Raw genomic sequence first — 144,179 nt, forward strand, 5'->3', positions numbered from 1 at the left:
TGTGTGTGTGGCGGGTCTTGGGATGAAACACAGGGGCATTCGACCTCTGAGCTACACCCCCTCTCCTATTTTTTATTCTCTTTTTTTAAACCGGGTCTCACTGAGTTGCCAAGGGCCTCACTAAGTAGCTGAGGCTGTTGGCAAGCTGCGATCCTCTTCTGGTCTCAGCCTCCCGAATGCTGGGATTACGAAGCGTGCACCACCACACCCGGCTCATGCAGGGCTCTTTTTAAGACTACTTATGTATACATTTTTATGGTGCACCTGTTCATATTATTAGTACTTTATTAATTTTCAAGTTATTTATCAGTAAAAGAAATGAGTTCTCTATATATGAGTGGTAAATTCTTTCCAGAAGGTTTATTGGTCTTAAGTCTATCCTTATGGTGGTTTTCCTCACACAATGATCAAATTTGTTTGTATTTTCTTTTATGGTCTGAGCTATCTACATTTGCTGGGTTCTTCCCTGATCTGATGTCATCTTGATATTTGTCTGTAAGGCAATGTCACATTTTTTGTTTTTGTCCAAAGTTATCTTAACTGCTTTGGTCCTTTTGCTCTTCCAAAATCATTTTAAAGTCATATTTATTTATAGGTTAATTTTGGGAGACTTGGACTCCATGATAATGAGTACCATGTTCATGGATGGGGACTGGTATGAATAGGTACCACTTAAAGAGCCAAGCATTGTTCTAAGGACTGTACATATTATTTTGATTCATTTGATCTCCACACAACTTCTGCTAAGTAATCCTATTATTATTCTCATTTTATAGATTAAGAAACTGAGGCACTAGAAGTTTTTGATCTTGACTAAGGTCACCCAGTTGGTAGATAACAGAGTTTGGATTGAAGCCTCACTGGTCTGGCTTTGGAGAATTATTATATTTTATTCATTTTTGGCATTGAGAATTGGACCCGGGGGCATTCTACCTCTGAGATATACTTTAAGCCATATATATCATATTTATATAAAATATATTAAAACATATAAATAAATATATATTTTTTGAAACAGGATCTTGACAGCTTGCTGAGTCTCTCTAAGTTGCTGAGGCTGGTCTCCAACCTTCAATCTTCCTGTCAGCCTCTCAAGTACTAGGATTACAGGTATGTGCCACAACTTGGAAAATGATTTTTTAAAAGATCCTAGCACACCACACACTCAATGTCAAGAGAACCTCTGGAGAAAAGTCAGCAGGGGTTACTTTCAGAATCATATTTTTGACAGCTCCAGTACCATACTTCATGGTACTGCAAGATCAAAATTCAAAACTTGAAGTACAGTTTACCAAATGCATATGACTTTCATGCCATCATCATAAAGTCAAAAGATCTCAGGTTGAAATGTAAGTTGAAGTCTATCTGTACATTCTAGCTACTAGCCCCTCTTCAGACATATGGTTTACAAATTACTTTCTCCCATTCGTAGGTTGTCTTTTTACTTTACTAATAATGCCTTTTCTTGTGTGTCTGTGTGGTATTGGGGATTGAATCCAGAGGCATTCTACTTCTGAGTTCCAACTATACCCCATTCCCTTTTTATATATACTTTGAAACACGGTCTCACTAGGTTGCTGAGAGTCTTGCTACACTGATGAGGTTGCCCTCGTATCTGTGATCCTCCTGACTCAGCCTTCCAAGTACTGGGATCTTGATGCACTAAAATCATTAATTTTGATAAAGTCCAAATTAATCACTTTTTATGTTATGCTCATGCTTTGGCGTCACAGCTGTGAATCTATTGATAAATCCAAGGGCATAAAGACTTACTCCTGTCTTCTGCCAAGAGTTTTATCCATTTTGAGATGATTTTTATATAATGTGAAGTAGGGGGTCAAACTTAATTCTTTTGCATGTGGAAACTACATAGTCCCAGCAACAATATTTGAAGAGACTATTGTTTCACAGCTGAGTGGTCTTTCCAGATTATTTTGGTCTCTCTAGTATAGGTGTGGAGACAAGTAAAGAAAGTCAGTCCCTCTGAGTCTAGGAGCAAGGGGAGATGCCAGGGAAAGTTGCTCAGCATGTCAAAGGAGGGCAGAAAACTTCTAGAGCTGCAGACCTTCACATATAAAGGAGGACTACTCTTGGTTTTTATTTTTACTAAACATATATTGAGTGACTCCTTTAAATTATTTGTTTTGGAAAGCACAACAGGAAGAATAAATGCAAACCATTGCGGTAATGTATGAATCCCCTTGTTGGAGCTCAGTACCTGCGACATGCTTGCAGACAAAGCTGATCCTTGTATAGGGAAGGCGGTATGATTTCCCATCATTTCCTCCATTTGCTTTTCTAATACTTCTGATATAAAAATATGGGCCAGGCTGGTGATTACACTATAATATCTTATAGTTTTTCAGCATGTATTCACAGTCTGTTGCAATGAATAATACTTAACCTGAAATGAGACTCCATTCTAATTCAAAATAGTCAGTGATCATGAAACAGTAAATAGTGTACTGCAGAACTCAGGCTTCCAGTGTATAAACTGAACCAGATTGTTGTTGAGGAAGAGGAAAAGAGGATTAACGTTTTCTAAGTATTGACTACTACGTGCACAACCTTTGTTTTTCTTGTTTAATCCTTGCAGCAGCCTGTGAAGTAGACATTCTTATTCCTATTTCACAGACATAGAAACTGATGCACAAGGAAGCTAAGTCTCTTGGTAAAGGCAGACTTCTGTGAAGAGCCAGGCGCTAAGCCCAGATTGCATGGCTTCCAAGTTTATACATTTTCTTTTAGAGATGAAATTTTAGTAGAAACACAGGTAAATTCAATTATAACCAAAGAAAAGAAAAGAAAAGAAAAGAAAACAGACAGAGAGAAAATAAGCCCCCAAATGTTCTAACTCAAACTGGAGACTTTCTTGCCTATATATATTTAAGACAATTAAACTAGAATACTACATGAACCTGAAATAAATTTGAAGTGAACTGATATTATTTAATACCTTTATTTGTTCATTTATTTATTTAGATAGGGTTTCCCTAGAACCACAGTGAATGCCTATTATCCTAGTACTTGGCAGACAGAGACAGGAGGAATGCAGGTTCAAGGCCAGTGCATAGTAATTTAGCAAGACCTTGTTTCCAAAAAAAAAAAATTAAAAATTAAAAATTAAAAAAAGGTCTGGGGATATAAATCAGTGGTAGTAGAATGCTGGGTCAATCCCCAGAACCCCTATGTGTGTGTGTGTGTGTGTGTGTGTGTGTGTGTGTGTGTCTGTGTGTGTCTGTGTGTGTCTGTGTGTGTATGTGTGCAAATAAATATCTAGATAAGTTTAAGGTGTACAAGATGGTGTTTTGGGACTCATTTACATGGTGAAATTCTTAGTACAGGTAAACAAATTAGCATAACCCTCACCTCCCATAATTACCTCTCACGTGTGCATGCTAAGAGCACCTAAAATCTATGCTCCTGGCAAAAGTGCAGCACACAATACAATGCTGTTAACTCTTCAACTTCCAGATCCCGATCACTGACTTTCAGGTTGTTTTGACTTTCTCCTTCCCCCAGTATAGAACCCAGAAGACTCTCAGTTCTCATGCAGAGCTATGGAGTTCTGAGGGCTCCAAGATTCACCCCGGCCCTCATGGCAGCTTCAAAGAGAGGGCCTGCTTGCTGAGAACAGGGACAGCAGCCAGCAGGGGACAGCTCTGCCCCAGATATGGACTCACCCCTGGAGGCCAGGTGGCTGAACCCTGATGATCATCCAAGCACCTTATAAACACAGGTGATCACAGGAGGCCCAGCCTGATGTGCTAGATGGAGCTGACCGTGCACAATGCATCCATTACAATGGAGTGCTGCTAGCCTATGACGTTTGGTAAGTTAATTAAATAAATTTTTTTGTAGTACTGGGAATTGAACTTGGGCATTCTACCTCAGAGCTACACCCCCAGTCCTATTCTATTTTATTTTTATTCTGAAACACTGCCTTGCTAGGTTGATGAGAGTCTCACTACTTGCTGAGGCTGTCCTCAAACCATCAATCCTCCTGTCTCAGCCTCCCAAGTACTGAGATTACAGATGTGCACCATCATGCCCAGCTTTTAAATGCACTCTTGATTTATGATATTTTAAATTTACTATGAAGCCGGGTGTGGTGGCTCGCGCTTGCAATCCCCGCGCTTGGGAGGCAGAGACAGGAGGATCGCGCAGGTTCGAAGCCAGCCGTGCTGGCTTAAGAGACCCTGTTTCCAAAAATAAAAAAGTATAAAATAGATCTGGGAGTGTAGCCCAGAGGTAGAAGGGCTTCCAGGAACCCCAGTACCACACACACACACACAAAATTAAAGAATAAAAAATAGGATTGGGGTATAGCTTGGAGGTAGAATGCCCCTGGGTTCCATCCCCAGTATCACCAATAAAAAAATATTCTGATGAGGTGTAGGGGGTGTGGTAGTGCATGCCTGTACTCCCAGTGACTCAGAAGGCTGATCCAGGATAGTGGCAAGTTTGAGGCCAGCCTGGGCAACTGAATGAGACACTATCTAAAACTAAAATTTTTGAAAAGGGGCTGGGGATGTAACTCAGTAATGGAGTGCCCCCAGATTCAATTCTCAGTATTGGGGAAAGAAGAAAAAAGGAAGGGAGAGAAAGAAGAAAGAAAGAGAGGGAGAGAGAAAGAAAAAAGAAAGAAAGAAAGAAAGAAAGAAAGAAAGAAAGAAAGAGAAGAAAGAAGGAAGAAAGGAAGGGAGAGAGAAGGAGAGGGAAAGAGAGAGGGAAAGAAAGGAAGAGAAAAAAGTTCTGATGTAATCACTTGTTCTTAATTCTTGTTAAGATTATAAAGAGGCTTTCAGTTAAACAAAAACGACACACTAAACCGGCCTGGGTGTATCTGTCACTGGTGGAACCGACTGTCTGCCAGCGAGTTTGCAAACGCTACCCCATTTAACTTTCTACCTTCTGATAGGTTTCTCGTACCCATTTTGAAGCTGGGGAAACTGAGGCTTAAGAATGTTAAAAAGCTTGGCCATTATCTCACAGATGTTCAGTGGCAGGACCAGAATTCAACCTCACATCTGGCTTTTCGTGAGTGCCGCCCCACTGCACGCTCTCCTTCTGGGTGGGGTGAGAGGGAAGGTTGAGGGAGAAGACAAAGACAAATGGGAAGCCGGCTGGGGTGCAAACCCTACTGCCTGGGGTTCCCAACCCTGCTGACTTTCTAAATACCTCATCCGTATCCTTTATTCTTTTCATGATACATTAATCCCAAGTACCAGACTGAGACCAACCTGATATGCTCTTGCCTCGCTACATTAACCTGCTGATTGGAAAGGAGTTCTGAAATATCGGCTGGGACAGGTGCACGGGAAATCTCAGACCTCTCTCTGTCCTCTGCTTCCAGCTGTCCTGTCCTGTGCCCACCACATCACAAAGACACTGGAAGAGATGCACCCGCTATTTTAAAGTGAAACATTCAGTAGCATGTTACATTCACAGTGCTGTGTGACCACCATCTTCTGTCCAGTTCCAAAGCAGTCTTGTCACTCCATAGTACACGCCCTTCTCCATCACTCCACTCGTGCTGGGGTGATGAGCCCAAGGTAGAGCTGTTTGCCTGTCAGGACGATGCTGTGTCCCCAGAGCCCCAACATCCTGCCAGAAGCTGCCTGTGCAATCAGAAATCTAAAACTGATCAAGGCATGGAATAAAGAAATTACCTCTGCCAACCAGTGTATCTTCTTGTAGCTGAGGCCCAGGTTCAATAAAGGGGTTAGCAAGAGGGATGCTCCCTAAAGGTTGAGCTGGAGGTAGGAGAAAGTGTAGATGCACGGTGTATGTGTGTGTGTGTGTGTGTGTGTGTGTGTATTACACACACACAGACAGACAGACAGGCAGGCAGGCAGGCAGACAGACAGACAGACTGTGGATTGAACCTAAAGGTATTCTACTTCTGAGCTATACCCCTCAGCCACTTTTTTTTTTTTTTTTCGGTACCAGGGATGGAACCCAGGGGCGTCGTACCTCTGAGCTACACCCCCAGCTCTATTTTTTAGTTTATTTATTTATTTATTTATTTATTTATTTATTTATTTTTTGCAGGTCTGGGGATGGAACCCAGGGGCATTCTACCTCTGAGCTACACCCCCTGCCCTATTTTTTATTCTTTATTTTGAAACCGGGTCTCACTGAGTTGGCAGAGGGCCTCACTAAGTAGCTGAGGCTGTCTGCGAACCATGATCCTCAGGTCTCAGCCTCCCGAATGCTGGGATTACAAGTGTGCGCCACCACGCCCGGCTTAGTCTTTTTATTTTTGAAACAGGGTCTCACTAAGTTGCAAAGGGCCTCACTAAGTAGCTGAGGCTCTGTGAACTGCGTTCCTCTGGTCTCCACCTCCCAAATGCTGGGATTACAAATGTGCTCCACCACGCCCAGCCTGACTTTTTATTTTTTTATTTTTAAACAGGCTCAGCAACTTTAAATAAGTTGCTGAGAGTCTCATTAAGTTGCCGAGGCTGACCTCAAACGTGTGATCCCTCTGTCTAAGCCTCCCAAGTACTATGATTACTGGTGTATGCCACTGTTCCTGGCAGACACAAATTTTAGTACAGAAATGTACCTGTCTATGAGCCAGCCTGTGTCAACTTCAATCTCTTCCCCTGGCCAGTCTGGAGCTGGGCACTCGGGACACTGATAGTCCCCGTTGGTACGTGCCTACTCCTTCAGTGTTATCATTGTAGATAGACCTAACCTTGCCTGGGCTCACTCCTCTTCCTCCTGTGCACGTGGGTCCTGGGGACCTGGGAGGCTGCATTAGAGCTGACTTTTTTTGTACTTACAGCTCACGTTCAGTTCTCTGTTCAAAGGACCACTGAATTAGAGGAAAGAAATCCAAGCAGATGTTTTTATTTTTTATTAGTGCATGGTAGTCATCCATCTTAATGGGATACAAGATAGTGGAAACGTACATGTACACAACACCCAATTGGTCCCTACTCAGTTCCCGCCCCATACCTTCCCTCTCCCTCCCCAAGCAGATTTTAATTGCACCTCTGAAACTAGGAAGTTAGTCTCCATCAGACAAAGTTGATCCCTTAACTTGACACCAGCTTTCCTGAGTCAGCACCAGGGCTGAGATTGGGGTGAGGCCAGCGAGGTGTCATGGGCACCAGATTGAAAAAAGCACTTGCAAGCTCTTTAGAATGAGCATCTCTGTAAATTCTGAACCTCAGACTCCTCTCTGACCTCATCCAGGTTCCAGCCCTGTCGATCCTTAGCCCCATGGGCTCAGAAATCTGCTGCAATTCATCAAGAACGCTGAGAGCAGATCTGACAGATTCCCAGTAGCCTGATCCAGGAGGCTGGGAACGAACACCAGAAATTAGTTAATTCATTTGTGGAGAGATGTAGAACTATCATAGAAAATTCCCCACCTGCACTGCTAGAGTATTCTCTCCTTTAATAAGCTGTCTGGGAGCCAGGTCATAATCAGAGTGGCGGAATACATCATTTTAGGAAGTCAGTCCCAGCAAGTCAGAGATTCAAGGTGTTCATCTCCCCAGTAAGAATGTCAGAACCAGCAGGCCAGGCCCTTGGGCTGGGATCTCTCTCTCCCAGCAAAGCCGGAGTGGTCCCTGCCAACTGGCCTCGCCAGCTGAGCAGCTCCGCTTCCGATGAGCACAGCCTCACTTTGGATGTGGCAACTCTTGCACCTGGTTTTCCAGCCAAGTCTTCTGGCCTGAAAGCCATTCTGTCTCTTTCAGATGTCTGCATATGCTTGCTTCAATTTCAGCTTGTATTGATTTGGGAAGTTATCTTACTCAACCAGCAATCAGGTTTCATTACTTCCAATGCCCTAAGGAGACCTCACACTGACAGTTCCCCGGTGTCTACCTGGTCCTTGGCAGAGACGACAGCGGAAAGGAAGGTATCTAAGGTCATGTTCTAAGAGTTGGCCTGGATGTCAGTGGAAATGAGACATTATTAAAGAGTTGTAAGCAGGAGAATGTCATGATCAGATATGCTTTAGAACATACACACATGCATATGCACACGCATGCACACACACACATACACACACACAGAAACATACACACACACACACACACACACACACACACACAGAAACACTGGGCAGCACAGTGAAAGGATTAGGAGATAGAAGTTGTGCTTTAAACATATGTCTGCCCAGCTGGGCGTGGTGGCGCACACTTGTAAGCCCAGTATTTGGGAGGCTGAGACAGGAGGATCGCTGTCTGCAGACAGCCTCAGCTACTTAGTGAGACCCTTTGTACTTCAGTGAGACCCTGTTTCAAAATAAAGAATAAAAAAATAGGACTCGGGGTGTAGCTCGGAGGTCAATTGTCCCTGGGTTCCACCTCCAGTACCACAATCAATCAATCAATCAATCAATCTATATATATATAGAGAGAGATAAATAAATATGCAGCTGGTTGCTGTGGTGTACACTTGTGATCCCAGTACTTAAGGGTTTGAGACAGGAGGATCATGGTTCAAGGCTACCATGCAGTAACTTAGCAAGACCTTGTTTCCAAATAAAAAGGAAAGGGCTGGGAGTGCATCTCAGTGGTAGACTATACTGGATTCAATCTCCAGTATGATAAAACAAAATATATGTCTGAAATCCATTGATACTTCTCTCCTAAAAGCTGGAGTCGAATTCTCCTTCCTCTTGTGGTCATACTCTCAGAAACCCCAGCTACATGGTGAGACCATATGTAAGTACTCTTCCTGACATCCTGCAACCCCAGGTCTTAGCCAGCAGCCAGAACAGAAACTCAGACATAAAAATGAGCAAGAGATGCCACGAGCCAAGCCAGCGCCCAACAGCACCTGCTAGAGAGACTGACTGAGTGAGAGCCACCAGCTGAGCCCAGTTGTTACAGGATGAGTTGTGTTCCCCCAAAATTACATCTTGAAGTCTTAACCCCCAGCACCCCTGGATGCAACTTCATTTAGAAATTGTGTCTTTAAAAATGCAGTCGGACCCTTAGGCGACCCCTCCCCACCCGGAAGGACCCTGAGGTCCAGGTCGCCAGGCCCCAACTCTGGGCAGATGGGCAGGCGCTGGTGGGGCACCCTTAGGTGACCCCTCCCCACCCGGAAGGACCTTGAGGTCCGGGCGCCAGGCCCCGACCCTGGGCGGATGGGCAGGAGCTGGCAGGGCACCCTTAGGCGACCCCCACCCCACATACCTGGAATGAAAAAAAAGTTTTCATCGTTACCAAAAGCCTGATCCCACATACGCCCCAAATCACACATACTCTCTTCTCTTCTAAAAAAAAAAAAAAAAGGGAAAAGAAAAATATTCGAGAGGGCCTAAGATGGCTGAGGTGGCAGCTAGAATATTGGAGGTGCAGACAAAACATATACATCTGAACTGGAACTTTTGGAAAAATTCCCCGCGAAGGAGGACTGAGGCTTCTCTACATCTTTAAGAATCCTGGACATCGCTTGTAAGGAGAGAGTCTAGCGGTGACCTAGGAGGAAGGCGGTGGCAGCAGCAGTAGCCGAGATGGTGGTGGAGACCTGTCTTTGGGAGAGACAGACATCTGATCCAACCCACCTTGATCCTCTGAAGAAATTACCGAAAGGTTGAATGCTACTGTCGCGCATGCTTAGGAATACTGGACATTATGCGGTATGGGAAAAGAGCTTGGGAAAGATTTGAAATGGTGGAGGCAGTCGCATTGGCAGCGGCAAGTACTCAGGGGAGGCAGAGATCCGACGTAATACACCTGGAACTTTTGAAGAAATTACCTCAGAGGTAGAATACTACCACCACGCACCTCGGGAACATGGAACAACCTGCTGGGTGAAGAGAGGGCTTGGATCGGAGCCTGCTGTGAGGCAAGGCAGGTGATGGAGCCTCTGAGGCCGGGATCGGAGCCTGCCCCCCTGCCATGGGGTTAGGTCGGTGCCAGGGCCAGCGAGGCCGGGATCAGAGCCTGCCGTGAGATGAGGCTGTTGCTGGGGCCTCCGAGGTCAGGATCGGAGCCAGCTGATGCATTAGGCTAGTGCCGGAGCTAGCGAGGCTGAGATGGAAGCCTGCCGCGAGGCAAGGTTGGTGCTGAGGCCTCCAAGGCCGGGATCGGAGCCTGCTGAGGGGTTAGGCCAGTGTTGGGGCCATAGAGGCTGGGATTGGAGCCTGCTGTGAGGCAAGGCTGGTGCCGGGGCCTCCAAGGCCTAGATAGGAGCCTGCCAAGGGGTTAGACTGGTGCCGGGGCCAGCAAGGCCAGGATCGGAGCCTGCCTTGAGGTATGGCCGGTGCTGTGGCCTCCAAGGCTGGGATTGGAGCCTGCTGAGGGGTGGGGTCAGTGCCAGGGCCAATGAGGCTGGGTTCAGAGCCTGCCGTGAGGCAAGGCCACTACTGAGGCCTCCGAGGCAGGGATCGGCGCCAGCTGAGGTGTTAGGCCGGTGCCGGGGCCAGCAAGGTTGGGATTGAAGCCTGCCATGAGGCAAGACCGGTGCTGGGACCTCTGAGGCTGGGATCGGACTCTGCTGAGGGATAAGGCCAGTGCCAGGGCCAGTGAGACCGGGATCAGAAACTGCCGTAAGGCAAGGATGGAGCTGGGACTTACAAGACCAGGATAGGAGCCTGCCGAGCGGTTAGGCCAGTGCCAGGGTCAGCAAGGCTGGGACCGGAGCCTGTCATGATGCTAGGCCAGTGCTGGGGGCTCTGAGGCCGGGAGAGGAGCCAGCCGAGGGGTTAGTTCGGTGCGGGGGCTAGCGAGACCAGGATCGGGGTCTCCCATGAGGCAAGGCCGGTGCTGGAGCCAACAAGGTTGGGATAAGAGTTCTTCGGGTGGCTAGGCCACTACTGGGGCCGTCAAGAGTGGGATTGGAACTTGCAATATGGCATGCAAAAAGAGATAGCACAGAACTGTAATCCCCGCGCTTGGGAGGCTGAGACAGGAGGATTGCACAAGTTCGAAGCCAGCCTCAGCTACTTAGTGAGGTTCTCAGCAACTTAGTGAGACCCTGTTTCCAAATAAAATATAAAAAAGGTCTGGGAGTATAGCCCGGAGGTAGAAAGCCTCTGGGTTCCACCCCCATTACCACCAAAAAAACCAAAACCAAAACAAAACAAAAACAAAAAAAAATAAAATCCAGATGCTTCCCCTAATTAGCAAGAACTAGGAGGAAAGGAGTAACAGGAGGAGGTAGTAGAAAGGGCCCTATTAAGAAGCAATTAAGGTGACCAATCAGAGGGGAGGGGATGGGGGAGGATGGAATCTCTTTAAAACTCATGAGGTATGTAAACAGTTATATTAAAGATAATCACCAATTAAGCATGGGATGGGGGGGAGGGAATGGGATGGGGATTGGATTAGGGCTTATTGGATATGTGCTTGTGTATCCTCTCAAGTCTTGTATTCCAAAGTGATGTATGATTACAAATAATAATAATAAATAAATAAAATATATATAAAATTAATATATATAAATAAAAAATAAAATAAAAATAAAGAGGCAGTCAGGTTAAAATGAGGTCTTTGGGGTGAGTCTTAATCCAATATGACTGGGGTCCTTATAAAAGGGGGAAATTTGGACCTAGAGACAGACATGCAGAGAAATTTGGACAATGCAAAGACATGGGAAAAATGCCTTATGAGGACAGAGGATTAGTGCAATGCATCTACATGCCAGCAGACACCAAACATTGTTGTCAGGGTGACCAGAAGCAAAGAAAAGGTGAGGAGGGATGACCCCAAGTGTCTTGGGGAGCACAGCTCTGCCAATATCTTAAGTTCAGAGTTTCAGCCTCTAGAACTGTGAGACAAGTTTCTGGAGTTTTAAATCACCTGTTTGTGGTACTTTGTTGTAGCAGTGCTAGCAAGCTAATGTACCGGTCAACCTCTAGAACTCTGAAAAGTGATAAAAAGAATTACTGCTAGTAATATATATATCTCCAGGCATGGTGGCACATGCTTGTAATCTTGTAATCCCTGTGCTTGGGAGGTGGAGACAGGAGGATCGAAGTCAGCTGCACTGGCTTAAGAGACCCTGTTTCCAAAAATAAAAAAGTATAAAATAGGTCTGGGAATAAAAAAGTATAAAATAGGTCTGGGAGTGTAGCCCCGGAGGTAGAAGGGCTTCCAGGAACCCCAGTACCACCAAAATATATATATTGTACTGGAGATTAAACCCAGGGGCATTCTACCTCTAGGCTATACCTGCAGCCCTTATTTTTATTATTTTGAGATAAGGTCTCGCTAAGTTGCCGAGGGTCTCACTAAATTGCTGAGGTTGGCATCAAACCTGAAATCCTCTCATCTCAGCCTCTCAAGTACTGGGATTATAGTTGTGTCATGGAGCTTGGCGACTGCTGGTAATCTTAAATGCAATTTGTTACACAACTATAGAAAACTGGAACCGATGTTGATACAGTGAGGAAGTGTGCCTGAAAAGAATCTAAAATATGCGGCATTGGCTCTGGGACCATACAACAGGCAGAAGGTAATGTTAATAGTTGGAGAGTGTTAATAGAAGCCGAAAGGGTGACTGTTAGTGATGGCTTCAAGGCAAGTAAGAAAATTGTCATTTGTAATTTAAGGAATTACAAATGACTATTTGTGCAGTACAGGGAAGTTTAGTAACACTGTTACATGTGGTACCAAGGAAAACCAGAGTGTGTATAAAGATGATTTAGCTAAGGACATTTCCAAATGGAACATGGAAGGTGCCACCTTGCCTCTTGCTGGGGATGTAGTTCAGTGGTACAGAGCCTGCTCTGTATGTGTAAGGCCCTGGGTTTGATTCATAGCATGCAAAAAAAAATTTGAGGAGAGAAAGGAACAAAATCATGTCTTTTTAAATAGAAGCCAGATTTGGGGAGGCAAGAAAAATGAAACCATTTCTCACCCCCAGTCTCTCCAGATAGCAACCAACTCTCAAATTAAGAGATGACTCTGAGTAAAGTTGAAATCTAGGGCTCTTTTAGGGAAATACTATCCAATGATAGAGTCAAGGGTATGACTGTGAAATCTTAAATTTAGATCCCAGAGAGATTTCAGGATGTGCCTATGGGTCCTTTCATCTAGACAAAACTATCTTTAAGGATGTTAAAACCATTCTCCTCAGATCCATTCCATTAAACATTGAGCTTCCAAGAGTCGCGGGGACTCATTCCTCAACCATGTACAGGCAACCCGGGATAGGAAAGGCTAATTGCTATGAGATGTATGGGTGTGATATTGTCTAACTGAGTGGGCCACAATAAGATTAATAATAAGATCACATATATTTTGGGGCCACTGTATTAGCAAAATCACTTCCAGCTTGAACCAAAAGGACAGAGGCACAGCAAAATGAGGAAAGACAGACCTGCAAATTTCTTTAGAAAGGATTCTCAGCTGAAAAAAACTGGGCTATATTTTATAGAAAAGGAAAATTAAATCAGAAGATAAAAATATAAACTCAGAGAGTGAAGTCAAGACCTATGAAGAATCATCCCCAAGGAGGAAGAGGACTGAATGCTAATCAATAAACTTGCCACACGTAGCCAGCTGAATTTCAGAATTGCTGTGGATTAGGGACAGTGTGTGCTGTCTAGCCACCTATCCCCCTTCAAATGCAAAGGTCTATAATGCATACCTGTCTCTTCATACAATGCTGGGTATATAAAGTGCATATAACTTGTTTCTTTATCTCTCAGGATTTCAAATGGAGAGGAATAATATTCAATGAACTGTGCCTGAGAAATCACATCCAGTGAGCTTCATCCACACACAGTGGGCAAAATCTTGGTCTATAAGCCTCTGCCCGAAGCTATTGTGCAAGAGAATTATGGACATCTTAAAAGCACAGGAGTGTGTTTTACATGTGGAAGGAATGCAAATGAATTGCAACCAGAGGTAGTTTTGATAGTTTTAAAACATATTTGCAAAATTGTTGGTCTCTCACCTCAAGAGCTAGCCTTGAACCTGTGATTCCCTTGTCTTGTCCTCCCAAGAACTGGGATTACAGACATGTACCACTATACCAGGCTGGGGGATAGACGATTAATACCAAGAGTTTGTTGCCTTTCTGTTATGTGCCATGCAGGATGAGTGGTTTATACTCATTGTCTATGTCAGTAAGCTTTTTCATCACTGTGAAAAAAAAAAAAAAACTTGAGGAAGAGGACTTGAAGATGGAAAGACTTGCTCTGAATACCAGTTTCAGTCCAAGGTCAGCTGAATCCCTTGCTTCAGGCCTGAGAGACGCAGAACATCATGGTGGGAAGCACATGGCTAAGCAGAGCTGCTCAGATCAAGACAGCCAACAAGAAGGTGCTGAGGGACCCAGATGTCCCCTTCTAGGGTACAGCGCAGTCACCTACTTTCTTAAATAGACCCCACCACCTACACTGTTTGCCACCTCCCAGGAGTGCCTTTAGATTATCAGACCATCAGTGGATTGACTCAACTCTTGATCCAAAGACTTCCCAAGAATGCCACCTCTGACCACTGCTGCGTGGGGACCCAGTCTTCAGCACATGAGCCCTATGGGATGTTCTGGTCATGGTGGCTGGGACTAAGACCCTGTGACTGCTTAACTGGGGTTGCTGATGAGGACATACCCTGTTGTGACAACCCAAGTCTAGCTGCTGGCTCTCATGAGATAAGGAAATAAGACTTGGATCCTGAAGGTCCAGAGGGCAGCAGTGTCTCTTTTTTTAGTGTTCCACCATCTTTCTCTTTATGGTGGTACTTTTCCTTTCACCATGCAATAAACCTCTTAGCTTTGTTAATCTATCAGAGATTTCTGGCTTTTTATTTTTATACAGGGATGAGACAAAGGACCCATGGTGACACCAAAACCATAATAGTTTTGGCACCCAACTTCAGGACTCAATGAGGGCTTCTTTTCCATGTGAGCTGAAACCACTGCATTTTGCAATATCGAAGAAATATACCAGGAAGAAATATGAACCCAGCAAAACAGGATGACAACACTATAAGAGCCACGGCATCTATGAAGCCTCTCCTTATACCCATGAGAATGATGTCTCTTGTTGCAGTAGTAGGAGGGGAGTATGATCCCCAGATTGCCCACGAACCATTGTCACAGGCTGAGCTTAAGAAGATCAGAAAAGACCTAGGTAGGTACACAACCAGCCCTGACCAATATGTACAAACTTTTGAGTTACTGACCTTATACAACCTCACTTGGAGAGACATACAGCTGCTCCTGAATCAAACCCTAACATCTTTGGAGAGGAAAAAGGTTTTAACCAGGTTTCCCAGGAGGTGGGCAATAATTCTTATTTATATTGTATACTAGAAGGACTGAGAAAAACTGAAGTTAAACCCCTCAATTGTGGGCAGTTCACAACCAAACATGAAGGCCCAAATAAACTTCCAATGATCTTCCTGGAAAATTTTAAGAAAGCCATTGTTGCATTTATGATTTTGACCCTGGAATCAGTAGAAGGGGAGGCCACCCTTAGAGATAAATTTCTGACCCAATTTGTACCTGATATAAGTAGAAAACTCCAAAAACAGATGTCATGCCCCATGTAAAGAAAGGAAGTATGGCAGAAAGAAACCAGTATGTAGGAATAAAAGAGAGATGTAAAGAAGGTACATGAGTATGCGAAGTTTGGGTAAGGAAGGATAAAAAGGAAAGAGAACATTTTTGGGATAAAAAGAATTTTGTATGATAAAGTAAAGTTTATCCTAAGATTGTCTCAAATTGAAAAGGAAAAACTAGAGTAAAAATCAAAAGCTTAAGAAAAAAGTTCTTGGGAGACTGAGACAGAAGGATTGCGTAGGTTCGAAGCCAGCCTCAGCTACTTAGTGAGGCTCTCAGCAACTTAGTGAGACCCAGTTTCCAAATAAAATATAAAATAGGTCTTGGAGGGTATCATGGAGGTAGAAGGCCCCTGGATTTTATCCCCAGCAACACAAAAAAGAAAAAAGAAAAAAAGCAGAAAAGAAAAGAAAAAAGAAAAAAAGTTGCAGAAAGTTTGAGTATGTCCCAGAATGTTTGTGGAAGGTGAAGCTTATGATTATATTTTTAAATTATTGAAAAGGTTTCATATTTTGGCCCATGTTTACTAAATCATATGGTCAATTTGTCTCCAACAAGATTAAAGCCATTAATCTCCAAACAGTGCTCCAGATAAAACCACAAATGATTATTTACTAGAGTCCTTTGGATGGTTGCAGGAACCTGGGACATTCCTCCATGTGACATGTTGCTTGCATACATCCCTGAGGCTGGGGCCCAACTTCATCCCATACATCAGTAAGTAGTTGGATTGATCTCAATATTCTATTCCTTGCCTACAGATATATGCAAGTTAATAAGAGAGGAAGAGATGTTTCAACTGGGGTTGCTGATGAGGACATACCCTATTGTGATGGGCCTGGCCAGCTCTAGATGCCAGCTCTCATGAGATAAAGAAATAGGATTTACATATAAACCCTGAAAATCCAGGGGGTGGCAGTGTCTCTCTTTTGAGCACTCTACCATCTTCTTCTCAAGTGTAATGCTTTTCCTCTTGCTTTGTAATAAATCCCACTTTAGTAGCACATTAAGGATTTTCTGGATCTTTATTTCTATACTGAGCTAATAAAAGAACCCATGGTGACACAAAAACTATGACAGGGAACACTCCAGATCTCAGTCATCACCAGCCAACATAATCCTTACAACAATCCCACAAGACAGCTGTATTAATGTGTTATCCCCATGTGACAGACAAGAAAAATGAGACTTAGTAAGTGAAGGGATTTGCTTGAGATCCTGTAGTTGTTAAGTCTTAAATCCAGATATGCCCAGAATTGAGACTTCTTGGGAGACCATTACAAAACACTGAGGCAAGAGAGGAAAGATATGAATTACATGAGTAGCAGAATACCAAGAAGGGACAAACTGGCTCAACACTCTAAAGGGAAGATTGACAGGTCTGCTGACCCTGGCTGTGGAGGACAGGGTAGAGGATGGAATTGAAGATGGCTTCTAGGTTTCTGGTTTTTACCATTAGCTAGATGACTAAAAATGGAACAATAACAGCTCTTTAAGACAGTAGAAGCTGATATCAAAACAAAATGCTCATTTCTGCAAAAATAAGCCAATAGTTTTATATGGGCTGATTTATTTGAAAGCCCCAGTTAAAGAACAAGACAGAGCCTGGTACAGTGGCACATACTTATAATCCCAGTACTTTGGAAGCTGAGAAAGTAGAATCACGGGTTTGAGGCCAGACTCAGCAACTTAGGAAGATGCTGTTTCAAAATAAAAGATATAAAAGGGCTAGAGGTATAGCTTGGAAGCAGAATGATCCTATATATTCAATCTCCAACACCAAAACAAAAAAAAGAGAAAGAACAAACAAATTAGTTTATCAACCTTGGCACAGGCAAGTGTCCTGAGTCATTCCAAGAAATTCTCCTGAGATCTCCTTAGGCTGAAAATCAGAATTTGTTGGCTCCTGGGACTACAACCTCTGTGTTCTACCATGTCTATGAGAATCAAGTCCAAACTCTTCAAAGAGTATAGATACTCTTCCTTATCTTGACCTCAGCTTTCTCTCTCTGCAGGCTGTGTTCTCACACACTTATCTTCATTGGTACTGCCATGCTGGCAACTCCTTGAATGTTCCAAGGTCTTTGCTCTTTTGGCCACAGGCCTTTGCTTCTTTTTTTATTCTCTCATTCCCAGTTCCTTTTACTTGCCTGGTGACAGCTTGAGCTCCAGTGCTGTGCTGTGCTTAGCTGTAACTGACTCTTCTTCAGTGTCTTCCTTCCTTCCCCCTCTACCTTCCTGTGGGTTGGGTCCTCTCACCTCCTGTGTGCCTGCTCCTCAGAATCAGCTCATGTGTATGTACTTAAGCTTCACACTACGAAGCCCTGTGTAGGTGCTTTCATGATGCATATCAGTCCTGTATTTATTACCCTTAGGGGTATTCGAGATGTGTAGGTGGCACCTGACTGAACTTCTAAAATTCTAATAGCTATTACGTTTATTAGAGAAAATAGGACTTGAACATAGAATCCGTTATTTTACAAGTATTGTTTCTTAGGATGATGCAAAACTAGGCAGTGATGTTCATGAGGTCATTGTGGAGGTTGTAGGTAGATGGAGCAAACATTTTCAAGGAGAAATGCTAATACCTGAGGTTTGAGAAGGTTTCATTTAATTTTCGCAGCAACACCTGTAAATAGAAATCTTATTTACATTTTTAGATAAAAGCCTAAGGATCACAAATGTGACAAAACCATGGAGTATATTAGTCAGTTTTTCATTATTATAACCAAATACCAGAGACAACTAAACTTATAAATGGAAATGCTCTATTTAGCTCACAATTTTGGAGGTTCAAGTTTGAAATGGGTTGACTCCTTTGGTTTAATATTTGGTGAAGCTGTTGCAAATGGTGGAAGTGCAAACATGCAAATGGTTACATTTCAAATCAAAGCAAGTGTGGAGGTGTGGGAGTAGAGATCTGTCAGGTGCAGTAGCACTCGTGTGTAGTCCCAGACACTTGCAAGGCTGAGGCTGATGAAGTGATTGCAGATTCAGGGCCAGCATGGGAAACTTAGCAAGACCCTGGCTCCAATGAAATATTCTTTTCTTTTCTTCTCTCTCTCTTTTTTTTCAGTCCTTGAGGTTGAACCCAAAGGCACTCTGCCTCTGCTTCTGCCTATGCCTCTGAGTCATACCCCAAGCCTTGTCTTGTTTTTTATCTTGAAACAGGGTCTCACTGTTTCAGGTTGCTGAGGGCCTCTTGACGTTTCTGAGGCTGATTGCAAATCTATAATCATCCTCTCTCAGTCTCCCAAGTACTGTTATTACAAGGAAGTACTGGGATCACTCAGCAAGTAGTGAGACTCTCATTAACCTAACAAGACCCTGTTTTTTAAAAAAAAAGATAGGGCTTGGGATGTAGATTGGATATAGAATACACCTGGGTTCAACACACACACACGAGAGAGAGAGAGAGAGAGAGAGAGAGAGAGAGAGAGGAAGAGAGGAGACAGGCATATACAGACAGGTGTCTCACATTCTCCTTGAAGAGAGAGCGAGAATGAGAGCGAGAGAGCGAGAGAGCGAGAGAGCGAGAGAGCGAGAGAGCGAGAGAGCGAGAGAGCGAGAGAGAGAGAGAGAGAGAGAGAGAGAGAGAGGAGCAGACAGGCACATACAGACAGGTGTCTCACATTCTCCTTAAAGAGCTTCTCCTAATGTCCTGAAAACTTCCCCACTAGGCCCCACCTCTTAAAAGTTCACAGCACCTCTAAATACCATCACTCCGTGACCAAGATTTTAACATAACGGACCCTTGCAAGACACTCAAATCATACCCAAACTGTGGGATGGGGGATAAAAGGCGAGTCTGCTTTCAGGTTGGCCCAGCCTCCTGGCAAAGCTCACATGGGAGCACTCCTCTCTGTCTCTCCCTTGGCAGATGGAGGTCCTTGGAAGTAGAAATGTGCCTTCATTGACCATATATGCCATGCCTAGAGCACAAGCCAATACACATTCAAACCTAGGAAGCTGTTGTGGAAGGTGAGCGGTTCAGGGGGAGTGGACTGGAGGCTGCCTGTGCAGATGACGTGCCTATGCGCATCAGTCTGTGGTGTGTGGAGCACTGCCAATGAATTCTCTTGTCTCTGTGCTGAGAGGCTGAGACCAGAATCCTGGATGCCTCGAAGGTCCCAGCATGACTGAGTTGAGGAAGGAGCAGAGCCAGAAGATAGATGACCTGGAACCTTGAACATCTTTCCCTTTTAGGTCCCGAGCTCAGCGGCCTAAAGCCACAGGAACTTCCCCATCCTTGGCACACACTGCCACTCAACATGCCCCTCTGTCTCTTCACTGGGGTTTCTCCTTTTATCCAGAGTTCCTTTTATACCCCAATTTCTCCCTTACTTACACACACATATGAGAGAAAACACATGACCCTTCACTTTCTATGACTGGCTAATCTCACTTAGCATATGTTCTCTAGATCCACTCGTTTTCCTGCAAATGACAGTCTTTCTTCTTTATTGCTAAGTGGAATTCGACTGTGTATATACCTCATAATTTTGTAAATCATTCATCTGTTGGTGGACATCTAGGCTGGTTCTATGATTTAGCTCATTGTGAATTGTGGTACTATAAACATAAAATGATCTGCATGTATCACTAGAATATTCTGATTTCAATTCCTTTGAAAAGGTGCCCAGGCAGTAAAAAAAAAATTTGCATCTGTATTGAACAGATGTTTCTCTTGTCATTAGTCTTTGAACTATATAGTTAGATAAGAATATAGTTAGACAACTATTTAGATATCATTCACTTTACATTAGGTATAAGTAACATATTAGATATGATAAGTAACTAATAGATGAGTTAAAATATACGGAAGGAGCCTAGTGTGGTGGTGCACTCCTGTAATCCTAGTACTTGGAAGGCTGAGACATCGGAGGACAGCCTCAGTGAAATAGTGGGACTCTCCACAACTTTGTGAGACCCTGTTTTAAAATAAAATAGGGCTGAGGGTCTGACTCAAAGGTAGAATGTTCCTGGGCTCAATCTCTAGTACCACAAAACCCCTAGAAGCATATGAATAAGTTATATGCAAATGCTAGACTGCTATAATAAAGGACTTGAACATCTCCTATTTTGACATCTGCAAGGTTGGGGGTAAGGTCCTAGAAACAATTCCCCCTGAGCATACTGAGTGCTGACTGGATTTTAATAATCTTAGCAAGTTAAGTATTACTGTCCTATAACCCAAGTAAGAAAAACCAACACTGAGAAAGTAACTTACAGAGCTGGCAGTGGAGGCCAGGTCTCCGAGTGATCCAGGCACAGGTTCAGCACCGCTGATGATGGTGACACAGTCTGAGCACTGGTTATGGCTGGCCTCAAAAGAAGAGCTCCCAGTGAACAGTCTTCCTGCACACGTCCCCTAGCTGAAAATCAACTCTTGGACAGGGTCCGCAGCTCAGTGGTTAAGCATATGCGAAGCCCTGCATTGGACCCCCAACACTGCAAAAGTCAATAGAATAAACCCTTAATACTTATTTAGACTTCATGGCCACTGTTCATCAAACCAGAAATGCCGTGAAACGTAGCAAAAAGACAACAGCGTCCTAAGGAGCACCGAGGACTAAGGGACCCACCTTTCTCACTCAAACTGCTCCCCTTTATTGGCCGACCACCTGGGCTCAAGAGGATGACACAGAAAGGGGGCCCCTTGACCCTTTTCCTTCCAGCTCTTACTAGTCAGGGAGGTACACAGCCCTGATGGACTGTGAAGAGAAAGTGAAATTAGTACCAGTAGGTTAGTTTTGAGCAGGCACCTCTCTGTTCTGGCAGGAACAAAAGGCATGTCCGAGCTGCAAAACAAGAGCTAGGTAATTTTAGCATTGCACACTTCCATCCAAAATTGGCATTGCACAATACAAAGATGAGCCATAAAAGTCATACTAGTTTAAATATTTTAGTTAGCACAGCACTCAACAGAAAATATTCATAAGGCAAGGGAGATATCATGAAGGCTTAATACTTTGGTAGCTATAATGACATTTCCCCTGAATTTTTGAACAAGGGTCCCAGTGATGGGTTTAAGTGAGGAAATCTACCTCATATTAAGACCCAAGGTAGCCCTTCATTTCCCGAAAGCAACACACTCCTTTTGGGTTTGATTGTCTTTTATTTACCCCTTCTCACAACCAGTAAAAAATAGAAAAAAAAAATCAACCCAGGTATAACGATTCCATTTTTAAAAAATCATTGGAGTGCAAAGATGGTCACAGCCACTGTTGGGTTTAACTTACATATTTACAGAGTGTGCAGGTGGCGTGGACACAGAGGCGTGTTTACAAGGTGGTATTACAAAATATACAAGGATGGTATTTCTGTGCTTTACATTTCATAGAAGAAAGAACCCTGCCTCATTTCCAAGTGAGACACACTAAAACACAAATCACACAGACTATTTACTACATAACTTATGAAAAATGCTGTACAGGTGCATGACTATAAATAGAGTATAAATGGCTCTTTTTGGGGGATTGGTATCTACATGGGGTCAGGGGCATGGAGAGGGCTCAGTTTGGTACCCCAGCCTGTTATGGTGAAGATGTTGGGATTGGGGGCAAAGCTGCATGACTCCTCAGTCCTAGATAAGACTGAAGCTTGTTTGTAATGGAGAAGTGCCATGGCTGAGGGGGGTGGCAGTGAGGTGGATAAAACAGGGGACTCTGGAAGGCACAGGAGGCATCTGAGACAAGGAGTGTACTTCTCTACCCACAGCTACACATGAGCCCTCCTGGGCGTCACGGTCACAACTCCAAGGGCAGGAAATCAAAGTTCATCTGGGAAAACGTCTATAAAATTATTTTAATGAATGTGTGGGTGGGTGGGAGGATAGACGAATGGATGGATGGACAGATGGATGATGGGTGGACGGATGTTGACCAATACAAGCTGGCCCGGAAAGGCATTTTGCCCAAAAGGGAGGAGGGAGCAGAGAGAAATGAAGATCTATTCATGCACAGCTATTTCTTGGACCCCAGAGGACAGCAGCAGAGGGAATGGGCTCAGGACTGCATATCTTATTTCCACAGGGATGGTGCCTACCTGAACAAGTGAGTGTCATTAGGCCGTACCTGTGATGCCTGTTGGCCTGGCTTTTAAATCAGCTGAGTGAATGGAACCTGAGGTCCACTGGCAGATAAACCACCCCCCCCAGTACTAACCACTCCCTCCTCACCCTCCACTTGCCTGGCTCAGTAAAAGAATATCTCCTTTCCCTCCAGCCCCCATGAGAGCAACCGGTGAGCCAAACTATCTTGAACCCTTCTATAGCTGGAGTGAGGTTCCCATCCTGGAAGCCTGAGTAGAACACTGCAGGTGAACCTTTGGGGCCAGCCATGCCTGTCCAGGTCAGCAACTCCAACAGGTATTTGGGGGGTGGGAAAGGCCCACACTTGTGGTTTATTTCTCCTAAACAGGGGCCTGGGGTGCCTAGGAACAGCTGTTCTTGGGGGAAAGCTTTGCTACAAGAGGCTCCTGGGCTGTATCACCATCAAGAATCTTTGTATGCCTGCTTACACACACCCTTACATAGGCAGCTTTGAGAACTTCCTATAAGTTCCACCCCCTCGGGCCTTTTCCTTCTGAACAGCAAAGTCTGCATGCAAGCCAGACCCTAGTACAGCTGTGTGCAGGATCGGCATGGTTGGCCAGCTTTTGTGCACTTTTCCATGGTGACCAAGGGAGCGGGGGCTGAGATGGAGCCGCTCTGCAGGCTGCTGTCCTGGGTGAGGGGAGGGCAGGACTGATGTCAGCCATTTCCTAATGGGGAGCACATCTCTGTGGGGCAGGCAAGGGTCCTTCCCACCTCCTGGAGCCCCCTAGAAGGCTGTGCTATTGGAGGTCTTCATGCCCAGGGCTTCGGCTCGGGTCTTGGCCTCATCTTGGGGTTCCTTGCTCAAGACTATGCTGTCGAAGGCCTCAGGGGCCTTAACCGGGACACCCTGCGCCTCCTCTGCCTCCACCAGGACATCGCAGCACTTGCAGCAGGGGCAGCACTGGCTGCAGCCGCACATCAAACAGCACAGGCGGCAGCATACGCGGCAGCAGCAGCAGCAGCGCCTCTGGCAGCAGCTGGTGCCCAGCGTGATGATGTGGTCCCAGGGCTTCAGCGAGTGCATCCACAAGGGCAGGCAGTTAAAGTTCCGGAGCTTGGTGGGCAGCACGCGAGGGCACCGGGACTGCAGCAGCCGGAGGCACAGGATCAGGAGCACCAGGAGCACGATGGGCACCCCCACGCCCACCAGCACCGGCCAGCCGGCCAGAGATAGGCCGAACACCGCCAGCGGCGTGAGGAAGAAGAAGAAGATCAGGTAGAACACGGCGAACCAGCGGTACTTGGCAGAGATGTTGCCCAGCCCCTTGGCCAGGCGGATGGGCAGGCGGGTGAACGGGATTGGGTACCACAGCAAGATGCCGGAGATGTTGAAGAAGAAGTGGCACAGGGCGATCTGAAACACAGGAGGATGGGCAGGCAGAGTTAGAGGTCATCCTCGGCACTTGTCCACTTCTTGACGGGCGCTACCAGAAACCATGATATGGGCTTTGAACAGACTTTTAGATCAGCCACTAGCCATCGGCTACTGGGCACTGGAAGAGGGCTGGTCTGTACTGAGGTAGGTACTAAGCATAAATACACTGGATTCCAAGGACACTGTGCATAAAAAAGAATGCACAATATAACATCTTGCTAGATTTTTATATCAATTCCATGTTGAATGGATCCCCAAGTTTGAGGCCCCAGCCTGGACAATTTACTGAGACCCTATCTCAAAATAAATAAATTATAGCAGAATACCCTTGGGTTCAATCCCCAGCACCACACATAAGACAAAATAAAAAAATTAATAAAATAAAAATGTGACTTAAAAACTTCAAATCACCTATGAGACTCTCTCTAACTATCACATTTATAGTTCTTTAGGGCAGTATGGCTTTAGACAGTGCCTCTAATAAGATTATGCTCTCCCTTTTTCAGATGGGGGAATTGATGCTCAGGAATTAGATTACCTGTTGAAGGTCACTTATTATGTCAATGGTGAGACAAGGATTAAAACCCCATAGGTCTTGCTTGAGATCCTGGCAGCCCTGCCCCACTATGGTCCTTATAATGCCAGGCCCATGTCACAGGTCACCAAGGTCAGGTGGGGAGATGGGAAGTGTTTGGCTTCCTAAACACTCTTTCCTCCTCTCTATCAAGGGGCCACTTCACCTTTGCTTAAACAGGGACCAGCAATAGGACTCTTGCTCTGTGTAAGGAGCAGAAAGCTTTTGAAGTTCTCATCCTGACCTCGATTCTATCTCCCTATGGCTTTTCCATGACATCTTTGTTGCATCTTTTGGCCATAACAGATAGCCTGGCACTTACTAGAAATCAGTTTTCAAGGCCGCACAGGAGAATGCCTCACTCAGAGCCCCAGCCCCTGGAGCACGTCCTTACCTGGAGGGAGCTTCTCAGCGTGTTGCCTGGGCTGGCGAGGGCAGCCAGGATGGCGGTGGTGGTGGTGCCAATGTTGGAGCCAAGTGTGAGGGGGTATGCCCTCTCTATGGTTATCACACCAATACCTGGCAAAAGAAGCCATACAGATCACATGGCACCGGTTCCAGGGGGTGGCAGGAAATAGCAATGGTGGCCCAAGGAAGAAGCCAGGGAGAAACTCACCGATCAGCGGGGTCATGGCAGACGTGAACACGGAGCTGCTTTGCACGATGAAGGTCATACCCGCTCCCACGAGGATGGCCAGGTAGCCCGTCACCCAGGCAAAGGGAAAGGGGAAATCTAGAAGACAGGGAGAGAGAGAGATTGGTTCATTCCCTATTGACTTTGGCCCAAGACAATGAGTGAACCAAAGATGTAGGTGAGTGTTTGAAGACAAAAACAGATTGTGCTGGAACTGGATTAGAAATACCTGAACCCACCCAAAAGAAACCGTCCTCCGGGTGTGCAGGATCCTCGACAGACCAGGACCATCACCACCATGACTCAGCCATAGAGCTCTTTGGCATCTCCCTCCAAAAATTAAAGCCAGAAAACTATTGTGATGAGTGTTATGCTAGTGAGATTGGCCAGTCTCAGAGTGTCAAGGGTTGTATGTCCTCTCATATGGAAAGTAGAAGAGAAACTAGGAAACACAAGGGACTTTAGATTAGTGAAGAGGGAGACCTACAGTAGAAGGGTGGGAGGGGATCTGGGGCGGTGTGGAAGAGGCTTGGGGAAGAAAACAGTTCAAATGATGCTATGTCCTTATATGTGAAGCTTTCAGTACCAATTTCACTAAGATGTATAAGGAGGGAGGTGTAGGGAGCGGGATGGGTTGTGGAAGGCAGTGTACCAAGTGCTGTGTGCCTGTGTGCATCACTCTGACCTCACTATGAGGCATAATTACAATGCACTGATAAGTATTTTTAAAAATTCTCCCCACAAATTGCTCAGTGCTCTGAGACCACGGTGCTTCCTCGAGGTCCGGGTCTCCCTGCTGTAAATCTTCCACCCTTGTTTTCACCTAACAGAGCAGAGCATCAAGGAAAAGCGGCAGCTGGGCACAGCCTCTGAGCCCAGCCCTCTGCCCTCCTGAACCAGTCAGGGCTGCTGGTGCTCAGGGTCGCTCTCCTGGCAGCCTGGGGAGGTGTTTCTTCATGGAGATTTCAAGGGTGGTGATGGAATTACTTGCTAAGCTCTCATTGGCTAGGAGGCCTTACTGGGAGGGAGTTCCTCATAGCCAGTGGGTTGTCATTGGCTGCTTTAGGATCCAGAATACATCTCCTTTCCAAGTGGGAAGGGCTGTAATGACCAGGTTGAATTGTGTGTGTGTGTGTGTGTGTGTGTGTGTGGTGCTGGGGGTAGAACCCAGGGGCTTTTTACCTCTGGGCTATACTCCAAGACCTATTTTTTTTTATATTTTATTTGGAAACAGGGTCTCACTAAGTTGCTGAGAGCCTCACTAAGTAGCTGAGGCTAGCTTCGAACCTGCACAATCCTCCTGTTTCAGCCTCCCAAGAGCGAGGATTACAAGCGTGCACCACCATGCCTGGCTCAGGTTGAATATTTGTTACCCTTTTTCCTAAGGGCTCCTGACAGATCCAGGAAAGTCCCTGACACATAGAGAGCCCATTCAACAAGAAGGCCTGAGTCCTGTGAATCTAGACATGGGCTGGCTCCTTCTCAGGCCTTGCAGATCTGCACCTGAAGGTGTGCCTGCTCCCTAGACACACATAGGACCTGGAGAGAAATTCCTGGGCTAAGTGATATCTTAACTTCTGCAGCTTATTAGACACAAGAGAAGCTGCACACACAGAGGGACCATTGAAAGATGAGAATCAAAAGTGCCCTCTGTGTGGGGGGGGGCATGTGACATCATCACCTTGAAGATTCAGAACAAGGCAGGGCTCTTACCAGTGTTGATGGTCTTCTTAATGACAACAGCGACCTGTCCCTTGAGCACAGAGCCCAGGAGCTTGACAATCATGATCAGGCAGCCGCAGAGGACCAGCAAAGAAAAGATAAGCAAGATGATGCCCACGGCAAGATCCGGGAGGTTGAAATTCACAAAGATGTGCTGGCCTGGGGAGACACAGAAAATGTCTGGGGGTGGGCCGGGGAGCCCACAGCCATGACTGTAATTCTGCCCCAACATCCTTCTGCCTCTTGTAACAGAATCTTGGTTGTCCACTAGACGTGGCATCTCAGAATAAAGGTGGCTCTTTCCAGTCTCCTTCCTACGTAAGTCTGTGAGGCCAACTGGACCTCCTGAGGCTGGAAAATGAAGTGAGGTCCTCAACATCCCACAGTTCATGGGGGAGGCACACCCAGGCACCAGCCCACTTCCAGTTCCTTTGCCTCTAAACCCTATACTATTTTTCATTTGTGATACTTAAAATGATTGAGGGCCAGGTATGGTGGTGTACACTCGTAATCCCAGCATTTGGGAGGCTGAGACAGGAGGATTGTGGTTCGAGGACAGCCTCAGCTACTACTTAGTGAGGCCCTCTGCAACTCAGTGAGACCTGGTTTCAAAATAAAAAATAAAAAATAGGGTAGGGGGTGTAGCTTGGAGGGCGAATGCCCCTGGGTTCCATCCCCAGACCCGCAAAAAAAAAAAAAAAAAAAAAAAAAAAAAAAAAAAAAAAAAAAAAAAATCATAATGTTCCTGGAGCACTAAGGTATGCTGCTCAGGATTAATGTCAGCAGAGTCGGGGGAGGAAAATGCACAAAACAGTACACAGGGAATTATTGGAAGAGCTCAGGATCTGAGTTGGAAAAGACCCCAGTAGCAACATCACAGCATCTTAGGCCCACCAGGGCACCTCGGAGGCTCACAACCTTGCTGCACAGGACTCACTGAGTAAACACATCTGCGCTGGGTGAGCCCCACCTCGGCCTTCAAATCTGGCTGTCACCACCCCAGAGTTATTGACACAGGGATACCGAGGCACACAGAAGGAGCACTCTTCTGAGGGGGTATGGAGGGGCCAGAGGGTCTGGGCTGTAAGCCTTAGTTCTTGCCCTCTTTGGGTGACGTTGGGCCCGTTGCCTCAGTCTCTAAGCTTTGGAAGCTTCTGCTGTGAAGCACATTGCTCAGCACCTCCCATCGCCCCGCTCCCTTCACCTCCTGGGCTCGCTGCTGCTCCTGAGCCCCCACCCCAACAGCCCGTCCCAGCGGCGGCTTGCTGAGTTCCACTCACATTTGGCGATGTTCTCTTTGTAAGTGTGGTTCTGGATGGTCCAGGTGGAAAAGCCATCTGTCCAGCAGAGAGAAGGGGAGGTGCAGTTCTCAGGCGAGGGGACGGTGACATTCATCTGAGTCTAAATGAAAAACACGTCATAGCTCTCACTTTGGGCTGGTAATGGGTGGCAACAAGGGGGCCAGGGGGGAGACGCCTACAGAGTGGCTTCAAGAGAGGGTTCCCTGGCTCTCTGGAGGACTGGTTATTCATCTTTATCTTGAAAAGCTCTTAGAAACAAGTAGGACAAATAAAATCAGGCTTTGTCCTTCAAAAGCATCCAGTTTTGATCATTTAATTTTTTTCTTTCTTTTCTTTCTTTCTTTCTTTCTTTCCTTCTTTCTTTCTTTCTGTGGTAATGGGGGTAGAACCCAGGGGCTCCCTCCAGGTTATACTCCCAGACCTATTTTATACTTTATTTGGAAACAGGGGCTCACTAAGTTGTGGGTGGTAGCCTCCAGTGTGACACTAAGTTGCTGAGAGCCTCACTAAGTAGCTGAGGCTGGCTTCAAACCTGTGCGATCCTCCTGTCTCAGCCTCCCAAGCACGGGGATTACAAGTGTGTACCACCACGCCCGGCTCTTGATCTTTTAATTTCTATCCTTGAGAACCCAAAGAAAAAACACATATACCCTGAAATCGAGGGAGTACCACACCCTATTGTTCCGCAAGCCACCAAGATCCCTGATTTAGGAGGGCAAGAGAATGTGGGCTTTCCAAGCAGGCAGGTGCTTGAAGACTCTAGAAGGTGGCAGGTACCACTTGCTGCCTGTACCTAGACAGTGTGACACAAAGTTTCCATGGGTCCTTCCAAAAATGGACACAGAGCCAGGCGTGGTGGGCACACTTGTAATCCCCGCGCTCGGGAGGCAGAGACAGGAGGATCGTGCAGGTTCGAAGCCAGCCGCGCTGGCTTAAGAGACCCTGTTTCCAAATAAAATATAAAATAGGTCTGGGAGTGTGGCCTGGAGGTAGAAGGGTTCCATCCCCAGTACCACAAGAAAAAAAAAAAAAAAAAGAAAGAAAAAATGGACACAGAAGCAGCCAGAGATGAGCTTATCCAAATAAGGACAAGCTGGGAATCTATAGGGTGAGACTAAGGGTAGCTGCTAGTCCTTCTGTTAAATCCTTCTAGTATTTGAGGACTTGTTTCCAAAAGGAATCTCACCAGCCAGTTCTGTAGTTCTAGGATTCTTCATTTTTCTTTGCTATCTCAAATAAAAGACTCCAAAGCTCAGGTGCCAGGACTTACCCACCCCACAGTATTTATCAAAACTTACCACATTGGTAAAAGTTTTGCACCAAATCTTGACCAGGCTCTTGTTCTGGGCACCTTCATCGTTCATGGCAATCTGCTGGATCACATTTTTATCCAGCTGAGGAAGATAACAAACAGAGGAGGGTCAGCTTGTCCTCCAGACTAATTTGAGACAGAAATGCAGGCAGTGGCTGCCAGAGGGCCTCTGGGATGAACTTGACCTTGAGACCCTGGGAGCATGATCTGGGACTCAGGGTCCATACCCCCCAGGGGGCAGCGGGGTACTCTGCCATTAGCAAGTACCCCATAGATGAATGAACGAATGATTTATGAACAAGGACACTGGTGTCTAAGAAGAAGGCTGTAGTGGATACAAGGTAAGCGATGGCCCCAGGTCCCAGCTGATCCTTTCTCCCAAGATAACACCCACAAACCCTCCCTTTACTTCAATAATAAAGACAGACCAGAAGGAGGAAATGGCCTCTAGCTGAAAGGTCCATCATTTTTTCTCCTTGCCTAAAAGTAGTTAGAATTTATAAGTGCATCCCTGTTGCGGACAGTAACAAAGTCATCACAGGTGTCCAGTGGAGAACCTTACACTCTCTTTACCCCAGCCCCAATAGAGATGACACACGCTGAAGTCAAGGAAACCACAGAGGCGGCAACTCCACTCAGCATCCCTGCAGTTTCTGGTACCTGGATAATGAGCTTCGTGAAGGGGTCTGTGATGACTTTCAGAAGGGCTGGGGCATCTTCTCCATTCTGGAAGTGGAAGGAGTCCAAGACCAGGTTGGTCAGGATCTCCAGGTAGTGGGTGGCAGCCTCCAGGGGCAAGAGCACGAACACAGAGAGCCAGTTGAAAAAGTCATGGACGGTGGCCCCCGCGAAAGCCCTAAGGAGGGAACCCCGACAGCCAGGTTAGTGGGCGAGGGAGGGGGCGCCAGTAGAGCTGGGTCATTGCATCTGGTAGGTGGCACCCGTCTATGTGCACACAGGTGTACCAATCTTGTTTTCGTTCCTGCAGCAGTTTCCAAAGTGGGTAGTGTTCATATTCCCATTCTACAGGTGAGGAGGCTGAGAAGCAGCCAACGTGTTATGGCTGCAATGATTATTATTATTATTATTATTATTATTATTGTTGTTGTTGTTATTACTGTCTGAGGATTTAACTCAGAGATGTTCTACCTCCAAGCTTCATCTCTAGCCTTTTTTATTTTTTATTTTTTCATGTTGATATAGAGTCTTGCTATATTACTGAGCCTGGCCTTGAACTTTTGGTCCTCCTGCCTCCGCCTCCCAAGTACTAGGATCATAGGAGGGCAATGCTGTACCTGGCGAATGGCATCCAGGCCATTTTTAATAGATGGCACCAAAGGCAATCTGCCCTTGGAAGGGTCAGGAGAAGCAGGCAGGTAACCATCAAAGCCCTATATGCAAATGAATTCTTAACTGTAAAAAACCATCTTGAGAGTCTAATAAAACACCTACACGGTCTCCAAAGGAAGTGAGGCCAATATATACCACCCTTTGCATCTATCCGAGGACACTCAGGTGCCCCCTCGAATTCCATCCTCTCTCCAGATTCAGAGACAGTACCCTGAACTTTTTCCCTCAATTGAAGATGTTTCTTTAACAAAATCATCATGTCTACAACCCCCAAAAGAAACACGAAACATGAACAGATAGGAGCAGCTAATAAATGTATGAGGAGTGCTTGCCTTCACTAGTAATAAAATTTGCAAGGACAAATTTTCACCTATCATATTAGCTACTATTTTTATATAAAGTGTTCTTACTCTTCCTGGTGAGAATGAAATAAAACAGTTTCATGCAATGCTGATGTAGTATAAAATCATTCAAATATTTCCTAGTAGTATGGCAAATGTTTCAGGAGTCTTATAAGTGTTTGATAAAATAATTATCATTTGAGAAATCTAAGGAAATACTCCAAACCATTAGGAAAGAAATATATATTATTTGAAAAGATGTTATTAAAAGCATATATCCCAAACAGGGGATGAGCTAAGCCAGTTAAATTCCTCTAATAGGCACCTCAACTTCTTATGCTTGCATAGCTTTGTTTGTTTGTTTGTTTGTTTGTTTGGCACCAGGGATTGAACTCAGGGTCATTCTACCTCTGAGCTACACTCCCAGCCCTATATTTTTTAAACTTTATTCCAAGTCTCACTAAGTTACAGAGAACCTCGCTAAGTTGCGGAGGCTGGCCTTGACCCTGTATGCCTCCTGTCTCAGCCTCCCAAGTAATGGGATTACAAGTGTATGCCACAAAGCCTCACTTAGGCTCACATTTCACAGGCGATCAGAGGCAAAACTTAGTGTTAACAGTGCAACGAACCCCAGATCGCAAATACGAAAAGCTGGATGGAATCCCAGCTGCGTCCTCAAAGAAGTCACCTCGCTTCCTTGAGTACCTAATGAATAAATGGATAAAAGGGGGTATAGAAAAACCTGTTTGACCTTATAAGAACAAATGAGAGGACGCCCAATTTAATGTGCATCATTATTGTGGCCATCAGGACATTTCATCAGGGACCAATGAGGTGGCCCAAGGCAAATCAGCGGCTCCGAGGACACACACTGACTGCCAGCTCACCAGCGGGTGAGGGTGACGTTGCTGTCTCCCCAGCCCGCCTGTCGTAATGTCAGCTGCCCAGCCACACAGTGATCGCTCCGACAAGCTGGGACCTGCCGTGTTTTAATGAGCTCTGGTACTGTTCTATCACTTGGGAGAAGAGAAGCTGGCAATTTTTCACATTAAATGTTTTTTAATAAGCAAAAGGTTCCTTTTCCCTATATTCAGCCCACTTTGCTTTTACATCTTACACACCCACAAAAGTGATATTTGACCTTTTTTTCAACATGCTACCAAAGAACAAAGAAAAAATGGCACGGGTTGAGCTGGCCAAAAATAGATGTTTTAGGAAGTTATAATTACCGTGACTAAGCAGGACAGTAAACCCTAGCCTAAATGGCCTTCTCTCTACTCCACCACCCAGCAGGTAAGTTTCTAGCAAGGGCTTGTACCTCATGAGCCCTGACGGTGTGCCAGGCTGCTTGCTCAATGTTTTGCCTGCATGATTGTGTTTAATCCTTAAGAAAACACAGTGATGATAGATACTATTATTATCCCGGCTCTGCAGACCAGGAGCGGAGTTTAATCAGCTGGGAAGTATGTGGACTCAATCCCAGCAGGTCTCCCCTGTGGCTACTTCCAGGAGCTCTAGGAAGGAGCCTGAGAAGCCCATCCATCCTCCTGAGTACAGCAGTCACTACAGCGTAGTGCCAAACAGGCCTGAGGCTGCCACGGCTGGTCCCGAGCTGCCTACCTTCGGAACTCGTTCCGGTCCCCTGCCTGCATCAGAGCCACTATGGTGTTGGTGATGGAGGTCCCGATGTTGGCCCCCATGATGATGGGGATGGCAGCACGCACGGTCAACACTGGAGAGTGGGAAAGAGCTGTTAGCAGGTTTAGGAAGGCAGCTGGACCACGCTCCGACATAGCCCAAGGCAGCCCGAACTCACTAACTGGTAATCCTTCAAGCAGCTGTTCTTAACACTGGGTCATGCACTTCACTGTGCATCTGATGAAAGTTAAGGAAGGTAGCCCTAGAAATCTAAATATGTGCCCCCCCAAAAATCCTTGCACATAATTTTGGGGCATCTACACACACACCGAAGCCCTCCGGGGGCCCCAGTTTTAATTCCCTTCACCTCCCTAATCCAGATGTAAGGCCCAGAAAACCACAGGTGTTTTAGGACACATACAGGTATGTTGGAGTCAGTTTTACATAGCACTAAGGCTTGTCCTTAAGGAGGCGTCATCTACTGCTAGACTTCAAACACATGATATTTATTGACAAATCCCTGGCAGGATAGTGTGTGTGTGTGTGTGTGTGTGTGTGTGTGTGTGTGTGTGCACAAAACCAGCAGATGGCCAGTTTTTTGAAACAGGAAACTAACATATTTGGAGGAAAAGAGACGTGCCAGCCACCTGTGGCTCCTGTGGACTAGAGCTATAGCTTAGGGTAATGGAGACCTGGATTTTAACCTTAGGTCAGTTCAAGTTAAGTGAAATTAGATAGCCACACAAGGCTAGTGGCTGCTGAACTGGACACCATAGTTCTAGAAAATTCAGCAGAAACCTTCAGCCTCAGGCTCTATTTTGGGGCCCAGCCAGCCAAATGGGAACAGAAGGCTGCCGGGGTCACAAGCAGGACCTCTCATACTTGGACAAGAGGATGGCGGCACGGCCTGCACAGATCAGATTAAGTGCCGGCTCCCCGGATGAGCAGGGAGGCCTGGATGTGTGTGACTCCTGGGAGCCCAGACTCACGCGAGGAGGCCACCATGCTGACGATGATGGACGAGGAGGTGCTGGAGCTCTGTACCATGACGGTCACCAGCACCCCGATCACCAGCCCGGCCACCGGGTTGGACATAATAGAGTTGTTGCTGAAGAACTGTCCGGCCACCTTTCCTGAAAGACAAAGCAATGGCCACGTGATGAGGGATAGTTCGGTGGCACTGGGCAGCCTCCAGCCCTGCTGGGGCCTGTGGAACCTTGCCTCTTCCCTGGCCTGCCTTGACGGGGGGAGGCCTGCTACATGGTCACGTGTGCCTCCTGCTTACCCCCATCCCGGCCTAATCCCCACCTGCCTGTTCCTCTGCTCTGTGGACCCTCACAATTCAACCACTCCCTCATCAGCAAGCCCTTTGCTGATCTCTGATCCTGAGCCTGGCCTCAGCTCCACCTGGGCCCAGTGGGCTTCCTGATGCCCCAGTGCCTCTGCCTCTTCCAAAGCAGAGGAAGACTTATTCTCTGGGACTGGAGCTTCTCATTCTGTCTCCAGACTTCAACCCCAGCCCCAGCCCCAGCCCCAGCCCTCCAGGTCAAAGTTGGGCTCCCAAAAAAGTAACCAAGTCCTCTGTGTCACTGAGCTCTGATCCCCCTGTGCTAATTGCAGGCTGTGCCTCTTGGGGCTGGGGAGTGATCTCAGTCTCCTTCCTCCCTCTGTAACAGGGAGGAATGTCGGAGACAGGCAGAGTGCTACCTACTGCTGCCGTCACCCATGGAGGAGACACAGGCAGCCAAGCGCATGGTCAACCCACATCTGGGCTCCTCTCACACTGAGTAGCCACACATGGTGCTGGGAGGTGTGTGGGCATCACCTGTGGATACAGACGCTCCAGCCTGTGACCCCTGACTTTCTTGACTTTGATTTCTTTTTTTTGTTTGTTTGTTTAAACTTGCTTTTGGCCTAAGAGAGCATTCTTTCTTATTTCATTATCTCCAAACAGAGAGGCCAAAAACAGTAGGGATCCCTCAGATAAGTCTTGGTCAAATAGCTTTCTGCCTGGGGTTTGTGAACAAAGGGCTGATAGCCCTCAGTGGGCTCCAGCCCTGGCTCCTGGCCTACTAATACCAGAGCCAAGTCAGAGTTCCTTTAAAGGCCTCAGTTTTCTCTTCTATACAATAGGGGGTATAGACCTCCCAAGATGATCTGAGGCCCATTCCAGTCCTAAAGATACCTGTGCTCTCCAGCCGGAAAGGGCCGGTGAGCTGTGACTATCTCAGCCAATATCATACCCAATGCCCTGCCCTCCACCACCCCACAACCCACACCAGTCCCTGAGCCTTTCCTCCTACCTCCAACCAACTGGAAGGCGCTGCTGAGGACATCCAAGGAGCACACAAACAGGTAGAGGAATCCCAGGAGCAGAATAAATTTCCCAATTCCTTGGAAGACGCAGAGGACCTTCCCTTTGGTGTCTCTCTCTGCAGGAGGAGGAAAAGAAGCACAAGATTTTCAGTGTCTGCGATACTGGCAAGCTGTGAGATCGGTTCCCCACATCCCCTCCTGGCCAGGCTGCTGTGAGCCCTCCAGGAAAGCCTGGAGATGTGCCCATTGATGCAGTTTCCCAGTAGCTATCCCTGTGGTCTATTTCACTGGACACCCCATGCCCCATGCACCTGGATGTCTCTAAAGAACTTGCATTTGGAGGGAGGGGTCCCCTGTGGCCGGAGGCACAGACAGGCAGGCCAGGCTCCATGCTCAGCTGCACAACAGTGTCATGGGGTGAAGCAGGAAAGAGCTCTCTCCACCTGCTAAGTGCAAGGTCAGGGATAATGGCTCCCCAGAGCACCTTCAGAGCAGCACAGAATCTGTTCTAGAATGAGGCTTTTTGGTAGCAATCGCTGCCTCAATTTGTGGAGGGCTCGGGCTCTCTTCCATCCAGGATATAGCATCCTTGAGTGCAGTTTGCCCCACTCTCGCCCTCCCTCCCAGTGCCCCTTCCCCTCCTCCCTGTTCTCTCCACCCTACACCGCCCAGATATCTGACCTCACACCCAGCATTTGAAAAAGAAATGTAGAGCTTGCTTGTACCCTGGCTTCCTGGCCATGTAGCCTCTCTTATGGAAGTCTCCCCCGATGCCCATGCTTAAGTAAGGGGACCCCTCTGAGAAGCTCTCAGAGAGCAGGATCTTTTTCTGTTCACTGTTGTATCCATGGCTCCTCCAATAGTACGGTGAATTATAAGCATAACAATGTCTGTCTTGGTTAGTTATAACCCCAGTGTCTGGCACATTGGTTGAATGAAAGAAAAACAAAAGATCCCCTGACCAACATGTTGTGCTCTGATATTAGTCCTCAACCTGTGAGGGTGGCATCCCTGGCCAGGACTCTGGTTTTCTTTTTGCAGGGTTCTGCGAATCAAACGGAGGGCTTTGCGCATCGCTAGGTGAGCACTCCACCACTGAGCCACGCTCCAGCCTTCAGGACCCTTGTTCTAAGGGCACCAGAACTATGGAAGCAGAGTTGGTGGGGAGAGTGACAGGGAGGTGCTCTTCCGCCAGCCCTCAACGGGTCTCCCACGTACCCGACCACTTGATCCCAGTGTCCTGAAGCTCAGGCAGGTTCCAGGGGTCATCTCCCTCCGTGGGCTCCTCTATCAAGGCCACAGTGGAGTAGGAGGGCAGAAGTTCAATCTTGGTCACAGGAGTCCCGGTGCCATCTGACCAAACAAGTAGCAAAGACCATCAGGAATCAGACCGAGTCTCCTAGGGTCTTCCCGGGGGACCCGCCCATTGCCAGGAGGGACACTTACTTTTGTCCAGCTCCTTGTCCTTGGCCAGTGTGGCATGCTGCTGACTCGCAGACCCTTCGATGTACTTATTGGGGTCAGGCTGGGCATTTTCCAACTCAGGCCAAGGAGCCATGATCTGTGAATGGAAAGAGTGAGCTTAAAGAAGGAGCCACTGAAAGGAGACGCACCCAGCTGCCGTGCGAAGGAGAAGTGTGATCACAAAGCTTCTGCTGGCAAGGGGGAGGAAAGGAAGGATGTCCTATATGTGTGAGTGTGGAGTCTGGTGTGCCCTGCCCCACCCCATGAAGTCCCCCTAGACCATGCACCAGGCTGTGATAAAATCAAACCATCTCTCATAGCTGGTTCATCCTGGCCTCACGTCTAGAGTTCCATCCACTCCTTTCATGGAGTGGAGTGTCAAGTCCTCACCACCCTCCATCCTCCACACACACCCAGGCACGTGCAATGGTACAACTACTTCATCCCGTGGACTTAGCAAATACATGCAGCTTTATGTGTATATGTTACATATATGCTCATATATGTCCCCTGATGGACCTAACACCTGGGGCTTCTCATAGAGTGACACATTGGACCTGGTTTAGAATCTCTAGCAGTCCCACTCATCAATGTATATTTATTTATTGGTTCTGGGAATTGCACCCAGGGGCATTCTACCTCTGAGCTATACTGTTGATGTTTATTATTATTATTATTATTATTATTATTATTATTATTTATTTATTTTGCGGGTCTAGGGATGGAACCCAGGGGCATTCAACTTCTGAGCTACACCCATGCCCTATTTTTTATTCTTTATTTTGAAACAGGGTCTCACTTGAGTTGCGAAGGGCCGCACTAACTAGCTGAGGCTATTCTCAAACTTTGATCCTCCAGTCTCAGCCTCCCAAATGCTGGGATTACAAGCGTGCGCCACCACACCCAGCTCAGTGTGTATTTTATTTTGAAACAGAGTCTTGCTAAGTTGTCGAGGGCCTCATAAGTTCCTGAGGCTGGCCTCAAATCTGCAATCCTGTCTCAGCCTCTACAAGTACTGGGATTCTAGTCAGCTGCCATTTAGACAGGCCCATTTATGCCACTGTGTTAGTTTTCTATTTCTAAGTGGAGGTAATTCTTCATACTTTACAGAATCGAGATTAATAGTAATCAGAGATTGATGATGAGATCAAGGCCTGGGACTGCCTGGCATTGAGCAGGCTTTGCCTCGCAGCTGCATAAATGACCTTTTATGAGGACCAAACTGTTTCTAGCCTTAGGCAGAGACTTCCTTATAATACATTTTCTCCACAATGCCTCTCCGTTATGTAACTTGACACACCTGGAAGTCCACTCCTCTCAGTCCCTGGCCTATAAGAGACACTAGACAAAAGAATCCCAAGAAGTAAAACAGAAAACTCACTGAAAAGGAAGTACAAATGGCTAAAATTCTGGTTAAAAAACAAGAGTCTAACCTCATCAGCAATCCTGGACAGGCAAGTTCAGTGATCAGTCACAGTAACCAAAGTCACAAAAACTTCCTGGCACTCATCTTCAACCCAATAATTTTGCTTCTAGGAATTAGAAACCTAGGAACATTTGCTCTTAGAAAATCAAGAACACCTGCCTTGTTCTCATCAGTTCTTCGGAGAGGGCTTTCCAGAACCTGGGTCTACCTCACTCCTTAATCAGTCTCCTTCTTGCCTATGAGAACCAAGCACTAGAAAATGGCCTTGTCTTGTTCATCATTGTATCCGCAGGGCCTGAAACTCTGCCTGGCACATTGACGATGCCCAGGAAAGACTTCTTGAAGAGTGAAGGCAACACAGACCAACAGGGCACTGCCTTCCTGCAGCTCACAGACTACTACAGTACTGACTACGGCACCGCCAGGCGATGTTAACGCCATGCCCTCTGAAAAGGTTATGATGAACCCATAAAAAATTCTTTAAATTGTGAATAAAAGGCACTTTTTGGTCCCATTTCCAGCATGACCAACAAGGAAAAACAAGAGTCAACAATGTCTCACAGTACTCAGAGCAGGTGGTGGAATTATGATTATTTTCTTTTGAAATGTCCAGATTCTCTTAAAATGGTACATACAGCTCAACCCACAAAGGTCGGGATAGTTCTCCTCCCCTGATATTGTTCCTGTTGTTCAGACTAATAAAAATTGAATTAAAAATGGCTGATTCTAGAGTTGAGGGTGTAGCTGACATGGGGAAGCTTTGGGTTTCATCCACAGCATTACCAATTTTTTTATTATTATTTATTTATGTATTTATTTGGTGGCACTGGGGGTGGAACCCAGGGGCTTTTCTACCTCCAGGCTATACTCCCAGACTTATTTTTTTTTAATACTTTATTTGGAAACAGGGTCTCAATGACTTGCTGAGAGCCTCACTAAGTAGCTGAGGCTGAGGCTGGCTTTGAACCTGTGCCATCCTGTCTCAGCCTCCCAAGCGCTGGGGTTATAAGCATGTGCCACCACGCCCAGCTATTACCAATAAAAAAAAAAAAACACTTTAAAAGGCTGATTTTTTTTTTTTTTTTTTTGGTGGTACTGGGGTTCCTGGAAGCCCTTCTACCTCTGGGCTACACTCCCAGACCTATTTTATGTTTTTATTTGGAAACAGGGTCTCTTAAGCCAGCAAGGCTGACTTCGAACCAGCGCGATCCTCCTGTCTCCGCCTCCCAAGCACGGGGATTACAAGCGTGCGCCACCACGCCCTGCTAAAAGGCTGATTCTTTGAGTCTACATTACACGGGACTTTCTTGGAGACTAGTAACTCAAAGAAGCCCTTCTTGGTTGGAGCAGTCAAGGCTGACCTGGGCAAACTAAACTCCAGCTCAGGTCAAGGTCACCATAAAAGTGAAATGGCTCAAAGGTTCAAAAATACTAACAATGAAAACAGTAGCCCGATGTGTTTTTGACTATCGTTAAGTGCCTGCCACTCTGACTCTCTTAACACAGGGATCCTTGGGAGAAGAAACTGAACAATGTTGGAACTCTCCATTTCAATCAGGTATTTCATAATCCTGAGACTCAGAACTAAACTCTAGCTCTGCCCAGATACACTGTCACCTCCAACAAGTCATTCATTATTCCGTGCCTTGGTTCCTCATAAATAAATGTTTTTATGACAGTGTCTACTTCACTGGATCATTAGAAAACTCCTAAGAATAAGTTTCTACTAAGTGCACTTAGGATAACCTGTTAAATGAACTGGTGTACAATCACTCCTCTAAGCAACCCTGCGAGGTGTTAGGTTTGAGAGTTTTGATTCCAGATTCTATGCTCACCTCTCAGTTACTACATGACCCAAACATATGAAGACGCTCACCTGTGTCAGGTGCAAACATCTGAATGAATAAATCAGTGAGTGAGTGGCAGAAGTCATGAGTTAATAGCATCAAAAAAAAAAAAAAAAAGATGATTTAGGGTAAAGCCGCATACTCGGCATGGTGGGGGAAGACACTTTGGCTGAAAGGGAAAGATGTTCCAGCTTGAGGGGAAAGGATTCTTTGGCTGGAAGGTGAAATCAGTGTCCTCCTCACTGTATTCAGAAGTCAGGAGGGGGAAGGAGAGGAGCCCATGATCCAGGTCTCAAAGCAGCACCCCATCCCATACATATACAAAAGCATTCAACAACCTAACACACCAGCCCTCTCACGCCACGTGCACCCCCTGCACAGCTTTCCTTTGTGATTCTTGTCTTCAGCCTCCTCCAGTCTCAAACTCACACCCAACTGCTCCAAAGGCCAGCAGCACCAAGACTTGAATGCTCCCAGAGCACCTCCCCACCTGGGCCTCCCCAAGTTCCCCTAGACCAGGGCCAGCCTGGCGCTGGTTTGGGTCCCAGATCTTTCCACGGGGAACCTCAACACACAGCTATGATGTAGGGTTGAGCTGACTCTGTTCTATTGCCCACAACTTCCCCCAATGATCCCCCTTCTGCAGCCGTACATATCTAGAAGTGGGGTCTTGAACACCTAAGCGTCCCGCCTCTTCCCTGGAGCTGGGTTTTCAAGCCTCACCCTTCTCCGAGCCCCTGGCATGCCTGCGCTCCCCTGTGACTCACCAGGCGCTCCATCGCACACCACTGTGACACCTTTTAACTGATTCCTAATAACTACCATTTAGTGAGCACTAAAGAGTGGCCTGGTGCCGAGCTGGTGCCTGCCTTGTACTATCTCACCCAGTCTTTGTGCAAGACAGGGATTGTGATCATACTATTGCAAAAGGAACTCAGAGGTGAAGCAACTCTGGGCAAAGTTGTCCGGCGGGTGAGAAAGAGCCAGTTGTAAACAGGGCCCCGTCAGTACAGCCAGCCGGGGCCTCATCCACAGTGTCCCTGGGGCGTGACATCAACGTGACTGTTTTCCTGTAGCTCTGATTTTACTCACAATCGGGGAAAGGGAATGTTAAGTGGTTTGACAGGCAGGTGTTTTACATTTGATATTTACATGTCACAATCTTGTTTCTTAACCTTGACGTCACTGCCTTTTGGGGCCAGATGGCTCTCTGTTGGGGCGGGGGGTGGGCACTGCCCTGTGCACTGGGGTATATTTAGCAGTGCTTCTCTGACTCTATTAACTAGATGCCAGGACGACCCCCACTCTGAGCTTCGACGGTCAGGATGTCCCCAGACATTGCCCAATAGCCCTCAGGGGCTGAGAACTACAGATCCAGAGAACAAGAAGCTGGACTTTTAGGTCCTACCTCCTTGGGTTCAAATTCCAGCTTTACCCTTGTAACCTGGGGCTAACCCTGCTGCCGTCTCCCCACATGTAAAATGGGGATAACAATACTACAGACTACTGTGTCGATTAGGTTTTTTTTTTTTTTTTAAACAGAACAGTTTCTGGTGCTTTATGAACCTTGGGTGTGATTATCAGCCATCTTACTAAAACAAACATAACATTATAATTTCTATATAAAGACACAAAAATAAAATAAAGACACAAAAAATAATGCTTTCAGCTTACAATGAGCGCTTCAGGGCTACTCAGAGACCCGTAGGGCTTTATAGATCTAGTTCTCTCCTCCTAGAAGCACTTCTAAGGAAAAAAAATTAAAAATTATCGTGATCTACCATTTTTCTTATAATTATATCCTAGGACTTTTTTTTCTATCTGGAATTTCAAGTGGAGGAGTGGAGAGTCAATATATGAGGGGCACTGAAGGAATGTAGTTGGTCCACAGGGACTGATACTAAAACAACAAGCCTGAATCCTATTGGTGGGTGGTTATCCCTCATTACCATATGCAAATTACATTGGCCAAGATCTGTTGGGTGAAGCAACTCTATCAAGAAACTGCCACCCCGATGTCAAAGCAGCCCCACTGGGGAAATGCTTGCCAACAGTAAGGGCAAGGAGGATGTTTATTTGCTTATTATTTAAAGTATGCTTTCTGTGGCTGGATTTCTACAACTGGTCAGAATCATTTTAAGGACTGAGCAAAAAAGTGTCTAATATGGAAACAGATATGCCCATGGTCCAACATCCACATCATAATTTATAATACTACCACCAGCAATGATCGGGCACCCACTCGCACTGAACTGTGCAGAATATACAGGACCGAATAGTGGGGGATCCAGCCAGCTCAAAGTTCCTTGTCCTCTGTGAGGCCTGCGTGACTTCACCTCCAGAGCCACATTTGCTCTCAGCCAAGTGCCCCCAAAAGGCAAGGTCACACTTCTACTGAACATTTCTCCTTGTCGTTCTTGGAAGCCTCTGTTTTCCCTCTTCTGAGTCCAACTCTTGGTTACAAGTTTCCTCTTTATAAGCACTTCCCTGATGAGGCAATGACTTCCCCTTGCTCAGTCCTTGAGTCTCTGGTACCCTCACCTTCTCAGCATCACTGGGCTGCATATAGGCAGATCAGGAAGGAGGCCCAGCAGGTCCACACACCTCGGCTCAGCCCCCTCTCACACACATCCAGGAGGCCCTCTGGTCCAGCCCAGAGCTCTTGGGAGGAAGCCACCGGCCACTCCCTGACCCTGTCCACCCCCACAGCGCAAGCTGCACCTAGGAAGTAGGACACCTGACAGCTACCCAGCCACTCCAGTCTGCAGCTCGGTCGCACAGGCCCCGTAGGCCCCACTCACTGGCTGTCCCTGGCTCGCTCTGTCTACAAGTGGATACACAGCGAGTTGGCCTGTAGAGACTCCAGTCAGGGCTGTGGAGTCCAGGGGACCTGGCGCAGGCAAACTCCCTACAATTGGTCCCCGCATGGTGGCATCTCGGCTGCCACCTCTGCAGAGACCTTTGCATCTGGAACACTGAAGGCAGGGGAGAGAGAGAGAGAGGGTGAGGGCAGTGCGGCAGAGGCCGCCTCTCACTGTGTGTGAGCTGGAGCCTCTCTGGGCCTCATTTCTGTCATCTCCCAAACGGGACAATCCCAAGTTCCCTGCAGAGCTGTGGCGAGGACTAATTGATTAACAAGGGTACGTTTCAGGCCCGAGCACACTGGCAGAGTAATCGCATGTGAAACTTGAATGCATTGCATTGGGATGGTCTGGGCTCCACTTTGCCCCCACTGGAGCTCGTCCCCAGTGCTCAGCACAATAGCGGACCCTCAGCTAGTGTCTGTTCAGCAAAGGAACTCAAAGCACTTGAGAATAATGTGCTAACAGTGATTGGCTGGGGCAGGTGGAGGGGAGGTGGTCCAAGGTAGTTTGAAGCATCGTTAGATCTTGTAACACAGAAAGGGGTCCTCTCCAAGGTACAGACAGTGAAACCGAGGCACAGAGAAATGAAGCAACTTGCCTCAAGTCCCACAGATGCAGGAGGTGGCATAAGATCTGAACCTGAAACTTATGCCAGGAGCCTTTCATAGACCTCACAGCCAGGGGGAGAAAGGAGGGGTCCTCCAGCCCCTATCCAAGTGATGGGGCCAAAGGGCCTTGGGGCCCAGCTCAGCGAGGACTCTACCTGTTTCTAAAAGAGATGGCTGGTAGACCAGTCTGCAGGGGTCACTCCTACATAGTAGTCATTCAGATGGCCAGAAACTCTGGCCAAGAATGCTGTAATGACAGGCTTCTGAGTCCCACAAAGGCTTCAGCCATACCAGAGACCTGGACTCAGCAAATCTGGAGTCTTTTAGGAGTCTCTGCTGAGCAGGGGAGGATGTAGTGAACAGGGCGAACAGAGGAGGCACGTTAAGCAGAGGTCACTATCCCCAGACACACGGCTGACTCTGAACCTGATGCTTGAGGAAGCGGCCTTGGGGCTCCACCGGGGGTTCCTGAAGCCCGTGGACCCCTCCAAAGGCTCTCTTCCACCCCGATGCAGCTGCTCCCTCTTCTGTCTTCCTGAGGCCACACCCCAGCACATTCCTGCCAGCTGCCAGAAGCAACAGCCAGAAGGGAGAAGTCCATTTGGGCAGCGTGGTGCTAATGCCTACGAGATCAGCACTAAGAGGTCTACAGGTCCCCGGTGGTCATCCGCTTTCTGGTCCCCCCCCACACACACACTGGCCTGACCTCCTTGACTCCACTTCCTGCACCCCCACATGCACCCAATGACAGGATAAGAAAGACAACCTTCTGGGCTCTTCTGGGACTTGGGAAGCGAGGGATGTAGGGCACTGCAGTCACCCAAGCCCTCTGCTTACCACTGTTGAGCAGCAGCAGCTAAGGCCCCTCTACAGAAGAGGGGCGAAGGGGCCCGCAGTGACAGACTGCGGAGCCCTGGGCTGCCGAAACACTAGGACAGACTTGCACTGTCTCACCTGACAGTGGTCCCCACACACGTGGAGAGGTTGGCCTGTATCCTCAGCTTGCGGGACAGCATCTGGAATGTGCCAGACAGCCTAGTGTCTGTCGAGCACTTTGTGCTGGGCACTGTTGAAAGTCCCTATCATTCAGTCTCACGAGAACTCTACATGAAGTATTGTCCTTTAGCACCAATTTTATCACAATTCTACAGAGGGGGAAACTGAGGCAGCAAATCTGCTGAAGTCACATAGACAGCACACCAGCGATGGTTCAAACTCTGCCAGTCCAATGTTCTCAGGACACCCAAGAAACTTTCTTGAAAATTTTCCAACAGGGGGATAGTTACTGCCAAGCCATCCCCTCATAGTATAGTGCCTATATTGTGTAATTAACCTGTATTGATTATTTTGCACTGTAGGAGAGTTCAAATGACTAAATTTGAACACAAACATCTTAGAGCATATTGCATTTTTGCAGCCCTCTTTTTTGGGTATTGGGTAGGGCATCCTACCTCCAAGCTATACTCTCAGCCTCTTTTTTTTCTTTGTTTCTTTCTTTGTTTCTTTTTTTCTTTCTTTTTTCCTGCCCAGCTGGCCTTGAACCCGTGGTTCTCCTACCTCAGTCTCCCAAGTACTGGAATTACAGAAGTGGACCACCATATCTGGTTCTTTTTGCATTTTAATTTGTAAATTTTTTAAATTTTTGTGGCACTGAGAATGGAACCCAGGGGCATTCTACCTCCAAGCTACACCCCCTGCCCTATTTTTTATTTTTTATTTTGAAACAGGGTCTCACTGAGTTGCAAAGGGCCTCACTAAGTAGCCAAGGCTGTCTTCAAACTGCGATCCTCCTATCTCAACCTCCCAAATACTGAAATTGCAAGTATGTGCCACCACGTCTGGCTTCTTTTTGCATTTTTAACTCACTGAGATAGAATAATTCCCTGGGATGTCCTGCCTGCTGCTATCTGTGTCCTGTCTGCAGAGTGGTGTGTGTGTGTGGGGGGGGGCAACGAGTGGTAGATGCCTGAAAATGGTGTTGAAATTCAACTTATTCCCAATCTCTGATCCTAAGACTTTCTTTGTTGATTGAAGTCAGGCTATTCTAGTGTCTACTTTGTATCTAACAGCAATAATCCCCACACCCTTGTTTCAATGAGTTGGATAAATAATTTAGGAAGGGCTTAGGGACAGGAAGCTGTTTGGGCATCCCAAACTTTTACAAAGCATACCCTTCTTGACACTCTTTTACAAGAGTGCAAAAAATAAAAGATGATCATCATCTGGCACTAGACAAAAGATCTAAACAGTCTTTTAACAGTCTCAAACAACGCCACTGCTACCAAAGCACCACCTTTCCAAGAATACCCAACACAGAACAAGTTAAAGAACTACCAGAGGAGGAGGAGGGAAAGAGCGCAGAGGAGAGAAAAGACAAACAAGGCAAGAACAATCAGGGCTAACACAAAAACCTCCTGGTGAACCTGGACGGGGGAAGGACTGGTGAAGCTGACTCCGAAATCAACCTGCCTGAGGACATTCCCACCTCAAAGACAAGGAAGGACCCCAGCTCTCCCTGCCTGGTGCCAGCTACCTGTGGCAGGCATCCGCATCAGGAAACGTGAATTAACTCCGTAACCGGGGCTCCTGTTTCTGGCTGAAGATGCTTGATTCCTAACTTAAGGACCCCTGTGCGCATCTCCTTATCCGTCAAAGCCTCCCTGCCTGGTAGCCTCTGCCTCTGAAACAAGACAACTCTGGTCACTAGTCTCCCAAGACAATTGATGGATGGGCCCTTTGCTGGTGGCCACCTGTCCTGTCCCAACAACAAATGGGGTCTGGCTTTCATAAGTAACTCAAACAAGCAGCAGAGCACGTGGAAGCCACGCTGCTGGGTGCATCCATCACCGGGGGTGGGGGGCAACCACAAACCTGGAATTTTCAGGGCAGGAAAGACTGAAATGGTCACATTTCCTTTCTTGTAAAGAAAGGGCAAGCCGGGGGCTTACAGGGATTCGGGGTCAGTCACACAGCTAGTCACTGAGCCAGACACAGCTAGCCCAAACACCCATCCCACCTGTAGGAGATTCTCCTCTTTCCTCCCCCAAGACAGGACTCAAAGACACCTATCATTTTTTTTAATTCCCAGGTGCAGCTGATAAGCACTGTCAGTTGTAAATGTGGAATTGTCACCCCAATAGCCTTGACTTTATGAAAGAAGAAAAAATAATCGGAAAAGTTTTGAAAGGATGTACTTTTTCTCTTTTGCAGCTCAAGTGCTCTGAGGTCAGCCCCCAAAGGTATCTTAACGGCAAGCAAGAGTCCATCCAGCAGGGGCGAGAGAGGGAAGGGCAAGCAAGAGTCCATCCAGCAGGGGCGAGAGAGGGAAGGCAGCCGGGGCCGCGGTACTCACCAGCGCTCCCTGCGCAGGTAGAGGCCTGGAGCTGCAGCCAGGTGGAGCGCAGCTGCTTCCCGGTTATATATAGCCAAGGTGTTGCGCAAAGAGGCCGGCGGCTCGCGGTCAGCACGCCCCTCGCACATTCCGGGACCGCCTGCCGCCGCCCGGGGCACTGCCTACCTGCCGGCCCAGGAGCTCATCCTGGCCTCGCCCGCCCGCCGCGCCGAGGGAAGACAGGCGGCCGGCCGGGCTGCGGCTGCCAGAGAAACCTCAGTCAGTCCGGCTTCCCGGACAGCCAGCCCCGACCCCGGCCCCACCAGGTTCCCGCCATCCGGACCCGGAGCCCCAGCCGCCGCCTTCTCCTCCCCAGGAGTCTGTCTCCTCTGAGCTGAAGAGGCCAGAGCGGGAGACACAGATAAAACACCGATTGAAAACTCAGGAACAGACTGCTCCACAAGGCCAGGATTGTTGGCGGAGCTGCTGTCTGGGCTGGGCGGCCGGCTGTGGGTCTGCATGGGAAAGGCTGAGCTGACCCGGCTGTGGAAGGGGAGGAGGGCTGCTCTCACCAGAGACCTTGCCCTGGGCTTGCGTGCCTCCTTTCCAGCCTGCTCTGCCCTGTGCCCCCATCTTCTGGGATTATACATCTTTCTCCATCCTGGCTCAGAGAAGACCTGTGTGGGGAAGGAGGCCCTGGTGCTTATGACAGGCACTGCTCATCAGGTGCCCTGAGCAGGAACATCTATGATGCATGCGCAGGCGAGCACACACAGGTGCGCACACACACACACACGCGCGCACACACACACACACGCGCGCACACACACACACACGCCTTCCCCGGGGCCAAGTAGCTCCCTTCGTGGGGACAAGAGTTAGGGGATTCTAGATGACCCAGGAGAGGGAGCAAGTGGTCCCAGTCTTGTGCCCAGGCTCAGGTCTTTCTTCTCTGCCCCGCTGTCCTCATTTTATTGCTGGGCACAGTAAGGCTAAGCCAGCCTGCTAGTTCCCAGCTACACACACTAGTGGAAGCACCACTAACACCCCTGGGGAGGGAGTTAGTTTCATTCCAACAGAAAGCTCCGCTTCCAGGAACCTGCAGCACCCAGCTCTCTGGCTCTCTGGGGCTGAAGAACTGATGGTTCTGTGCGCAGCGACTCCAGGCCAGGCCGCCTACAGTGAATTCCCTGTTCCACCCCTTGTGCTCCCTGCCTCCGTTTGCTCTTAAGTGAAATGAGAGTGGTGAGCCGGGCGTGGTGGCGCACACCGGTAATCCCAGCATTGGAGAGGCTGAGACAGGAAGATCCCAGGTTTGCGGAGGCCCTCCGCAACTTAGTGAGACCCTGTTTCAAAATAAAGAATAAAAAATAGGGCTGGGAGTGTAGCACAGAGGTAGAATGCCCCTGAGTTCAATTTCCAATCCTGCAAAAAATAAATAAATAAATAAACAAATAAATGAATGAATGAGTGAATAAATAAATAAATAGGGCTGAGGTTTAGCTTGGATACCCCTATTCAATCCTCAGTGCCACAGAAAGAAAACAAAACAAAACAAAACAAAAAAGAAATGGGAGTGATGGCCCCTGTTAGAATGAACTACAATATTTAAATTCACAGAAGAGTACTTGGTATTAGTGTTCAGCCCACGCTAACCATCTTAGAATCCACAGGGAAAACTCTGGCATTGAGAGAAGATGAGAAGCCTCAGACACATCTGGAAGCTTGGGACTCAATTCTGCAGCCTTGACCTCTGTCCACAGCAGCCCAGAGGCCAGGACTCATGGACCAGGGAGCAGGCACCAGCCTATTAGAGGGATAGTGGTTTTGCTAGTGCGTGGCCAAGACAGTGGCCAACTAGCACCTTTCCAAGGAACCACCCTGTGACAGGGACCCACCCCTGTGTGCTGGTGGAGCTCAGCTCTGCGTCTAGCTGGGCAGGGCGGGCAGACACGCCAACTCAGGGTTCATAAGAGCAGGCCTTAAATGGACATTCATCCCATTTGCCCCCTCCCCGTGACTCTGCTTTGATGCGGGGATCAACCTAATTGTCTTCTTGCTTTAGCATCACCCCAACAAAGAGTGAACGCAGAGACCCACATTCAAAACCCTCGGAAAGCGGCAGAGCTCACTTTTATGTCCCAGTCAAGAAAGCAAAACAGGTTCAACCCAGGGGGCTTAAAAAATACACGTGTATCTCAGTAATAAATCAGGGATGGTATCTGATTCTAGTGTTGGATGTCGTTTTTTGTCTTACTTTCTGCACAGTGTGGAGGAAAAGTAGTGTGCATATTTGTGTGCCATCGCTCCAAAATCTCTCCCTTTTGGCAGAAGGTAGTATCCGGCAAAATGTTGTCTAATCTTTATTTTAGCTCTGATAAGAATATAATCATTGAGTACTTTAGACAGAGCAGTTTATATACAGACTTCTAGAATTCTTTTTAAAAACGTACAACCAGCCGGGCATGGTGGCGCACGCTGTGATCCCAGCATTCAAGAGGCTGAGACAGGAGGATCGTGGTTCACAGACAGCCTTGGTCAGGCCCTCTGCAACTCAGTGAGACAGTTTCAAAATAAAGAATAAAAAGATAGGGCTGGGGATATCGCTCAGAGGTAGACTGTCCCTGGGTTCCATCCCTAGTACCACACACACAAAAAAAAGTACCACCATTTTCCCAATTAATTCAGCATATTTTATGCCTGTTGCTTTGTTTTAAGTTAGAATTTAATAGATTAAAATTAAATGGCATTGTTCATTTGAAAATTGAGACTTGAGTCCACTGAGAATCTTGCCTAGTACTATATAACTATAAAGATAGTTATATGTATATATATAAAGATAGTTATATATAAAGATAGTTATATAGTCCAGTATCACTGATATAGGATCAAAATCCCTTCAGATAATGGAGAAGAAACCTCAGTAGAGCCAGGGAGGAGTTCTAAGGGAAGAGGAGGAGGAAGACTGAGGTTCATGAGCAGAAACACTACAGCCGGGCGTGGTGACTCACACTTGTAATCCCAGAGCTTGGGAGGCTGAGACAGGAGGATCGCAAGGTTCGAAGCCAGCCTCAGCTACTTAGTGAGGTTCTCAGCAACTTAGTGAGACCCTGTTTCCAAATAAAAAATAAAAAAATAGGTCGGGGTGTAGCCCAGAGGTAGAGGTCCCTGGGTTCCATCCCAAGGACACAGAAAGAAAGAAGAGAAAGAAAGAAAGAAAGAGAGAAAGAAAGAAAGAAAGAAAGAAAGAAAGAAAGAAAGAAAGATTACCATTGACTACCATTGACTATATGTACATATGTAAATATAGCAATGTCCATCTCAGTACTCTGTATTGGGAAGGAGGAAACTGGGAGGCGAGGGAGAGCACCAAGTGCTGTGTGCCCATATGTCAATGTAAACATGGTTTACATTATGATGTGAGCCTGTGACGCACCAATAAAAGCACATTAAAAAAAAGAAAAACAAAATCCCTTCTGAAACCAGTGTGGTGATACATGCCTGTAATCCCAGTACTTGGGAGGCTGAGATAGGAAGGAGCACAGGTTCAAGGCCAGCATCAGCAACTTAGCAGAGCCTTCAGCAATTTAGTGAGATCCTGTTGCAAAATAAATAGGGCTGGGGGTATAGCTCAGGAATATAATGCCTTTAGCTTCAATCCCCAGTACTACATACAATAAAAAGAAAAAAAAATCCCTTCTGAGATCCTGGGTTCAGAAATAGAATAGAGAACACAGGGCAACTAGACATTTGATTTACCACACTATCACCCAGGAAGACTTAGTAAAGATAACAGATACCCAAGTGGAAACGAATGCAACCTAACCCCGTACCTCACACCATATGCACACAGATGTGTGTCCAAATGTTGACAGCAAGACAACAGAACTAACTCCAGAGGACAGTGCAGGCAAACAACTCGTGAACCTGGGGTAGCAAAAGGCTTCTTATGCAAGATAACCAGATGTACTAATGAGAATAAAAAGCAAAACAAAGAGACACAGAACCAGAGAAAGAGATGTCAGCATCCACTCCTAGACATAAATCTAAGAGAAATATGCACTAAGGCTCACCAAGAGAACGCCCAGAACAGCACATCCCCAGAAACAGCTCAGACGCGAGCGGTTCATGAATAGGATGGAATGTTGTGGGAGGTCATACAGTAAGATGCGATTTACTATAAATATCACTCTTTGTAGCCAAAAAGTAGCCGGATGGTACAGAGCAACGAAAGTAAGCATTTTACTGCTACTGGCAACCAAATGGATTCATGTCACAAGCACAATGCCAAGTCAAAGAAGCCATAATGAATTCACACTGTTCGACTGCACTGATTGATATGAAATTACAGAATCAACCAAAGCCAGCTTCAGATCCCAAGATGCGTGCCCAAGTGGCTACAATGAAGAGGCCGACAACTGCAGAAGTCACTTCGCAGGCGAGGAGGGAGAACAATGTGGTTGTTGGAGCTGGAGGTTACCTGGATTTGAGGCCCTGGCTGGTCTTGGTTATGTTCTTTATTTCATGGTAAAACCATGCACTGTATATTATGCCTATGCTTTTTTTTTTTTTTTTTTTTTTTTTTTTGTGGTACTGGGGATGGAACCCAGGAGAATTTTACCTCCAAGTGACAGTTCTATTTACCACACTATCCTTTTTTTTTTTCTTTTTTGGTGGTATTGGGGGTGGAACCCAGAGGCTTTCTACCTCCGGGCTATACTCCCAGACCTATTTTATATTTTATTTAGAAACAGGGTCTCACTAAGTTGCCAAGAGCCTCACTAAGTAGCTGAGGCTGGTTTCGAACCTGTGTGATCCTCCTCTCTCAGCCTCCCAAGCGCGGGGATTACAAGCGTGTGCCACCATGCCTGGCCCCCCAGTCCTATTTTTTTTTTTTTTGAAGCAGAATTTCACTAAGTTGCAGAGGACCTCACTAAGTTGCTGAGGCTGTCCTCGAACCCAGATCCTCCCGTCTCGACTTCCCAAATGCTGGGATTACAAGCGTGCGCCACCCTGCCCGGCTATGTCTATGCATCTGTAAGACGCATTTCACTCTGAAGAGGTTTTTGAAGTTGAATGGTATGTTGGAAGGGAGGGAGAACAGTGAAGATGGGCTTCGGGTTCTTCCACTGAGCTGGGGCCCTCGTGAAGCCGGCTCAGTGGCTCGGTCAGCGAAATGGGCACCATGATCATACACTAAGATGACCCTGCTGCTCGTCCTGCACTAGATACTGCTCCAAGTGATTCTCGGCTTGACTCACATATTCCTGTTAGATAACATTACTATCTTCATTTTATTAGCGAGCAAACAGATACAGAAAGATTAAGTATCTTGTCCCAGATCTCATGGCAAGTGCATGACACAGCTAGAATACAGACCCAGGTAGCCGGGCCCAAGCCACTGTACTTTCACCTAAAAACCACACCATTTCCCTGTGCAACCATCTTTACAATTCATTTCGTTTCCCAAAGGCAAGTTCACCACCTTAAGCTGAGCTTTTTTTTCGGTAATGGGAGTGAAACCCAGGGGCATTCTACCTCCAAGTTACACCGCCGGTTCTATTTTTTATTCTTTATTTTGAAACAGGGTCTCCCTAAGTTGCAGAGGGCCTCACTAAGTAGCTGAGGCTGGCCGCAAACCTTGATCCTCCTGTCTCAGCCTCCCGAATGCTGGGATAACAAGCGTGCACCACCACGCCTGGCTAAGCTGAGCTTCTTAATGCTGACTAAATTCTATAAGAACCTACAATCATGTAACAAATCCCAATGACAATTTAAAATACTTTAAATAGACCTAAGCAGGGATGCTTTCCTTTTTTTTTTTTGCAGGTGTGTGTGCACGTGCACGTGTGTGTGTGTGTGTGCTATTTTTTAGTAATAATTTTTCAGCTTCCCTTGATCCGTGCTGTTAGCAGGTAAACTATTCATAATCACTTTGGTCATCATAACCAAATTTTATGATATGTATGATATAAAATTATATATTATTTTGGAATGTCTCATCTGTTGTGAATTAAGAAAATAGCTCACCTCGTTTATCCATCTGCCTAGCAGTCATTAAAAATTGCCTGTAGCCGGGTGTGTTGGCGCACGCTTGTAATCCCCGTGCTTGGGAGGTGGAGACAGGAGGATCGCGCAGGTTCGAAGCCAGCCGCGCTGGCTTAAGAGACCCTGTTTCCAAATAAAAAAATATACAATAGGTCTGGGAGTGTAGCCCAGAGGTAGAAGGGTTACCAGGAATCCCAGTACCACCAAAAAAAAAAAAAAAAAAAATTTGCCTGTAAAGTAAGAGTAAGAAAGCTTGGGGTCTGATGAGTCCATTTATGTGTTTTTTTTTTTTTTTTTTTTTTTTTACTGCCAATATTTCAGATAAGAACCATTTGCCATGTAGTCCTGGGCCAGACTCTAAACAGTTGAACCCACCAGCACTAACTAAATTCCCAGCTTACAAGGCCATTCCACATTAAGAACAAGGCTGAAGAGCTAGTGCCCTGCAGAGGGCCCAGGATACTCAGCATGGATCCAATTCTGGGCCTCAGCCTGGTGGTGGCCGAGGATCCTCCCACTCCAGCCTTCTTTGTTTCCAGCACTCAGGCCTGCCCCAGGGCCTTGGCCCAGCCCATCCTCTCCTCCTCTAACACTGTGCTCCCCAGACCTCCACAGGGACACCCCCCCTTTCCTGCCATCTGAGAGCCACACTGAGCGTTTCCCTGTCCCCAGCCACTGTCTATTATAACCTCCTTTTCCCACAAAAGAGCTCCCATGAAATGGGTCTTCTTTAGTCAAGGAATTGGGATCTAGGGTCCAAACTGCTCTTATTTATTTCAGTTTTAATTATTTGTTTTTTTTCGCTGTACTGGGGATGAAAACCTCCGGGCTACACCCCCAGCCCTATTTTTTAATTCTTTATTTTGAAGTAGGGTCTCACTGAGTTGTGAAGGGCCTCACGAAATAGCTGAGGCCATCCGCAAACTGTGATCCTCTGGTCTCCCCGCCCCCCTACAACTTTCAACAGGTTTTTCTTTTTTGTTTTCTTTTTCTTTTTTTTCTTTCTTTTTTTTTTTTTTTTTTTGCGGTACTTGGGATGGAACCCAGGGGCATTATACCTCTGAGCTGCACCCCCAGCCCTATTTTTTTTTATTCTTTATTTTGAAACCGGGTCTCCCTGAGTTGCAAAAGGCCTCACTAAGTAGCTGAGGCTGTCCGCGAACCACGATCCTCTGGTCTCAGCCTCCCTAATGCTGGGATTATAAGCATGCGCCACCACGCCTGGCAGCTTTGAACAGTTTTAAACCATGAGGATTTAATCCAAGTGTGGTGGTGCAGGCCTGTAGTCCCAGGACTCGGGAGCCTGAGACAGGAGGATCCAGCCTCAGCCATTTGCTGAGGACCTCGGAAACAAAATGAGACCATGTTTCAGAATAAAGAATTAAAAATGGGGCTGGAGGTATAGCTTGGAGGTAGAATGCCCCTGGGTTCAATTCCTACTACTAAAAAATAGATAAGTAAATTAAATAAATGGGGCCGGGCATAGTGGCACAAGCTTGTCATCTCAAACTTGGAAGGCTGAGACAGGAGGATTCAGCCTCAGCCACTTAGTGAGGCACTCCGTAACGTAGTGAGACTCTGTTCCAAAATACAGAAATTTAAAATAGGGCTGGAGGTGTAGCTCAGAAGTAGAATGCCCCTGGGTTCAATCCTCAGTACCGTATATAAAAAAAAAAGACATCCATAAATTTAGTACTATTCCTCAGTTTTCCCACCTGCTAAATGGGGGCAGCATTCAGACTTACCTACTTTACCTTATTCATGTGATAAAAATTTTATAACAGGAGAAAAAGACTTGGTAACTATAAGGCATTGTATGGATATGCAACAGTTAGACCCCGATAGCTTTTGAAGGAATCTACCTGGGGTGTACTGAGGCCTGCACTATCAGGAGGTTAGATACAGCCTGGTTAAGGGGAGCATAGTCTGTACCTGTCCTTTCTCTTCCTCCTAAAATAATTCCCCCACTAATGGAGAAAAAATAGGACTGGGGGTGTGACTTGGAGGTAGAATGCCCCTGGGGTCCATCCCCCGTACCACACAAAAAAATAAAAGTCTAGATAATTTTAAGGAGGAGCTCACAGCTCTGATCTCAGGTCTGAAAGCCTCAAGACTTAATATGATAAATCTCCCCTCATGCTGTTTTTTCCTTTTTTTCCTATTTCTTCCTGGGAATCCAGCAACCTGAGAGAGACTTGGCCTCCACAAATATCCCTGCCTTCCTTCCAACTGCCCTTCTCCACTGGCCCTGATGGAGGGCGGGGCGAACCATCGGGGTAGGAGACCTCTCATCCTGACACTGCCGTCTTAGACAGAGGACAGAGGAGCAGCCTCGGCCACGTGGGGAGCAGGCACCTGGTCTGCCACGCAGGGAGGAGGCAGGAGTTAGAGAGGTGGGCTCCGAGTTTACCTGGGGAGGAAATGTCCTACGTGGGACTGGCTGCTGCACGAGTTGGGTGATAATATCTGGTCTGATTCTGCCAGATCTTTGGGCTTTTCTGGAGATGCTAGGTACCCAGGGTCTCACGTGACATATGCCATTAAGAAGTGCTTGGGTGAGCATGGCAAAGCAGGCCCTGCTGATGCTCAAGCTGACTCTGGAAGTGGCCTCAGGTGCGTGGCCCGACCAGCCCGCACATCCTAGGGCCCTCTGGTGCCTCTTCCCACCACCTCCCTCTTCACTGGCTGGGGTTAAGGCTCTTTAAAAAGTGGAGGTGGCAGAGATTACTCGGGGAGAGTGACGCTCTCCTGGGAGATAGTTTTGCAGTGAGAACCCACAAGCCCAGGTTCTCATTTCCCCTCCTGGACACTGGGCTCCGGGCCCCACCCCTGTGAGTCAGCTGGCCAGGGGAAACCCAGGAGCTCAGTGGGACTGGGGAAAGCCCGAGCCTTGCCCTCTTCATTCCAAAGTCCCCGGGAGAATGAAGCCACCCTGTGCTGAAGCCAGAAATGGGCCCACGTGCTTGGGTTCCCATCCCCAAGGCCAGTGGGGAAACTGCTGGGCGCTGCCTTCTTCCTGGCTGCATTCCCCGGGAGAAGGGCAGAAAACAAGCTGCGTCACGAAAACCCGAGACAGGGGCTCCAAAACACCTGAACGAAACCACCTTGAACTTGTGCACTCGTAAGGAGCTTCTTTGGCAGCCCTGTGGCAGTGATGATCATCTTAGAATTGATCGGTCAGGCCACTGACGGGGAATCTATCCCCCCTTGGATTCAGGCAGAATTCAAGAAATGTCTAATAATGCATTACACAGTCAGGAGAGAGTGCTAGACTTCAAAGGATCAGGTTGAAATGAAAAGAAGTAAAAGGATCAAGGCGCAGGACAGACATGATTACAGACTGTTTTCAACCTTGCTTCGATATGCATGTAAATATGCAAAGAACACTAGAAAGTAATACAGAAGGGTTCTTTAGTGGTCCTCTCTGGTCTGTGGGGATGGGGTGACTATTTTCTATCATCTGTATGCTACTCTGAAATGGATCTTATTTCAGCATGCTAGAGTTGAAAAGAGCCCAATTCCATATGGTTCAACCTGGTAGAAACGCAGATGTGCATTTGCTGGCACTAAGCAGACAACTGGAGGCAGGAAACCAGTTACATCCCCATGGTGGGCATCAGGCAAAACCAGATTAGATGCTCAAAACTTTCCTTCTATATTTTCTGAGAGCATTTTTCCCCTTTCATTATCAGATTTAAGTAAGTACTTTTTAGGAAGCATGGTGCTGCTCCTGAGTCCTCCATCTTTGAGTCTTTACATTTAGGGCAGTTTAACTCCATTTCTTTCTTGACAAGGGGAAAGCCCTACTCAACCCACCTCTAAAGGTGGTGGAGTATTCAAATAAGATTGTGTGATATGAAGTGAAGCTAACAAATCTGACCAGGTACGGTGGTGCTGATACTAGGAAGGCTTAGGCAGGAGGAGAGCTTGAACCCAGGAACTAGAAATCAGCCTGAGCAATATAATAAGACTCTGACTGAAAAATGAAGAAACTTTATATATATAAATAGTTGTGTACTAGACTCAATGGTGCAATAGACAGGAACTGTGCTGGTGCCAACTAACAAATATACCCAAAGAGTTAAGTCAGGGAGAGAACAGAATCACACACAAAATTGGCAAGTGGTGCTGATGCTGAGGGTAGAGGGCCCTGAACACAGGAGACCCATCACCACGTGGTCATTAGTACTTGTGAGAGAACATGAATGCTTTGCCGGAGCTTTAACTAAGGTTCCGCTATCAACCGCTGCACATCTCTCTACAGGGTTAACGGTATGGTAATGTATGTGAAGCATTACCATATGCCTGATCCACAGTAAGGGCTCAGTAAAGACCATTATTCCATTTTCCTTTCTGCAAATCTGTTACAATTAGAAGCACCTCTGTCCCTCAAACCCTTCCCAACACACCATCTTTATACGTGTGACATGGCAAGTGCTCTTCTAAGTTGTAAAGGTCCCCTTGCCATCCTTGATGTTCTTTCTTTCACTGGGACCAGTTTAATTAACCATGAACAGTTCCTCTTGTAGGCCACCAGGCAGTCTTGCAAAAATTTATTCTTCTCTGGAAATGGCGTTATCTCCTGTCCCTTCTCCCTGGCCAGTATCATCTTTATTCTAGACAGAGATCCTCCCCCAGCGCCTACTGTGTTCAGCACTGGAGATGAAGTAAGAGCCTGGTCCCATAGAGCTTACAACTCAGCAGGTTATCATAAAGAGTAAACAGATGGATGTACGGTGTCAGATAGAATGCTTGGCATACAGTGGGTGTGCAGTAGTGTCTATTATCTTTAGTCGTGATATAGGCAGCCTGTTTCTAGCTCTGAATCTGGCTCACCATGCTATCCCATCATCCTTCCAGTGACTTATTAATTGCTTCCATTCTAGAGACGAGGAATCCCGACAGCACAGGTTGATTGTCCATTCCTGGCATTTCACTGGGCCTGTAGTCTCTCAAAAAAGCATAGCATGCTCCTTTGTGCTGGTTCCAGTCTCCATACTCAACCGGAGCAGCGATCCAGCTGCAACTGGACCGTGCACTGTACACATGACCATGTATGTTTTATCCATTTCCCAGGCACGGAAGCAGATAGCAGGCTGGTGGGAGGGAGGCCAGAACACTCACAATAGCTGCCCTTCATCTGAACAGTAAGTAGCTCCCCAAGTGTGGTTCCCGGGGTTGGCAACATCAAGAACACCTTGTTAATCAACGACTCGGCCCCGCCCCAGGTCTCTGATCACAAGTCCAGGAATGCAGCCAGGCAGCTGTCTTCAGGACGCTGCGGTGCGTGCCTAAGTTGGAACCCTGCTGGTCTAGGAAGCAGTGCCCCCTGAGCCTGCATACTCCTCCAGTCTCTTCTGTGTCCTCCCTCTGCATTACCTGCTTGAGGAACCTCTCTGCCTCCAATCTTGAGATCCCCGATGTCCAGCACAGGGGTGCTTGACCTTTCACTACGGTGTCCCCTAAACCTAGAAGGGTGTCTGACTCAAAGAAGGGCTCCGTTGGCATTTGTAGAATGAACAAATAACCAGAGGACAGCCCAGAGCTTCATGCCCCATCTCTACGCCGATTCCCTCTTCATCAGAACCTGTGGCCTCTCTGAGGAAATGCCCCAGCATCTCCTGCCCATACTGGCTCTTCCACACTCCGCTGCCTCCCCCTGCACTCCACCCCATCCCAGAATGCACAGCGGGGGAGTGTAACAGAAACAATATAAGCTCTTTGATCTCAAAGAAACTCAATAAAAATTGACATCTTCTCTCTGCCTTCTTGGAGGATTTATAACCCTTGAGAAAGGCCACGTGGTGTGGTGTGGCGAGGCTCCTGCTGCTGCTTTATTCTTTCTGATCTGCAGGGGGTCGGAGCCTTGAATGTGACTCAGGCAAGGGCAGCCAACCTTGTCTTGTCTGTTTCGGGAATTGGGCCTCTCCCAATTTGAGGGTCACTGCACAAGTCACATAGTCTCTCCTCTTTATTGTAAATCTGATCAGATTTCACTTTGTTCCAGAAGCTTCTGGAGTCGTTTCTGCGCCCCTGACCCTGTAATACCTGCACCCTTCTCACCTGAACCTGTCAAAGCACTCTCTTTGCCGAGCCAGTTAAGGCACCACTTGCAGACAATTCTCGGAGGAAATGGACGTTCAGTTAAAATCACAGTGCTGTACCAGTCACATGGAAACACAGGATATTTAAGTTGGACCGAGCCTTAGAAATCATCTGGCCCTATAATTTTTGTCAGTGCAAATAGACAAAAACAACAGCAAGACTTGCTTGGCCTGAGCTTCCGAGCCTCCCGGGACTGGGGTGGCCCAAGGCAGTGGGCAGAGCAGGGAGGGAGGGCGCTGAGAAACTCCGGGGATTCCTGAATCGCACTTTCAAAATCTGATCCTTATATTTGGGGGAAAAGCCTCTATGGGAGATTCCTACTATAAAAAGAACCTGTGGGAATTGTGAAAATTCCAAAAACGGAGGAAAAGATACTATCAATGAGTAACTCCTATTAGCAGTATTTTGGTGTTTCTTTGGGATTTTAGACCTTTTGACACAAATGTGTTGTTTTTCCCCTGAAGCTGTGTCTAACTACAAATCAGGGCATCATTCCCCAAATACTCTGCTGCTGGCGGTATTTTGTAGCTACCCAGACTAATTTCGACCTGGCTGCCTTAACTGTGGAGAACCACAACTGCCCTTTCTGAGAGAGAGAGAGAGAGAGAGAGAGAGAGAGAGAGAGAGAGATTCTACCTCTGAACTACATTCACAGCCATTTTTCCATTTTTATATTGAAACAGGATCTCACTAAGTTGCTGAGGACCTTGCTAAGTTGTGGAGGCTGGCCTCGAACTGGCAATTCCCGTCTTAGCCTACCCAAAATACTGGGATTATTACCTGGCTCGATGACTTTATTTTATTTTATTTTATTTTATTTTTAGTGGTACTGGGGATGCAACCCTTCTACTTCTGGGCTACACTCCCAGACCTATTTTTATATTTTACTTGGAAACAGGGTCTCTTAAGCCAGTGAGGCTGGTTTCAAACCTGCGCGGTCCTCCTGTCTCCGCCTCCCAAGTGCGAGGATTACAAGCTTGTGCCACCATGCCCGGTGATGACCTCATTTTTTAATGTTTAAAGTTTAAGTGACAGATCCAGGCCCTTGGGAAGGAGGGTGTGGTGTGTGTGGTGCTGAGGATTGAACTCAGGGGCATTCTACCTCCCTAGCCTGATTTTTTATTATTTATTATTATTATATTTTTGTGGTACTGGGGATGGAACCCAGGGGCATATTACCTCTGAGCTACACCCTCAGTCCTATTTTTTATCCTTTATTTGGAAACAGGGTCCCATTGAGTTCCAAACAGACTCACTATGTAGTAGCTGAGGCTGTCCTCAAACTGTGGTCCTCCTGTCTCAGCCTCCCAAATACTGGGATTACAAGCATGCGCCACTATACCTGGCTGCTTTTTTATTCATTCTTTAAGTTGTAGATTGCCTCACTAAGTAGCTGAGGCTGGCACCTGGATACTCCTGTCTCAGTCTCCCAAGCACTGGGATTACAAGTGTGCACCACTATGCCCGGCTTGGGAAGATTATTATTATTATTTTGTGTGTGTGGTACTTGGGGTGGAGCCCAAGGGCTTTTCTACCTCCGGGCTACATTCTCAGACCAATTTTTTATAATTTTATTTGGAAACAGGGCCTCACTAAGTTGCTAAGAGCCTTACTAAAGTAGCTGAGGCTGGCTTCGAACCTGTGTAATCCTCCCATCTCAGCCTCCCAAGCGCTGGAATTACAAATGTGCGCCACCACACCCGGCTCCCAGGAAGATTATTTTTTGATGGGGACGTGGGTACCCCACTTGGCTGCCAAGAGGTCAGAATTATAGCCACATGGGACTCCAACAAGCATCTACAAGGATTCAGGAGGGGCGTGTTCCAGCACAGGCTGCAAGGCTGTCAGAGATCATACTCCCCATTCTTAAACTCCCAGCTGACAATACTTGTTCTAATCTTGCTGAGAAAGTGAAGCCTTCAACAGAGACCTTCCCACACTTCCACCAGGCTAGTTGATCCTAGATTGTCACCATAGGCTGTGCTCTGCCCCTGAGATGTGGCTGGGGGCTCCAGGCTCCCATGGAGCATGCCAGCAGATGCGCCAAATTCTCTCCCCTCTCCCTATCCCCAAGTACCCCTACTTCCTCCTGTGACCTCTAGCTTTTCCCTTTATGGGAGCTTTTGCACTGGCCTAACTACGTGCTGGGGTTTTCTCCATCTTAGGAGTCCCTCCCCCATCGCATCCCTTCTTAAGCTTCGGTTCCATTTATTTTCTCTTTATAGCAAATTTCCTTAGAAGGGTCTTCCATGGTCCCACTCCACTTTTCCCCTCCATCCCATTCTTCCTCTAATGCATTCTACCCAGGCTTTGTCCAACATGCCACTGAAAGTTCCTCTCCATGTTACCAGTGCCTTCCCTGCCACTAAACCCAACAGCAAATCTTTCATTCTACCAAAACGCTCCTCATCCCTCCTTCCAACTCGAAATGCTTTCACCCTTCTCCTTGTTTTGATCTACCTCCCTCATCGTTGGTCATTTCCCCCAAGTCTCCATAGCCAGATCCACTCCCTGATCTCAACCTGCCAAAGGCCCCAGGGCTCAGCCTTCAGCTCTTCCACTCACCTTAGTGGCCAGTGGCTTTCACATGTTTTCTGAGTAGGACTCACACTGATCAAAAAAATAAATTGTACACACTGACCCAGTTCATGCATGCACACAAACACAATGGAAATATCCTTCACAACACAATGATCAACCTTATATGCAAATCACACTCGTGCCTGGACCTGGGCTTCAGACAGGAATCTCTGACGGCCTCCTGAGCAATTGCCTGAATGGTCTCTCTAGACCATTCTCCAACACAGCAGCCAAAGAACTCTGACAAAGACATCAATTCCACTCAGCTCTTTCCTACTTAAACTTCACCAGATTTCCCTTTCCCACTTACAGCTCGAACAGACATCTTCCCAGAATCCAACACAGCTTACCTACCCTCATTTCCACTCCAGATTCAGCCTTCCTGCTGTTCCTCGGCTTCAATGAGCATGTTCTGTCAGAGCCATCCCCTTCTGGTCCCCTTTCCCTGATGGCGCGGGTTATTTGCACAAATTGCTCCCCTGAGGGTCTCAGGCCTCTGCTTACACATCCCCTCTTCTGGGAGGGCTTCCTTGGGCACTTGGAAGCTGCTCAGCCCCTTACTTTGCTTCCTTTTGTCAAACTTAATCACCATATAACATTGTTAGGTTGGTTCCACACTCTCCACTTTCTATAAAACCATAGCTCCTTCGGGGTGGCTTTTCTTGTTCACTGGGTCTACCAAGTGCCTGACACACAATAGGGACTTGGGTAAATATTTGTTGACTTAACAAATGGACTTCATGTGATAATTAGTCCCAACCAATGGGTAACTACAATTTCTTTTTTCTAAGGAGGAAACAAGTTCAGAAAGGTTAAGTCATTTTCTCAAGATCTCACAGTTATGAAGCTTAAGAGTTTTTTTTAATTCTAATGCAGAATTCTTCTCACTAGACTTGAGGTAGACATTTAGAGGCCACAAATGTACATGGACAGAAAGGTGTTAAAAATCAATAGGAATATTTTTAGGAAAGATGTGCACTCACCCCCTTATGGTACAAACCAATCTTTATGGACTTACCACTGACCTTCTCACACATTTCTGATACCTGCTGACCTCATTAAAAAAAAGAAATTGTAGTTACCCATTGGCTTGGACTAATTATCACATGAAATAAAACAAATAAATTACTATATACAGAAAAATAAAAAAAACAAATGGACCTTAAATGCGTTCAGTCTAAGCTGGCCAACCTTCGAGTGTGACTACAGAATTGATAGAGAAATGAGACAAAGTAGGGAGAGGTGGCCTAAAGCATCCAAGTTCACCTGCAAAACAAACCTTATCTGACCCAAAACACCACTGGGCTAAAGTAATGGGAACCCTCTCACAGTCTATCAATGGTGGGGGAGCGGTGCTGGCTTCAATTCAAAAACATTAGAGTTGGGAAGGGTCTTTGGAGTCTGAGACCTTCCTCACTTAACTACATTGGGACCTGAGGTTAGAACCCTCAGTGACTTACTCCAGTTAACGCTGCAACGGGGGCAAAACCAAGGGAGGCTAGTAGCCTTCTCTAGCTAGTCCAGAGATCATCTTCCCTCCTCCGGAAGGGACAGTTTTTCTTATGAGGCCTGGTAGAGGTCACGTGGCTTAGGGGCATTGTGTAAATAGAGGAGCACTTGGCAATCCACCCTCTGGAAGAGCAGGGGCACCTGAAGGGCAGGTCTGGGAGGAACATCCCTCAGGTTTTATGGTCATGGCCCTTGGCACATCCCTACCCCCACTCAATGGCACATGTGCATGAATTCAGTATGAAGAAAAGGGGGGGATTGCTATCATTAAGTATATAGACTGACGTCTCTACCTCCCCTTGTATTATATTGTGTGTGTTCCTTTTCTTTGTCATTAAATGTTCTTTTGTGTGTGTGTATGGTACTGGGGATGGAACCCAGGGACATTCTACCTCTGAGCTACACTCCCAGCCCTATTTTTTAAATTTATTTTGAAACAGGGTCTCACTGAGTCGTAAAGGGCCTCACTAAGCAGCCAAGGCTGTCCTTGACCGTGACCCTCCTATATCAGTCTCCCAAATGCTGGGATTATAAGTGTGCACTTCCACGCACGGCTACTAAATGTTCTTTGATGCTGTTGACCAACATGAAAACACTTCCCAATCCTGCTCTCTCCTGCAAGAGAAACATGTGTGTGCCATCACCCTTACTTCTCTTAAACCATTCTGCATCTTTCAAAGAGGATTGTTTATGGGGAACCTCTACACTAAGTGGCTCCCTCTAGCATTAAGAGAGTCTTTATGAAGAGTAGGAATGAACCTACCACATGATCCAGCAATACCACTTCTGGGTATCCACCCAAAAGAATGGAACCAAACTACCAAACTAATGCATGTGTATCTATGTTCATAGCCACACAATTCACCATAGCCCAACTGTGGAACCAGCCAAGATGTCCATCAACAGATGGATTACAAAACTATGGGATATGTACACAATGGAATTTTACCCAACCATACAGAAACAAAATCACATCATTTGCGAGGAAATAGATGAAACGAGAATATTATGCTAAATGAGATTAGTCAGTAAAATATCAGATGTTCTCCCTAATATGCGGAAGCTAGGGATAAAAAGAGTTATAGGAGGAACTTTAGACGAAGTAGAAGTTATACATGAGCAAATAAGGTGACCTGAGGGGGATTGAAGGAGGGAAGAGGGAAATTCCCTAAAGCACATGAAGCACATTCACAAACATATCAAAGTCAACCACTAAGCCAAACATGAGAAGGAGGGAGTAGGAAATGGGGTGGGAATTGGGGAAGGGCTAAATGAGTGATGTGGGCATGCATGTATGTTTCTCCCATCTTGTACCCCATTAAGATGTATGCCTACAGTATACCAATAAAAATAATAAAAATAAAATTAAACTAAAAAAAATTTTTTTTTTTTGGTGGTACTGGGGTTCCTGGAAGCCCTTCTACCTCCGGGCTACACTCCCAGACCTATTTTTATATTTTTATTTGGAAACAGGGTCTCCTAAGCCAGCGCGGGGCTGGCTTCGAACCTGTGCGATCCTCCTGTCTCTGCCTCCCAAGCGCGGGGATTACAAGCGTGCACCACCATGCCCGGCTAAAAAAATTTTTAAAAGAAATATCAAGCCTTTAAAAGAGAGATCCAGGCATGGTGGCGCACACTCATAATCCCAGCATTGGGGAGGCTGAGACTGGAGAATCACGGTTCATGGACAGCCTTAGCCCTTCGCAACTCAGTGAGACCCTGTTTCAAAATAAAGAATAAAAAATAGTGCTGGGTGTAGCTCAAAGGTACAATGCCCCTAGGTTCCATCCCAGTACCACAGGAAAAAGAAAAAGAGAGAGAGAGAGAGAGAGAGAGAGAGAGAATATCTTTGTGGTCAGGAGTGGTAGGGTGTGTCTGTAATCTCAGTACTGAGACTGGAGGACCACAGATATGAGACCAGTCTTAGCAGTTTAGTAAGGTCTCGGCAATTTAGCAAGACCTGTGTTTTCAAATAGATTAGGAGTATAGCTCAGAGGCAGAATGCCCCTGGGGGGTTCAATCCCTAGCACCTAGGAGGAACAAGTCTTCTGGACACCTAACCAAGGATAAGATCCCTCGACCCAAGTGAGAGACTGTCCTCCAACTTAATCCCCAAAAGAAAGAAACCAAGCAATCTATTTTAGCCTAGAAGCAATGCCACAGGTATCAAAGACCCAAGTCCTCCCTCTAATCTAGGGAAGGTGGAGCAGGAACCTTTGCCATGCAATAGAATATGCCCTAGGGGTCTGAAATCCTCTCATATTTGCAAAGAGTGCAGCAGTAACACCGGGCAGCCTGCAGACGAACCCAGAATTGGGGTTTGCCTCCATTAGTTCTCCTGACCACTCATGAGCTTGGCACCAGCATCACCCACATATCACCGATTACTTGCATCTGACAATCAACCCGAGATGCCAAACCTTCTGCTTTTCATCTCTGAAAATTTTGCACGGCATGACTCGTTGAATTTCTACAATGACCATAAAGTATCTAATAACTTTATCTCCATTTTGCAGCTGAGGAACTCAAGCTTGGACAGTTGGGTATCTTGCCCAAGTTATAAGTTAGTTTCTGCTCTTGTCAGGACTCAAACTCAACAACTACATTCTACAGACCTAATTAAGAACCTATGGTGACCTCTCCTCCCAAGACCCAGACTCCCCAGCAGGCATCCTTCCATGGGGAGCTCAGGGACACAAAAATACTCCACTGCCTTTGTGCTCCCCCAACACACACAAAGCCTTTGGGGCTGGAAAATGGAGACCACTTCACCATTCACCCCAACTTCACCATCCCATGCCACACATGGCCCTCTGACACCCCAACCCCAACCCCAACCTCACCACCTCCCCAGAGACCCGCTCCATCCGTGCAGGACTTGGAGAAACCAAAGCCCATTGGTGGAATTTCTAGATCCTGCAGAACCCAGAGCAGCATTCCTACCTGAGGATGCTACGGGAAGCAACTGGAACAGCTGGAAACCACTGCTCTCTGAGGAAAAGAGAAGAAGCCGGCTTTTATAAGGGTAAGACAGGATCTAATCCAGCTCCACCCATGCCATCAATTTTGCTAATCTATCCTATTTAGTTTCCACCTTAGGGCTAAGTAACCCTGCCCAGGCCAGAAGCCTCCAACCGCCCAACCCCACCCTAAGGTGGGAGTTTAATCCCCTCTGGCCCCGAGGACCTGTCTGGCCAGACTCCGCAGACCCAAGGCACTTAGGCTAGCCCACCCTGACTAACCATGGGTGGGGGGGGGGGGGAATAGACACAGGACATTTCTAAAACTCGTCCAAAGAATAAACAAGTAGAACAAAATTCAGAAGAAAATGTCGAAGCGAGATGGAAAAAGTTCTTTAAGATATCAAAGCACACTAAATAACTACAGACACCAAAAGAGTGTGATAATAGTCAAAGGGCAGCAAGATGAATCAATGGGGAAAAAAAGTCCCAAATAGACCTCTGCTAACATTTGTTTATGAAGGCCTTTAAGGTCAATGGAAAAATTCATTTTTATTTATTTTGTTTTGTTTTGTTTTGTTTGTTTTGATTTTTTTTTGGGGGGGTGGTACTGGGGTTCCTAGAAACCCTTCTACCTCCGGGCTACACTCCCAGACCTATTTTATATTTTTTTATTAGGAAACAGGGTCTCTTAAGCCAGCGCTGCTGGCTTCGAATCTACGCGATCCTCCTGTCTCTGCCTCCCAAGCGGAGGGATTACAAGTGTGCACCACCACGCCCAGCTTTGTTTAAATTTTTGATGACTTATGGTGGTAGGGAACAATCCTGCATTATTGGTAATTCCAGTCAGGGGGAAATCTAAGATAAGTAGTTATTAAGAAACATAACATTGGGCATGGTGGCACACACCTATCGTCCCAAAGACTTAGGTTGAGGCAGGAGGATGCCAAACTTGAGGCCATCCTGGACAACATAGCCAGATCGTCTCAAAATTAAAAAAAAAAAAGAGCCAGGCATGGTGGGGCACGCTTGTAATTCCAGTACTTGTGAAGCTAAGACAGGAGAATCGCAGGTTTGCGGCCAGCCTCAACTACTTAGTGAGGCCCTTTGCAACTCAGTGAGACCCTGTTTCAAAAGAAATAATAAAAAAAAAAATAGGGTTGGAGGTGTAGCTCGGAGGTAGAATGCACCTGGGTTCAATCCCCAGTACAATAAATAAATAAATAGGGCTGAGGATGGAGCTCAGTGGTAGAGCATTCCTGGGTTTAATTCCCAGCACTCATAAATAAGTAAATAAGTAGGGGTGGGGATGTAGCACCTCTGAGTTAAATTCCTGGTAACACACACACACACACACACACACACACACAACCTGGGGAGGGATAAGTGCTGCCAAATCTTAGACATCATAATATATATTTCTATCTAAAGTTTGAAAACACTCGCGGGTGCCAGGCGTGGTGGCACACACGTGTAATCCCAGTACTTGGGAAGCTAAGAAGGAAGATCCCAGGTTCACAGACACTCTCAACTACTGAGTGAGGCCCTCGGTCTCACTCAGTGAGACCTTGCTTCAAAATACAGAATAAAAAAATAGGGCTGGAAGTGTAGCTTGGAGGTAGAATGCCCCGGGCCCCATTCTCCCATTCCCAGTACTGCAAATAATAATAATAATAATAATAATAATAATAATAATAAATAAAAATATAAGAGAAAGAAAGAAAGAAAGAACGAACGAACTTGAGAGCTTTTATAATTTCTCTTTGTCTTGGAAAAATGCTAAGTGTTTGGTCTGAAAAGTGAAAGGCATTCCATTTCATTTTGCAAATTAAAAATATAGCCAAGGGTGGCATATGCTTGCAATCCCAGTACTTCGGTAGGCTGAGTCAGGAGGATCACAGGTTCAAAGTGAATCCCTCAGCAACTTAGCAAGGCTCTCAGCAATCTAGATAGATCCTGTTTCCAAATAAGAAATAATTGGGCTGGAGGTATAGCTTGGAGTTAGAATGCCCCTGGGTTCAATCCTCAGTGCCAAAAAATAACAAATAAATAAACAAAATTAATAATGACTTCAAGAATCAGCTGTACCAGCTGGGAGCGGTAGCACATGCTTGTAATCCCATCAACTCCAGGCTGACACAGGAGTATCATAAGTTCAAAGCCAACCTGGGAAATTTATTTATTTATTTATTTTTGGTGGTACTGGGGTGGAACCCAAAGGCTTTCTATCTCCAGGCTCTACTCCCAGACCTATTTTATACTTTATTTGGAAACAGAGTCTCACTAAGTTGCTGAGGCTGGCTTCAAACCTGTGTGATCCTCCTGTCTCAGCCTCCCAAGCGCGGGGATTACAAGCGTGCGCCACCACGCCCGGCTTTTTTTTTTTTTTTTTTTTTTTGGCAGTACTGGAGATAGAGCCCAGGGGCATTCTACCTCCGAACGACAACCCTAGCCCTATTTTTTATTCTTTCTCTTGAAACGGGGTCTCACGGAGTTGCAAAGGGCCTCACTAAATAGCTAAGGATATCCATGAACAACCACAACCTTCTTGTCTCAGACTCCCAAATGCCGGGTTTACAAGCCCTTGCCACCACGCCCAGCTCAGCCTGGGAAATTTAAAAAGACACTAACCCCAAATAAAAAGTAAAAGGGCTGGAAATATAGCTCAGTGGTAGAGTGTCCTTGGGTTCAGTACCCAGTACCACAAGGACAAAAAAAAAGTACTTCCCAAAACAGGTCCTAACTCAGTTTCTCAAGTGAAACAGATGTTTCCTACCTGCCCTGAAATCATGCTGAAACTCAAGGAGGGCCAGATGTAGACAGTGGCTGGACATTCTGCTATTGGAGATTAGATCCAACAACACCAATACTACCACTACTACCACTACTACTACTAACAGCTCATCTATTGATCATCTAAGTGCCCCTCCCTATATACTGTGCTGGTTCTTTGCACAAGCTATCATTTATCCTTTTTTTGGTTGTTGTCAGTACTGGGGATTGCACCCAGGGGCATTCTACCTCCGAGTTACACACCCAGCTCTCTCTCTCTCTCTCTCTCTCTCTCTCTCTCTCTCTCTCTATATATATATATATATATATATATATATATATATATATTGTGTGTGTGTGTGTGTGTGTGTGTGTGTGTGTGGTACTGGGGTTCCTGGAAGCTCTTCTACCTTCGGGCTACACTCCCAGACCTATTTTTTATTTTTGGAAACAGGGTCTTTTAAGCCAGGGCTGGCTTAGAACCTGGATCCTCCTGTCTCCGCCTCCTAAGCGCGGGGATTACAAGCGTGCGCCACCACGCCCGGCTCTATTTTTTTGTTTTAAAACAGGATCCTGCTAAATTGCTGAGGTTGAGCCGGGTGTGGTGGCGCACGCTTATAATCCCAACATTTGGGAGGCTGAGACTGGGGGATCACAGACAGCCTTAACTACTTAGTGAGGCCCTCCACAATTTAGTGAGACCTTGTTTCAAAATAAAGAATAAAAAATTAGGGCAGGGGTGTAGCTCAGAGGTCAAATGCCCCTGGGTTCCATCCCCAGACCTGCAAAAAAAAAAAAAAATTAAATTGCTGAGGCTGGCCTCAAAACTCTGATCCTTTTGTCTCACCCTCTTAAGGACTGGGATTACAGGTGTGTACCACCAAGCCCAGATCATTTAATCCAGAAAGTAATCAAAGTAGTTAACCCAGGTTGAGCCGCTACCAAGTTAGCACAGCTGTAAGCACTCTAAGTGCATTTACCATTTTATCCTCACAATAACCCCACCAAGTATAGTATTAGTAGTTTCATTTGAGGAAGATAGAAAGTGAAGTAACTGGTCCGAGTAAGTGCTACCATTTCAGAGGAGGTTTAAAAAAAGCCACTAAATGACTTATCCCACAGCACTGAGCTGACAAGGGACAGAACCAAGGGTTTGTACACTCCTCTGTTTGATGCAAAATCCAAATCCTTTGGGACCGACCTTATGTACCTATGTGAGAATACCATTTCCAATCTCATATCTTGTACAGAAAAGGGGAGGGAGCCAAGGGAAAGCTCACCAAGTGCTGTGTGCATGGACCACGGACGTCACTATCACTCTGAACTACATTTTGATATGAGCTGACAGTGCCCCAATAATCCAGGCATGGTGGCACGGGCTTGTAATCCGAGTACTTTGGGAAGCTGAAACAGGATGATCATAGGTTGTGGCCAGCCTCAGCTACTTAGTGAGGCCCTCTGCAATTTAGCGAGACCCTGTTTCAAAATAAAAAATAAAAACAGGGCTGGGGGTGTAGTTCGGAGGTAGAATGCCCCTGGGTTCAACCCCTAGCATCAAAAACAAAACCAAAAACAAACAGAAGTCAAAACCAATGTGCCAATAAAAGTATATGTAAAAGAACTCCTTTGGTTGTAGAAGGTGTGGAGGAGCCAAGTGCCGCCCTCCTTCAAGGCCAAGCAATGAGCAATGATGCTTACCCAGAGATGTGGCAGAGCCGAGGAAGAGCCAATCCTCGCGTGTTCCTGGAGCCAAGCTCCCACAGACAGTGAGCTTGGAAAAGCAGTTCATTTCTTGAATCAAACCCCTTTTGCATAAAATGGCTGGACCAAAGGGCTCTCTTCAAAAGACATTGCTCTGGGGGCATTTGGCAAAGGCTAGAGACCTTTTTGGTTGTCGCCATGGGGAGCCAGCACTGTTGCTGGCATCTAGTGGAGAGAGACCACTAGATATACACCGTTTGATGCCCAGGATAGACCCACGACTATGAATGGTCCAGCGCAGAGGTCATTAGCGCCCTGGTAGAGAAATGTAGAACTTGAGTGCTTCCGTTCACTTCCACACTGATAGAGGCCGCCTCTGCAGTTTCTGCCCTTAGTCTAGGTCCATCTGCCATGCATTACTGCTTCTCCACTCCAGCTAAGGAAGCTTGCTGGATTAAAAAAAATAATAATAAGTTATTTCTTCTCTCCCAGAGAGATCAAAAAGTGACCTTAAGGAAAGACAAACAATCAATTTCTTCTTCTAGTCCTCACAATAGCAGATTAAAGGAGTTTGGCAGAAGTCTGAGATACCCTGTAGGACAATATAGAGCCTGTGGGAGAGGATGCAGCTGCCCCCAACTATAATACAGTACTGTGGACAAAGAAATTCCAATATTTTTTAGACGCGAAGGCTTGGCACCCAGTGCTGGCCTTTGGGCCTAGAATCAAAGAAGCTTCAGATAACGGTCTGCTTCAGAAACTAAGCTCTTGTCATCCAAGTGACTTCTGGTGGTTCACCTGACTTTATCCATCTCAACCTTTCTGTAGTTTTGACATTTTTGATAAATGTCCCTGTCTTGAAACTTCCCACCCCTGGCTTCTGTGACACTGCACCTTTCTGGTTCAGTTCTCTGCTCTCGGCTCAATTCTGTGGCCGCTGGTCTGTGCAACACCTTATCTTGACTTAGCTCGCCCCTTAAAACAAGTTCTCTCTGCTTCCTCTAAATTTGACTGTTAGTGCAATTCGGGGGGGTCTTAGCTTGAGGGTGGTGAGCCTCTTACAACCTGGCTGCTGTCACTGACATGGCCTGAGATCATGTGACCAGGAACTTTGGGCAAAGCCTGGAGAGATCCAATCAGATCCAATTGTATTGTCTGAGCTGTGGGGTCCCCCAGATGCAAACACCATGAAAGAAGAAAGAATTCCATCAAGTTCAAGGTCTTTGGGTTAAGCAGAAAAGACATTTTTAAAATATCCTTGCTGGGCGTGGTGGCATATGCTTGTAATCCCTGTGCTTGGGAGGCAGAGACCACACTGGCTTAAGAGACCCTGTTTCCAAATAAAATATAAAATAGGCCTGGGAGTGTAGCCCGGAAAAAAATCCTAAGAGCTGGGCGTGGTGGTGCATGCCTGTAATCCCAGCACTTGGGAGGCTGAGACAGGAGGATCGCACAGAGTTCAAAGCCAGCCTCAGCTACTTAGTGAGGCTCTCAGAAACTTAGTGAGGCCCTGTTTTCAAATAAAATATAAAAACAGGTTTGGGAGTATAGCCAGGAGGTAGAAAAGCCCCTAGGTTCCACCCCCAGTACTACAAAAAAAATTAATTAACTAACTTAATAAAATATCCTAAGAGCAGAAAAACAAACGAAAAGCCCACAGGATTTAATCTCATTTTTGAAAAGAAAATGTGATTATATACTCTCCTGCATAGAGATACAGATGCTTTTAGGAGTAAATTAGGGATAATCTCTTTTATTTTTTTTATTTTTTTTATTATTATTATATTTTTTTGGTGGTACTGGGGTTCCTGGAAGCCCTTCTACCTCCGGGCTACACTCCCAGACCTATTTTTACATTTTATATTTGGAAACAGGGTCTCCTAAGCCAGCGCGCGCGGCTGGCTTCGAACCTGCACGATCCTCCTGTCTCTGCCTCCCAAGCGCGGGGATTACAAGCGTGCGCCACCACGCCCGGCCGGGGATAATCTCTTTTAAAGTTGAGATGCCCTGGACATGACTATTAAAAAAAGGCTCAACAAGCCGGGCGTGGTGGGGCACGCTTGTAATCCCAGCATTCGGGAGGCTGAGACTGGAGGATCTCAGTTCGTAGAGGTCTCAGCTATATAGTGAAGCCCCCTGCAATTTAGTGAGACTCTGTTTCAAAATAAAGAATAAAAAAAATAGGGCAGGGGGTGTGGCTCGGAGGTCGAATACCCTGGGTTCCATCCCCAGACCCCCCCACACACAAAAAGGCTCAACATTGGTGTGATGTGATTTTTGTCTCTTGACAGGCAAGCAAAATTAACTTCCAGTGGGTATTCAGAATTAAGAAGAGCTATAAAGCCAGATGTGGTAGAGCACACCTATAATCCCGGAACTTGCCAGGCTAGACAGGAGGATCAGAGTTCAAGACCAGCCTCAGCAATTTAGCAAGATTTCAAAATATAGCTTGGAAGTAGAGTGCCCCTGAGTTTAATGTCCAGTACCACAAAAAGAAAAAATGAGTTTCAAAGTAAATCAAACCTAGAATACCAACATTTTGTGATAAATTTAAAATTAATCTATACAAATCTGTTATTTTAATGTCTTAAAACATTAAGGATGAGTCGGGCGTGGTGTCGCATGCTTGTAATCCCCGCGCTTGGGAGGCTGAGACAGGAGGATCGCACAGGTTCGAAGCCAGCCTCAGCTACTTAGTGAGGCTCTCAGCAACTTAGTGAGACCCTGTTTCCAAATAAAGTATAAAATAGGTCTGGGAGTATAGCCCGGAGGTAGAAAAGCTCCTGGGTTCCACCCCAGTACCACACACAGACACACACACAAAAAATTAAGGACAATTTAGCACATTAATATTTGTGATAGGTTAACCAAATTGTTTAATTATTAATTAACACTTTATTTGTTATTTAAGTAGGTAATTGAAAAATTATTTGAGACTTGTGAGTTAAGTTGAACTCCTGTAGGTAAACCATGCTAAACACTAAAGACAACTAAGCTGGGAGTGGTGGTACCTATGACTATAATCCCAGTACTTGGGAGGCTGAGACAGGAGGATCTCAGGTTCAAAACGAGCCTCAGCAAATAGTATGACTCTTAGCAACCTACCAAATCCTGTTTCAAAACAAAAAAATATAATTGGGCTGGGGATGTTGTTTAGAGGTAGAATGTCCCTGTGTTCGATCCCCAGCACCACAAAATAAATAATTAAAAGAGAGAGAAATTTTTAAATCTATCAAATTTTCAGTATATACATATATAACAATATTGGTATGTATATATAAAGTATATAGATACAAAATTTTAGTACATATATACACCAAATACCATTCAGAGGTGTTGCTCCATATTCTTCTATGGCTCCCTGCTCCCTCCAGGGCTGATTCTATCACTTGGTACCAACTCTGCTGGCTGCATCAGGGCTGACTGAAGCTCATTCCTTCCTCCATCTTCTAACCCTTTCAGTGCCCTCCACTGTAACCATGGAAACCCCGTTTTCCATCAAGACTCACAATCTACAGAAAACTCCGGGACCTCCTTTCCTTGGAATAGTTCAACTATCACCTGGCCACGTGTTCTCGGCTTCCGGTGTCTGCTAGCCCTGATCCTTGAAAAGAACTTCTGCAGCCTGCGTGGTGGGGCACACTTGTAATTCCAGCTTTCGGGAGACAGAGACTGGAGGATCGCTGTTCGAGGACAGCCTCAGCTACTTAGGGAGGCCTTTCGCAACTCAGTGAGACCCTGTTCCAAAAATAAAAAGACAGCAGGGTGTGGTGGCACACGCTTGTAATTCCAGCATTAGGGAGGCTGAAACCAGAGGATCGATTGTGGTTCCCAAACAGCCTCAGCTACTTTAGTGAGGCCCTTTGCAACTCAGTGAGACCGGGTTTCAAAATAAAGAGGAAAAAAAAATAGGGCTGGGGGTGCAGCTCGGAGGTAGAATGCCTCTAGGTTCCATCCCCAGTACCACAAAAATAAATAAATAATAAATAAATAAATAAATAAATAAATAAATGGACTAAAAATAGGGCTGGGGATGTAGCTCGGAGGTACACTGCCCTTGGGTTCCATCTCCTGTAATGCAAAAAAAGAAAAAGAAAATATGCTAAATAAATGCATGGGAGCATATATTAAACACCAACTGTGTGCCAGGCATTGATCTAGGTACTGGAGATAGAGTGGAGCATTTCAGAAAGAAAGTCCCTGCCAGGCGTGCTTGTAATCGCAGTACTTGGGAGGCTGAGACAGGAGAATCACAGGTTCGAAGCCAGCCTCAGCAACTCAGCAAGGCTGTCGGTAACTTAATAAGACCCTGTTTCCAAATAATAAAATAGAAAGGGCTGAGCGTGTAGGTCAGAGGTAGAATGTTCCTGAGTTCAATCCCCAGTCCCACACTCAATCAATCACTCAATCAATAAAATGCAGAAAGTTCCTGCCATTGGGGAACTTCTGTTTTGGAAGGGGTGGGAGGGGAAGGATGGCAATAATGGTGTAAACAAAAGGCACAGTTGCTTGAGTCGTGATGCATATAGCAGGAGTCTAAAACAGAGGGGACAAAAGGACCAATTTCAATCTAATAACTGATTAGCCACTGATAGGCTTTATCGTTCACTAAGTCAGGACTGGCCCCGTCTTAGATCTGAGTGGGCCTTTCTGAGATGGGGCATTTCTGCTGAGATCCAAAGGATGAGAAATGGGGCCACATGGAGACCCAAAGACAACACTCCAGGGACAGGCAGCCAGGTATGGGCAGAGGTCCTGGCACATTCAAGGGTGAGCCCCCTGGGGAGGGGGCCCTCTGAGGCCCCCATGCACAGAAGGTCAATCCATGGTGCCCCTGACTTGGCTGTCTTAAAGCTAGCTCTTCCACTGGGTGGAGAAGTTTAGATGGGTCCAGAGCAGAGCAGGGAGCCCAGGAGAAGGGTGTGGAATAGTAAAAATAAAGCCAGGCATGGTGGCTCATGCTTGTAATCCCAGCATTTGGGAGGCTGAGACAGGAGGATCATGACCCATGGCCAGCCTCAGCTACTTAGTGAGGCCCTTTGCAACTCAGTGAGACCCTGTTTTAAAAGTAAGAATAAAAAATTTGGCTGGGGGTGTAGCTCTGAGGTAGAATGCCCCTGGGTTCCTGGGTTCCACCTCCAGTACCAAAAAAACACAATTTTTAAAAAAAGAAACTAGCATGGCCATGGGAGACTAGGGTGACTGATGAACCCAGTTTGCCTGGGACCAAGGGGTCTCCTGGGACGTGGGGTCTTCAATGCTGAAATAGAAAAGTCCCTGGCAAACTGGGCAGAGAACAGTGATCTTAGACCACCATGGGTGAGGCCAAGGCCACCTGGCTCACTGGTGGATGTGGTAGAAAGAAAAGAAAGAAATGTGCAGATCTGGGCATGGTGGCACATGCCTGCAATCCTAGTGCTTGGGAGACGGAGGCAGGAGGATCACAGGTTTGAGGACAGCCTCAGTAAGTAGTGAGACTCTCAGTGACCTCGTGAGAGTCTGTTTCAAAGCAAAAAATTAAAATTTGACTGCAGGTTGTAGCTCAGAGGTAGATACCCCTGGCTTCAATTCCCAAGAAAGAAAGAAAGAAAGAAAGAAAGAAAGAAAGAAAGAAAGAAAGAAAGAAGCAGGGAGGGAGCGAAGAAGGAAGGAAGGAAGGAAGGAAGAGAAGGAAGGAAGGAGGGAGCAGGGAGGGAGGAAGGAAGGAAGGGGGAAGGAAGGAAGAAAGGAAAGGAAGGAAGGAAGGAAGGAAGGAAAGAAAGAAAGAAGGAAGGAAGGAAGGAAGCGGAAACTGATAGGAACTCAGCTTGAGCAACTGCGTGGACGGTGATGTCATTAACTGGGATGCGGGGATTGAGACACAATCAGGTTCAACGAGACAATCGAGAATTTGGCTTTCTAGAGCCGGGCGCGGTGGCGCACGCTTGTGATCCCAGCATTCGGGAGGCTGAGACCAGAGGATCACGGTTCGCGGACAGCCTCAGCTATTTAGTGAAGCACTCTGTAACTTAGTGAGACCCTGTTCCAAAATAAAAAATAAAAAATAGGGCTCGGGGTATAGCTTGGAGGTTGAATGCCCCTGGGTTCCATCCCCAGACCCACAAAAAAAAAAAAAAAAAAAAAAGACTTTGGCTTTCTCAGATCCCATAATGAGCTCCATAAATCTCTGCCGAATGGCAAAGCCACAGTGATCACCCTTGGAGAGAACTACAGCTCCCCAGACTGATGGAAAGTGGATACAGAAATAGGCATCTGACCAATAGCAAAAGCCCTCCGGGATCTGTAATTGCTGGTTCCCAGGCACAAATGAGCAGCCCTTCCCAGAACGAGAGGCACACCCATTTCCTGAAGGTATGGTGCTAGCGAATTCAGAGGTGGGCTGGATCTGGAGTGGGGGATGCGGGCTCTGAAGTCTCCTTGCAGACCACCCCCCAGGGCAGTTTTGTGATATTTTCAATTTTTTCTTTTGTGTGTGTGTGTGTGCTGGAAATTGAACCCAGGCAGGTGCATTCTACCTCTGAGCTACACCCTCAACCCTTTTTATTTTTTTAACTTTGAAATGGGGTCTTGCTAATTTGCTGAGGCTCGTCATGAACCTGTAATGGTCATGTCTCAGCCTCCTAAGTACTGGGATTACAGGTGTTGGCCACCACACCCGGCTTGATGTTTTCAATTTAATTCAGGAAGACCAGGGAGACTGGGGGGGGGGGGGTGTCACATCAAGTTATTGTAGAAACACTCTTCTCTGTCTCCAGCCCTTCCAAGGTCCTTCGGCACAGGCTGCTCCAGCTCTCCCTGCGCTGCTAGGAAGCCCAGGGTTTGCAGCCTCTGCAGCAAATGGGCTTCTGGAACATTTCCCTGCAGAGCTGGTCCTCTCTCCTACAGATGGTAAGAGAGAATGCTTTGCAGTGTGGAGCTGGGCCTCCATTCCCAGGTTGTCCCTTGAACTGCATACTGCCTCAGAGACCAGCCTGCCTTCTGCGTTCCTCCAAGGGGGCCAGCCCACACCTTCTCCTTGTGGAAACCACTCAGCTGAGACCCGAAGCCAAGGAAGACCGGAAGGCTCACTGGGTCCCAATTGTGAGGGGTGGAGAGGCCCAGCCTCCCTGTCTCCCTGACCTGCCTGAGGCTACTCATGCTTTTCCTTCATCGCGTCTCCCTCCCCCGGTTCTCCCATCTGTAAGTGTTGGCGAAGTGACAACATCTTGTGCAAGATTTTATATATATATATATAGTTTTAATATATTCCTATTGGTGCATTGTAGTCAAACATCTTAATGGAATAAAAAAACTTGTGAAGATACACAGGCAGACATCACTCAATTAGTCTTTATCCAGTCCCCACCCCATTCCTTCCCTCTCCCTCGTTCCCAAGCTTGATTTAGTGATTGGCTTTGATATGTTTGTTTAAATACGTCATGCGCTTTAAAGAGTTTCCATCTTCCCCCCTCACATCCCCTCGGATAGGTCACCTTGATTGCTTCTCTATAGGGTCCCTTCTTTATCTAGAGTTCCTCCAGTTACTCATTTTTCCCTAGTTTTTGCATATTAGGGAAAGCATCTGATTTCTTATTTTTGTGACATTTCCCTGTAGATACAATAATTTTGTTCCCCTTGACGGCTGGGTAAAATTCCATTGTGTACATATCCCATAGTTTTGTAATCCACTCATCCGTTGATGGACATCTTGGCTGGTTCCATGGTTTGGGAATGATGAATTGTGCAGCTATGAACATAGGTACTCGTGTATTGGTTTGGTAGTCTGGTTTTCGTTATTTGTGGGTAGATACCCATAGGTGGTATTGCTGGATCTTACAGTAAGGAGCCTGCTGTGCAATGAGGCTGGACCAGGGCCTGCTGCACAGCAAAGGGCCAGCAGATCCATGCAACTGTGTGCTCAGGAAGTACTTGAAGGGGCCGCTGCCTCACCCCATCTCTCAGCAGATCTCCAGATCCAAGTGATCTCTATTAAAAAATTGGGTATGAGTGGATCATCTCCTTAAAGTCACTCACCTTCTGGTTGTGATGATTTCAGCAAACAGGAAATAGTGTGGAAAATTAAAAAAAAAAAAGGACTTCCAAGGAAGAGATAAACTGTAATTGATCGGGCATGGAGAAGTAGAAACTCTAATACATTATTGGTGGGATTGCAAATGAATGCAACCACTTTGAAAAACAGCATGGAAGATCCTCAGAAAAATGAAGATATATATTTTTTAATTGGTGCATGGTAGCCATACAAGTGCAAGATATTTTTGCATTCATGTTTTGTTCTTTAAAAAAAAAAAAAGTTTTGGTCCTGGAGATTGAATCAGGAGAGTGAACATGAGAGTGTTGTCCCTTCAAGCTACACCCCAAGCACACCAGCCCCATTTTTCCCCTTTTTAAAAATAAAGTCTCACTAAGTCTTTGACACTGGCCTTGAACCTGTGATCCTCCTGACATCCTCCCAAGTACAAGGATCACAGGTATGCATCACCGTGCCTGCTGACAGCAAGTGCTTCAGAACATGAGCCCTGGTGGTGATTGATGGAGCATCTGCCACGTGCCAGGGAGCCGGTGTGCAGTGGTGTTGTGCACAGCCTTGCCTTAAACAGCTCATATTCTAGTGGAGAAATAAGACTCTGAACGGCAAGAATTATTCTTGCCACACTTGTGCCTGATAACAGGCCAGGAACAGGTGTGGCCTCCTGTAATCCTCTCAAGAAACCTGCCATAGGAAGCTTTTTCTCTCTTCCCTCTGGGTTTGCAGATGAGGCTCCCCTGATCCCAGAAGAAACAGACTCATTTGGATTCCAATCCCTGTCTTCAACCTCGTGGCAAACCTGGATGGTACCCAGCGTGGCCGGGGTTCAGGAGGAGCAAACACCAGCCCACAGTTTATCTTGCGGGAAATTCTTTGTACCACCTCCAACTTGTGTTCGTCGGGCAGGATGTCCCCACAAGGAAGTGACCATTGCCGGTGACCACTGGCTGCCTGTGGGCCCTGGCGGGGAAGGGGATTTTCCATTGCACACACTCTTGCACTTTCAAACTCGGAGGCCCCTGAGTATTTTTATGACCTAATCAAAAGCAAATGGTAAATAGTTGGGCACGGTGGTGCATACCTGTAGTTGCAGCTACTCAGGAGGCTGTGGCAGGAGGATCATAAGTTTGAGGCCAGTCTCGGGAAATTAGCAAGACCCTATCTCAAAATAAAAAGTAAGAGCTGAGCATAGTGATACATGCTTGTAATCCCAGCATTGGGGAGCCTGAAACAGGAGGATCACAGTCCACAGCCAGCCTCAGCTACCTAGTAAGGCCCTTTGCAACTCAGTGAGACCCTGTTTCAAAATAAAGAATAAAAAATAGGGCTGGGGGTGGAGCTCCGAGATAGAATGCCACTGGGTTCCATCCCCAGTACCACAAAACAACAATAAATAAATAAATTTATTTATTTATAAAGATATAAAAAGGGCTGGAGATGTAGCTCAGTGGTAAAGCACCCTTGGGTTTGATCTCCAATACCACAAAAAGACCTGCTAATATTAAAGTTCAAAAATTGAGCTAGGTGTAGTGGCACACGTTTGTAATCCCAGTACTTGGGAGGCTGAGACAGGAGGATTACAGGTTCGCGGCCAGCCTCAGCTACTTAGAGAGGCCCTTACAACTTAGTGAGACCCTGTTTTAAAATAAAGAATAAGCCAGGCGTGCTGGTGCACGCTTGTAATCCCAGCATTTGGGAGTCTGAGGTCAGAGGATCGCGGTTCACAGACAGCCTCAGCTTACTTAGTGAGGCCCTCTGCAACTCAGTGAGACCTGGTTTCAAAATAAAAAAGAATAAAAAATCGTGCAGGGGGTGTAGCTCGGAGGTAGAATGCCCCTGGGTTCCATCCCCAGACCTGCAAAAAAAAAAAAAAAAAAAAAAAAAAGAATAAAAAATAGGGTTGTGGGTGTAGGTTGGAGGTAGAATGCCCCTGGGTTCTGTCCCCAGTACTGCAAACAAACAAAAAATAAAAATAAATAAATAAAAAGTGCTGGGGATGTAGCTTAGTGGTAAAGCACGCTTGGGTTTGATCTCCAACACCAGAAAAAATCCTGCTAATATTAAGGTTCAAAATTGAATTGGGCATGCTGGCGCACACTTGTAATCCCAGTACTTGGGAGGCTGAGACAGGAGGATTACAGGTTCACAGCCAGCCTTAGAGAGACCCTCACAACTTAGTGAAACCATCTTTCAAAATAAAGCATAAGAAATAGGGCTGTGGGTGTAGCTTGGAAGTAGTGCCTCTGGGTTCCATTCCTAATACTGCAAAATAATAAATAAATAAATAAACAAATAAATAAATAAATAAAGTTCAAAATTAAATAAAAGGAAGACAAATTCTCATCAGGAAAACCCTGGAATAAATTAACCACAAAATGCATTCTGTCTCAGCAACCTTTGGGCCACCAGAACGGCCTTTCTGGATAGACTAATTCCCTTGGCCCACATTCCAGATACCCACAGTTAAGACTTTCTGCTGATCTCAGATAGGACTGGAGTAACGCTAGCCCTAAAAGGCTTTCTTCTGGGCCACAAGTAGTCCAGACTCAAGAACAAGCTTCGCAGGGCAGCTCCCGGGAATGTGCTGAGGAGGGGTAACTGGCCTGACCAATCGGCCCTTAATCCTCTTTCGGTCCATTGGAGGAGAAAAAAGGGCTGTCGTGGCCAGCAGCTCACATTTGGGATTAACTGTGGAATCTGAGGGGCACTGAACCCACTGTGTGTGTGTGTGTGTGTGTGTGTGTGTGTGTGTGTGTGTGTGTGTTTGTGTGTTGCTAGGGATTGAACCCAGGAACATTCTACCTCTGAGATATACCCTCAGTCCTATTTAGGTTGTACAGATCTCATTACTTGTTCCGTAAAGTACTAAGCCTGGCTGTGAACCTGCAGTCCTTCTGTCTCAGCCTCCCAAGTCCTGGGAGTACAGACATGTAACAGTACTCTGGGAATCAGATCCCACAAGAAATTTTCAACTTGTGTGCAAAGTGCCTGCCTCCTGTAGTCCACACTGGCAGAGTGCTCAGATGGTCTCTGTCCTGCAGGGCCTCAGCTGATTGGACAGGAAGGAGACATCGGATCTGAGCTGGACCACCAAGTCCCGAGCCTGGAACTGTGAAACTGTGCTGAGATTTCAGTCCCACCATGACGGGACCATCACAAAATCTTGAGACCTGAGCTGGGCAAAGTGGCACACACCTGCAATCCCAGCTACTCCAGAGGCTAGTCTGGGCAACTTAATGAGATTCTGTCTCAAAATAAAAAATAAAAAGGACTATATATATATATATATTTTTTTTTTTTTTTTCCAGGTCTGGGGGTGGAAGCCAGGAGCATTTGACCTCCGGGCTACACCCCCTACCCTATTTTTTATTCTTTATTTCGAAACCGGGTCTCACTGAGTTGCACAGGGCCTCACTAAGTAGCTGAGGCTGTCCGCAAACCGCGATCCTCTGGTCTCAGCCTCCTGAATACTGGGATTACAAATGTGCGCCACCATGCCTGGCTAAAAGAGTACTATGTTACTAATGTAGCTCAAATGTAGTATGCCCCTGAGTTTAATCCCCAGTACCAGAAAAGAAAAGAAAAAAGAAACCCTGAGGCCTGTGCATAGGCCTCTTCTTCTCTATAGGGTAGGGTGCAGAGAAAGTCAGTTTTTATTTTTTTTTACAAGCTCTACTGTGCAGCATCTATCAAAATTATGAATGAATAGTAGGAGAACAGGTGTTGCAGGTGGTTTGATGATTAGAAGAAAAGGGCCGGTAGCCTGACCAAAATAAAGAGAGAGAAACACGAAAGGCTGAGAAATCCAATAATTCAACAGGGACTCAGTGGGCCTGGATGATAGCCTAGCATAATAACTGATGTTCATGATGAGGCCAGGCATTCAGAATAGGTTTAGTTTTCTGGTAACATCTATCTGCAGATGGTACAAAACTAAATAATTAATTTTAGTTAATTTGTAATCCAAATGCCAAATGTCTATCTTTTTTTTTAAAGTATGGGGGCTCTATGGAAGGCTCACAGCCAGCCCATCCCTTCATTTATTCCTCATCCAACATGTTACTGAGCACCTGCTTAGACCAGGCAGCGTGCTAGGCACTGAGGGTGAAGGATGGTAAGACAGATGGGACCCTGAGTTCCCACCTGAGATGGGAAGAGATTATCAGCAAGAAAACCCTTAAAAGAACAAGGCAATTTTAGATAACTATAACTATTATGATATATAACAATATACAATGATATATTATGAAATGTGATATATAACAATAATGATTATATATATACATGGAAATATATCCGAATGATGTGGTAGATAGTAGATCGCCAGGTGTGGTGGTACACATCATGCATACCTGTAATCCTGGTACTTGGAAGATTGAGACAGGAAGATGGCAGGTTCCAGACCAACCTCATCAATAGGAAGACCCTGTTTCAAAACAACGTGTGTGTGTGTGTGTGTGTGTGTGTGTGTGTGTGTGTGTGTGTAGTACTGGAGATGGAACCCAGGGGCTTTTCTACCTCCAGGCTATTTTATATTTTATTTGGAAACAGGGTCTCACTAAGCTGCTGAGAGCCTCACTAAGTAGCTGAGGCTGCCTTCAAACCTGCACCATCCTCCTGTCTCAGCCTCCCAAGTACTGGGATTACAAACGTACACCACTATGCCTAGCTCAAGAAAAATTTTTTTTGTGTGTTTGATACTGGGTACTAAAGCCAGAGGCATTCTACTTCCAAGATGCACTCCCAGAACTTTTTATAAAATATTATTTTATTTTATTTAAATAGGGTCTCAGCTGGGCGTGGTAGCGCATGCTTGTAATCCCCACTCTTGGGAGGCAGAAACAGGAGGATCGTGCAGGTTCAAAGCCAGATGTGCTGGCTTAAGAGACCCTGTTTCCAAATAAGAAAAATATAAAAATAGGTCTGAGAGTGTAGCCCAGAGGTAGAAGGGTTTACAGAAACCCCAGTACCACAAAGAAAGAAAGAAAAAGAAAGAAAGAAAGAAAGAAAGAAAGAAAGAAAGAAAGAAAGAAAGAAGGAGGGAGGAAAGAAGGAAGGAAGGAAGGAAGGAAGGAAGGAAGGAAGGAAAGGTAGGTCTCGGTCGGTTGCTAAGAGTCTTATTAAGAAGCTGAGGCTGTCCTTGAACCTACAATCTTCATGCCTCAGCTCCCCAAGTATTGGGATTACAGTTGTGCAGTACCACACGCAGCTAAAACAAAAAACTGAAAAGGAGTCTGGAGTTATAGCTCAGAAGTAGAAAACCCTTTGGTTTAAGCCCCACTTCTGGAAAAAGGAAAGAAAGAAAAGGAAAGAAAGAAAAGGAAGGAAGGAAGGAAGGAAAGAAGGAAGACATGGTGGGCAGTGCTTGGAATAAGGAATAAATGCTATGGGGTGGTGGTGAAAGGCCTTCTGAAAAAGAAACATCTGGGATCGTTTTCAACCCACTTTCCTAGATCTCAGGGGCGCCTCTTTTCTGATGAAGACTCCTTGCCTCAGCCCTCAACAGCTTCCCTGAGCTGGAGAGATGGAGACAAAACAACCACATCTCTTTGCCATAAGGATTTTTGAGTTAACTCAAGAGTCCTGGCTTCTGGAAGAAATTTTGCATAACTGAAGGCCAATGTGAGGGCTGCCCTCATAGGACCTGGAGTCCTCAGCACTGGGCGCAGCATCTCGCTCAGAAGCTGCTTGTCAGCTCTGGGTTAGCCATCCAGGGCTCTGCCCTGCAGGCTGGCGAGAGCCGGTAGCCAACCGATGCCTCTTGCTAATTTAGTAGTAAGTGTGGAGCTATTTCAGCACTGATGGGCTCTGTACCCAGTCATGTCACAGTCACGGAGAATAGACACTTTTCATGGTCCAACACAAAGCCTTATGGCAGAGAGCTTCTTGGTGACTCCTCCAGAAGCAGCAACTCTTCCATCCTGCCTCCAAAGTACAATTGGTAAAAATGTTTAAAAAATCAACAGAGTACAACTGGAGGTGTCACTCGGGCCCTCTGGGCTGGCAGCCCCCTTCATCAAGGTGGTGTGTGTGTGTGTGTGTGTGTGTGTGTGTGTGTGTGTGTGTGCGCGCGCGCACACACGCATCCATCTAAACATCTGGCATCTTCCCCCAAAGGTTGGTTATAAAACTTCCACCTGCTTCCAGCAAAAGTCCTGGGACAGATTCCTGTTTTGCTTCACATGCCATGGGAATGTGAAGAACCCCACTTAAAGATGTTTTACATTTCTAGAATTGATTTGGTCATTCTTCAATCTCCAAAGAAAAATCTGTCATGAGATGGAAGCATTTTTACACCAACTCTGACTGTTATCCTAGAGAGGAGTTTAAGCTCACCGAAGAGCGTTCGTGGAAAAAAAAAAATCAGAATAGCATTCTCATGTCTGAGGTCCCTGAGGCCGGCTCAGACCCCCAGCCTTCCAGGGATACACATTCCAGGACACAGCTGGCCTCAGACAAAAGCCAGGGTCCCCCGGGGGGAGAGAAGAGAGGAGCCGTGCCATCAGGGCCCATGGTATGATGCATTATTCAGTGCCACCTTGCCACTGGTGGCAGGACTCAACCTCCAAATCCACAGAGAAAGCACCTATCCGAAACATGCATCAGCACCTCAGTTAACAGCAGTAGAACAGGCCTTCTTTGGAGCTGGGAGTGGGACTCAGTGGAAAAGCTTAGCGTGTGTGCGTTCCTGAGTTCCATCTCCAGATGGAGAAAAAGAAAAATCTCTCTTTTGATCGAATCTCTACCAAAGGCTACAACAGCACATTCCCAGAGAGAAAACCAAGAACGAAGGAAGCTAGAATACAGTAGCTCTGGGATTGAGGAATTTCAGTGTGGTCCCTGTGCCTGTCTCCAGACCCAGCCAAGAAAAGCAGGTGGCTCCAGAGTGGCAAACAAGGTGTCTGAGTTCTCAGCCCGATTCAAGAATCACCCACCTCCCTCCCTCCCTCCCTCCCTCCCTTCCTCCCTTCCTCCCTTCCTTCCCCTTCTCTCCCCCTCCTTCCCTTCCTTTTCCTAATCCCTTCCTTCCCTTTCTATTTCTATACTGGGGATTGAACCAAGGGCCTTTCTCCCTCTGAGTTACACTCCCAGCCCGTCTTCATTTTTTTAATTTTGAAACAAGGTCTCACTAAATTACTGTGCACTAGCCACCAGGCGTGGTGACGCACACTTGTAATCCCAGCATTCAGGAGACTGAGACCAGAGGATCAGCTACTTAGTGAGGCCGTCCGCAACTCAGTGAGACCCAGTTTCAAAATAAAGAATAAAAATAAAATAGGGCAGGAGGTGTAGCTCGGAGGTCAGATGCCCCTGAGTTCCATCCCCAGATCCAATAAATAAATAAGTAAATAAATAAATTAATTAATTAATGTGCTCTGTCCTCCAACCTGCAATCCTCCTGCATCAGCCTCCTGAGTACTGGGATTATAGGCTAAAAGGACTTGCTTTTAGCCGGGCGTGGTGGCACACACTTGTAATCCCAGCATTCGGGAAGCTGAGACTGGAGGATCACGGTTCACAGCCAGCCTCAGCTACTTAGTGAGGCCCTCTGTACCTTAGTGAGACCCTGTTTCAAAATAAAGAATAACAATAAGACAGGGGGTGGGGTAGCTCGGAGGTAGAATGCCCCTGGGTTTCAGACCCGCCAAAAAAAAAAAAAGAAAAGAAAAAAAGGAGGACTTGCTTTAAGACCAGAGCTGGGTAACTTTAAAACTGGAGTGTATTGAGTGTATTTCAATGGGCAGGAATTTCTTTGCTGAGTTCCTTCAGAGACCATTTCCTCCCCCGAGGATACCCATCGTGATTCGGCATATATAAATATCTAAATAGTCTCCCTCCATCACTGCTGAAGTGGAACTAAGGGGTCTATAAAGTGTGAAATGAGAAATGGGCTCTTAATGCTAATTGCTGTCCAGGTGAGTGGCCGGGGCCACCACATAGTTATAGCTCCTGAAACCCGAATCTGATTAGTGACTATTTTAAGACTGCATTATAAAATCTGCCCAAATGCTTTCTAAATAAGGGGAATGTCTCGGGCCCCACTGATCTTTTCCTGTTGCTAATCACTTCAAGGACTTGTATTGTGTACACAAGGTGACCAATAAGCAATTAAACCATTAAGGTGCTTTTTTTATTGTGATGCTAGTGGTGCTACCGGGGATTGGACCAGGGACTTTCTTCCTCTGATCTACAATCCCAGCCCTATTTTATCTTTTACTTTGAAACAGGGTCTCACTAAGTTGCTGAGGGCCTTGCTAGATTGCTGAGGTTAGCCTTGAACCTGTGACCCTCCTGTCCCAGCTCCCCAGATACTGAACTTGCACATATGTGCCACTGTGCCTGACTAGGTGTGAATTCACCTTATTTCCAAGTTTCAAACTCTGACATATTTCTTTCTTCTTTCTCTCTTCCCCTCTTCCCCTCTTTCTTTCTTTCTTTCTTTCTTTCTTTCTTTCTTTCTTTCCTTTCTTTCTTTTTTTCTTGTGGGGGATGTTTCTGGGGATTGAACCCAGGGACATCTCCACCTCTCTTTTACATTTATTTACTTATTTATGTGCTGGGGACTGAACCCAGGGCATTGTACCTCGGAGCTACACACCCATTTATTTCTATTTTTGAAACAGAGTCTAACTAAGTTGCAGAGACTGGCCTTGAACTTGCAATTCTCCTGTCTCAGTCTCCCAAGTACTGGAATTACAGGTTTGTGCCAACATATACTACTTATTTTTATTAGTATTTATTATTTATGTGTATTTGCAGTACTGGGGATGAAACCCAAGGTCATTCTACCTCTGAGCTACACTCTCAGCCCTATTTTTTATTCTTTATTTTGAAACAGGGTCTCATTGAGTTGCAAAGGGCTTCACTAAGTAGCTGAGGCTGTCTGTGAACAGTGATCCTCCTGTCTCAGCCTCCCAAATGCTGGAAGCCACCACGCCCAGCAACTTATTTTTATTTTAAAACAGGGTCTTGAAAAGTTGCAGAGGCTGGCTTTGAACTTGCAATCCTCTTTTCTCAGTCTCCTAAGTACTGGAATTACAGATTTGTGCCAAAATACATGGCTTATTTTTATTTTAAAATAGGGTGATAAGTCGCAGGGGCTAGCTTTGAATTGGCAATCCTCCTGTCTCAGCCTCCCAAGTATTAGGATCACAGGTGTGTGCTACCACACCTGACTACTAAAAGCGTTTCTTGGTGATTCTTTAGTGCTTTTGTTAGCGTGTGGTGATTGGGGTGGTTAGTGTGTAGGGTGGGGAAGAGAAGAGGATTATGCAAAAGACAAGAAGCATTTAGTGAGATGCAGTTTTCCCAAACACTTTATTTTTATTTATTTATTTATTTATTTATTTATTTATTTATTGCAGTACTGGGGATGGAACCTAGGGTCATTCTACCTCCGAACTATACCCCCTGCCCTATTTTTTATTCTTTATTTAGAAACAGGGTCTCACTGAGGTGCAAAGGGCCTAAGTAGCTGAGGCTGTCTGCGAACCTCGATCCTCCTGTCTCAGCCTCCCAAATGCTGGGATTGCAAGTGTGCGCCACCACGCCTGGCTTCCCAACCACTTTATTGATTTACAAAATTACTAATAACAGGCAGATCCTTCTCTGCAGACTAATCTTCTCCTTGTGCCCATTTATCTGCCCAAAGTCAGAACCAATTAGCCAATATTAGACTCTAGCTTTGATATCCAACCACCTCCGCCCAATCCAATCAGTCGGCAACCTGGCTAAGTCTCTCTCTGAACTGGAGGCCACTCCCTTTCCCGTGTCACTTGGGGGCTATAGAGCAGGACCTGCTGCGTCTCACCAGGCAGCCAGCACTTCCAGGACAACACCCTGGTCCCAGCCTGGCCTCTTCCCTGTGCCAACGAGATTTTCTAAAACACAAACCAGAACTCTGCCTACCCAGTGTACACAAAGGCCCATGGGAGGATCTTTCCTGGCCTCCCCTGGGACAACTTGGGGACCTCTCCCCAGTGCACTCCCCACAGCCCTCCCTTGCACCAAGACCTCACTAGACTTTAGCTGTTTGCAAAACTATCTCCCTTGCCTAACTGGGAGCATCTCAAAGCTGGAACCATGTCTTGCCCAGGGTCCCTTCCCATCCTGAGAAAATGCTTAATAAAAATCTGTACTAAGAAGGGCTGGTTAGCATAGGTAGCCCGTTGAGCTTCATATATTGAGATTCTCTACAGGAATGGCCTATCCCCGGCTCAGCTGACCTTCCGGAGATGAAAAGGGGGGTGGGGTTCTAGCGGTGTGGCGATTGTCTAGCATCCAAAGTCTAGCATCCTATTTGTGGAGAGTTCCCTCCTGGCAGGGCCACTCAGGTGTGTGTAACCCAGGATCCCACACTTAGAAAGTCCTTGCACTCCCCTTAGTACTCTGCTGCCACTATCTTAAAATTCATATTTTCCTAATCAGGAACCCACATTTTTCTTTTGCATTGAGCCCTGCAAATTATGCCCCAGGTCCTGCCTAAAAGATATGAGAGAAGGTGGGGGTTGAAAGATTTTCCTTTTTCTCACCCCCTGGGAACAAGATAAAAACCAAGTCCCAGTGCTCACCTGCAAGCACTCATTATCTGACTGCTGAGTACGCTTTGCATATCAATCTGTTGCTGCTTTTCAAAGGGATATAGTCATTTGAATTTAGTGAGATACACATTTCTTTGAAAGAGTTCCAGAACTCCAGGTAGAATTGTGTCATTGCATAGAGTTTGTGTGAAAGTCTCAGTTGGGCACTAGCGCGTCTTTAACAGTCTGTGGATACTTGATAAATCACTTTTGTAAGCAGTAGGAAGGAAACCACAGACTCAGAACTTTCTCCATGCAGAAATATCTGGCTCAAATTAAAGATACCCCCCCCCCCAGTCTTTCCCACCCCTTGGAGCACAGGCCCACATGGCACAGTCCTTAGTCAGGACACTGAGGGGTGAGAAGCTCTCTGGGGAGGCTGTGGCAGCGGGTTCCATCTAGAGAACCAGGAGACCTGTCATCTCCAGGACTTTATCTCTAAGGACTCCCCAGCCCCGGTGCTTGAGGGAGCCCACACACTTCCAATTCGTTCTCGGACTCAGTGGGCTGGGTGGCTGCTACTTGAAACAGAAAGCCTTACTCCTAAAGATCTATACAAATCAATACTGATTTGGTAGAAGAGTGATGGTGCATGCCTAGAATCCCAGTACTTGGGAGGCCAAGACAGAAGGATCACGGGTTTGAGATCAGCCTCAGCAACTTAGCAAGACCCTCAGTAACTTATTGAGTATAAAATAAAATAAGATAGCCGGGCGTGATGGTGCATGCACACTTGTAATCCCCGTGTTTGGGAGGCGGAGACAGGAGGATCGTGCAGGTTGGAAGCCAGTCTCACGGGCTTAAGAGACCCTGTTTCCAAATAAAAATATAAAATAGGTCTGGGAGTGTAGCCCGGAGGTAGAAGGGTTTCCAGGAATCCCAGTACCACCAATAAATAAATAATAAATTAAAATTAAAAATAAAATAGGGCTGTGGGTGTAACTCAGCAGTAGAACACCTCTGGGTTCAATTCTCAGTCCCACAAACAAACAAACAAACAAACAAAAGCAACTGATTTTCTCTAGGCTCTCCTTCCATTCACATGGCGCACCCATATATTGTAGGGGGGAGCATATCACACATGGCAGATGACAGATAACATCACCAGCCTTTAGAGACTGGTCCATTTATGCCCCAGGCCCATAGGCAACTCATGGCTGCCATTTGACTAGATGGGATGTTAATATTAGTTCTCCTCCCCCCTCTCTCTTCTCCAGAATTGACAGCTAAAAATTACCTGGATCTCACCAGGTGCTTAGCCTGTCCTAAGCCCTTTCTCTGTTCTGAGAGGAGCAGCAGGCATTGATCATGAACACAGAGTCTGAACCCAGCTTGTCAGGTTTAAAAATCAGTCTCCTCCTCTGTAGGACAAGAACAACCAAAGGCTCCACCTCCAGTGTCCTGAGGAGGACGAGCTGACACCATTCTCGGTGCAGACGGGGGACAGGGCGCACACTGCTCTTCTGGTAATTACTGTTATTTTTGTTTCACTTAATCTTTACAACCCCCTGGTAAAGGAGATTTATTATCATCATCATCCTGCTTCTGCAGATAAGAAAACCAAAGGGCGGAGAGGTTAAGGGATCCACCCAAGGTCATCTTCTAGTAAGTTAGGCTAGCAAAACGGTCTGACATCAGCTGAATTCAGAGCCAAGCGTCTCACCGTTAAGCACCGCTTCCTTTCCTGGGGACCATCTCGCTGACTGTGCCTCCCTGTGCGCAAAGATGTCTTCCAGGTCCACAAACTTATTTCCATTTTTATTATTTTTAAATTCTTGGCAGTACTGGGATTAAACCCAGAGCCTACACCGCTAAGCAAGCTCTCTACCAGAGAGCCACGCCCCCACCCCTTCTTTCCAGGTCTAATGCATTTGCCCCAACCCTGTACGTAACTACTTGCACAGACGTAACATCTTAGAAGAGTGCCTGCCTACTGAATTGCATCTTTTTTTTCACTAGAGGCCCTATAACTGCCAACATCAACCTGTTGCCGAGACCAGGGGTGAGAGTTCTGAATGGTACAGGGCGGGGAGTTGAGGGCGGAGGCCTACGTGGTGTATGGGTAAAAGAAATTAGGTGATGGGAAAAGGCTCAACCTTTGAGAAATGTGGCGGATTAGCACTTCCTGTGTTCTCCTGGTGCATCTTCCTCCACTGCAGAGGGAAAGAGAGCACAACAGTTGCCAGGCTCCAGGGTTCCGGGTGCACGTGAGTTCCCCCAACCGGAAGGAGCTAGGCGGAGGCCTGTTCCTGACGCGCCCAGTGCTCCAGTGCGGTCTGGCTTTGCACCTTGGCTTTGCAGTTCAGCTGAGGAGTCCTGATTGTAAAACGCAGCGGCTCCCTCGGAGCTGACTCTGCATGGATCTTCAAGTTTTTAAGCTTGCCCAGCTTATATAAGGCCATGGGTTCAATCCCTAGCCTCGGAAAGATAAAGGAGAGAAACATTATAAACAAAATTAACACGTCTATTTCTTTTTTACCTTTTGAATCCTTCCTACCCTTTTTATTTAGGAACTGGGAGCGAACCCAGGGGCACTCTACCAGTGAGTTGCATCATCACGTTTGTGTGTGTGTGTGTGTGTGTGTGTGTGTGTGTGTGTGTGTGTGTGTGTGTGTGAATTGAACCTTGAACCCAGGGGTGTGCTTTTTTGTCCGTTTGTTATTTTTTGGTACTGAAGGTTGAACCTAGAGTGTTCTACTTCTGAGCTACATCCCCAGTTCTATTTTATTTTTTTATTCTGAAACAGGGTATCTCTCAGTTGCTGAGGCTGTCCTCAAACCTGCGATCCTCCTATCTCAGCCTTCCAAGTACTAGGATTATAAATGTGCAGCACCACACCTGGCCGGGAGCATTACACTTATGAGCTACGCCCCCAGCCCTTATTAGTTATTATTATTATTATTATTATTATTATTATTATTATTGTAATTTTGAAACAGGCTCACAAAGTTGCTGAAAGTCTTGCCAAATTGCTGAAGCTGGACTTAAATCTGTGATCCTCCTGTCTCAGCCTCCTAAGTACTGAGATTACAGACCTACACCAATATGCCCAACCCCACCCTTTTTTATTTGGAGACCAGATCTAGCTAAAATGCCAACGCTAACCTCAAACTTGTGCTCTTCCTGCTTCAGCCTCCAGAGTCACGGGGATTGGAGGTGTGCACCACCATACCCTGCAGGACATACCTTTGAAATGCCCATGCATGTGTTTCTTTTAGTACATTTTACACAGCCCTGCATCAGATAGAATTTTGCATCCATCCTTCTACAATTTGCCTTTTTTGCTCAACATTACATTTTTGACATTTGCTAATACCTATAGGTAGTCATATCGGTTTATTTCTTTAACAGCTAAATGATATTCCACGGATGAACACACGCCCTTAATTCTGCTATTGATGAGGGGTATGTTTAACTTTCTCGGGTCTATTGGGGATGGCACTTCAAATGTCCTCAGGACAATCAGACAAGAGAAATGTGTGACACACTAGAGCCAATAACAAGGACCAATGCTCACTGCAAATCAGAGCCCACCCCCCCCCCTTTTATAAGGTACTGGGGGTGGGACCCAGGGGCATTCTTCTTCCGAGCTCCACCCCCAGTCCTATTTTTTATTCTTTACCTTGAAACAGGGTCTCACTAAGTTGCAGAGGGCCTCACTAAGTAGCTGAGGCTGGCCATAAACCTGTGATGATCCTGTCACAGCCTCCCGAGTACTGAGATTACCAAGTGTGCACCACCATACCTGGCTTTTGTTTTTTTGTTTTTTGGTGGTGCTGGGGTTCCTGGAAGCCTTTCTACCTCCAGGCTACACTCCCAGACCTATTTTATATTTATATTTTTTATTTGGAAACAGGGTTTATTAAGCCAGCGAGGCTGGCTCCAAACCAGCAGGACCCTCCTGTCTCCGCCTCCCAAGCACGGGGATTACAAGCGTGCGCCACCACGCCCGGCTTATGGTTTTTTTTTTTTTTTAAATCTTGAAACAGGATCTTGTTAAATTGTTGAGGCTGGCTTCCAACCAGCAATCCTCCTGTCTCAGCCTTCCAAGTATTAAAATTACAAGCGTGCACCACCAAGCTTGGCTTTCACGTCCCCGTGTTAAAACACATCTCACCCTGTAGCAGCCCTCACTGAACACTTCTTATTGAGGCTGCCTCAGACAAGGGTCCATGACGACGATGCCAGGGCGCTAACAGGAAATGAAAATCAAGATGCAGAGTGGGCCTGGCTTCCAGTCACGGCAGCACACCCCAGTTCTGGGAAGATGCTGCTGAGCCCCAGGTACAATCATGGAGCAGGTCCACTACCTTTGCCAGGAATTTCAGACAAAATGGGTAGCTTAGCTCAAACAGTTTGGGGGAGTTTATCAATCACCAGGGCTTAACATTAGTTACTCTGTCACTCCGAGTCACTGAATCATTGAAAGTGGAGAAGCCTTTGCAATGGTCCAGGTCCAGCGAGCGCAACCACCCTGTGGACACTGCCGGAAGGGACGGCTTTGAGGTCAAGCATGCATACATCCCCGCTCTGCCACTTTCTCAGTGTGTGACCTTGGAAAAGAGTGTCCTTTACCTGCACTTTGGTTTCCTTGTCTCCAAGAGAGGAATTTAAAGAACATATATACAAAGCCACACGTGGTGGCACGTGCTTGGAATCCCAGCATTTGGGAGGCTGAGACAGGAGGATCAGGCTTCTTAGCGAGGCCCTTTGCAACTAAGTGAGACCCTGTTTCAAAAAATAAAAAATAGGGCTGGGGGTGTGGCTCAGAGGTAGAATGCTCCTGGGTTCCATCTCCAGTACTGCAGAAAATAAATAAATATAAATAAATAAGCCAGGTGTGATGGAGCATGCTTGTAATCCCAGCATTTGGGAGGCTGGGACCAGAGGATTGCAGTTCACGGAAAGCTTCAGCTACTTAGTGAGACCCTCCGCAGCTCAGTGAAACCTGGTTTCAAAACAAAAAATAAAAAAATAGGAATGGGGGTGTAGCTTGGACGTAGAATGCCTCTGGGTTCTATCCCCAGTACCGAAAAAAATATAAATACATATTATATACATACATACATACATACATACATATATACATACATACATGGATATGGCTGCTTTGCTGCTCGGCTCCCATTTCTGTAAGCAATGACACCTAGATTTCCTTCTGGGGACCACATCTTCCCCACTCTTATATGTCTCAGTTGGAGGTCGCCCTTAGTGTTAGGAGTGATGTGGAAGGTAGGCTTGGCCTATGAGATTGTTCATGTCCCTTACTCAACCATGGAGTCAGGGGGCCAGAGAGATACAATGAGACTTATTGGAATATCAAGTGACCTCTCCTGATCAGCTTAAACTTGGGAAGGATGTGAAGCTTGAGCTGCAGGAGGCATCAAAACTTTAACCAAGATTGAAGGCAGAACAGAAGATTGCATTGCCAAGAGGAAGAAAGAAACCAAGACCTGATGGTATTATTTGAATTTCTGTCTCAAATTATATCCAAAACTAAGACAAACTCATGGGCTTTTCCATTCCTCATTCAAGCTTCTGCTTGTTTGTTTTCCTTAAGCCACTTTTTTTAGTTTTCTGGCACTTACATGACAGTAACTCTTGACCAACACTCTGTCTCTTTGGCAGCTGTGAGGATTAGTCAAGATGCCATGAAAAATTCCTCCCAGTTGAGTGCAGTGGTGTATGCCAGCAGTCCCTGTGACTTGAGAGGCTGAGGGAGGAGGAGAGCAAGTTGAGGCCAGCCTGGGAAACTTAACACCACTTGTCTCAAGATAAAATATAAAAAGGACTGTGAATCTAGCTTAGTGGTAGAGTGTTCTTGGGTCCAAACTCTCAGAGAAAGAAAAAGAAAGACAGAGAAAAAGAAAGAAAGAAAGAAAGAAAGAAAGAAAGAAAGAAAGAAAGAGAGTTCATTCATCCTATTATGAGATCAATTTCTTTTTCCTTCCTTGTTCTCATTCTGATCCAAAGCTATCTTCATTTAACTCTGTTTTTTAAATTTTATGTAACCTTAAACCATGCTGAGTTTCTAGACATATCTGGAAACCGTGATATAGCAGAGATATAAAAAAATTAGAGATGCTTAACTTAGCTTAGAAAAGATTGCTTAATAGCAAAATAACTCTCTTACTTAGAAGTCTGTCATATGGGAAAAAATTAGACTCAGAAAGTAGAACCAGGACACTGAGTGGAGTCCAGCAGTAGACACTTCTTAAAAACTGAGCTCTCACTTGCAGCTCTGAGATTGTGGCTCCCATCGCAAATGACCTTCATGTTGAAAATAGACAAGACACTCACTTATTTGTGATTTGTAGAGGGTATTCCTCTTCATTTTTGCGGGGGTTACAGGAGTGTACCTGTGCCCAAGTGGGAATTCTAATTCAAGGAGTTACATGGGTGTCTGTCAAAAGACCTCTCTCTTATAGGATGCCAGGATTCTTAATCAAGTGCCAAATTTGATTATTATTTATGTCCCTAATATAAGGGGCACTTCTAATTTTTGCAACGAAAAAAATTTTGAGAAAAATAAATATATGAATTTTTATAAATGTAGGTGAAATAGTCAACTGTCTACTTATGCTTTTAATATTTAAATATTACTAAGTTGCACAAATCTTGTCATCCACTTATAAAAAATTTTCACATATTAATTTAGAAAAGTTGCTTTTCCATTCTCACGTTAGTGAACTTTTTTTTTTTTTTTTTTTGCGAGTCTGGGGATGGAACCCAGGGGCATTCAACCTCCAGGCTACACCCCCTGCCCTATTTTTTATTCTTTATTTTGAAACAGGATCTCACTAAGTTGCAGAGGACCTCACTAAGTAGCTGAGGCTGTCTGCAAACGGCGATCCTTCAGTCTCAGCCTCCCGAATGCTGGGATTACAAGCATGCACCACCACGCCCGGCTCTATTTTTTATTCTTTATTTTGAAACAGGATTTCACTAAGTTGCAAAGGACCTCACTAAGTAGCTGAGGCTTTCCTTGAACCGCGATCCTCCTGTCTCAGCTTCCCAAATGCTGGGATTGCAAGTGTGCACCACCACGTCTGGCTTGAACTAAAGATTTTAAGCCCTTCATATTCACCACTTCAACATTAGCTTCCTTTTGAACCCAGGGGCATTCTACCTGCGAGCTACACCCCTAGCCCTATTTTTTATTTATTTTGAAACAGGGTCTCACTAATTTGCAGAGGGCCTCACTGAGTAGCTGAGGCTGGCCGTGAATCTGGGATCCTCCTGTCTTAGCCTACGAAGTACTGGGATTATAAGCATGTGCCACCATGCCCAGCTATAAGTTTCCTTTTTATTAGTGACTTTTGAATCAAGCATATAATGTTGGATTTTTTTGTTTAACTTTTAGAATATACCCTTATATTCTTATAACCATACACACACATACACACAAAACAACAACTCTAAGATAGACTCCAGCAGAAAATACGTTTTTAATTAAGAATGCAAAACTTTCTAGCCCCTAAACTCTCTGGTCCCATTGTAAGAACTTTTTATAAAATGACTTTACTTAGAAACTCAACTACTGTAATATAGCTCATCAAATGTCCCTTGAATAAAGCAAAATACAAAATTGCAAATATGGTCTGATCTAAAATGACTTAAAATTTAAATGTCTAAAAAAAGATGAAAAATTATACTGAAAGACTAATGGTCATTCTCTATGAATTAGTTATTATACATATTACTGTTTCATATTTAAATATTGCATTGTATTTCCAAGTTTTCTATAATCAGCATAAATAATTTATATAATAAAAAAACAACAAGTTATAAAAAATAAATGCCTTGGTGATAATCATAGAGTATAAACCACTACTGCAGCTTCCATGAGGTTTACAAGATGTAGTTAGGTCTAGGTTATTTAGCATTCTTGGTGGAGAAAATAATTAGGGGTCAAAAACTCAAACACTTCCATGTAATAAAATGACAGAGTGGGCCAATTATATTATAATAGGGTGCAGTGGGGATTGTGGCAAATTGAGAACATTTGCCTAATCCAAACAGGGCAGCCAATTATTGTCCTGTAGCATCATGTGCCAGGGTTATCAACTGCTCTGATACTGGACATTACTGTATATTTATCCCTCGCTGCTTCCTTTTTTATTTTATTTTTTTATTTTTTACAGTACTAGGGATGAAACCCAGGGGCATTCTAACTCTGAGCTAAACCCTCAGCCCTGTTTTTTATTCTTTATTTTGAAACAGGGTCTCACTATGTTGCAAAGGGCCTCGCTAAGTAGCTGAGGCTGTCGGTGAACTATGATCCTCCTGTCAGCCTCCCGAATGCTGGGATTACAAGCATGTGCCAAGATCGGCACTTCCTTTTTTCAAGACATTGAAGGCCAACCAAAATTGATGGTACAATTTGCCCTTTTTTGTGATCTCTAAGTTAGATAAGTTTCCTGTTCTTGATAAATTCATTCTCAAACTTCTGGCTTTTATTGCCAAACTAAATATTTTAATTGTCCTGCTACTTTCAGTCTCTCCAGCCTCTCAGACATTTTGTTTCAATATTAGTACCTAGGTCAATATTTCCCAGATTATCTTCCATGGATCAAGAGTCTCATGAGCTACTTAGTGAAGCCCTTGGCAACCCAGTGAGACCCTGTTTCAAAAAGAAAAAGACTAAAAACTAGGGCTTAGGGTATAGCTCGGAGGTAACATGCCCCTGGGTTCCATTCCCAGTACTGCAAAAAAAAAAAAAAAGTCTCATGAGATACTCTCTGAAAAAAAAAAAAATCAAAGGGTTCTATCGTTCGATGTGTTCGAGAAAGACTGCTTTTTCTATTTCCTATTCAGAGATTCATAGCCCAGTATCCATTGGCACTTAAAGAACCTAAAAAATCCTGCAGCTTACTGAATCAATTTTGCTCCGTCTAACGTTTTGCAAGTTCTGTAACCCTTTGGGAGCACAACTTTTGTCAACATGTTGTTGCTACAGAAGACAGTGGTCCATGGAACACAGTTTGAGTGACTCCAATCTGGGTGATCTGGTGCCTTTGGTGGGGAAACAATCGAAGCTGCATGGGTGTCAAGTTCTATTTACTGGAGGAAGAGAGGCTTGAGGAGTGCAAGAGCCTGAGCAAAGTTGAACGATGCCAGCCGTGTGCATTCTGGTAGCTCCACGGCCATCTGTGCGGTCCTCTGCTCTGGGTTCCAAGTTCAGAACACGCCTTTTGTTTTCTTTCAGTGGTCCTGGGGGTCAATCCCAGGGGCATTCTACCTCTGAGCTACATCCCCAGCCCTATTTAATTTTATTTGGAAACAGGGTCTCATAAGTTGCAGAGGGCCTTGCTAAATTGCTGAGGCTGGCTTTGAACCTATGGTCCTCCTGTCTCAGTCTCCCAAGTACTGGGATTACAGGCGTCCACTTCTAGGCTGGGCTGTTTCTCAGTAACCTTGGTCAAGTTACTTAACTCTGCTATGCTTTGGATTCTTCAATATGAAATAAAAATAATTATAGTGCTACTCTCAATACGTTGTTCAGAGAACTCATGAATTGTGTGAAATGCAGAAAAGTTCCTGGCATACTGTAGGTGCTCAATGTTATTTTGCACCTCATTTACTGCTCACCACATTTGCTAATGCATAGATGATAATAATGTCTGTTATTATTTGTCATACTGGGAGTTCTACCTCTGAGCTACACCCCCATTTTATTTTATTTTGAAATAGGATCGCACTAAGTTGCTGAGGCTGGCCACAAACCTGTGGTCTTCCTGTGCTCAGTCTTCCAAGTACTTGCATGTGACAACACACCCAGCTATAATGATGTGTATGTGTGTGTGTGTGTGTGTGTGTGTGTGTGTGTGTGTGTGTTACTGGAGCTTGAACCCTGGGGCATTCTACCTCTGAGCCATACACCCAACCCTACTATATTTTATTTTGAGGCAGGGTCTTGTTAGGTTGATAAGAGTCTCATTACTTTCTGAGGCTGTCATTGAACCTGAGATCCTCCTGTCTCAACCTCCCAAGTACTGGGATTACAGGTGTGTACCACCAGGCCTGGCTCTTATAATGACTACTATTAATAAAAGTATCTATTATGGGATATTTTCCAGTACTGGAGATTAATCCCAGTAGCACGCCTACTGATCTGCGTCCTTGGCCCTTTTTATTTTTTTTTATTTTTATGTTTTATTTAAGTCTATCTCTGAGATACACCCCCAGACCTATTTTATTCTTTTATTGTGAAACAAGGTCTCACCAAGTTGCGAAGGGCCTTACTAAGTTGATGAGACTGGCCGGTCGTAAACCTGCAATTCTCCAGTCTCAGCCTCCCAAATATTGGGATTACAAGTGTGGGCTACCATCCCCAGCATCCTCAGCCCTTTCTAATTTGAGGCTGGGTCTTACCAGGCTGCCCAGACTGGCCTTGAGCTTGTGATTCTCCTTCCTAAGTCTCCAGAATTTCTGGGATTTCAGGCATGCACACGGCGCCCAGAATGACTATGTCTTAATTGCAACATGTACCGAGAGCTTCCTGGGTGGCAGCCTCGGCAACTTGTAAGGCCCTCCACAACTTAGTGAGACCCTGTTTCAAAATAAAGAATAAAAAATTGGGCTGGGGGTGGAGCTCAGAGGCAGAATGCCCCTGGGTCCCATCACCAGCACTACAGTAAATAGATAGATAGATAGATAGATAGATAGATAGATAGATAGATAAATAGATAAATAGGTAAGTCTGGGGGTATAGCTAGAGGTAATACTTGGGGACTGAGACACAAATATCATAGGTTCAAGGCCAACCTCAGCAATTTAGTGAGCCTTTCAGTGGCCTAGTGAGACCCCTGTTTCAAAATGAAAAACAAAATTTAAAAAGGGCTGGGTTGTAGCTGGGTGTGGTGGCACACGCTTATAATCTCAGCATTTGAGAGGCTTAGATAGGAGGATCGACAGCCTCAGCTACTTAGTGAGGCCCTTTGCAACTCAGTAAGACTCTGTTTCAAAATAAAGAATAAAAAACAGGGCAGGGGGTGTAGCTCGGAGGTCGAATACCCCTCGGTTCCATCCCAAGACCTGCAAAAATTTAAAAAATATATAAAAAATAGGGCTGGGTGTGTAGCTGAGAGGTATAATGCCCCTGGGTTCCATCCCCAGTACCAAATAAATAAATAAATAAATAAATAAATAAATAAATAAAATGATATATGATTACTCAGGCCTAACTGCTTTAGAGGGCTTTTTTTTTTTTCTACAAGATTCTCTCTCTCTCTCTCTCTCTCTCTCTCTCTCTCTCTCTCTCTCTCTCTCTCTCTCTCTCATTAAAATATTCCAGGCCCCCGTCACCCCAGCAGCTCAGGAGGCTGAGATGGGAGGATTGCTTAAACTAGGGAATTTGAGAACAGCCGGGGCAACAGAGTGAGATCCTGTCTTAATAAAACAAAATGAAAAATAATAAGCCGGGCGTGGTGGTGCACGCTTGTAATCCCCGCGCTTGGGAGGCAGAGACAGGAGGATCGCACTGGTTCGAAGCCAGCCTTGCTGGCTTAAGCGACCCTGTTTCCAAATTTAAAAAAATATAAAAAAGGTCTGGGAGTATAACCTGGAGGTAGAAGGGTTTCCAGTACCACAATAATAATAATAATAATAATAATAATAATAATAATAATAATAATAATAATAATAATATATTTATAGATAATAAGTAATAAATTAAAAGTGTATGCCTTTTGTCCTATTCATCATTCAGCCCCTGCCCTGTAATGCCGCTCACCACACCCACTTCTCCCCACCCCTCTACCACCATCTGGGCAGGCCCCTTACTATCCCTCCTGTGAATGCCCACATCAGCCTCCAACTTGGCCTCCCTGACTCCAGCCTTTCCCTTCCATTCCATCTCCATACCTGAGCCACGATGTTAAACCCAGGGGCCTTCTGCTTCCAAGCTACACGCCCAGCTCACTTTTATTTTTTGTTTTGAAACAGGTTCTTGGAAAGTTGCTGAGTCTCACTACTTGCTAGAATCTGGTCCTGGAACCTGCCATCTTCATTCATCCTATCTCAGCCTCCCAAGGACTGGGATTATAGGTGTGCACTACCATGCCTGGACTTCCTTGGTTTAAGTATCCACCCATGAGACATTGCTTTGCTCCCAGCTCCAGGCTTACCAAAGGCCTTGTCAGCCAGTGTCCCTGCTTAGCCCCCCAATTTCTTGCCCTCCACCTGTGCCCCATAAGTTTTGGTGTTCTGAGGCTCCAGGTTCTCCCTTCTCCTGACTGTGGCATATGCTATTGACTCCCCATCACTCGCGACCTCTCCACCCACCAATCCCATCTGCGCTTCAGGTGTTCTCCTGAGGGTCTAACCCTCTGGGTGAGCCCCTCCAAGGTCCCCATAATGCATTGCGCTCACCTGAATCCACACTTTCAGCAAGCTGTGTGATAACTGCCTGCACTCCTCGTAGGCTAAGGAGCCTGAAACCCACTCTGCGGGCAGCGTCACCTGGCAGACCTGGAGGCCCCAGATCACTCTGTTTTTCCCGACACACTAGAGCAGCCTGAGTGTGAAGTGCAACTTCACATACCCACTGCCAGGCACATAGTAGGTGGGTAGGAAATCAGTTTTTTTTTAAATTTTTGTGGGTCTGGGGATGGAACCCAGGGGCATTCAACCTCCAAGCTATACCCTCTGCCCTATTTTTTATTCTTTATTCTGAAACCGGGTCTCACTGAGTTGCAGAGGGCCTCACTAAGTAGCTGAGGCTGTCCGCGAACTGCATCCTCCGGTCTCAGCCTCCCGAACGCTGGGATTACAAGTGTGCGCCACGATGCCTGGTTTAGGAAATCAGTTTTGAGTGAATAGGCAAGTTACATGTGTGTGTGTGTGTGTGTGTGTGTGTGTGTGTAATACTGGGGATTAAATCCAGGGGCATTCTACCTCTGAGCAATACCCCCAGCCATTTTTATTTTTTGTTTTTGCAACAGGGTCTCACTAGGTTGCTGAGAGTCCAGGTTTCTAAAAGTCTAAATTGCCAAGGCTGGCCTCAAACTGGCAATCCTCCTGTCTTGGCTCCCAAGCACTAGGATTGCAGATTACACCACGCCTGGTTTACATGCTGATTGGTACCCCGTGTTTTACACGGCCTCTTCTCAGCAATGACTATTTTTGTCACATAATGTCAGAGCACGAACACCAGCTTCCACTTCTGAGTCTAGATAACCCACCTCTGACCTTCTCAGCGCGATCTACAGCATTTCTCACAAGTTTTATAGAGCGCTGTTTGGCTCATGTTATTTAGTTTCACAGGGGAAAATCTTCCCACGTTCAAATTCTGGGCTCCCAGGTTTTAGCTGGGCTATGTTTTGGTGTGCAGTGCCTGGTGCCAGGAAGAGGAGAAACCGGTTTATTCATTCACGTGATGTGTATTCATGGAAAACTGACTCTGAGGACAAAAAGACAAGGATGGTGTTGTGTCTTTCCATCTGGGGCAGCGTTAACAAACACACTTGAAACCCAGTCTCTGCCAGCAGTCACCCGACAAGCTTGGCTGCCCCGAATCAGGTCCTGACACCTTCATCTCAGAGCTCATTTGGGGACACCTGGTCACTGGGAAGAATCTGGGTTGCCTGATATAATACAAAACACTGGCGTGTGTGTGTGTGTGTGTGTGTGTGTGTGTGTGTGTGTGTGTGTGGTACTGGGGATTGAACCCAGAGGCACTCTACCTCGCAGCTACACCCTCGGTCCTATTTTATTTTATTTATTTATTTTTTGTTGTTGTTTTGTTGTTTTGATTTTTTGGTGGTACTGGGGATGGAACCCTTCTACTTCCGGGGTACACTCCCAGACCTATTTTATATTTTTATTTGGAAACAGGGTCTCAAGCCAGCAAGGCTGGCTTCGAACCTGCACAATCCTCCTGTCTCCGCCTCCCAAGCGCGGGGATTTACAAGCGTGCGCCACCATGCCCGGCTGATTTTTTGTTTTGAAACAAGGTCTCACTAGGTTGCTGAGAGTACTGCTAAATTGCTAAGACTGGTCTAAAGCCTGCAATCCTCCTGTTTCAACCTCCCTAAGTACTGGGGTTATGGGCACGCGCCACTGGGCCTGGTTGACACCCTGCATTTTGAATTTTGAATTTCAGATAAATGTAAGTTTGAATTTCAGACAAATGACAGATATTTATTTATTTATGGTACTCTGGGTGGAACTCAAGGATGTTGGGCCTCTGAGCTACATCCCAGACCTTTTTATTTTATTTTGAGACAGAATCTTGCTAAATTGCTCAGGCTAGCCTTGAACTTGTGATCCCCCTGCCTCCGCCTTCCAGGTAGCTAGGATTTCAGGCGTGCCCCAGCACACCCGGCGACAAATAGATTTTTAGTATGCATATGGCTCTCATATTGAAATGGGACCTACTTACATGACAAATTGCTTGTTCATTATCTGAGATTCAAATTTAACTGGGCATTTTCTTTTTGCTTTTGTTCTTTCCGACATCTGGCAGTCCTAAATGAGGATGCAAGTTGGGATTCTGAGGGAACATGTTTTCCTATCAGGCATCCCCACTGCAAGGCTGCCTGGGAGAATGGAGCAAATCCCAGCCCGGGAATGGTCATGCTCAGAGGACAAGACTGCCATGTAGTCCAGGAGACAGAAAGAGGAAGGTAAGCTCAGCTGCACGTGGATGGATGGCTTCTAGAAAGTCTCAAAGGACAAGTCACATCAAGATCAGTTAGACCAAAATCCCTGGGGCTGAGACACAGGCTTCGAAGTTTGCGAAAGCTCCCTAGAAGCCATGAATCAGAACCATTGATCTGCAACGACTCTCCTCTCCTTCCAGCCGCGTGCCATCCACCTTCCCCCTCCGCAGTGTGGTAAACTGTCATTCAACTAGCGAGAGGTCTTGGAAGTGTGTGACCCCAGGCCGGGAAGTCTGGTATTTGATGCCAGAAAAGCTGGAGCGGCAAGTCCAACTTGGCCGTATGTTGGCTGCGGGGCTCTAGGTAAGAGGGGGCTTTATAATTCCACACCTCAGTCTTTAGTTTGTAAAACAGACAGACTCAAGCAGGGATACCTATGTCTGGCCAGCCCTTTTTGTGGGGCAGGATGAGGTTCAGAGTTAAAATAAATACAGATCAGGTGCAGTGGTGCATCGCAGCCACTCGGGAGGCTGAGGTGGGAGAATTGAGAGTTCAAGGCCATGCAGGGCATGGTGGTGCATGCCTGTAATCACAGTACTTGGGAGGCTGAGAGAGAAGGATCATAGGTTCAAGGCCAGCCGCAACAACTTAGCTAGGGCTTGTTTTAATATAAATTTAGTAGGTCTGAGGGGTGGGATAGCTCACAGGTAGAACGCCCCTGGATTCAACCCCCATACCACACACACACAAAAAGGAAAAATAAATAAATTAAAAAATAAAGCCAGGCATGAATGGTGTCATACACTTGTAATCCCAGTTCTTGGGAGGCTGAGACAGGAGGATCGCACATTCAAGATGAGCCTCAGCAACACAGTGAGACTCTCGGCAACAGAGCAAGAGCCTGTTTAAAGAACAACAAAAAGTAAAAAAATAAAGAACAAGTTGAGGGTATCAGCTTGGAGGTAGAATGTCTCTGGGTTCAATCCTCTAGACCATAAATTAAACATATATATCAAAATATATAGTAATAATAAATATTATTATATATTAAGTATATAAGTATATTTAACAAATAAGTAATAAGAAGTATATAATAAGTATATAATACTAAGTAATTATATAATAATAAATAATGAATATAATTATATTAAAAAGGGCTAGGATGAGGCTCAGTGGTTCAATCCCCAGCACCAAAACATAAATACAAAAAATAAAAAGGCAAAATAAATATAAGCTCACTTTATTTTTTATTTATTTTGGCACTGGGAATTGAACCCAGAGCCCTTCTGTCTTCAAACTGCACCCCAGCCCTATTTTCTTTTTATTTTTTATTTTATATAGCAATATTACACGCTAGCACGTTGTCAGCCTAGCGGCACGGGGCTTGGATCTCAGACTGAGGGTTCAGGAAGACCCAAATCAAAATCAAAGTCTCCACTGTAACAGGGAAGCCGGGCGACGCGCAGGCGCGTCCAAGTCTGAGGCGCACTTAGGTGGTGAATGTGGATTCCATGGGCCTTGGGTCTGCGCCTGAGAATCTGCGTTTTCAACAAGGTCACAGGGGTACCTGTGCTGCTGCAGGTCACTGTAAGTTCCTCCTGAGGGTTTACAGAGATGCTCAGCTCCTGCTGCCCACTACGAGCACAGGAGAGGCCACATCCAACCCCACGCCAGGGCGATTGAATCCAAATCGAGAGCGTAGAGAAGGGAGGCACACCTGTGTTCCAGATCCCTGGGAAACCTGCCTCGAAGCCTCACAGGCAAGCTCAGAGGGTCTCTGGTCTGTGTCTTCTGTATTAATTTGCGGGGCGCCCCACTGACTGCTGCTTTGTGATGGATCTTCTTTTCCAGGGCTGAATCCTAACATAGATCATATCTCGGTGGCCCCAGGTCTAAAGCAGGACTTGGCTAATGGCCCCTGTCACCCTTGTGCTGGGCAATGCCTGACAGTTCTGTCTCCCACCCTCCAGTGACGATCTTGTAGGAAGCACCAGTCACTCAGCAAGGCTCTTGTGATTACCACTGCTAAAGGTGACACCGTCCTCAGCCTGCCTCTTGGGCTCTAAGTCCCTGCCCCAGGTGCCTAGCTGTCCGGGTCCTGAGGCGCACAGCAGCCCCTCAGCGGCCAGGTTCCTCCACTGAGAACCAGGCTGCACATTTCTGAAGCGGGAGAGTCTCCTCTAGGACTGCAAGGTGGCACAGCAGGGTGATTGCTCCTGGGGGCCCAGTAATTACGGTGCTGAAAGAGCCCTTTGTGATCCACAGATGAAAGGCTGCTGGCTGTGCAATGTCATTACCGTGATTAGAGTTTCTCCATCTGTAAAATGGACTCTAATGAGGCGGCTTGTTTACAGAGCTCCTGATGAAAGGGGAATGACTCCAAGGAGGGGCACACGGCAGCTCAGCCCTTAGCCCACCTACACACACACACACACACACACACACACACACACTGCGCACGCCCCTCCTGCCGGCATGTGGACCTGTGTGGCCAAGGGAGGGAGGAAGGGTCAGGGTGAGCAGAGAGAGAGGAAGCGGGGTAACTAATGGCCCTTGGAGTGAGCGCTGGAGGGGGAGTCAGGGGGACAGCAGAGGATTAGGCCCGTCAGAGTGTGGAGGAGCGAGGGTGTGTGTGTGTGTGTGTGTGTGTGTGTGTGTGTGTGTGTGCGCACTCATTACAAGGGTGGATAGATAAGGGCCCAGTCCGGAAGATCAGGAAGAAGGCATGTGTTTCTCTCCCAAATTCCAAGAGCTCATTAAGGCCAAACTCAAGTCAGCTCTCACTCAGGTGATGTCGCTGTTCTGTTTCTCAGCCAGCGCCCTATGGAGCCCCTCCAGGTTCCAGATGCACTGATAAGGGGGAAGGGGAAAGAGAGGGGATGGTCTGTGTGGCACACAGCACCCCACTTTCAATGCAAACTACTCCCGAGGACCTGTTTCTGCACTAGATTTTCTTTCAAGGTGTTTTGGTGTGTGTGTGTGTGTGTGTGTGTGTGTGTGTGTGCACGCGCGCGCGCACCAGGGATTGAACCTAGGGGGAGCTACGCCCCCAGCTCTTTTATTTTTTATTTATTTATTTATTTTTATTTTTTTGGTGAGTACTGGGAGTGGAACCCAGAGGCTTTCTACTTCTGGGATTATAAGCGTGCGCCACCACGCCCGGCTTATTTTTTAGTTTGAATAAGGTCTTGCTAAGTTGCTGAAGCTGTTCTCGAACTTGAGATCCTTCTGTCTCATTCTCCCAAGTACTGGAATTACAGGTGTGAGCCACCATACCAACGTGCAAGATTTCATTAGAATAGAAGGATTCTCAAGGCTTACAAATATTTAAAAAACATAGTCTGGAACCGGGCGTGGTGGCGCACGCCTGTAATCCCTGTGCTTGGGAGGATGAGAGAGGAGGACCACACAGGTTCAAAGCCAGCCTCAGCTACTTAGTGAGGCTCTCAGCAACTTAGTGAGACTCTGTTTCCAAATAAAATATAAAATAGATCTGGGAGTATAGCCCGGAGGTAGAAAGCCTCTGAGTTCCACCTTAGTACCACCAAAAATAAAATAAAAAATAAATAAAAATAAAAATAAATAGTTTGGAGGGTGGGACCCTCCTGGTGGGACCCTCCCCAGTGTCAGAACAGCACACTGGCGTCTTAGACAAGCTGCTTTCCATTTCTCTACTGTTTTCTGCACAGTAAACGTGTATAATATTAGTAGCTGCTTCCCAGGCTGGCTGTGAGGACTGAGGTCAGACCTGCTGACTGCTGGGACAGTATCTGTGAGAACTCTGCAGTGTTCCCCATCATGGGGAGCCCCAATTTCCTCTTGTCAAACTTGGGTGCACTGTCAGACATTCCCACAGTCATTTCTTTTCTTTTTTTCTTTCTTTCTTTTTTTTTTCTCTCTGCTATACTGGGATTGAACCCAGGGGCATTCTACCTCTGAGCCACAGCCCAGCCTTTTTTATATTTTATTTTGAAACAATCTCACTAAGTTGCTGAGGGCCTCGCCTTTAGGATGAGTCTGGCCTTGAACCTGTGATCCTCCTGTCTCAGCCTCCCAAGTACTGGGATTACAGGCATGTGCCACAGGGCCTGGATCCACAGTCATTTCTTTATGTAATCTCTCAGAGACCCTCTAAACTAAAAACATGTTCCATTGTATGGAAGTGGATATTAAGGTTGAGGAGGGAAGTGGGGGACCCCAAGCAGGAGCCTCAGCTTAGGTCTCCGGGGCTGCCTGCTATGCTCCCTAGGGGGGAGGGGCTGCAAGCAGGCAGATTCACACTGTCCCTGGGGCTGCCCCCTTCACCAAGGCCTGTCCATCCAGGCAAGTGGCCAGCTCAAAAAAACTGAGGTCATCGGTCCCCAAAATGGCAGACGCAGGAGGCCCCAGCGGGGCCCTGGCAGCCCCAAAAGGCTTGAAGTTCCTCTAAGTGTGGCACATTCGCTCCCAGTCAGTTCTCTCCCGCCACAAAGACAGGGGTCTGCGGATCCTCTCATACTCAAAACCTCTGGGGTGCTCATTAGTATGTGGGATTCTGGGGCTGGGAATTTTGATTCTGTTCAGATGGTCAAACCTGGCTCCCGGGATACCTCCACTGGAGGCTGTCTGTCTCTCCATCTGTTACTCTTCTAGAGAGAACTTCCAGTTTCTTCAGTAGCACCAGCCACACTAGCAGCAACAACACCAGGCCCCAGCTACGGGCAGGGTGAGCCTAGACTCACTTAATCCCCGCCCTCCTCTGAAGTGAAAGTCATGGCTCCCGGTGGTCTGAGAGCTCCTCGCCCAGTCACAGCAGGCGTGTGGCACAGTTGGGATTCTTTTGGGGTGGGAGAGGGGAGGAGCTCCGAGTAAACACACCAACACCGGCAAAATGGCCCAAAGGAGTCTAGCCAGGGAAAAGGAGAGAAGAGAGAGTGCACAAAACTCTCCGGAATGCACAACAAATGCCACCCCTGGAACACCTCTGAACAGGGACAAGAGCGCAGGGAGACAGCTGAGCAGGCTTCCAGCCCTGGTTTAATCTCCCATCCACAGCCTGATTTTTCACATGGTCCCTGGAATCCGTGATTCTCAAAAGAAGTCAAATAGTTTGCAGATTAAAAACTGAACCTGGCAGGCTGGGAGAAGGTGGAGCTGGCAGGCCAGGGGATTAAACTCAGACTCTCTGAGCAAAGTTTGTGCCGGCCGGTTTGCGCCGGGTGGCAGGTTTGCAGCTGGATGACCTGGGGTTCCAGGACAGGAGGGCATGGTATCCCTCAGCTATTCATGCCGCAAGGGGCCTCCCTAGGGGAAGATGTGAGGGACAGAATGGCCACAAAGAGCCCAGGCTGGAGCTAAGAGTCCAGTGGTCTGGAAGAAGAGAAGGGAGTCCCAGGATCAAAAGAAGCCTGGTTGAAGCCGGGCGTGGTGGCGCACGCTTGTAATCCCCGCGCTTGGGAGGCGGAGACAGGAGGATCGTGCAGGTTCGAAGCCAGCCGTGCTGGCGTAAGAGACCCTGTTTCAAAAATATAAAAAATAGGTCTGGGAGTGTAGCCCAGAGGTAGAAGGGCTTCCAGGAACCCCAGTACCACCAAAAAAAAAAAAAAAAAAAAGAAGCCTGGTTGAACTTTCCACAGAGGACTGGCAGTCAGTGGAGACGGGAGCCTCTCCTGATCCAGGGGCCCTGGCACAGGCAGCCCCTCACTCTCCACCTCTCAGGTCACATGGGAGATTTGTACACTATCAGACAGGAACCGAGAGAAGGATTCTGCAGTTCTAGAAAGCAGAGGAAGGCTGGAAGGCCTTCGGTTTAGAAACGAAGTCAATTAGCAATTGTCATCAGTGAAATGCTTTAAATTTATTACTGCTTTCTTTAGCTAGAAACTATTATTCTCCTCTTAAACTTTTTAACTGTACAAAAGCTTATTAACTGTACAAAAGAGGAATCAATGGGCACAGACACCTAAAGTTCAAAGCATTTGGCCATTCACAAAAACCTATTGAATCCCAAACAAGCATAAAAATAGTGTGGGTCAGGTGGGTGTGGTGGTGCAGGCTTATAATCCCAGCATTTGGGAGGCTGAGACTGGAGGATCGTGAGGAGAGGGGTTTGTAGACAGCCTCAGCTACTTAGTGAGGCCCTTTGCAACTCAGTGAGACCCCGTTTCAAAATAAAGAATAGGCCAGGCGTGGTGGCGCACGCTTGTAATCCCCGCGCTTGGGAGGCAGAGACAGGAGGATCGCGCAGGTTCAAAGCCAGCCGCACGCGCTGGCTTAGGAGACCCTGTTTCCAAATTTAAAAAAAATGTAAAAATAGGTCTGGGAGTGTAGCCCGGAGGTAGAAGGGCTTCCAGGAACCCCAGTACCACCAAAAAAAAAAAAAAAAAGAAGAACAAAAAATAGGGCTGGGGGTGTAGCTCAGAGGTAGAACGTCCCTGGGTTCCAGCCCCAGTACCACGCATACAAAAAAAATGCTGTGGGTCACTGGGGAAGAAATGGTTAAAGATTGTGTAGGTCAATGGGAATTTTGTTCAAGGACAAATCTAGGAGAGCTCTACTTGATACAGGAGAGGACAAACTCAGAACACACTGGCATCTAAAATCCCCAGGGTGATTTGAGCAAAATAAGATGAAAATACCCAAGCCCAGGAAGTTATCAGCAGATCCCAGAACCTGCTACCGCTGGGCAGCAACTGCCCTTCTGCAGAATAATCCTCAGCCATTATCAGACACCGAGAACAACACAGAGCTGTGGAATGAGCACTGGATTTGGAGTCAAATAACTCCAGGCACAAATGCCAAGTCTACGGGCCACCACCTCCATTTGGCCTTATACAAGGGCCTCAACCTCTCCAAGGAGGCTCCAGCTTCTCAACTCTAAAACAGGGTGCACAGAAATAGCAGGAGGAGAAGATAGTTAAATATTTATTGAGCATTTATTCTCTGCCAAGCCCTATGTTAGCTAATGGGAATATAAAATGAATAAAACAAAGGTCTGACTTCATGGAGTTTATAGTTGAGGGGAGCCCATAAACTTTGTTTAAACACATTAACAAAGGCAGAATAGAAGGGATGGTGGTGAGAGGGGCGGGGAAGGTGAAGGGAGGCTGCTGTTGTATTTAGGGGGTCAGGGGAGGGGCTCCCAATAAGCAGTGAGTCCTGAACACCCGGGGGAAGAGGATTTCTGACGGAAGAGTGAGAACAAAGGTCCTAAAGCAAGAATCTGCTGTGATAGGCAAAGAACAGGGAGACCCGTCTAGCTGGAACTGAGCAAACCCGGTGGGATGAGGAGGAGATTGAGTGCGAGAGGTAATTGGAGTCGGCTTTGGCAGCGCATGCCTGTGATCTCAGTACACACCTGAGACAGGAGGGTCACAGGTTCCAGGACAGCCTCTGCCAGTGACCAGACTCTCAGCAAATTAGTGAGACCTTGTTTCAAAAAAATAAAAAATAAAAAGGGCAGAGGGTATAGCTCAGAGATAGACTGCCCCCGGGTTTAATCTCCAGTCTCACCAAGAAAAGAAAAATAAAGAAATATTTAGATAGGAGGGAGCAGAAAAGAGCTGGACTTTTACCCTGAGCTGGAAAAGCAAAAGATCTGCTGGCTTAGGTTTTTGAACGGACTGCAGTGTCCACCGTCAGCTGCAAAGAGAAGAGGTAGATGAGGCAGGAATAGAAACAGAAAAACCAATTAGAGGCCATGAAAACAATCCGGGAAAGAGACGATGGCTGTCTACATGTGAAGGGTGTATTTTGCAGGCAGGACCAACAAGATATGTTGGCAGATTAGCTGTGGGTAAGAGAAGAGTCGAGGATGACCCTAACATGAAGCAGTCCTCAGCTTACACCGATCTGACATAAATTTTTTTTAACTTTACAATAGTCCAAGAGAGAACACATACAACCAGTCTACTTTTCACTTTCAGTACAGTATGCAATAAATGATAAGACATACTAAGTGGGAGGCTGACAAAGGAGGATCACAGGCTTGAGGCCAGCCTCAACAACTTAGCAAGACCCTGTTTCAAAATTAAAAATAAAACAGTACGCCAAACATGGTGGTGCACACTTGTAATCCCAGTACTTGGGAGGCTGAGGACAGGAGGATCGCAGGTTCACAACCAGCTTCAGCTACTTAGTGAGGGCTTAGTGAGACCCTGTTTCAAAATCAAGAATAAAGAATAGAGGTAGAATGTCTTGGGTTCAATCCCTAGTACTGCAAAAATAAATAAATTAATTAATTAATAATAAATAAATGGGTTAGGGTTGTCTTCTGGAGGTAGAATGCCTCTGGATTCATCCCCAGTACCCCTCCCCTGCCCTGGCAAAATAAGTGAATCTTAAAAAAAATAAATAAATAAAGAGAGGGGTTGCTAATACTTAATTATAAATTAGGCTTAGATGTATTAGATGATTTTTCCCAACTGTAGACTAGTGTTTGTAGGTTAATCTAAATGCAGTGTGTGTGTGTGTGTGTGTGTGTGTGTGTGTGTGTGTGTGTGTGGTATTGTAGGGGTGGTACTGGGGACTGAATCTAGGGGCACTCTACCTCTGAGCTGTACTCCCAGCCCTATTTTATTTTTTATTTTTAAACAGGTTCTCACTAAGTTGCCAAAGCTGGCCTCAAACCTGCGATCCTTTTGTCTCAGACTCTTAAGCATTAGAATTACAGGCGTGCATCACTATGCCTGGCCCTAAGTGAATTTTTTTTTTTTTTTGCATGGTATTGGAGATTGAACCCAGGGGCATTTTACCCCTGAACTAGTGTTTTCTTTCCTTCCTTCCTTCCTTCCTTCCTTCTTTTTTTTTTTTTTTTTGCAGGTCTGGGGATAGAACCCAGGGGCATTCTACCCCCAAGCTACACCTCCTGCCTTAATTTTTATTCTTTATTTTGAAACAGGATCTCATTAAGTTGCGGAGGGCCTCATAAGTAGCTGAGGCTGGCTGCGAACCTTGATCCTCCGGTCTCAGCCTCCCAAATGCCGGGATTACAAGAGTGCGCCACCACGCCCAGATCATTCTTTATTTTTTGAAACAGGGTCTCCCTAAGTTGCAGAGAGCATCACTAAGTAGCCTAGGCTAGCTGCGAACCTGTGATCCCTTTATATCAGCCTCCCAAGTAGTGGGATTACAAGTGTGCACCAAGCCACCTGGCTTCTGAGTGTATTTTTGACTTATAATATTTTCAGCTTCTAGTGAGTTTCCGGGGGTGTTTCCTCATAATGCGTCAAGGAGTATCCCACCTGGAAGGATGAAGCTGCCACTGACTGAAGCGCAGGAAAGAGCAGGTCTGCAGGGAGGAACGTGAGATCTGACCTCGGTGTGGGTCGTGTTGAGTTGATGATATCTGTTGCACGTCCTAATGGAGACATTGGGGTCGACAGTTGGATTCACGCACCTAGAGTTTTGTGGAGAACCTTTGAGACCTGTGGATTTAATGTGTGTGTGTGTGTGTGTGTGTGTGTGTGTGTGTGGTACTGGGGGTGAAGCCCAGGGGCTTTTCTACCTCCAGGCTATACTCCCAGACCTATTTTATATTTTATTTGGAAACAGGGTCTCGCTAAGTTGCTGGGAGCCTCACTAAGTAGCTGAGGCTGGCTTCGAACCTGTGCTATCCTCCTGCCTCAGCCTCCCAAGCGCGGGGATTACAAGCGTGCACCACCACACCCGGTTTGAGACCTGAGGATTTGGATGTGTGTCCCCCACCCCCAGGACCAGATGGAGAAGGGAAGAGTTCCAGGACTGCAGGATTAGCAAGCAGGGTGATGAGAAGCAAAGGAGACTAGAGGGAATGGCCGCTGGGGTAGCAGGAAACCCAGGTCACCATGGCACCTGTGCCGAGGGTCCACGGATGTTTTCCACGCATCCTAGACATTTTCGGCCCCGTGAGCCACGTGGTCACTGCTGCTGCCCTTGACTCCCTATCATAGGAGGAAATCGGCCAATGGACATGGCTGGGCGCCAGTAAAGCTTTATCTCCACAAACAGATGCAGGCTGTATTTGGTCTGTAGTTCTCCAAACCCTGGCAGATGCAAGCGGCACCCCGCAGCTGTGCCTGGTAGGCAGACCATGGTAGGGATGGTGTTCTGGGAGCCAGCTGGGCCGTGTCTCTGGGGGATGATAAGTGGTATCCAATACTGCTGCCAGTTTGAATCGGGTGCAGAGAGGGATCAGCCATTGACTGCAGGGTCGCAGAGACCAGTGATGGCTTCCACAAGGGCATTTCACTGGAGCAGGGCCGGCGAAGTCTTGATCGGATGGGGTTCAACACTGCACGAGCATGCGCATACATGATTCTTTTGAAGAATTTCAAATCCTGGCAAAATGAAGGTGTTCGGTAATGGTAATTCTCTGTGTGGTTGGTGGACAAGGACATAGACATCCAACCTCAGGGTGCTGACGGATTGACTGTCCCCGTCAGCAGGACAGACTGATGATAAAGCAGCTGTTATTTCGAGAGGACTCTGGCAGATGGGATGGGTGTGGGGATGCATTCTGTGAGGGCAGGTGAGCATCCGCACATACTTTCAACCAAATCGTGTTCTGAGGATTTGCTAGAGTAACAGAACCCCGGGGGTATGGCTTGGAGGTAGAGTGCCCCTGCATTCGACCTCCAGTACCCACACCCCACAAAAACCTATTCTTAACCCAGACAGCAGCCTGCAGTCTACACAGCCAAGGAGTTTTTCATTAACTGGTGTGAGTTATTGGCATAAAGGTCCATCCAGTGCAAAAGCCTAAATTTATGCCATACTTTGTTTTCCAGAGGACCAAAATCATTTCATATAAATTACCCCCATTGATCTCCAAAGCCCTTGTGTAAGATTTAGAATTATTATTTCTTTTTCATCCTGACACCCTGTCTGCAGCAAGGTGATAAATATTACAGTCCCAGGTTTATGATGTGAGACAGGGGACATGTCAGGGAACTTGGCATGGTTCTCTCTCTCTCTCTCTCTCTCTCTCTCTCTCTCTCTCTCTCTCTCTCTTTATGGTACTAGGGTGGAACCCAGGGGCTTTTCTACCTCTGGGCTATACTCCCAGACTTATGTTCTATTTTATTTGGAAACAGGGTCTCGCTAAGTTGCTGAGAGCCTCACTAAGTAGCTGAGGCTGGCTTCAAACCTGTGCGATCCTCCTGTCTCAGCCTCCCAAGCGCTGGGATTACAAGTGTGTGCACCACCACGCCCAGCCCTTTGCCTCTTTTTGAGAGGGTCCTGGCATGGGGAACTGAGTTGGAGGTCTCCTTGGCCTAGGAGACTGTTCTTGGCATGTGGCCCAGGCCCACCAAACCTCAGCTCCTGCCTGCTTGGAAGACCATGTCCTATATATCATAGCCCTGCGTCTGTACACCCCCCACCAGCCCCAACAAACTAGACTTGGAATGGGCCCTAATCAGGATAGTCAATCTGTGGCTAACCTGAGATCTGTGATCTGCATCTGGCACCACGTGAGCCACGCCAACTCCTCACCTCTCTTGTCCTTCATGAGACACCATCACATTGATGGCAAAACCCGAAAGTGAAGAGCCATGAATTTCTGGTGCAAGAGGTCTCTGGTGCTTCTTAGGAATCTGCCCGGGTTGTACTTCTGTTCTTAGCTTTCCATGAAATTCTGTCCCCATTGTCATTCCACCCAGAGCCCCGAGACCAGCTCACCTTCTTTTCTGGGGGAGCTCCCACGGATTTTTGTAGCCAAACATGCCCACTTCAAACCCTGATGCTCATAGTGGCCAGGGCTTGGGGACCCCAACTAAGCAAACTACTCCTGCAGCTCAGTGCTCTGAAAGGACTTAAAGTTTACTTAAAACCACCTGTTGGCCAGATATGGCCATGCATGCCCATAACTGCAGTCCTTGGGAGACTGAATCAGGAAGATGACAGGTTGGAGGCCAGCCTCTGCGACTTAGCAAGTCCCTCCTGCTACTGAGAGAGACTCTGTTTCAAAAATAAAAAAATAGCCAGGCGTGGTGGTGCACGCTTGTAATCCCAGCATTTGGGAGGCTGAGACAGGAGAATCGCAGTTCGAGGACAGCCTCAGCTACTTAGTGATGCCCTTTGCAACTCAGTGAGACCTTGTTTAAAAATAAAGAATAAAAAATAGGGCTGGGAGTGTAGCTCGGAGGTTGAATGCCCCTGGGTTCCATCTCCAGTACCACAAAAACAAAAACAAAAACAAAAAACAGATCTAGGGCAGCATAGTGGTAGAGTGCCCCTCAGTTAAATCCCCAATACCCCCCAAAACCTGTTAGAGGGCAGAAAGAGTGCTGTGTTGGGGTGTGTGGACAAGCAGGCACACAGGGGCCCTCTGGTTCATTTTTCTTCTCCCCAAAGTGCTACAGTATTCTACACCCTATCTACTGAGCAGACCCCAAGGCCTGCCCTGCCCAGCTTGAAATTTGTTCATTACTCAACAAACACTTCCTGGGTACCAGCTGTGAGCCTGGCCCCCTAAGCAGGAGCCTGGCCCCCTAAGCAGGAGGGCTACAGGAATGAATGGGAGATCTGAGCCCTGCCCAGCCCCCCAGGGTCACATCCAGAAGGGGAAACAAACAATTAAACAGGCATGCTATGATGTGTCTTGACCCAGGAGGGAACACCGTGAGGTGGCGGAACCAGGAGCAGACAAGGGTACCTCCTGTTTCAAGGACATCATGGGGAGCTTCTGGAGGAAGCAGAGCCCACGCTGGGGCTTGAAAGGGCATCAGGGCACACAAGGAGAAGACAGAGGGCGTTCCCGGGGAGGAAGCTTCATGAGCGAGCAAAGGCCAGGGCAAGGTCCCAGAGCCATCAGGGTCGGGTGAGACACCGTGTGTGTGTGTGGGGGGGGTGGCAGAGATGCCCAGGATGAACTTTGCGTATCAGGGAGAATCAGTAGTCAGGGTGATTCAGTTTCTCCTCAGCACCACTTCAGGGGTGCTCAGCACACACACACGCACCCCCTGCCACAGGATCAGGTACAGTGTGAACTTTCACAAGTCTACACTGTTGGCTGGCAAGGGAAGATAGCCCCAAAGCCACACTAGGCTTTAGGCCACAGAATTCAATTCATGCACAAAAGGAAGAGCTCATCACAATCCAGGTAGGTGTTCTTCTTATCATCCTCTTCAACAGATGAGGAAACTAGAGATCGGGGAAGTCGAGTCATTTGCCCAAAGTCACCCAGCTAGGAAGCGAGGATGTGGACTGTGCTGATCCATCGTGGGAGGTCAAGGTAGAGAGGTCAGGTACGTCTCTCTGTGCAGCCTCTGCCTCAGCATGGCTGACGCCCCTAATATGTACACCCGGTCAGTGGGTTTTAGGGATGAGCTGCATATTAACTAGTTCCTCTGTCTTCACTCCCGCCACCCAGCTCCCTCCCGCCCTCTCCGACCCTCACTTGCCAGCCTCAGCGGGGGCCCTGCCTCTCCCTGGTTCTGTGGCCTCAATCCCAGTACGGGGGCCTGAGCCAGGAGGACTGCACAAAGTTCTCTAACTTCTTTTAATCTTCATTTCCTGATTGGCTGAGAAGGAGCCCATAGCCCTGACTTCTTAGAGCAGTGGGTTGAATAGAGTAACAAAGACAATCACTTGACAGAAGGACAGTGTGGCCCACGGTATGGTGCTCACGGGGGGGCTGTTCCCTTCCTCTTTCCTTTCAAGCAGAAACCTTTGGACCTTCCTTGGTCACTCCTCTCTAACTCCAAAGCTAACACTCTGTCTCAGAATCCTGAAGGCCCAGGATTCCTTGATCTTGTCTGAGAACCGGTTCTGAGCCATCATACATAGTTATAAAGCCATAAAACAATTAGTAATAGCACTGCTATCAAACAATCACCAGGAAGTGTGAATTTGCGCTCAAACCTCCAGTGTACAGACTAAGAAGAGAGGGGAGAAGCTGCCGTTCTTTGAAAGTGTATACAAAAGATTTTCCTGGAAACCCAGGTGCCTGAGAAACACAGCTGGAGGCCTTCCTCCTGGAGGTCAGGCCATCAGGAAGTCACCAACGGGATGGGACATGGGCCTGAAGTTATGGGCTTCTTTCTCATCACTGGCAAGATGGAAGCAAAAAGGACCTGGAAATGGGTAAGTAGGGATCCGAAGGGATTAGGAGCAACGTCAGGCTGAGCGTGAAGAAGGAAACTGAAGAGTTCTGTTCTTCAACCTTTGGCCCAGGCAGCATGACCGCAATAGAAACCAAGTCTGGATTCTTGGAACTGGCTTAAGAGGTTACTGGGTGGATGGCAAGGCCTTCGGTTCTTTCTTCAGTTCTCTGCCAACTAAAACTTTCCAGATCAGAAGTGTACACTGTTGGAAGGACCCTCTTCTGTGCTGTTTCTAGCAACCTTCGGGGTGTTTTTGCTAAGGCTTTGGTTGAGATGATTCATTAAGGGTGCTTTACCTCAGGTTTCCCCCAAGATTAAATATTTGATTCAAATCTGAAGAGAAATTGAGATGTTTGGGAGGTTGAGAGGGAACTCACAATGTTTGGGTTCCATTCGGTTTCTCGGAAAGGGTCAACTCTTGGAATCATAAAGCAAATTTGTCTGTGTTTTGTAATATGTTATTCTTATGTAATCTCTCCAGACTTCCAATCTTTAAGCAAAAGGGTTGGAGATAAGTTATATGATTTCTATTTACTATAACTCGATAATACAAAGTTTAACTAGAGAGTTATCAGGAGATTGCTAGGATAAACTCTAGAGCTTTCATAGTAGAACAAGCATTGCTTTCAGAGTGCTCCCTTCCGAGAGCATACTCCAGGCTGAAAAGTGTTGATGTAGCTCAAAATACATTGTGCAATTTTGCTTCTTAAAGATCGCTTTCAAGGCCAATTTACAAGTCTCCTTTTGGCCCTGAATAGTGTCACATGACCTGTCTATTTGACCACAAACAGTGTGTGTTCGTTTCTTTTTTTTTCTTTTTTCTTTGCAGTGGTAGGAATTGAACCAAGTACATTCTACCTCCATGTTACATCCTCGACCCTAATTTATATTTTATTTCAAAACAAGGTCTCGTGAAGTTGCTAAGTGCCACACTAAACTGCCAGGGCCTGGCCTCAAACCTTCCATCGTCCTGTTTCAGCCTCCCAAGTATTGCAACACCAGGCCCAGCTGCATGTTGACTTCCAAAAATGAAACCTATCTTCAACAAATCAAATTTGCCATCCTCAAAGATATACTGAAATTAAAAAAAAAAAACACTGCAGGTTCTGAAGGTAATTCTCAAGAACATGTCAACGGTAGAAGCTTCGGGTGAAAAAGAAACGCTCCAAGGTGGACTTTAAAGACCCATATCTACAGAAGGCCATGGAGACAGGCAAGGACATGGGATGACAGGGTCCCAAGTTGGGACCCTTCTCAGACTGTGTGTCCTGGCCCCGCAGTCCCTGAATCCTGACTTCGCCTCACCTCGTCTGTTGCTCTGACGGAGGCATCAGTCATGTTCGTTTACACGCACAGCTCGTGAATGTGGTTCTTAACAATGATCACGGGAGCTGAAAGACAAAACCAATTTGCAGGCTTTTCTGGATGTAGTGCCACTCAGGGCAGGGTAGAATGCTCTATGGTGTGGATGAAATGAGCTGGAGTCAAGATGTGATATTGAGAAATATCTTCTAGTTAAAACATATATTATGGCTGTTATCAGTGCCAATGCTCTTCACTGGCCCCACCTTTCCACATAGCAGGCCTTTCTATTAAGTCACCCTAGGTGGGTGTTTGGTGAACTTCACTTCTCCCCTCCTCCTCCTCCTCCTCCTGCTTTATCCTTCCTTTTCTTCCTAACTTAAACTGCAACGAGTATTGATCTTCCTGAACATGGACCTATTACCCAAGACCGTCAGGTATTCTGCTCAGTAGATAATCATTGAAATCCAGTTGTGCCAAGTCACAGAGGGGTGCAGGGAGATGTGCTTCACCAGAGACAGGAGAAATCAGATGCAGGAAGAAATGGGACCAAACTTAGAGCTAAGCTGGCAAAAAGCAAAACTGTGCTCCTCCTGCGATGGTGAACGGCGTCCTGGATGCGTTCCAGCGGGGAAGCAGCCTTCTCGAGGGGGTTGGAATAGATAGAGGGGCTTCTGCAAGCTCAATACCCCCAGCTCCTTCCGAGGTGAGGTGTCTGGGGTTCTAGGACATCAACTTTAAGATGAGGCTCATCCTGGTGCTAAAGTCAACATATTCCTTGACCAAATTGTCATCCTCAGACTTTTTTCTTATTTTAACCAAGCAATTTTTTTACTTATCTTTTTAAATAAAAAATGGAATCTAAGCTAGGCATGGTGGTGCATGCTTGTACTCCCAGTACTTAAGGGACTGAGACAAGAGGATCGCAGGTTTGTGGCCAGCCTCAGCTGCTTAGTGAAGCCCTCTGCAACCTAGTGGGACCCTGTTAAAAAAAAAAAAAAAAAAAGAATTGAAAAGTAGGGCTGGAGTGTAGCTCAGAGGTAAAATTCTCCTGGGTTCAATCTCCAGTACTGGAAAACAACAACAACAACAACAACAACAACAACAACTTGGAATCCCTGTCACTGTAAAGAGTTTCTTGGATGAGCCCATGGCACAGTCTCCGCCTTCTTGTGAGGAGTCCTGAGGGAACCAGCCACCTGTGACTGTTGACTCCTCTCTTCTTGTGTATTCCAATAAGCACAGATGTAGGCCTATGATCAGCAAATGAAGAAACTAGGATGCACACAAGTCCCATCGCCTGCTGGAGTCCTCGCAGCTGTCAGGGTGCAGTGGGCACTGCCAGCCTGGGGAGCACATCTCTGAAGCACATGTTCTTTTATTCCAGGTGTGCCCTGCACACAGGTGTGAGTCATTCAAGCCACAAACGATTTCACTTTTCCCTGACACATCACCTCTCCATAGTACGATTCAACAAGAATAACTAAAGTCCATCCATCTGCTACTAGCCCCAAGCTGAGCACAGATCTGGGAGTGACCACAAGAAATTCCTGGTACCCTCTGTAGTGGGGACTACGGTTATCCCCATTTAATAGATAGAGAAACTGGGGCATAGAGAATAGAAGTGATTTGTACGAGTCGCAGGGCTAGTCTGTAGGAGAAACAGAGTTTGAACCCAAACTTCCTGTCGGATGAAACTTCCACCGTAACCACTGGACCACACTTGCACCTACCCTGCTCTAGGCTGCAATTCTCTTCTCTGAAGTATCCACAGCCGTCAGTCAGCACAGTGTTAGGCTCACAGCAGAAACTTAATACATTTGCATTAGTTGGTAACTACAAGGGGTTGCTGGGAGGGAAGGAAATGAGTCACTGCTAATTAGGCAGGTAACCAAAGGGACCTGGTGACCCATCAGAGATCAGAGATGTCCTAGAACATCAAAACCAAAACACTCTTTGAGAGAAGCAATCGATACACAAATACAGTATTGCCTTCCTGTTCCAGAAACCTAAACAGAGAGGCTGGGACGAGGAACCAGCACTAAAATGCCCTACAGATCAAGAAACTGGCCCTGCCTGTTTGCTCTGATGCTTTGAAGAGTGGAGTCAGCTCCTCTGTTGATTCAAGCATCGCTTGCTACAAATATTTACGGAAGAGCCGAGTGCAATGGTGCAGCCTGTGATCCCAGCCACTCGGGAGGTTGAAGCTGGAGGATTGCAAGTTTGAGGTAAGCGCCTGGGTGACAGAGAGAGACCCCCTCTTAAAAATAAACAATAAAGCCGGGCGTGGTGGCGCACGCTTGTAATCCCCGGGCTTGGGAGGCGGAGACAGGAAGATTGTGCTGGTTCGAAGCCAGCCTCGCTGGTTTAAAAGACCCTGTTTCCAAATAAAAAAAATACAAAATAGGTCTGGGAGTGTAGCCCCGAGGTAGAAGGGCTTCCAGGAACCCCAGTGCCACAAAAAATAAAAATAAAAAAAGAAACAATAAAAAGCGGGGCATGATGGCTCACAATTGTAATCCCAGCATTGGGGAGGTTGAGGCAGGAGAATCGCGGTTCGGGGACAGCCTCAGCTACTTAGCAAGGCCCTTTGCAACTTAGTAAGACCCTGTTTCCAAATAAAGAATGAAAAATAGGGCTGGGGGTGTAGATCAGAGATAGAATGCCCCTGGGTTTCATCTCCAGTACCACAAATACATACGTACATACATACATACATACATACATACATATAATAAAAAAAAAGGGCTGAGGATGTAGTTCAGTGTAGACTACCACTGGTACAATCCTCTGTCTGTCTGTCTGTCTGTCTGTCTGTCTCTCTCTCTCTCTCTCTCACACACACACACACACACAGACACACACACACACACACACACACACACACACACATACTTTACAGAGGAGACAAGCAGAGGCTCAAGGCAGCCCCACCCTCGTGGGTCTCACACTCTGGTGGGCAGCCTCCGAGGAGAAGCGTGTAGTATGTAGCATGTTAACACGTGCATTAGTGCTAAATGAGGTCAGATGAGGATGAAGGGGTGGGCTGTTTTAAACAGAGCTGTCAGAGAAGGCCTTGTCAATAAATAAAGCTTTGAGCTGAAGCTAAATGAAATGAGAAGGCAAGCTGGGCATGGTGGCACACACCTGTAATGCCAGTACTTGGGAGGCTGAGACAGGAGGATCGCGGGTTCAAGGACAGCTTCAGCAGTGTAGTGAGATGCTCAGAATCCTAGAGAGACCCTGTTTCAAAGCGAAAAATACAGAGAGCTGGACATGGTGGCACACATTTGTTATCCCAGCATTTGGGAGGCTAAGACAGGAGGGTAGTGGTTTGCGGACAGCTTCAGCTACTTAGTGAGGCCCTTTGCAACTCAGCAAAACCCTCTTTCAAAAAATAAAGAATAAAATCTAGGGCTGGGGGTGTAGCTCGGAGGTAGAATGCCCCTGGGTTCCATCCCCAGTACCATAAAAAGAAAAGAAAAGAAAAGAAGGAAGGAAGGAAGGAAGGAAGGAAGGAAGGAAGGAAGGAAGGAAGGAAGGAAATTAGAACTTGGAGCTAGGCGTGGTGGCTCACACTTATAATTGCAGTACTTGGGAGGCTGAGACAGAAGGATCACAGATTCGAGGTCAGCCTCAGCTGTTTAGAGAGGCCTTCAGCAACTTAGTGCAATTCTGTTTCAAAATAAAAAATAAAATAGGGCAGAGGGTGTAGCTCAGAAGTAGAATGTCCTGGGTTCGATCCCCAGTGCCAAAAATATAGATTAAAATAGGGCTGGGGGTGTAGCACAGAGGTAGAAGGCCCCTGGGCTCAATCGCTAGTAACACACACACACACACACACACACACACACACACACACACACACATTTAAGGATTCAGTTACTGAGTCACGAAGCTAGCCCTTGGCCAGAATTCTTTCTACTTTCTCTCTGTACCACTTAGAGACACATTCCTTTTTTTTTTTAACTTTTTTTTTTTTTTTGAGGGTGTGGAGATGGAACCAGGGACATTCAACCTCCAAGCTATACTCCCTGCCCTATTTTTTTATTTTTTGTTTTGAAACAGGGTCTCACTGAGTTGCAGAGTCTCATTAAGTAGCCGAGGCTGTCCGCGAACCACAATCCTCCTGTCTCAGCCTCCCAAATGCTGGGATTACAAGCGTGCGCCACCACACCCGGCGAGACACGTTCCTTTAAGACTCAGTTTCCACACTTGCAAAGTAGAACTCAGAGCAGCCTGTAGGGAGCAGGTTGCTGGGAGCATGCAGGGAGACTGCGGAGGCAGCGCGCTCTGCAGAGACCTGCTTGATAAACGGCGGCTGCTATGATACTATTATCACTGTTACGAACGCCGACTCTGTCCGAGCCTTTCCTTATATTACCCCTATTCATTGTAAGAACCACGTGAGATGAATATTCTCTCCCAACCAGACGAAAAAAGAAAGCTCTCGACTGGAGGGACCAAGAACTTGTGGAGGGGACTGGGCGGCAGCAAGCTGCCGTGAACACACACACAGCCACTTACTTGTGCCCGCCCGAAGCTTGTGTGGGGAACAGCCTCGCTGTCTTTTATTCTCAGGCAAGGGGTCCTGAGGTCTCCATGTGTCCCAAATAGGAGAGGCCACACACTAAGTCAGAGACAAACACACCCGCACCCACCACAGTAGCACGCTCTCAAACCAGGCACAGGACTTGGGAGGCTGAAACAGGAGAATTCCAGATTCGAGATAGACTCAGCAAATTAGTAAGACCCTTACCAAATTAGTGAGACCCTATTTCAGTGTGTGTGTGTGTGTGTGTGTGTGTGTGTGTGTGTTTTACTGGTGATTGAGCCCAGGGGCATCCTACCTCTGAATTACACCCCCTGCTCTACTTTTATTTATTTATTCATTTATTTTTTTAACCCAAGGGCATTTTACCTCAATCTACACCCCCAGACCTATTTTATTTTTATTTTTATTTGAAAACAGGACCTGACCTGGCTAGGTTGATGAGAGTCTCCCTACTTGCTGAGGCTGTCTCGAATCTGAGATCCTCCTGTCTCAGCCTCACAACTACTGTGATTACAAGTATATGCCACCACACCTGGCTACTTTTATCTATTTATTTATTTAAAAAAAATTTTTTTTTTGGTGGTACTGGGGTTCCTGGAAGCCCTTCTACCTCCGGGCTATACTCCCGGACCTATTTTTACATTTTTATTTGGGAACAGGGTCTCCTAAGCCAGCATGTGCGGCTGGCTTTGAACCTGCACGATCCTCCTGTCTCTGCCTCCCAAGCGCGGGGATTACAAGTGTGTGCCACCAAGCCCGGCTTACTTCTATTTATTTTAAAACAGCACAAAGTTGCTGAGGCTGGCCGTGAACCTACAATCCTCCCATCTCAGCCTCCCAAGTACTGGGATTATTTTTTTTTTTTTAAAGTATGTATGATATATTTTATTTTATTTTTTTTAATTAATTTATTTTTTAAATTGGTGCATTGTAGTCATATATCAATCACATTGGAGTACAAGACTTGAGAGGATATACAAGCACACATCATCCAATTAGCCCTCCTCCAGCCCCCGTCCCATTCCCTCCCCCTCCCTCCATCCCACACTTCTTTGGTGATTTACTTTGATACATTTGTTTATGTACCTCCTGCATTTTAAAGAGGCTCCGTCCTCCAGTATTACATACCCTCTGATTGATCACATTAGTTGCTTCACTATAGGGCCCTTTCTATAGCTCAACCTCTTCCTGTTGCCCTTTTCCTCCTAGTTATTGCTGATTAAGAGAAGCGTCTGATTTATATTTTCTGCGATATTTCTCTGTGCATGCTGCGTTGCAAGTACCAATCCCACTCTTGATGGTCCCAGTAGTGGCCTGGCTACTCAGTGGACTGATCCAGACCTCGCTGGCTCACGCAGCGGCCTTGCCTCATGGGAGGACCCAGTTCTGGTCTCGCTGGCCCCTGAACCGGTCAAACCCCTAAGCTGGCTTTGGTCCCGACCTTGGAGGCCGCAGGAGTGAACTTGCCTAACGCCAGGCTCCGATGCTGACCATTGGCCCCTGCACCGGTCTAACCCCTTGGCAGGATTCCAATCCCGGTCTCGGAGGCCCCAGCACTGGTAATGCCTCAAGGCAGGCTCCGATGCCGGCCTCACTGGCCCCAGCACCGGCCTAACCCCTTGACAGGCTCTTATCCTGGCCTCAGAGGCCCCAGTACCGGCCTTGCCTCATGGCAGGCTCCGATGCCGGCCTCACTGGCCCCAGCACCGGCCTAACCCCTCGGCAGGCTCTTATCCTGGCCTCGGAGGCCCCAGTACCGGCCTTGCCTCACGGCAGGCTCTTATCCTGGCCTCGGAGGCCCCAGTACCGGCCTTGCCTCACGGCAGGCTCCGATGCCGGCCTCGCTGGCCCCAGCACCGGCCTAACCCCTCGGCATGCTCCGATCCCGGCCTCGGAGGCCCCAGGACTGGTCATGCCTCACGGCAGGCTCCGATGCCGGCCTCGTTGGCCCCAGCACCGGCCTAACCTCTCGGCAAGCTCTTATCCTGGCCTCGGAGGCCCCAGTACCGGCCTTGCCTCAAGGCAGGCTCCGATGCCGGCCTCGCTGGCCCCAGCACCGGCCTAACCCCTCAGCAGGCTCTTATCCTGGCCTCGGAGGCACCAGTACCGGCCTTGCCTCACGGCAGGCTCCGATGCCGGCCTCACTGGCCCCAGCAGCGGCCTAACCCCTCGGCAGGCTCCGATCCCGGCCTCAGAGGCCCCAGTACCGGCCTTGCCTCAAGGCAGGCTCCGATGCCGGCCTCGCTGGCCCCAGCACCGGCCTAAACCCTCGGCAGGCTCTTGTCCTGGCCTCGGAGGCCCCAGTACCGGCCTTGCCTCACGGCAGGCTCCGATACCGGCCTCGCTGGCCCCAGCACCGGCCTAACCCCTTGGCAGGCTCTTATCCTGGCCTCGGAGGCCCCAGTACTGGCCTTGCCTCACGGCAGGCTCCGATGCCGGCCTCGCTGGCCCCAGCACCGGCCTAACCCCTCGGCATGCTCCGATCCCGGCCTCGGAGGCCCCAGCACTGGTCATGCCTCACGGGAGGCTCCGCTGCCGGCCTCGTTGGCTCCAGCACCGGCCTAACCCCTCGGCAAGCTCTTATCCTGGCCTCGGAGGCCCCAGTACCGGCCTTGCCTCACGGCAGGCTCCGATGCCGGCCTCGCTGGCCCCAGCACCGGCCTAACCCCTCGGCAGGCTCTTGTCCTGGCCTCGGAGGCCCCAGTACTGGCCTTGCCTCACGGCAGGCTCCGATGCCGGCCTCACTGGCCCCAGCACCGGCCTAACCCCTCGGCAGGCTCTTATCCTGGCCTAGAGGCCCCAGTACCGGCCTTGCCTCAAGGCAGGCTCCGATGCCGGCCTCACTGGCCCCAGCACTGGCCTAACCCCTCGGCAGGCTCTTATCCTGGCCTCGGAGGCCCCAGTACCAGCCTTGCCTCACGGCAGGCTCCGATGCCGGCCTCGCTGGCCCCAGCAGCGGCCTAACCCCTCGGCAGGCTCCGATCCCGGCCTTGGAGGCCCCAGCACTGGTCATGCCTCAAGGCAGGCTCCGATGCCGGCCTCGCTGGCCCCAGCACCGGCCTAGCCCCTTGGCAGGCTCTTATCCTGGCCTCGGAGGCCCCAGTACCGGCCTTGCCTCACGGCAGGCTCCGATGCCGGCCTCGCTGGCCCCAGCACCGGCCTAACCCCTCAGCAGGCTCCGATCCCGACCTCGGAGGCCCCAGCACTGGTCATGCCTCAAGGCAGGCTCCGATGCCGGCCTCGCTGGCCCCAGCACCGGCCTAACCCCTCGGCAAGCTCTTATCCTGGCCTCGGAGGCCCCAGTACCGGCCTTGCCTCACGGCAGGCTCCGATGCCGGCCTCGCTGGCCCCAGCACTGGCCTAACCCCTCGGCAGGCTCTTATCCTGGCCTCGAGGCCCCAGTACCGGCCTTGCCTCAAGGCAGGCTCCGATGCCGGCCTCGCTGGCCCCAGCACCGGCCTAACCCCTCAGCAGGCTCTTTTCCTGGCCTCGGAGGCCCCAGCACCGGCCTAACCCCTCGGCAGGCTCTTATCCTGGCCTCGGAGGCCCAAGTACCGGCCTTGCCTCATGGCAGGCTCTGATGCCAGCCTCGCTGGCCCCAGCACCGGCCTAACCCCTCAGCAGGCTCCGGTCCCATCCTTGGGGGCCCCAACACTGGCCTTGCCTCACGGCAGGCTCCGATGCCGGCCTCGCTGACCCCAGCACCGGCCTAACCCCTCAGCGAGTTCCGGACCCGACCTCGGAGGCCCTAGCACAAGCCTTGCATCATGGCAGGCTCCAATGCCGGCCTCGCTGGCCCCAGCATCGGTCTTACCCCTCTGCAGGTTCCAATCCCGGCCACGGAGGCCTCAGTAGTGGCCCTGCCTCACAGCAAGCTCCGATGTCGGCCACTGGCCCCGGCGCCCGCCTAACCCCTCAGCAGGTTCCGATCACTGTCTCTGTGGTTAGTATTTCAAAGGTTCCAGTTGTAATGTATCAGATCTCTGCCTCCCCCGAATATTGGCCACTGGCATTGCCACTGCCTCCACCGTTTCAAATCCTTCCCAGGCTCTTTTTCCACTCTGAATGTTGTCCAGTGTTCCTAAGCATGCGTGATGGTAGCATTCGACATTTGGTGTAATTTCTCCAAAAAAATAAAGTTGGTAAGATCCGGTTTCTGCTTCTCCTGAATACAAGTCTCTACCACCATCGCGAAGAACTCTTTCAACACCGCATTTCTCCTTGGTCTCCGCTAAACTCTCTCCTTATATGTGATGTCTGAGGTTCTTAACAATATAGAGAAATAGCAGTCCTCTTTCACGGCGAATTTTTCCATAAGTTCCAGTGCATTTAGATAAGTTTTGTCTGCATCTCCAGTGTCCTGGCATCCATAACGGCTTTCTTACCACCTCTCCGATATTTTTCTTTATCTTTTTCTGTTCTGGGCCCGGTTTCTCCAGGGGTCTGGCGTGCTACTCGCAGTTCGGCCGGGACCCAGAGTCCCGCGATCCAGGCCCCGGCTGGCGTGCCCTGTACTCGACCCCCGCCCAGAACCCAGCGTCTTACTGGGCCTTGTTTCTCCAGGGGTCTGGCGTGCTACTTGCAGTTCGGCCTGGGGCCCAGAGTCCCGCGACCCGGGCCCCATCTGGCGTGCCCAGCCCGCGACCCCTGCCCAGAACCCAGCGTCTTACTGGGTCTGGTTTCTCCAGGGGTCTGGCGTGCTACGCGCAGTTCGGCCCGGGGCCCAGGGTCCCGCGACCCAGGCCCCGGCTTTTGTGCGCCGCGCGCGACCCCTGCCCAGAACCCAGCGTCTTACTGGGCCTGGTTTCTCCAGGGATCTGGCGTGCTACTCGCAGTTCTGCCTGGGGCCCAGAGTCCCGCGACCCGGGCCCCATCTGGCGTGCCCAGCCCGCGACCCCAGCCCAGAACCCAGCGTCTTACTTGGCCTGGTTTCTCCAGGGGTCTGGCGTGCTATGCGCAGTTCGGTCTGGGGCCCAGAGTCCCGCGACCCGGGCCCCATCTGGCGTGCCCAGCCCGCGACCCCCGCCCAGAACCCAGCGTCTTACTGGGTCTGGTTTCTCCAGGGGTCTGGCGTGCTACGCGCAGTTCGGCAGGGGCCCAGAGTCCCGCGACCCGGGCCCCATCTGGCGTGCCCAGCCCGCGACCCCCGCCCAGAACCCAGCGTCTTACTGGGTCCGGTTTCTCCAGGGGTCTGGCGTGCTACGCGCAGTTCGGCCCGGGGCCCAGGGTCCCGCGACCCAGGCCCCGGCTTTTGTGCGCCGCGCGGGACCCCTGCCCAGAACCCAGCGTCTTACTGGGCCTGGTTTCTCCAGGGATCTGGCGTGCTACTCGCAGTTCTGCCTGGGGCCCAGAGTCCCGCGACCCGGGCCCCATCTGGCGTGCCCAGCCCGCGACCCCAGCCCAGAACCCAGCGTCTTACTGGGTCTGGTTTCTCCAGGGGTCTGGCGTGCTACGCACAGTTAGTCCCGCGACCCGGGCCCCATCTGGCGTGCCCAGCCCGCGACCCCCGCCCAGAACCCAGCGTCTTACTGGGTCCGGTTTCTCCAGGGGTCTGGCGTGCTATGCGCAGTTCGGCAGGGGCCCAGAGTCCCGCGACCCGGGCCCCATTAGGCGTGCCCCGCCCGCGACCCCCGCCCAGAACCCAGCGTCTTACTGGGCCTGGTTTCTCCAGGGGTCTCCCAAGTACTGGGATTATAAGCCTGTGCCACCATGCCCACCTCTCAAAAAAAAAATTTTTTTTTTTTTTTGTAATACTGGGGTTCCTGGAAACTCTTCTATCTCCGGGCTACACTCCCAGACCTATTTTTATATTATTTTTATTTAGAAACAGGGTCTCTTAAACCAGAGAGGCTGACTTCAAACCTGTGCAATCCTCCTGTCTCCACCTCCCAAGTGCGGGGATTACAAGAGTGCGCCACCATGCCTGGCTTTTAGAAAATTGTTTTAAAGTAGAAAGAAGTCACACATGGTGGCTCATGCTTATCATACCAGTATTTGGGAGGCTGAGACAGGAGGATAATGGTTTGAAGACAGTCCACTACTTAGTGAGGCCCTTTCTGCAACTCAGTGAGACCCTGTTTCAAAAGAAAGAATAATAATAATAAAAAAGAAATAGAACCGGAGGTGTAGCTCAGAAGTAAAATGCCCCTGTGTTCTATCCCTAATACTGAAAAAGAAAGGAAAAAAAGAGGGAGAAAGAGTGCCTCTGGGGAAAAGCACTGGCTCTTTCTCTTGTTTAGAGGTCACTCTGCCTTAATTTGTTTTTATTAAAGAAGAAGAAGCCCATTTCCATCCTTGCATCCAAAAGAGATAAGAGGAAGTTGTGGCCCAAGGGCACCACACTTCTGCGATTCTGACAAAGGACCTCTTCGAGGGGCCCCAGCAGCCCAGTGGGTCTTGGGGGGAAGGCAGGGCACCTGCTACCACTCAAGACAGTGAGGAGGAATGCTGGCGCCAGGGGCTCAGGGGAAACTCAGAGCAAAGAAGGTACTATGTGTGTGCAAAGAGTAAAGGACCAGGGAAGCCTCCTTCTCCCACTCGGGGCCCTCTCCTTGCAATGAAAGAACTCACAGACAGCTCTGAGCCCAAGGGGAGACATCCGCGTTGGTGGAGCCTGGAGCGCAGAGGCCCCAGTGCTGCGATGAGGTAGAGCCAGGATCTGGCTCAGCTTTCTCGGGCCCTCCAGCATGGCGGTTGATTGCCACTTAACCTTGAGATTCTAGAACCATCTCCAAAACCTGAGCCAAGTTCAAATGACCACCCTACCCCAGCCCAATCTCATGGATAATCTTAACTACTACAAGATCAATAGCTTTCAGGATTCTTTTATTCTGATCAATTAGCTTACTGGACAAAGAGCTATATGATGTGTTGCTCATGCCTTTAATGAAGGTGCATGGTGACCAATGTGTGCGTCCAGCACTTGGTGCTGGGGCTACAGCAGTGAACGCAAAAGATAGCTCAGACAGGGCTCCGTGCATCAGAACACCAACAAGGACCAGCACGCAAACAAGTGTGTTTAGTAAGGTGTTGGAAGGGATAAGAGCTAAGAACAGAAAGGGAGGGAAAAGAAGGAGAGAGAGGGGAGAGAGAGGGAACTTGGAGGGTGAGACGGATTGAGAATATGGGTAGGGAGTAGTTGGTAGTCTCAGGAAGGAGGTTGAGATTGGTCACACTGAGAAGAGACCATTTCTTTTTATTTATTTATTGGTCTTGAGAATTGAACCCAGGATTGAGGTGCTCTACCACTAAATTACATCCAGAAACTTCTTTTTTTTTTTTTTGGTGGTGGTACTGGGGGTAGAACCCAGAGGCTTTCTACCTCCGGGCTATACTCCCAGACCTATTTTATATTTTATTTGGAAACAAGGTCTCACTAAGTAGCTGAACCTGGCTTCGAACCCGTGCGATCCTCCTGTCTCAGCCTCCCAAGAGCAGGGATTACAAGCGTGTGTGTGCCACCACACCCGGCTATCCAGAGCCTTCTTAATCTTATTCTGAGACAAAGGTAATTGCCCGGACGGCCTTGAACTTGGGATCCTCCTGCCTCAGCATCCCAAGTCACTGGGATTACAGCATGTACCTCCTGGCTTAGCTGAGGAGAGAACATTTAGACTCAGGGCCACACAACTCCAGGAGGCTTACAGAAATAGGCATGGGACTTCCAGTTTGTAAATCTGATCCTATTTTCCCGCTAAATCACAGGCTATCTTAAGGTATATATTCCCACCAAAGCCCCGAGTTTGATCCCTAGCACTGCCAAAATAAGTAAGCAAACAAACAAACTATATTCCCAGGGCAAGAGAAAAGTGATCCAAAGAGGAGGAAAACACAAATTACAGTGGAGGGCCAGGGCTGAGGTTCAGTGGTGGAGCTCGGTGGATCACATACTAAGCAATGATAGACTGTGTTGGATAACAGCACTCCATCAAGGTTGCGTTTGCTAAGTGTGACCATCGCATAGACTAAGAGGGAGAATGCCTTCTGTCAGGGATTCCTGCTGAAGGATTAGGGTGCCGTTATGATGATGTCTGCCTGAGGCCTGGGTTTGATCCCAGGCTCTGCTGTAATTAGAATAACAACAACACAAATGTTGCACCATTTAGAACTACAATCTCCATCAGTCCTCCAGAGTTCTCCTTGTTGCGGAGATTCAAATGTGGTAGCAACTAAAGAGATATGCAAAGCCAAAGGCCTCTTCTGAGCCGGGCGTGGTGGTACATACCTGTAATTTCAGTACTTAGGAAGCCAAGACAGGAAGATCTAGGGTTTAAGGCCAGCCTCAGCAATTTAGCAAGGCCCTCTGCAATTTAGTGAAACCCTGTTTGAAAATAAAAAATTTAAATCCCTAGCACTTCTCTACACACACACACACACACACACACACACACACACACACACAATACAAGATCACAAATTGCGATGCCTGATCCTATGATAGATCCTAAACAGCCATAAAAGACATCACTGATACCATTGGAGAAGCAACGTAGCACAGGCTGTTGTCCAGTGTTACCTGAAATCTAACCTTTTTTTTTTTTTTTTGGTACTAGGATTGAACCTAGGGATATTCTACCACCAAGCTATACCCCTAGACTTTTTATTATTTTATTTTTATTTTTTGTGGTACTGGGGATGGGACCCAGGGGCATTCTACCTCCAAGCTATACCCCCAGCCCTATTTTGTTTTCTATTTTGAGACAGGGTGTCACTAAGTTGCGGAGGGCCACACTAAGTAGCTGAAGTTGGCTGTGAACCTGCGATCCTCCTGTCTCAGCCTCCCAAGTAGAACACCATGCCCAGCTAGAAATCTAAATTAATGCAAAGCTCAAACACCCACTATCTGAAGCATGCTGAGAAGCACTTCCAGGTCCCATTTGTAACTCACACTGGACTCCATTCAACAGGCTGGGATCCTTTAGGGATCTCTATAAGGAAGAGATGGGACTTATTTCCTAAGCCAGCATGCCAGTACGAGTCGAGCATCCCTTACTTGAAATGTTTGGGACCAGAAGTGTTTTAGGTCTTAGTCTTTTTTCCCCCAGAATTTTTGGCAATTTACATGCACATAATGAGATCTTTGGGGGATGATACCCAAGTCTAAACATGAACTTCACTTATGTTTCATATACATCTTACACACACAGACCAAAGATATATTTTTTTTAATTGTTGCATTGTAATCATGCATCTTGATGCAGTTCAGCGTAATAGAACTATACGTGCGCACAACACTCGCCGGGCCCTCCCCAGCCACCACCCGCCCTGCACAACACAGTGATTGCCTTTGATAAATTTGCTTATGTACCTCGTGTCCATTGAAGTGTTTCCGTCTTTGAGTCACCTGCCTCCCTTAGTTAGGTCCCCTCCCTCCCTCCACTAAGGCTTCTCCTCCTCCGTCTGGAATTCCTCCTGGGTTTCAGTTTCTCCCTAGCTTCCACAGAGCGTGCCTGTGTTCTAACAGCGGCTCCTTACGGGAGGTCAGGTGTGGAATTTTCCATTTGCATCATTGTGTCCCTGCCTGCTCAGAATATCTCAGATTTGGAGACTTGCCCATTTCCAACTTTCAGATTAGGGATGTTCTGCCTGTATGTAAATGAAGGCCTCTGGGGCGGTCCAAAAGCTTAAACTTTATTTGCAACCTCTTTTGGATCTTCAGGCACTGGATATTTTTGGAACAAGTTGGCTTCAAGAAACCCATTATATCTCCTTTGGAGCCAGGCATGCAGAATATTTAAGCAGGTAACTCATTGTTGATGCTTCTGTTTGCGGCTAAAATAGCTAGCCCTGCGCCGTGGGAAGTGAATTAGGTTAGGAAGTCAATTGCACCTGAAGTGAATTAGGTCCTCCTTCCTCCGGAGCCTGTCCAGAGTGGACAAGGCAGTAGGTCCTCCTTGGGTGTCTCTCACCAGACTCCATGGAGTGGATTAGCAGGTGGGTTCCTGGCACCTTCAAGCAGGTATGAGGCTCCTCCATCCTCCATCCTCTCTGAACACGTCACCTCTCCTATACTGGCCCCAGGATCTGGCACCACGCCTCGCATTGTACATCGGTGGCAAACAACTAGCACCTCCTCTGGTGGGTTGAGATCTAGTCTCTAGGATGTGCTGTCCAAAGGTGGGGGAGGCGAACAGCATCATTGTTCTGAGCCTGGGCTGCTGACCTCGTGTCTGAGTTTGACTCTATCGTCTTCCATCTTTAAGGAAGTCAGTATCCCCATAGTCGCTTCCATTCTGCCATCCGTAAAATGGAGATAACAATGATAGTAACAACAGACTTGTGCCTCTATTTTCTCCCAAACTTTATGTACACCAACCAGCTGATCTTCAGCCAGCTGTGAAGGTCAGCAGGAGTCTCTTCCTTCTGTTTCCAGGTAAAGAGTCAATCAATTTGTACCTACAAAGGGTTTGCACTAATTCCTGGCTCATAACACTCAATACATCTTTTCTATTGCCACATAGGATGATTTTAAGGGTACATGGACACACACTGGTAAGCTCATCACGGCGCATTTATAGAAATGAATGTATATGAGAAGGAAACCATATATATACAATCACCCTTCGTGAGAGATTTATCATAAGACAATCATTGCCGTGTGAATGGCATAGAATCAACATCCACAAACCTAGATGGTTGGCCCAAGCACGGCTATGTGACTTGTGACTGCGCCTTGTCATGATTTCACTGATTCATATGATTTTTCTAAGTTGAAGATAAGGATGGTTTTTATGTTAAAATATTCTTTTTTTTAAATGAGTAAACAATAATATCAAAGGGCTTCGGCAAAAGTCATGAAAGTAAAATACAAATGTACAAACTTTAATCGATACTGCTCTAGATTCAAAACAGTGCCTGCATTTAGTAGGTGTCTTCTCTGTTCCCCTGATAAATGTCCACCTCTGTCTGGTCTAGAGGATGAGAGAGGAGTTGGCTGGGGCACAGCCCTCTCCCTCCCGTACCAGCCTGTCCCTCCCAGCTCCAGGTTTCCAGGGTCAAGGCCAAGCCCCCAGAGGAGGCCTGTGGTGTCTCTCCCAAACCCTAATCTAGAGATGCGCTGGAGGGAGCTCCTCCTGCACTGATAACAATGGCTTGGGTGAGGAGTCAGGAGAGGAGACACCACTTGCCATTCTGATGCCAGGAGCCCCTCAGGGCCCCCGGAAGCCCTAACTGCCGCTCCGACCCTTTAGGATCAAGTCACTTCACTGTGAGCAAGCTCCTTCCCCAGGAAGTTGGCAAAGACCCTTGAGCTCTGGGGAAGGAGGAAAGGTGTTGGCTGGGCTGGCTACACCTCCTCTGAAAATATTTACAAATAGCTAACTCTTCAGCGTTTCAGTGCGATCTTGAATCTGGAAGAGCTGTTGGAGACCTGGCGGAACTATAAAAGACTTGGTCAAGGGTTTTGTTTGTCCTGAAGAAAAGCACGGGGATGTTTGAGAGCTGACTTCTATCGGGGCTGATTGGGAAACCAGGGTGTGCACGGGACCCTGCCTTGCTCGCAGCTGCCTGGCTGCTATCTTTCCAACTTCCTCTCCACGTCACCTGCACAGACTTACTTCCATTCCAGAGGAAAACACTCGTGCAGAAAATAAGCAGACAAACAAAAATCGTTTTCTGTAAAGACCTCCAAACCTTGTGCCAGCCAGAACTAGAATTCCTGGTCTCTCGGGTTATGTCTGCCTACGCTTTGTTATTGTTTGGGCTTCTTCAGATTTTGGATTGGCAGTCGATGAATCCTAAGATTAATGGCCCACATTAGGAAAAAGGCTGCTGCTACCTTGAGGTTCAGACTCTTGTTTTTTGTTTGTTTTGTTTCATTTTGGGCTGTGGAGAGGATTCCGATGACTCTGCCAAGTGCTTTTTAACACATCTTCTCATGCAAAACTCACAACCTTGGGAGTTTGGGTGTGGGGTTTGTTTCCCTGTGTGGGGCGCTTGTAATCTCAGTGCTTGGGAGGCTGAGAGAGGGAGGATCACAGGTTCAAGGACAGCCTCAGCAAGTAGTGAGACTCTCATCAACCTACTGAGACTCTGTCTCAAAATAAGAATAAAAGAAGACTGGGGGTATAGCTCAAAGGTAGAATACCTTTGAGTTCAATCCCCAGAACCAAATGAAAAAATAAACGAGGAAACAGAGCCTCACACAGCTGAAGCAACTAGCTGTAAGTCACAAGGCTAGCTAAAAGAAGTGTCGGTATCTGAACCTAAGACTTTGTCCCACAGATTGTCCCTGCCCTGCCGCATGGAATCTCTGTGGATAGAACAGAGGGACAGGAGTAAAATGAATGTGTGACTCAAACCCAGGTACACTGGCGGTACCCTCAGCCACACCACCTGCTGCTAGGAACCCGAACACTGGGGAGGTATGGACCAGTAACCAGCCAGGGAGCTAGGGAGCCAGGTAGGGCCTTCAGCTGCCTTTAGACTTCAGAATCATGAGAAACCTTTTGTTTTAGTCTAAGTATTCAAAGGTCTAAGTGACAGGTGAGTAAAGATGAATCACTAAAATTCTGTCATCCCAGTTCTTTGATCTCTCAAGGAACCAATGATATAAGCATAAAACATCGACTTTCGTACACTACTATTATTTTTATTTTTATTGTTGAGATTAATATTAATATGCTAAAATAATATGAGTGTTAAGCAAAGACGTTCACACAGAGTGTGAGAGGTTCGAGACCGTAGTGCAGATGAGCTATCCTGAAGTATCGCAAAAGGAACCAGGGTGGACCCGGAGTGTCTAATTTGTCTCATGTGAGTTACTGAAACTGGAAGGATAAAAGTGAGTTTTTGAAGATATTTTATAAACTTCTCATAAACCGGGCGTGGTGGCGCACACTGTAATCCCAGCATTCAGGAGGCTGAGACCTGAGGAACGCGGTTCGCAGACAGCCTCAGCTATTTAGTGAGGCCCTCTGCAACACAGTGAGACCCTGTTTCAAAATAAAGAATAAAAAACAGGGCAGGGTGTAGCTTGGAGGTCAAATGCCCCTGGGTTCCATCCCCAGACCTGCAAAAAAAAAAAAAAAAAATTTATCATAATCAAAACTTAAACAAAAGCCGGGCGTGGTGGCGCACGCTTGTAATCCCAGCATTTGGGAGGCTGAGACTGGGGGATCGCGGTTCGCGGACAGCCTCAGCTACTTAGTGAGGCTCTTTGCAACTCAGTGAGACCCAGTTTCAAAATAAAGAATAAAAAATAGGGCAGGAGGTGTAGCTCGGAGGTTGAATGCCCTTGGGTTCCATCCCCAGACCTGCAAAAAAAAAAAAAAAAAACTTAAAAAGATGTAAAAAGTGTTCAACCTATCAGAGAAATTGAAATAGTAAAATTTTAGTTCTCATTTATAAAACAAAGAAATTGAATCCGTTGAGCAAATGATGCTGAGCGTGGCCAGTGCCGGGGTGGGTGGGGAGAGGGAGGCAGGGGCCAGCATTAAACACGAGGAATAACAACGTCTGTCTTCTCAAGAGCAGTGTGGCAAAATAAATAAAAAATCTTAAAAGTGTAAACTGGGTGTGGTGGTACATGCCTAATCCCAGTAACTTGGGAGGCTGAGACCAGAGGATCTCAGGTCCCAGACCAGCATCAGCAACTTAGTGAGGCCCTTCGCCACATAGGGAGAACTTGTTTCAAATTAAAAGTTAAAAAATAGGGCTAGATAGCCGGGCGTGGTGGCGCACGCTTGTAATCCCCACGCTTGGGAGGCGGAGACAGGAGGATCGCGCAGGTTCAAAGCCAGCCGCGTGCGCTGGCTTAAGAGACCCTGTTTCCAAATAAAAAAAGTATAAAAAAATAGGTCTGGGAGTGTAGCCCGGAGGTAGAAGGGCTTCCAGGAACCCCAGTACCACCAAAAAAAAAAAAAATAGGGCTAGATAGGGTAACTTGGAGATAGAATGTCCCTGAGTTCAATCTTCAGTAACACACACACACACACACACACACACACACACACACACACTTCCTTGTGTTCTGGCTCAGGGTTACTGCTCCTAAGAATGTATTCTAAGAAGCCAGGCATGGTGGCACACACTTATAATCCCAGTCCTTGGGAGGCTGGGACAGGAAAATTTCAGGTTCACAGCCAGCCTCAGATACTTAGTGAGGCCCTGTACAACTTAGTGAGACTCTATTTCAAAATAAGGAATGAAAAATAGGGTTAGGGGGGTTAACTCAGAGGTAGAATAATAGAATGCTTTGAGTTCAACCCCCAGGATCACACACACACACACACACACACACACACACACACACTCACACACACCCCCCACAAGAATATATCTTAAGAAGATACCCAGACATGTGTACAAAAACTGCACCACAGGGATGTTCACTGCAGCCTCGTTGATGTGTGTGGTCTTCCCCCAGTATCCACAGGGGACCAGCTCCAGGCTCCTGCAGAAACCCAAAGCCCAAAGCTGCAGATACTTGTGTAAAATGGTGTAATATTTGTATACAACCTCTGCACATCCTCTCATATACTTTTTAAAAATTTTTTCTTATGGTACTAGGATTAAGCCCAGAAGGGTTCTCTCTCTAAGCTATACTCCCAGTTATATTTATTATTGTTATTATTTTAATTTTTAAATAGGATCTCAAAATTTAGTTTCTCACTAAGTTCCTAAGGCTGGGCTTGAATCTAAGATCCTCCAGTCTCAGTTTCCCAAGTATTGGGATTTAGGTGTGCACCACTATGCCCAGCTGTAGAAGGGTATTTCAAGACATCAGAGCATGGACCTGGGTGCCTTCCTCCTTCCTCACCAGGACATGGACCTGAGGCTGCAGGTGAAGCGGGGCTCCTGAAACCATGAGGCGATGGGCACAGGACAAAAGCCACAGGCTGCAGACAGTGATTGCACTAGACTTTGACTCCAGCCCTCCTCCTCCTCCTCCTCCTCTTCCTCCTCCTCCTCCTCTTCCTCCTCCTCCTCCTTCTCCCCTTTTTCCTCCTTCTTTTTATTGCAGTTCTGGGGATGGAACTCAGGTGTCCTCTACCACAGAACTATACCCCTAGCCCTTTTTATTTTATTTTATAAATTTTGAAATAAAGTCTCTCTAAGTTACAAGCAGTCCTCTGGTGTCAGTTTCCCAAAGTACTAAGATTACAGGCATATGCCATAGCTCTCTTGAAAGATGACCTTGCTCATCCTCTCTGGAAGCCAGCACTAGCCAACGAGAGGTTGTCACCAAGGTCATCTCAAGGTCACAAGCAAGGGACAGACTTGAAGAACGTAGAGCTGGCTGGCTGGATGTGAGTGTGTACTTCCGATAAATGATTCGTTATTTACATGTCCCACCCCCTTGTGGGGTGGAACTCTAAAGCATTCTACCTCTGAGCTATACCTCCAGTCCTATTTTATTATTATTATTTGAAATAGGGTCTTACTAAGTTAAAGTGTGCCAAAGCAGGGGCTGGGCATGGGGGGCTCAGGGTCATGCTGGGGAGCATCGCAGGGAGCAGTGGGAGGTGTCCTCTTTGGGCTGCCCAGGGCCATGGCGGGCAAGCTGGCCCCTCTGCCCCCATTCTGCCCTGACCGCTGGTCATCGTCAGCCTCTGAGGATGAGAAGGCAGAAAGGGTACAGGGCTGAGGGCAGGATCACTGGCTCTTCTCTTAGGAGGGGGAGGAGGGGGGCACAGGTGAGGCCTGAGCTTTGGGGGAGCGGCCTGGATGGTTGCCTTGATGCCTGAGCCCTGTGTCAGCTGACATTGCAGCAGGAGGTAGGTTGCCATGCCGTGATCAAATGTCTTTTGACTGAGCGATACACAGATGTCTTTGATATTGAAACCCAACTCAAACATTATTCCCAATATGGTGGGGTTGGGCAGGTTGGGGGGCGGCTGCCTGGAATGTCCTAGAGAATGCTCTTGTTCTTGACCCAGCCATGGACGCTCCAAGATTTGTGGCACCGTGGCCCTCTCAGCGGGGTTCACGGTTAAGAGCTCCCTGATGAGGCTTTTGGGCTTCGGCTGACACATGGGTGTCATAGCTCAAGTCCAGGGTCTTCTCCGCCAGCTCAGGCACAGTTTTCCCATAAAATGGGAGGCGCCCCACCAGCATGTAAAACAGAGTGACCCCCAGGCTCCAGGTGTCCACTGCGGGGCCGTCATACTCTTCCCCCTTGCAGAGCTCCAGGTCGCAGTATTCTGGGGTGCCGCAGGGCTTGCTCAGCTTCTGCCCCGCCCTGAACCTGCTCCCCAGCCCAAAGTCACACAGCTTGACATTTCCAGACATGTCCAGAAGGATGTTCTCTGGCTTCAGGTCCTGGTGTATGAAACCACAGCCATGGCAGTAGTGCACGGCACACACCACCTGCCTGAACGCTCTGCGGGCCTCCCCCTCCTCCTCCACGCTATGGTCCCTGGGCATGTGTCACAGGATCCGTCCCCCATTGGCCACCTCCATGACCAGCTACATGTTTCCCGTGGTCTCAATCACCTGAAAAAGCTGCACCAGGTTGCAATGCTGCATAGACTTCATGAGCTCCACCTCAGTCTCAATCATATCTAAGGTCCTTGCGACCTTGCGCAAGACCTTCACCGCCACCATGATGCCCGTGAGGTGATGGAAGGCCAGTATCACCCGGGCAAAGTTGCCCTGGCCAATGACCCCCAGGACCTCATAGTGGTCCCTGAATGTCTCCTCCGAGCACATGTTGGCCGTGACGTCTTGCTGCCCTCGCCTCATCTGTCTACTCTATCTATACTACTCATCACAACGACACTAAGTACTAACTAAATACTAACTAAAATAACTATGCTAGCTAAAAAATAAGAAACAAACTGAAACAAACTAAATAAAAACTACCAAAAGTTAAACAAACCAACCAACAAACAACAGCTAAGAAAACAGAAAAACACCAAAACCAAAGAACCAAATCGAAATCCTAAAACTGTCAAACTACCAAAATGCGCTAACTAGCTAACTGCCCCACAGGTCACCACGCAGAGCTTCCTGTGCTTACGGACAAGGAACCCGCGGCGACCAGCGCCGTATATAGCCGGCCTTGGCGCTTCCCTCACAATGGCTCCTGTAAGGTCACAGCAAGAAGTGGCCAGGTCACCGCTGGGTGTCACCACGGTGAGCAGATCGCCTCTGGCCTCCAGGACTTTTTCAGTTTAATAATCAAAATAAGAAAGGACTCCAGGAGCTTTGGCTTCACTGGGTTTTGAAGATTAGTACGTCATTGTACAGAAATTAAAACACATGGAATCCTTTACTGGCCTTTTCCTTTTGAACCTAAGAAAAATTACAGTAAATCTTAGTTTTGAACATCTCAACATGACAACATCAAGGTCTTCCAGTCCTTTTACATCCACTAAGAATGGTTGGTGTCAAAAGGATGGTAGCACTTCACTTATGTTGGGATCCTATAATCCCAGGCTCTGCTCCCTCAGACACAAGGCCCCATGATTAACATGTACTGCACTGAGAGGAAGGGAACTTTCCCACCCAGGCTTGTAAAGTCCTCCTCAGATTGCTCGGAAAACCAGAAACCCTGGAACCCAGGAGGCAGTGGGTGGAGATGTTCAAATATAACAGAAACACTTGTTTAGTCAGCCAGGAATCAAGAAAAGTGTCCTCATAAGAACTCGTTCCTACATGCCTTATTCCCTTCATGATGATGTAACCACCACCCTTCAGCTGGGAACTTTAACAACAGAAGATGATTTGTTACCATCCTGAAATCAGAGTATTCTGGTTGAGTCGCCAAGGGATGGTGTGTGAGAAGGCTGCTTTCTCCCCTTGGAACATGGTACCGTGGTGCTGCGTCCTCATGTGGTAGAAGGCGCTGAGTGGTTGGACTCACCCTGAAAGCCATTTTGATTTATTTTGATTAGAAGGACAGATTTCTTGATTGTAGTGTAGATTAAACTGAGACCATTCTATCTCTGAGCAGCAACCCCAGCCCCATTTCTTAAAAATTTTAGAAGAGAGTCTTTCTAAGTGGCTGATTCTGGTCTTGAATCTGGGATTCTTCTATCTCTGCCTCCGAAGTATTAGGTTTCCATGTGTACACCACCAAGCCTGGCTTACTATTATGTATGTGTGTGTGTGTGTGTGTGTGTGTGTGTGTGCACTGTAATGACAGAGCACAAGGCCTCCTGGCCCCTTCTAGGCAAGCCTGCTTCCTCTGAGCTACATCCCCAGCCCTTCTCATTCTGCTGCGATGCAGGGAAGCACTACGTTGCCCCGTCTGGCCTTGGCCTTGTGATCCTCTCGCCTCAGACTCCCAAGTAGGTAGGCATTTGTCACCTTGGCTTCATAAATGCACCTGTTCTGCATGTGTATTTAGGTCTGGGATGAGCCTGGTTGTGCCTTCCTGAGGTGCTCAATCCATCCATAAGGTCGAGCCTCATGGCCTGGCACAGGCCGAGTGCCTTGACTTCCAATACTGCTGCACTGGGATCCAAGTTACAGCAGGAGCTTTTGTGGGACAACGCAGTCAGACCACAGCACCAGATAAGCAAGAGCTCGGGGTTGGTCATCGCTAGATGGGCCCTGAGCAAGGGAAGGTCTTCAGGGGAACGTTGGACATTAGACAGGAAATCAGAGCTGGATGGAGAAAGACATTTCGTAAAAGCAAGTGTGGGCTGCTTTTCTTCCACATCATTTCAGAGACTAAGAGAGCACAAATCCCATATTCTTAGTCTATGCTACAGAACACTTCATGCATACACGTGTGACTTCATTAACTGAGGAGGGAAGGGTCTGGCGCTTTGCAGCAGCAGCCTGTGGTGTGATATTGAAGTGATTCTGCTACAGATTCCTGTCACAGTGGTATCCACTTAGAGGTTAACTATAACTCACACGGGAACCCCAAGTTCAGAGCCACACATTATACCCAATAGAAAAGGCACAAGAAATTAAAAGGTTTTACTACAGAGTTCATCTAATTGGAAAGAAAATACTCAGGCAGGAAGCGTGGGGCCAAAAGCTAAGACATGTAGGAAACAAACCCCAGCATGAGCGAGGCAGTCCCCCCATTCAGTAACTGCTCTACCCAAAAGACAGTAAACATCCCTAAGAAGGTGAAAGTGGCAGGATGAACAGAGAACAGGCTCCCAGGTGCTGTCCAAAGCACGCACAGAGGAGAGGTGTCCTGCCCCGGTAGAACCTCAGGGAGCATGTTCTAGGCAGAGTTTTGTAGAAGCAAGGACAAAGAGCCTGGATGTCAATGAGCATGGAGGGACGGAGGCACCAGAGGCCTGCGTGTGAGGAGCCCGTGATGGAGCAGGCCCAACTGGAACGCCAGGCGAGGTCAGAGCGGGGACACTGTGAGCCAGGTGTTTCTGTTTCCAATTTCCAGCGGAGGGAACTGAGCCCCAGGGAAAGAGAGCCATCTGCCGAGGTCCTCTTCTTGTTCCTGGCTTTAAGTCCTCACTCTCCCAAACTCTGTGCCTGGGTCAAACTCACATGTGTTGTTGAATCTGCACCTTGTAGTTATCTAGATAAGATGGACTGTAACAGACAGAGAAATTCATGCAAGCCAATCAACTGATCCAGATTTTTATTCTATCCTCCAGTCAAGTGCTTTGCTAGGTCCTCAGACACTGATATACCTTGCACCCATCTTCTAATCTGTCCCCTAAGCATTTTTACAGTCTCCTAAGCAGGTGGGTGTTTTGTCCATCTTGACCTTTGACTTGAGTGTGAGCCCTATAAAATCTCTCCACTTACTTTAAAAGAAAAGGATCAATGGGTGCCTGCTTCACCAACACATATACCGAAATTGGAAGGATACAGAAAAGAATAACATGGCCCCTGCCCAAGGACGACAAACAAATTTTCAAAACATTTCACATTAAAAAAAAAAGAAAAATACCAGTGGGGCCTTCCTAATTAACCTGAACACACACATTGCCACATGAGGCCTTCGAGACCCTCGGTGGGTACGCAGCACAGCAGAGTGGACTTAGCAAAAAGGATCCTTAATGTCCCAAGGAAATTGCTCACGATGCACCCCAAAGAATAGAGATGAAGGAAAAGTATTAAAAGGCCCAAAAGGACACAAAGGCCCCAAGACAATCAAATCTGAAGCAGGAGAGGGGGAGAGGTGCACAAGGACCTAAAATGGAGCCCTCTGCACTCAAGCAGACCTAAGCAGGGGCAGGGGGCACTGAGCTTTTCTCCTGAAATATGCTAGCATGGATTTTTTTTTTTTTTTTTTTTTTTTGGTGGTTCTGGGGATGAAACCCAGGGACTTTCTACCTCTAGGCTACACTCCCAGACTTATTTTTATATTTTATTAGAAACAGGGTCTCACTATGTTGCTGAGAGCCTCACTAAGTAGCTGGGCTTTGAATCTGTGCAATCCTCCTGTCACAGCCTCCCAAGTACTGGGACGACAAGTGTGCGCCACCACACCCGGCTCAACCCTTCCGTATAATAAACATTTATAACATTTGCTTGCTTTTTTTTATTTGTTCCATATTCCCATGCTTTTCTTGTACTTGGTCATCTATATTTTCTTTTTAATATTTTATTGTTGCTTAACATGTATAAATTGCATATATTAATGAGAGCCAGTATGATTCATCAACACAGCCTACCCTGATGAAACCAAGTTTCTTTTTATCCACCCTCACCCCACCCCTCAGCCTTTTCTCAGCCTCTAGTAACCATGTCTCTATTCAGGCTGACACTCTTGGCTTCCACATATGAGAGAACATGCCGTACTTGTCTTT

At 47.1% G+C, this 144,179-nt stretch overlaps 1 protein-coding gene across 1 annotated transcript; it reads right to left on the reverse strand.

The window, feature by feature from the left end:
• Positions 1-23,312: 23,312 nt before the first annotated feature.
• Positions 23,313-46,840, reverse strand: SLC34A2 (solute carrier family 34 member 2; the record flags this gene model as incomplete). Its single annotated transcript, XM_080697264.1, has 13 exons — positions 46,713-46,840; positions 36,598-36,712; positions 36,370-36,504; positions 35,139-35,267; positions 33,825-33,968; positions 32,818-32,929; positions 30,167-30,362; positions 29,493-29,588; positions 28,174-28,294; positions 26,885-27,052; positions 25,154-25,270; positions 24,932-25,056; positions 23,313-23,942 (listed from the first exon to the last, which is right to left on the reverse strand). Exons 2-13 carry the CDS (start codon positions 36,707-36,709, stop codon positions 23,313-23,315), a joined length of 2,085 nt encoding a protein of 694 aa, XP_080553390.1. The 5' UTR covers positions 36,710-36,712; positions 46,713-46,840.
• Between the last annotated feature and the right edge of the window lie 97,339 nt (positions 46,841-144,179).

This window comes from Muscardinus avellanarius (assembly GCF_963383645.1).
Source record: "Muscardinus avellanarius genome assembly, chromosome: 6".
Lineage (NCBI taxonomy): Eukaryota > Metazoa > Chordata > Mammalia > Rodentia > Gliridae > Muscardinus > Muscardinus avellanarius.